At 39.7% G+C, this 125415-nt stretch overlaps 3 protein-coding genes across 5 annotated transcripts; all 3 read left to right on the top strand.

The window, feature by feature from the left end:
- Positions 1 to 10737: 10737 nt before the first annotated feature.
- Positions 10738 to 92015, top strand: LOC121306372 (ras-specific guanine nucleotide-releasing factor 2). 3 transcript variants are annotated; one of them, XM_041238145.1, is made up of 27 exons: positions 10738 to 11553; positions 48194 to 48300; positions 53304 to 53451; positions 56182 to 56271; positions 56632 to 56885; positions 57327 to 57406; positions 58016 to 58209; positions 59644 to 59753; positions 60483 to 60601; positions 61611 to 61777; positions 62693 to 62759; positions 63516 to 63652; positions 65322 to 65404; positions 67704 to 67907; positions 70216 to 70604; positions 74787 to 74912; positions 76421 to 76510; positions 77828 to 77934; positions 81131 to 81243; positions 82005 to 82065; positions 83078 to 83181; positions 84154 to 84238; positions 85104 to 85301; positions 86505 to 86584; positions 86816 to 86933; positions 87827 to 87895; positions 88803 to 92015. In XM_041238145.1, the coding sequence occupies exons 1-27, from the start codon at positions 11278 to 11280 to the stop codon at positions 88893 to 88895; spliced, it is 3669 nt and encodes a 1222-aa protein (XP_041094079.1). In that variant the 5' UTR covers positions 10738 to 11277; the 3' UTR covers positions 88896 to 92015. The 3 variants fall into 3 exon arrangements, with proteins under 3 accessions (XP_041094079.1, XP_041094072.1, XP_041094064.1); XM_041238138.1 differs by having other exon boundaries at positions 67659 to 67907; positions 74790 to 74912; XM_041238130.1 differs by having other exon boundaries at positions 67659 to 67907.
- Positions 92016 to 96103: 4088 nt separating this feature from the next.
- LOC121306396 (creatine kinase S-type, mitochondrial-like) lies at positions 96104 to 106190 on the top strand. The gene is made up of 10 exons (XM_041238146.1): positions 96104 to 96212; positions 98608 to 98776; positions 99342 to 99540; positions 100415 to 100510; positions 100717 to 100938; positions 102474 to 102559; positions 103314 to 103437; positions 104123 to 104257; positions 105065 to 105190; positions 105930 to 106190. Exons 1-10 carry the CDS (start codon positions 96173 to 96175, stop codon positions 106044 to 106046), a joined length of 1314 nt encoding a protein of 437 aa, XP_041094080.1. The 5' UTR covers positions 96104 to 96172; the 3' UTR covers positions 106047 to 106190.
- Positions 106191 to 110476: 4286 nt separating this feature from the next.
- LOC121306361 (zinc finger CCHC domain-containing protein 9-like) lies at positions 110477 to 117143 on the top strand. Its single transcript, XM_041238119.1, has 6 exons — positions 110477 to 110841; positions 113402 to 113856; positions 114974 to 115124; positions 115309 to 115401; positions 115881 to 115949; positions 116627 to 117143. Exons 2-6 carry the CDS (start codon positions 113446 to 113448, stop codon positions 116737 to 116739), a joined length of 837 nt encoding a protein of 278 aa, XP_041094053.1. The 5' UTR covers positions 110477 to 110841; positions 113402 to 113445; the 3' UTR covers positions 116740 to 117143.
- Positions 117144 to 125415: the final 8272 nt, after the last annotated feature.

Genomic DNA, 125415 nt, shown 5'->3' with positions numbered 1-125415 from the left:
AGGTCTACAAGCACAAGACTCCAGCTGATATTTTTAAGCAGAAAGTAAAGCAGTATCTGCAGCTATAGCGGCTCTGAAATCAAATCTTTAAGATAATTTGGACCAAGACCTCACAGTAGAGAGCCCTGTGAACATCAAAAGAGCGCTCGGAATCAAAATAACATCTTGATTGCCTGCTGCCAAAGAGGAGCAGGTGGCCATCAAAGGAGATCAAATGTGGTGTTATACAGTATCCAGAGTAGACCCATTTATATGGTGCTTTTATATCCATCCAAACAGAATCATCCACTGGATACATGTTAACTTAAAATTGATGATAAAAAAAATAAAAATAAATTGTGTGTGTGTGTGTGTGTAATGGGTCATTTCTATGTTTTTCTTGTTACAGAAAATCCAAAACATAACAGCACAGCAAACAGCAACAATCCCTTGAAAATGTAAAGAGGAAATTAAATGATAATATAATTCACAGAATGTGTAAGACATTGAGCTGATCAAAGGATGTAGCGTGATCTACAATAAAAACAAAAAGGTACCTTAAACATTATTTCAATATCAAAGGCAGTCAATGAAAGTCATAACATCCGCCTGAAATAAATAAACAGATAAGAGTGTACAACACCTTATCCTAATAATAGTTTGCCATCTTGTGTTCATTAAGATAAAGGAAACCAGGTTGTTACACCATTGAATAGAGGCCAAATTGGTTTTGGAAATGGCTTGTTTTAACAGTCCATAAAACTAGATTGCATCTTGTTCCAGTGTCAAATTAGGGCAGCAGCCACTTCCATCTGCTGTCCACAATCTATAATTCAATCTGCTATCTGACATTACACACAAGTCAAAAATCACCTGTATGCAACATGTTTTTGTGCAATTGCTACTTCTAAATGAATTCTCAGCCTCCAATATTTCCCTGACATTATATTTTCCCAGCTGTTGTGTTCAGCCTACATGTGCACATCTTTAAAACCTCTCTGGAAATTCCTTTACATCCTTTGCATGAAGTTCCTCTTTCAGCGTGAGTTCTGTCTAAGTCCCAGTTGGAATCAATTCAATCTCAATCTGCTGCTGGTGAAAATGAACAAGTCTTTTGCACTTTGTTAATTAGCAAATATCTACAAAATAAAATACTGTATGCATGAAGTTGTATCTCTCTTTGTAAATATGAAGCAATAAGATGGGTGAGACATGGAGTACACCGATTCTGAAATCAAAGTCATTCTTAAGTGTCACAAGCTTACTTTGAAAGAAACATCTATCCATAATCACGCACATAAATATATTCAAGTGTAATAATAAAAAAAGAGCTACCATTGGGGTTTAAATTGTGCATTTTCTTACACAGTTGCTGGACAAAAACTGCCCCTGGTGTGACTGATTAATGCCCTCAGAACCTCTGACATACATTCTGTAATATATAAAGGCTGCATATCACTGTTTAAAGTTTCAGTAACAATGGACAAGACAGCAGATCTGACTAACAGACTTTGTTGTAGTTCACGTGTTCTGATTGGAGGTAGAGCTTGGAAAGCGTTCCTTTTAAATGTGTCATTGTGTCAGAAACCTGCAGAGATGCCCATTGCCATTCCCAGTGGGCCTCCTGGTGTATTGGTAAAACCAGTGTTACTCCGTGTAAAACCATGGATGTTCTGTCTAAATTGGCCCTCAGCCCCACTCCCTGGCTCTCTGCTAGTGCTCCTCAATTTAGAAAAATCAAGTACTTATCAAAACCAATTATTTAAACCATGTATTAGTCCCGAAAAGGCATGAGAAAATAGCCTTTTTGTTAAAAGCTGCTATTAATAGGGCCTCTTCCTAGTTGTGATTCTGTGAAATGAATTTCAAAAAACCAATACGATGCAGTGATGGTGCTAATCAAATGTAGACATGACAAGGCTGAATTGGCATATTTTTAGCATTGCTTTTACTGTATAACTGCATGCACAGCATCTTTAAATGATTTTTGCAGCAGCACAGAAAGAAAAAACATCAACTGCTGGTTGGCATTTTTTTTTTTTTTTTTTGTATTCCAGCCAATAAGAAAATGAATTGTATGCATTTTCATCTGGTGCTCAGTCCAAATCCAGGAAGCTCTCATGGGTAGTGCAGATTGGTACAGTATGGTCTGAAATAGTGTAAGCTTGCATTTGAACACCAATACACTCTCCTGTTCACTTTACAGTATCCCCAGTGTTGTCCTTGTGTAATTTCTACTTGCACGCAACAGTGTAGCATGCAATTGCACAAGCAGGCTCCCCAGCCAGGCATAAACCTGTCCAGTGTAGAGTATTATTGAGCTTGTCCAGGGCCAAGGAGTTTGTCATAACAATGAAGTAGAGGAAGGAACTCTTCAGTCTTGCCAAATGTTGTCTTTAGAGTAAAAGGTTTTTTTTTTTTAATATATATATATTTTTTTTTAGGTCAGACAGTTTTCCCCTAATGCTGGTAATTTCCATGAAAACTAGCAGTGGTGGGGACTTGAAGGTTGAGGTAATGGTGATGGTTGAGCTGAGGGATGTTGGGTTAGGGGGTAGAGCAATCACTTTATATTTCTGGTGGTCCAGTGGTTAAAGAAAAGGGATTGATACCACAAGGTTCCCAGTTCAGATCCAGTCCTATTGTAAGTTACTGTGCAGCAACAGTTGTTGATGCATTGTTTACCCCTAGTCTCTGTAAGTCGTTTTGTATATTTGAATGAGAAGTGATACCTTTCATTGGACTAACTAAACACTAATTAATTCCAATACTGGAAGAACATTTTTTGTTGTCATAGTTTTTTTTGACACAGCATTTTTCCTTACAGTGTTAGAATGGTAGTGATTCAAAATGGGTTGTTTTGTTAAAGTTCTGATTCTACCTTGAAGGTAAACATTAGTCTCTCTTTTCTACTTTGACCTGAAGAAGAGACATTGATATTTATTTGAGTAAAATGCTATATTTTAAAACTATATATTTTAACATTGATAGTGTCATACTGTCTACACAGCTCTCCTGTCCTGTGATTTATATGTGGACATATAGTACTGTCCTGAGCCGCAGTTGAATGGTGCTTCTCATTGCAAGCTGAAATGTCATTTTTAGTGCATCATTCTGAACTCAACAGAGCTCCCAGCAGGGGCAAAATTCTCAGGTAAGGTTGTGTCTAAAATAATAACTAGCTCTAAGAATTTTTATAACACATTGTTCAATTCATGGTTTGTTTAGGGTCACAATCTGATATGTTTTAAAGGTTCTGAAGGGCTAGATGACCGTTTGAGATGAGCCCTAAAGACGAGCACCAGCCACGTGAACGCCAGGGTTGCAATCCTGCCAGGGTTGCAATCCTGCCCCCAGCCGTGCTTTTCACAGCTCCCCTCAGATAGATGTGTGACAAACTGCCATTATTGAAGCTACAAACCTGGCTGTGACTTACTCATACAGTACTGAGAGCAATCAGTTCAGAGTGGAGTTAGCAGGGGCCTTGCTGCTGGCACCTGGTCATTTCAATGACATAACCTAAGGGGAATTCTGAAACCCAGAATGCGCGCAGGATTACTGTAACACTATTGCAGTCTGCCAAATGCAATGGGAAGATAAATCTTTCACACTCTATTATAGAATACATATCGTGAAATTGTAGTTTACACCAAAGTGTGTGCTGAAGATGACGGTGGTCTGAATTTTTTGACTGTGTTATACATTAAAATAAAAAAAAAAACTAACAAGTGGCTAGACTGTTCTTAAAAAATATTGTTTTCCTTATAAAATACAGCTCTTTTCTAACCAAAATATTACAATACACAACCTCACAGCATGAAGGCCTGTTGAACTGATAAAGTGTCCTCACTGTCCAGAGCACTAAAACAGTGTCCTTCCTGATACTGCACATTCTTCTAAAGTGACTCCCCTGCTTGGGATTATTGCTTCTCATGGGAGAACCTGTCTGGTAACGTCCTGGCTGGGTGATGCAGGAGCAATGCTCTTTCAGATGCCTCAAACAGCAAGCAATAGGCAACTCTACAGCAGGTAGTAGTTTGCTGTGTGTTGTTGGCAGCTGGTTTCTATAGATTACTGGTCTACGCATCTGACTGCTTTTATCAATGCACCATATCAACTAGATGCAATGAACTTGAAGGTGTCAGTTACTGAACACGCCAATGCAAACCGGAAACAGGGCTCAGGGCTGCTGTGAGAAACACTGAGAGCAGACGCTGGGAATGTTATCCAGTTAAACACAGCTCTTCTGGCTTACTTTGTTTTCTTATTATTGTTCTCCTTCTATTAATACAACAGGGGTACATTAATCCTTTGACAATAATAGAAAGTTAGACATCTCACACCCAGTCCCGATGTGTTTGTAACTACAAGAGGGTGGGTGCAATGTAGCTCCCCCAAGCTACCCCATGATAAGAGTTTTAGTTAGACAGTACATTTGTAATTGTGGATTGTTGTGGCTGTTACAGAACATTACCTTTTTCTTTTAAAGTCTCTGCTGTTGTCGTCTGTCTCCAAATAATTTCAAACAATATTCACATAAATATTTACTCAGCATCGTTCGCCAGGAGAAAGTTTACCTTATGAACATCATGGTATCCAGATCACTCTCCCTCCTGCAACGCTGCACGTTGTTTTCTGTTTCCACAGTAGTCACTTATTTCCAGAGAGGCACTATGTGTGATTGTACACGCCTCTATTGATAAATTATGTTGAGATTAAAAAAATAATAAATACATAAAGGCTTGTATGTGGTACCACGTTGGTTATCATTGTGATATTCTGCATTCTACATTGATCCTGATGTCTTGTCTAATTATTGTCCAATTTCTAATTTACCTTTCCTTGCAAAAGTCTTTGAAAAGGTTGTTGTTGTCTGCGTATCTCTCTGTTAATAGTCTTTTTGAAAAATTTCAATCTGTTTTTCAGAAACCGCATAGATCAGAGTCTGCACTCATAAACGTTGTAATGACATCCTGCTGAAGGCAGATGAGGAGCTGTTATCAGGCTTGTCTTTTTGGATCTATCTGCTGCATTTGACACCATTGATCACACAACTCTTGATCACCTTGAGAAAACTACTGGCATTACTGGCACAGCACTCTCCAGGCTGCGCTCCTACTTAACCTCCCCACATCAACCTGTGTTCTTTGGAGGATCAAAATCCACTAATTCTCTTTGTTGTTTCTGGGGTTCCACAGGGCTCTGTTCTTGGTCCTTTACTTTGTAATTTGTAAATGCTACTGCTGGGTAATTTGATCAGACAGCATGGTTTTAATTTTCACTCTTATGCCGATGATACCCAGATTTATTTTAAAATGAGTTCAGATGATGTAAACGTCAACTCCAGACTCAACTTGCCTTGACAAAATAACGGCTTGGATGTCAAAAAATTTTTTGCAGTTAAATGCAAATAAAACTGAATTTCTTTTAATTGGCTCTAAAACAGCATTAAATAAAATCCCACAACCAATGACCTTTGGCAGCCCCCCCCATTAGCTTCTTCGCAAGCTGTGAAAAGTCTTGGAGTCTTGACTCTACTCTTAGTTTTCAGCTTCACATTTCAACTGTAATGAAGTCTGCTTATTATCATTTGCGGAATATTTATCTAGTCTGTTTGTATCTTGCAGAAACTGGCATAGAAATTTAAATTCATACGTTTGTTTTATTCTATCTGGATTACTGTAACTCCCTATTGGCTGGTCTACCTTGTAAACTAATCAATCGCTTACAGCAGGCTCAGAATACAGCTGCACGAATTCTGACAGGTACAGAAAGATTTGAACATATTACACCTGTTCTTGCCCGCTTGCATTGGCATCCAGTGAAGTACAGAGCTATTTATAAAATTCTATTAATGACATTTAAGGCTGTCTCTGGAAATGGCCCTGCTTACATTAATGATATGCTTTTACCTTCTGTCCCTGGACGCCAGTTGAGATCTGCTGATGCTGCTTCTGGTGATTACAATGATAAAACGCAGCTCTTGTGGTGGAAGAGCCTTTAGTCATTATGCACCTGTATTGTGGAACAATCTTCCAATTGAAATCCGTAAAGCTGACTCAATAAATGCATTTAAATCAAAGCTTCAAACACATCTTTATGCAGAGGCCTTTTTGTAGATTGGGATGGCCTATTTTAGAATTTTGTTAATATGTGTTTTTTTTCCCATTTGTTTTTTAAATATGTTATATATTATATTATATTATATTATATTATTGTATAGTGTATTTATTTGTCATGTGAAGCACTTAGGGATGCCTTGGCATGAAAGCGCTATACACAATACATTTGATTGATTGATTGTTTCCAGAAGAAACAGCTCCTTTCCTTTGGAGGAGTTTAATTGTCTGCATTTTGTTACTTTTTTACAATATTGTATAATCATGACACTGTGTGGGTTCACTGTGTGCCAACACATTTTAATATACATGTAAAATGGCATGGTATAACAAACCATGGTCACTTGTGTGAGGACACTTATCACATACAGAGCAACTGTGCAGCATCTGATAGTACTAACGTGTAGTACAATATCCTTGCAGCCTCCAGCATGACTCTGAAGAATCGTGAATATAAAAACACATCACACTCAAAGCCTTGATTCCTTGTAAATGTGTCATTTAACCAGTCAGTTCTAAAATCAAAGAACAACAGCAAGAACACGAAGGGGTTAACTATGTAGCACAATAAAATGTTATTTTTAGCATTTGTAAAAGTTTTATTTAAAAGAAAACTGTCAATGATTTAGGACTTAGAGGAAATCTGTTACAGATGTCAAATTTAACAGCAGGAGATTATAAGCTATATTATTTTCTGTTCTTTAAACTTTAAAAACCTTATATTAGGCAAAAATAACATTTCACCCTTCCTACTGCTGTGATGGAACTGGGTTGGGACATTCTTTAGCACATATTGTGGTGAGAATCAGAATTGTTCCCTAAAGGAAAGACGACCAACAACCAATACTTTTGGGATATGCCTGCCACAAGTCAGGTATTTACTGAGCATTTTATATCAGAGCTGCTGATTGGCCCCTCCGGGGAGTGACGTCCTCGGTCCCGCCTTCTGAGGGAATAAGTAGAGACTGACAGAAATAGACTGGATTATAATAGAGAAAACATCCACAGAGAAAGGATGGCTATTTTTAAAAAATGTAGTACTAGAGGAGCAAAACAAATACATCCCAAAAGTAGACCAATCAAAACAAATCTAAAACAAAATGCTTCAATAGATCAATTAATAGAAATAAAAAAAATCTAAGAAAAAGGCACTTTATAGAGCGTTTAAAAGGGACCAAGAACAAAGTACACAGAAAGAGTACTTGAAACTGCAAGCACAAGTCAAAAAGGAAGTTAGAAAGTGCTAGAAATGAACATTGCCAAGGGGACTAAAACCAATTACAATTTTTTTTTTCAAATATTATAACAGCAAAAGAACATTCAAGGAGGAAGTAAAATGTCTAAGAGATACAAATGGCAGCATCATAGATGAAGAGAAAAAAATTGCAAATATATTATTATTATTATCTCTATAATAAGATCCAAAATGGAAAATGATCTATATGGTAACAGCATTCTGGGAGACAGCACAGTTTTAGCAAAGAGAGATCTAACTAACTTGCTTGATGTTTTTGAGGATGACCTGCAGCTCACTAAGATCTAAGAGTTTTTGTTGACTCAGAAATGTCTTCATCTGGACAATGTGTGGAAGCTATAAAAAAAAGGTCAACAAAACTTTGATATATAGTGAAAAGTGTTGAATTTAAATCATAGGATCATAGCATTAGTAAGACCTCATCTTGAATGTTGTATTCAGTTCTGGTGACCTCTCTACATAAAGGATATTGCTGCTCTAGAAAGAATGCAAAGAAGAGCAACCAGAATTATTCTTGGTTTAAAAGGCTTGTCATATGCAGAATAATAATGCTAAAATAATTTAATCTATTCAGTCTTGAACAAAGAAGACTATGCAGCGATCTGATTCAAGCATTCCAAATTCTAAAAGGTATTGGCAATGTCGACAGGGGTCACGAGTGGAGATTAGATAAAGAGGCATTCAGAACAGAAAATAGGCACTTTTTTACACAGAGAATTGTGGGAGTCTGGAACCAAATCCCCAGTAATGTAATTGAAGCTGACACCCTGGGATCCTTCAAGAAGCTGCTTGATGAGATTCTGGGATCAATAAGCAACTAACAACCAAACAAGCAAGATGGGCTGAATGGCCTCCTCTTGTTTATAACCTTTCTTATGTTCTTATGTTCTTCTGTAGTCACTCCGTGGAGATCACGTTCTCTTTTGCATCGATCCCATAAATGCGAGTGATGCAACCTTGAAAAGTTTGTTGGTCGTCTTCTCTTTCAGGGAACCGGGGTTACATATGTAACATATTGTTCCCTTTCAATTTGAAGACAACCAACAACTAATACTTTTGGGAGTGTATATCAAAGGGTTTGCGTGTGAGTGTGCAATCTCAAGGAGCCTTGTGCCTAGTGAAGGAATAGAGGAATCTACCACATTAAGTTGGTAGAACCTGGTGAATGTATGCGGAGTAGCCCAGCTAGCTGCAGTACACCTATCTGTCAATCAGGCTCCTCTAAAGATGGTCCATGACGTAAACACTCCTCTGGTAGAATGAGGGGCCACCATTCCAGGTGGGGGTAGGCCGGCATTGGTATATGCAGTCGAAACTGTGTCCACAATCCAATGGGAGAGTTGTTGCTTCGAGAGGGCTTGACCTCGGGTCCTTTCACCATGACTGATGCAACGCTCTTGTCCTATCCACATAACATCTCAATGCCCGAACCAGGCAGAGGGAATTCAATCTCCGATCCTCCTCCAAAGAAAAAGGAGGGGGATGGAAAGCCTCTAGTTCCACTGATTGATTCAAGTGGGAAGCTGTGACCACCTTAAGGACGACACCCTGTTTCCATCATTCCAAACACGCATACAGGAGCTGTGCAATGACCTGTAGCTCACTAACCCGCTTAGCAGAGGTGATGGCTAACAAAAAGGCTGTCTTCCTAGAGAGATATTTCAACTCTATGGAATGAATGGGCTCAAACAGGGCCTTAGTGAGAGCCTCCAATACCACATCTAGACTCCACTCGGGGAAGACGTCCTCATCTCATAAGGTGGAGGAGGCCTGCTGCATTCCCAGGCACCTGACACAAAGGAGGTGTTTCTCCTGTGCGGGAAGCATCCCTCCGCAGGACATGCAAGGGTGGAACTTTGACATCTTGACGTGCCGGGGCAAGCACTGATGCATGGAGCCTGTGAGCACTAAGGGTGCCTAAGCACCGAGGGTCTTGAGCACCAAGAACGCTGAAGCATCGAGGGTCTGAGGCACCGATGCAGGGAGCGATTGATCACCGAGGGTGCTGAGGCTCCAAGGCTCTGCAGCACCGAGGACACTGAAGCACTGAGGCACAAAGGGTGCCGGGCATCAAGCACAGAGGACATCAAAGTACAGAGGGTGCCGGTCGTCAAGCACCGAGGCTCTGACACACTGAGGGCGCTGAGCACCAGGGGCGTAAGCACCGAGGTTACTGGACTGGGTGTCTAGTCTGGACCACATGCAGTCACACAACCGGAGAAATGCACCGAGGTGTGTGGGTCAATGTATGCTTGGAGTCTATTCTACAGTGGGCTGGAATCAGATCCAGTGGAGGAAGCATACTTTTTTTTTTTTTAAACTGCAAGGCAGTGAAAAAACAGACACCCACACCCACACACAGCAGAAGCTGAAGGGTATGGTATCTTTATTTATTTATTTATTAAGGCCGTGCACACCGAGTGGGCGGGCCGAGTCAGCCCAGTGGCGTCGACTCAACTGCAGGTGCAGCAGGACAGTCGCCATGCCATGTAGGCTGTTGAGAGAAATGGAGTGCAGTTGCACAGTGTTTCAAGCTCAGTCCTCAGAAGCTGAGCTTCCCGATTCCGGAGAAGTGGAAAGCCGACTTCCAGCAATAAATTGTAAGGGTTCCGAACAGAAAGACTCAAAGTGAGAGCTCTGTTACAAAGACTCAATCACACAACTAGAGAGGTTTGTTATACCTACCTTACCTACCTGATTGTGAGAAGCAGCGTGACTGCTTATTCCCTCGGTAGGCGGGACCGATGACTATCGGCAGCTGTGACATAAATTGCTTGGTAGATACCTGACCTGTTGCAGGCATGTCCTGAAAGTATTGGTTGTTGGTCGTCTTCGTATTGAAAGGGAATCAAGGTTATGACCGATTTGCTCACCTGTGCAGGGCATTTATTGGTTATGAAACGGTAATGTAGGTCTCTGTCTCAAATAATGTGTGTACTGTATTGAATCTGTATGGAAATCTCATTGCAAGTTTTACTAAGAGCAAAGTACAGAAGTTCCAAAGAACGGCCAGGAGTGCTTTCATTAACTACGTTATTATTTGCAGTCGTTTATAAGTGAAGCCAGACTCTCTGTGGAACTAAATATATTGCATTAAATGTAAGAGGACGGACATTTGATTGACAGGATCATTTACAGATGACTGAGAATGCACAGATAGTGTAAAATATATGTTCCTAATTTCGTGTAAATGCACTACTACAAGTTATATGTGCTCTGGTTTCTATACGCCTGATAATACAAATCCAAGTCGCAACCAAGTAAAATAGTGTCATCAGATTTTAAAACTGCAGAGAGTACACACACGTGCAATCGGCAGCAGTGAGAGAGGGGGCTTCAGCACTGGAGTGGAGCTTTTAATCAACAGTTGTAATACTACTAGCGCAGCCAGAGGGAGAGTCAGAGACCGACAGAGAGCGGATTATTTAACAGCAAATTTCCCTTTATAATGAAAACCCTGAACATTTAAATAGAACAAGCGGCCAGGCTCCGCCTTTATTTCTAGCAATGCAAATCTGTTTTGCAGAACCGGACAGCCATCCCTAAAATTGAGATCTACAGAAGATGAACCAGCCAGCGGGGACGAGAGACCTGGCTCTTTAAACTGGTGTCAAAGCCGATTAAAGCTGATCTCCCTCGTGATTCTGTTTTACCTTCTGTTCACTGGATCTAAGGTATAATTTTTCCTTTTGCGTTTTATATGTCAACTGGAATGGCTATAACCCAACACTCGTTAGATCGCTGCAGCTGGACGGCAGATGAGCTGCGGTTCAGCATTCGCAACTTTTCCGTGCGCCCTGGCAATCTCTGGACCCTGTTTTTGTAACTCGCTTCCTCTTTTCTTCTTTGCTGTTGCTTTTTTTTCAAGGAAAAAGTGGAGATATGGTGGAAAGCTAATCGCTCTTAATATCAATCCGGGGGAAAATGCAGAAAACTGTGAGATATAATGAAGGGCATGCTTTGTACCTATCAGTCGTTGCGCGCAAAGAGGGGACCAAACGAGGCTACCTGAGCAAAAAAACTGCCGAAAACAGCAGGTGGCACGAAAAGTGGTTCGCGCTCTACCAAAATATCCTCTTTTACTTCGAAAACGAACAGAGCACCAGACCTTCTGGGATCTATCTGTTGGAGGGGAGCACCTGCGAGACGGTCCCTGCGCCAAAAGTGTCAGCAGTGGGGAAAGACACTCTCGATAAACAGGTAGGTCAAATAATATGGGTATTACAAGCGTGCCAATGGGGATGGAAGCTTTGAATAATATCAGATAGCGTAGCACAGCAGTGGGCATTAGCTATTAACCATCCCCACGTAGCCGCGGACAATATCCAGGATAATCACGCAACAAAACCACCAGAACTGGGCTGACAGAAGCACGAATTTGCAGTTGAATCTGGAGCGAATTATTTTATTCTTCTTTAGCCTGTATCAACATTCCGATATAATGGTGTTTTATGTATCACAACATTTCTGGATTTTCTAGATTAGGCTTGTGATTTTTTTCTTATTTATTTATTTGTATGTATGTGTTAATGTATTCAATTAGTGCGTAATCTTATTGTGAACATTTATGTTGTATGGTCTTAACATCGCAATTAGGGTCTGATGCTTATCAGTCCTAAATCGCCTCCTACTTCTTAGAATACAATAAAGAGCATACACGCTGGTCACTGTAAGCGCCAGGATTTCGGTTTCTATCAGCCCACATATTTGTTAGAGTTTTTAAGGGTGGTATTTGCTTAACCTTTCACAGACACATGTGGACAATGCACTTTTCAACTTCGACTTGATTTACTGGTGAACCTGTGGAATGTCACCAGGATAGTGATTGCATTGGTGGTCCCACAACACTGTTGCTTTGTATCATACAAAAATACTACAGTATACTGCAGTATACTGTATTACTACAAACAGCACCAATACAGTATAAAGACTACTGTACTGCTGAGTCAACATCGCTGTTGCTGCCATTCTAAAGAATTAAACAAACATTTTATTTGAAACACATTTTAATGCTTTTGGTAATTGATTTGCAAATACACTGAGATACACACAACAAATGTGTTTAAAATGTGAAGTGCTGTTTCTTAGATGTGGTTTATACAGTCTTGCAATGATATTGCCGCAGTGTTTTTTTTAAGGGAATGAATTTTCCCATAATTACTGAGATATTATTCCCCTACATTCTCCCCACATGGTGTCCAACACATGAATACAATTTTTAACCATCCTTTTTTTTTTAACATACGTATGTTTTGTGGAGTTGTATCTGGCATGGCACACAGGGGCAGTTTTAAACTGATTCTCCAGTCTTTAAATAACTTAAGGAAAAAAAAAAGAAACACCTGCTTGACAAAGTTAAAACATGGAAATTTCTCTTTAAAAAAATAAATATTTAAACGTTCTGTGTGATAGGCAGGGAAGACTGACAGAGTCAATAAGGAATAGAAATGCTGTTTTAGGATTACCGTATTTCATGGAAATTATTTTTTAATCTACAGATTTAATTCTTGATGGTGAAGTTATTTGCAAATGGATGTGATGAGCTGGTGACCTTTTGTTTTCAGTTCCATTAAATATTTCATTTTGAATTCACAGTAAACCCCAATTAATAATAATAAAACCTTCGGTGAAGCAATTCTGATGACTTCATAATCCTCTGTATCCTGGGCCCATTGTGGTTGCATTGTGTTTTATATCTAATGCCACATTTCCATGCTTCACTGGGATTGACTTGAATGTAATTTTAATTCAGACTTGTTCATTTACATCAGAAGCAGATTAATACCAAAACAGTTTCAACTGGGACTCTGTCTGTCTGTCAGCCCTGATTGGGGTTGCGGGCAGGCAGACCTCAGGCTCTCTAAAGGTGGAAGTTTATGCAAAGGAATGGAGAGAGAGGTTTTAAAGATATGTAGACTGAAAATGAAGGCTGTGAATATATTATGCTGTCAGGGAAATATTGGAGGTGGGTGAATGCATACAGTACAGGTGAACTTTGACTTTTGTGCAATGTCTGGTTACAGACTGGAGTGTGGCTTGCAGACTGGATTGTGGACTGCAGATGGTACTGAAGCCAGTGCAGAGAGCGGAGCGGGGGTGTAGTGTGAGAGAATGGATAAGACAAGGCGGGCAGCAGAGTTTTGTATAAGCTGGAGCGGATGGGTAGCAGAGGCAGGGAGGCCAGCCATGAGGGAATTGCAGTAGTCAAGGCAATATAGTACCAAGGCTTGAACTAGGAGCTGCTTGGTGTAGTTGGTGAGGAATGGGTGAATTCTGTGTATGTTGCTGAGGAAGAAGCGACAGGAGCGTGCCAGAGTAGAGATGCGCTGAGAGTAGGAGAGGGAGGGATCGAGGGTGACAGAGAGGTTCTTGGTGGATGAGGAGGGAGAGAGGGTGGGGAATTCAAAAGGAATAGAGATAGAGAGATCGGCAGTGGGGGAGGAACAGGGGGTAAGAAAAGAAGGTCTGATTTGGAGAGGTTGAGTTTAAGATGATGCATGCCAGTGTATCCAAGAGGAGATGGCCGAAAAACAGGTAGAGATATGGGCGGAGTTGTCTGAGTCAGAGGGGGAAAGGAGTGGAAGATCTGGGCATCACTAGCATAGAAATGACATGAGAAGCCATGAGAGGGGATGAGGGGACCCAGGGAGTGGATGTAGAGAGAAAACAGGAGGGGTCCCAGGACCCTTGGGGGGCACCTGTCGAAAGAGAACAAGAGGCAGAGGGTGAGCCACGCCAGAACACACAGCGATCAGAGGTAGAACCAGTCTAGAGGCGAGAGAGCAAAGGGAGTTGAGGCAGAAGTGTAGTGTATAGGAGTCTGTGTGAAAAAGGTTGGTAACCAGGAGGTCCCGGGTTCAAATCCTGGCTCAGCCATGGACTCACTGTGTGTGACCCAGAGCAAGTCATTGAACCTCCTTGTATTCTGTCTTTCTCCCTACCTGGACAGCACTCAGCCAATTGTGTGCCACTCCTGGTCACAGTCAGCTGTGACATAGCCTGGACTTGAACCTGCAATCCCCAGACTATAGGGCACATCCTGCACTCCATGTGGAGTGCTTTTACTGGGTGTGCCACTCGGGAGCCCCCTCAGTTGATGTTTTTAAATAGGCACTAAAGGTAACACAACAAATACAGTGCATCCCCTTTGTAACGATATATTCTGGAGCCATAGCTATGACAGGGAGCTACTTGTTTTCCACCTTACATCAAGACTAAAAGTGCTAGTGGAATGGCATTATGGGACAAATGGGAGCCATGACTATACCTTGTTACAACTATAAGTGGTATCAAGGGCCACCTTATAAAGGAGGATTCCTGTAAAAAAAACATGATCTGTGTTTCTCTGAGAACAGGAATTACGGTTTTTCAGGTACAATGTACCACTTATTTGTTTTTCTTTTGTTTTGTTTCTTATAAATATGTATATAGACCCTGAAATAGTTCATTATCTAATTGTACTTATTAAATCTGGAGTGGAACGGCACTTCAGGACTGTGATTGGGTATCCCTGGTTTAGACCATTTCTTTAGCACTTTGTTGAACTGCTTAACCGTTGTTGTTATTTTAGTTTTCTTTTTGACCAAACTGTTCCAATTTTCTAATTTAGTTTTGAGTAGATAGAAAAAAGCAGTTTTACCATGTTGCCATTCTTATCAGATGGTTTGTTTTAAAAAAAGTAAATGGTTAGCAGATCGCATATATAGAGGCTGCAGGTTGAGGCCTTAAGTGCTGGTTATTGATGGTGCTGTCAGTAGTTGCAATTTGGGACTTGTGAAGCATTTCGGTTACAGTCTGAAGTGTTTTATACAGTCTTTATGATTTTGAAGACTCCACTTTTGGTTGTCAGCGGGTTTTTTTAATAATAAAAAAATAATGTATCCAATACGATTGGACAGCACTTTTTCAAATTCACACATGCTGTCAATTAAGCTAAACAACTTAATTTACAAGAGTTATACAAAGTAATTAGGTGAAGTCAATCTGAAATTATTGCTGACTGTTTAATTTGATTGATTGCACTGTTTCTATAAGTTGACCTTGCCACAAATCGAAAATATGTAAATTATTTAACTGTTTGGGTATTTCAAACTGGTGTAAAGTGTTTTATGAACATATCCAAATTGCTACAGGCAATACAAAACAAGATTAGGAATACAAAATAGATGTGCACGTGTGCATGTCAAATATATAATTTGTAACCTCATTAATAAGGCCTTTTAAAATGTTTACCCAGATGAGCAAATGTGCTTGACCAGAACGCAGACAGCTGGTGAACATCTGTTACTTCGTTTTTCATTTATGTATTGTGGGAGAGAGAAGAAAAAGCACCAAATAAAATGAAGTACTTTGTCATTATACAGTGGAACCTTCTGTAATGACTGCTCGATGGGCTGCATATGGGTAATTAGCATGCTTATTAAACATTATGGTGATTTGCAGCTGTAGTAATGAGGTGGTTGGTTCTTAACAGGTGATCTTAATATGTGTTTGACTGTATTATATTGGAACCTCAAGCTGTTCTGGAGACATGTTAAAGGGTTGTGCAGACTGTTGTTTCTGATTGAGGGGAGTTGTGATACTGGTGGAAATACTGGGGGAGGCCTCTCCTGTTTGGGCAGGAGAGCAGTTTTTAAAGGGGTGCTCTCATAAGGGTACTTCTGCTTGAAGGTAGCTTAAACTGGAGTTTTTGCTTTATGTTGTTCTATGCTTTCTTCATAGTGTACCCTGGTTTGCCATGTTTAATAATATGCTTTATGATACCTTGTTATTCTTTACAATGTTTACCTGTGCTTCACCATACTTTCACTATGCTTTTACTATAGGAAACTTTTATAAGGGCATGGGCAGGGTTGAAAGTGCCCTAAAAAGTGTACTACTCGGCACTTATTTCTGCTGTATAGTACACATGCGTGTAATACATATTTTCAAACACAGCTTCCAACTACCAGACAGGTTCCTGTCTAAATTCTGAACTTTGCGACTTGTCTTATTGTATTTAGTCAAAAACAGGGGTTGGTCTCTTACATCTCCTATATACGATGAGCACAAAGCTTGGGCAATTCAAATGGAAATTCTGTTATCGAGGGAGTGCAGGCAGGAAGGCTACTGATGAATTGTTCAGTTCTCAGCCTTCTATAGTTTGATTTTGCATGCTTCTCATTCCGCCATATTACCATCTAGTATGTTTCGTTACAAACTTCCTTATTAATATTGCTGGCCACACAAGACATGCTCCGCCCCTCAGTACTGATTAATATACTACTTTTTGATAGAGAGACAGTGAGAGACAGACCATTTGCACACAGTGTATGCTACATATTGCAGGTTTGTCTGTGTTTCCAAGTTGGTATTACCAGTAATAGGACATGTTCTGCAGCTTACATAAATGCCTTCAAATATATGCAGTGGCCATCACCATTGCAGAACCACGATTTTTTGCGGTTAAAAAGGCAGCTATAATTGGTTCTGCTTTCATTGGTAGTAAATAAATAGCTTTGGAGCACCACTCATTAAAACATGTTGTCTGTTTTTGAAGAGGTGATTGGTTTGGTTTGGAGTTGCATGCGAAAGTCTTGAGGTGTCTTCCGTGGCCAGCACAATACCCGGATCTCAATCCTATTGAGCATGTTTGGGATGAAATGAAACAACGCACTTGGCATCACAATCATCTGCCTTTTTCTCCAAAATGTATGGAATTAGAATGACTGAATGGATTAACATTCCTTAAAGCACCTTACAGCACCTAGAGTCCGTGGCACGCCATGTCAAAGCTGTGATCAGGGCAAACTCGCCCAACCCCATGTTAGATACAGGTTCTTATCAAGTGTCCAGGGAATGTGTATGTGTGTGTACTGCAATGCAGTGAGCTGTCCGGTTCATTGGTGACTTATTTAGTTGTTCTGAGAGCGAAAGAAAGGATACTGTGTTATGCGGGTAGCAGATAATTAGACTCTTTATTAATGTTCAGATAAATGGTGGCAGTGTCTGAGGTGTACTGTGGAGAACAGATTGTTGCTAAAGTTGTTTTCCTTTTCGGATTACATGACCATTTGTTTTTATTTCTGGACAAACAGATGCAAAGCAGGAATTGAAGCAGTAAATACGTGTGGTGCAGCATGCCGGCAAAAACTGAAAGATGACCCCAGGAAACACGCAAAAAACATTCCTGTTCACACCTCGTGACAAATGGGTTCTTGAGGTTTCCAAAAGGAAACCACTGCCCTTCCCAAAAATGGAAAAAGTTTATTTTTTTTGGTTTGAATTCAAGAGATGTGAAGGGGTGAGGAGAGAAAGGCCCCTTTGAGAGAATGATGCTCATATCAATAGGTCTGAGTCAGAGAGAAAAGATAGCCTTTCTGAGATTGGAAATGCTGTCATTGCTATTCTTTTGAACCAGCTCATTGCTTCTGTTTGATGAACGACACGCTTCTTGAATAATTAACTTTGGTGCCACCCGTCTGGAGGATGACTTGCTTATTCACAGTCTGGCTGCTGGTGGCTCAGCTGTTAACCAGGCAAATCCAGTACAGGTTTAAAGTAGATCAAATGTGGACCTAACATTAAACATGTACATTAAAACAACAATAAGGGTAGGGAATGGATCACACAATACCAAGGGGAGAGGAAAACAGAAACAGGAAAAGAACCCACTTGTAGCATCGTGAGTGACCCTGCCCATCACAGGGTTCAGGGGTGTGGACCCACTTGTAGCATCGTGAGTGACCCTGCCCATCACAGGGTTCAGGGGTGTGGACCCACTTGTAGCATCGTGAGTGACCCTGCCCATCACAGGGTTCAGGGGTGTGGACCCACTTGTAGCATCGTGAGTGACCCTGCCCATCACAGGGTTCAGGGGTGTGGACCCACTTGTAGAATCGTGAGTGACACTGCCCATCACAGGGTTCAGGGGTGTGGACCCACTTGTAGCATCGTGAGTGACCCTGCCCATCACAGGGTTCAGGGGTGTGAACCCACTTGTAGCATCGTGAGTGACCCTGCCCATCACAGGGTTCAGGGGTGTGAACCCACTTGTAGCATCGTGAGTGACCCTGCCCATCACAGGGTTCAGGGGTGTTAACCCACTTGTAGCATCGTGAATGACCCTGCCCATCACAGGGTTCAGGGGTGTGGACCCACTTGTAGCATCGTGAGTGACCCTGCCCATCACAGGGTTCAGGGGTGTGAACCCACTTGTAGCATCGTGAGTGACCCTGCCCATCACAGGGTTCAGGGGTGTGAACCCACTTGTAGCATCGTGAATGACCCTGCCCATCACAGGGTTCAGGGGTGTGGACCCACTTGTAGCATCGTGAGTGACCCTGCCCATCACAGGGTTCAGGGGTGTGAACCCACTTGTAGCATCGTGAGTGACCCTGCCCATCACACGGTTCAGGGGTGTGGATTGGTAAACACTAATGGAGGGCCAGAACAACACCAGCAGTCACAGGGTAAATTGCTGTTCAGCTGTGCCCATACTAAACCACAGGGCCAGTTAAGAGGGACTGGCATTTTAGATTTAAATGTACAAAGAAAACAATATTCATTGTTCTGTTTTGCTGTCAGTACCTGCAGATGCATTCCAGAAAGAGGACTAGAGAAGCTGGTTTTGCCCCGATCTATAAAGACGGTCTGCATTGACTGCAACTTTCTGCTTCCTAAAAGACTTTTCGTTCTTAGCTCTGTTGAAACATTTTATCCACTTTGAAGACTGGTCCTTGTAAACTCGTTGCACCGTTTACTGTGAAAACCTTAAGAAAAACATTTTGGATTAAAACATAAACTATTGTTTGGTAAAGCATGTCAGGTTACAATCAATGTTAACAGCCTCAGCAGTGACTACCACTACTGATTATGTGGAACCTTGAAAAACTGCTTATCAGACACAACCATTGGATGTCATTTTCTGCATGAACAATTTCACTGCCAAACAGTTTGAATATCTGGACATAATTATACTTTTTGTCATCCATCCATTTTATTTCATGCTTACAGTCCATTCACTCTGATAATGACATTCCCCTTAGATTATGCCCCCAGGGATGTTATGTTTTTGTTAAAAAAAAAAAAAAAAATTCTAAAGTTCATGCTCATGCAGCACAATTCCGGAAATAAGAAATCGACAGTAAAAGCTGCCCAATTCGGCGTTGCTTGGGACCGGACGTTGTGCTGGATTAGACAGTGTGCTGGATTAGAGTTGTTGTGAAATAATAAATTTGAGTGCTTAAAAAAACTGCTTTGTTACTGCACATATGGTGCACAGTAAAATAAACACAATAACGGCTAAGCAAACTTCAAACACAGCAATGCCCAGCAAAATAGTTCCCTGTTGTTAGCTCGAGCCGGTTTAAACCACTCCTGTAGAAAGACATTCTCTTGTTTGTGCTGCATGAGGGATTCAGTCGTTTTCTGCTGGCATTCAGCTTTTCTCCATGTTGCTTTTCAACAGGATTTTTTCTTTTCAGAATGTCTGACGTTTTAAACGTTCTAGTTTTAAATCACATGACCCAGTGCCGCATCATCAGATTTACATTGAATTTAGGTGGAACAGACTTAGAAATCATGACTCCAGAATAGACAGGTTCTGGATTGCAGAGGGTATCCCACTATTCATTTCAATAGGGATTTGATCGGGACCCACAAGTTTGCCAGTTTATAGAGCAGCTGGAGTACACAGGTTTTACTATATACCATAAAATCCTGCTTAATATTTAAAGAAGTTTCAAAATAACTGCAACTGTTATCTGAATTGAGTTGCAGACGAGCTGTAATTACAGAGTGTTGCACTTCAGTGAGGACTGTATTGCCCACTTCTGTTTACACATTTATACAACTATACAAGGCAATGAAAATTCCATCTGGGCTCCAAACCTATCCAGTGTTTTATAACTGTGTATTATGCAAGAATGTATAAAACACAAGCCTACACAAACTCTACAGCAAGCTCCTCAGTCAGTTCAGCAGATGGGAGCCACACGATTAACAGCATTGCCATCATTTACTGCAGGCAACACACTATAAATCTGCAATGCATTACAAAAAGACAGACCTGCATTAAACAGTGGTGATATGAGGGCAGTTCCAGAGCTGGTGTGATGCAGTGATTTGAATCCACTTTGTTGGCAACACTTAGTGAAATGTTAAAAAAATCCATCAAGTTTATGTACTCACATCAAACCAGCCACCTTGCCCAACTTGTGACAGATACAAAACTTACATAAGCTTTGCAGTTTCAACACGCAGAAGGAAATATTCCAGATGGCAGTAGTCAACTTGCATTAAATACTTTAGGAGGTTTTACAGAGCAACCGATCCCGCAATCAGAACATTAAAAACTGAAAATACATAGTCCAAAAATGATAGTGATGCAATATTAATCCATGGAAAATCTGCCAAAATACCAACTAAGTGGGACTCTGCTCTACTGTACCAGCACACAAAGAAATGACACCCGTATACAGCTTGCAGATTCTGTGCTAAGAAAATATAGCATCATATTTAAAACTAATAGATATGTTTTATTACCAATGAATGAAATGTTAGGCATTTTAACTTTTGTATAATATATATTTTTTATACTTGTTGTAATATATTGCACGCTTATGCATATATTCCCTTATAACGGTTCACCACAGTACTGTTGTACTTTTACAATGCTTTTCCCATGGTTATATTGTGTTTACCAGAGTTTACCTTAGTTTGCCATGTTTATTAATATGTTTACCATATCTCCCTATTCTTTGCAATGCTTACCTATTCTTTACCATTCTTCCACAAATCTTTATTACACTTAACTGTGCATTCACTATGATGAACTTATATATACACAATGTTTATATATATATATATATATAATCTTTCTGTATAATAACCTCCTGTATGCCTTTAAAAAAATAAACGTTCTCAGAAGTCAGGTTTTCCCGAATCCTTTAAGTTAAAAGTAGTTTCTCTCATTAAACTGAAGAACAATGACTTGAATGAGCCCCTCCTTCCACATGTCTGCAGCTGCTTCTCCACTGTCAGGGATTCAGTGTTCAGGGATTCTGAGACGGGGGGGCCCCCAAGTCATGCCTTTACAGGCCCTAGGGTGCCAATTACACGAGCTGCAAATACAACAGATTTATATAACGAGTCCCTCCTCAGCTGACACTGAACCTGTGCACTTAAAATGGATGGTAGCAGGTGGTAGTGGGCCCTACCATCTGCCAAATGTTTTTCAGGTTTAAGTCCAGTAAAACCCTAATGTAAGTCTTCCTGAGGCACATGACCCATGCTGAGAGGACTGGTGGGGTGGTTGGCAACCCCTGCATCATGCTCACAATGCATCCTGAGACAATTGAAAGGGCAATGTGAAAGCAGCTTGAGAATGGCCTCCATGCACAGGATTGTTCGGAGATTGGCATGCCATTGAGACTTGGTCTTTTATAGTTAAGAATAGTGCTTTGGCAGTTTCCAATTGAGAATAGCTACATGGAAAAACAACAGCCCATCATTTTTTAATGAAGGTTACACGCTTGGTTCTAAAAAGGGAATGGATCGCATTTAAATGTCAGTGACATCAAACATTGATATTTGCTGAGCCTGAGTCTCCATGTTTATTATTTCTTTGGTAGTTACGTTCCAATCACCAGCAGTACATGCTTCAGTGCGAACGGAGAGCCTGATCCGAAGGCAAATACTGGAATGAAAAGGGTTCAAGTGCTGCATGGGTAAAATGAACTCACATGATATGCCATCTAATCCAAAGGAAACTCCAAGATGATCTCAATGTTTAAGTTCAGGTTTTACGAATTGAGTTTTAACCACGGATAATGATGTGTTTGGTGCAGAATAAGTCTAAATCCTTCTCTGCTTTTAGCTTGCAGATAGATGTATATCTCCCCTTATTCTAAATCAATTAAAATGTATTGATATACACTGAAATGTGTAATCAGAATAATAAAATACCATTCTTGTGTTGGTTTTAAAGTTGTTATAGATCTGGGCACTACAGTCGGAATCATACAGTATTTTACTGCTGAACACATAACAAGCTAGATGTGAACCAACTTTTTCACGCTGTACAAGCTAGAACAAAAAGTATTATTTATTAAAAGTAATAAAGCACAGTAAAGCATAGGTAAGCAGTGTAAATCCCAGAGAGGTTTGGTCTGGTACAGTGGCTCTCAAAAGCATTCACCCCCTTGGACTTTTCCACATTTTATTGTATTACAACATGGAATCAAAATGGATTTAATTAGGAGTTTTTGCCACTGATCAACACAAAAAAGTCCATAATGTTAAAGTGAAAAATAAAATCTAAAAATTGTTCTAAATTAATTACAAATATAAAACAGAAAATAATTGATTGCATAAGTATTCACCCCCTTTGCTATGACACACCTAAATAAGCTCTGGTGCAACCAATTGTCTTTAGAAGACACATAATTAGTTGAATGGAATCCACCTGTGTTAAATATACCTGTCTCTGGGAGGTCCCACAGTTGGTTAGTACATTTCCTAACAAAAACTACATCATGAAGATGAAGGAACATTCAAAGATAATCCGGAAGAAGGTTCTTCAAAAGCACCAATCAGGGGTAGGATATAAGAATATTTCCAAGGCATTGAATATCCCCCGGAGCACAGTAAAGTCCATTATTAAGAAATGGAGAGAATATGGCACAACTGTGAATCTGTCTAGAACAGGCCGTCCTCATAAACTGAGTATCAGGGCGAGAAGGGCACTAGTCAGGGAGGCCACCAAGAGGCCTATGGCAACTCTAGAGGAGTTACAGTCTTCCACGGCTGAGCTGGGAGACACTGTGCATACGGCAACAATAGCCCGGGTGGTTCACAAAACTGGCCTTTATGGGAGAGTAGCAAAAAGAAAGCCATTGTTGAAAAAAACTCACATCAAATCTCAGCTAGAGTTTGCCAGAAGACATGTGGGAGACTCTGAGACCAAGTGGAAGAAGATTCTATGGTCTGATGAGACCAAAATAGAGCTTTTTGGCCTCAACGCTAAGCGCTATGTTTGGCGCAAGCCTAACACTGCACATCATCCTAAGAAAACCATCCCTACCGTGAAGCATGGTGGTGGAAGCATCATGCTATGGGGATGCTTCTCTGCATCAGGGCCTAGAAAGCTTGTGAAGATAGAGGCAAAATGGATGCAGCAAAGTATAGAGAAATCCTGGAGGAAAACCTGTTGAAGTCTGCAAGAGACCTGGGACTTGGGAGAAGATTCATCTTCCGGCAGGGCAATGACCCCAAACATGCAGCCAAAGCCACACTGGAGTGGCTTAAAAACAAAAAGGTCAATGTCCTGGAGTGGCCCAGTCAAAGCCCGGACCTCAATCCAATTGAGAATATGTGGAAAGAGTTGAAAATTGCTGTTCACCAAAGGTCCCCATCCAACTTGACAGAGCTTGAGCAATTTTGCAAAGAATAATGGGCAAAAATTGCAGTGTCCAGATGTGCAAAGCTGGTAGAGACTTATCCAAATAGACTCATGGCTGTAATTGCTGCCAAAGGTGCCTCTACCAAATATTGACTCAAGGGGGTGAATACTCATGCAATCAATTATTTTCTGTTTTGTATTTGTAGTTAATTTAGAACAATTTGTAGATTTTATTTTTTACATTGACATTATGGACTTTTTTGTGTTGATCAGTGGCAAAAACTTCTAATTAAATCCATTTTGATTCCATGTTGTAGCACAATAAAATGTGGAAAAGTCCAAAGTTTTAAAAAAAGCATGGCAGAGCATGGTAAATACAAAGCAAATGCATGTGAAAAGGAAACTGCAAAGTGACGGTGGTTTTCATTCCAATAAGTCATGGAGCTGATGAGGTCAGTTGATAAAAACAGAAGCCAGATCCAATACCACAGGGGTTTAAACCCTTAAAAGAAGGAGACTTTGTGAAAAGCAGCATCTCTAGCAGTGTGGCAAACACTCTGTCTTTAAATGTACGGAAAACGTCAGGTTTGTTCCTATTTGTATTATTTAAACATTAACCCTAAAAGCAAACTAATGTGTAGATACTTCACAAAAGCCTTGAAAATACATTGCTTCCTTGAAAATGCATTGCTTCCTTGAAAATGCATTGCTTCCTTGAAAATGCATTGCTTCCTTACTTCCTTGAAAATCCCTCTTTAAAAAAAATACCCATTTGTTCCTATTTGTGTGTATATGCACAATGTCTTTGGTTTGTACAAGTAAACTTTATACATGTACAGTAGATGTAATGTTATCCACAGGGACAGTATTTGGCTATGTCCCACTGTGCATATTTACACAGTGCTTAATGCTACAGTAACGCTGCATTATACATCTCTGCTGAGATTCTGTGCTGTTGTTCTGTATAGTACTTATCCAACTTCTGTGTTGAAAAAAATACATGGAATTATATAGATAGATAGATAGTTAGATAGATAGATTTGTATCAGACGTCACATTAAAACTAGCTATGCTGTTCAATTAATGTTATTATTCTTAATATACAGTTTAGATGCTGTAAAAAAGAAAATGCCAGCCACTCGAGGTCAGAGAGGTCAGTAGGCTATCCTGGAGTGGATTTCGGCTTGTATCGTATAGCACCCTAAACAAGATTCTCTCTCTCTCTCTCTCTCTCTCTCTCTCTCTCTCTCTCTCTCTCTCTCTCTCTCTCTCTCTCTCTCTCTCTCTCTATATATATATATATATATATATATATATATATATATATTCTTGATATGGCCCTGATTTATGACATTTTACAGCAGTATTAAGTAGACTGCAGCTCTTAGCACCATGGTGTTAATTACAGTCCTGACAATATTGGTGCTGTTACTCCAGCTGCATGAGCTGTTAATGTTCCTCAGTATAATCGTATATCTCGAAAAACGACTCACTTCTAAATCTTTTGTAGTCATTTTTGTATTACTTTAGTATAAATACATGTTAATTTGGATTCATATGTTGTTTTTTTCTGACTTTATGTGAATGAAAAGACACACATTTGCCCGTTTTCCCATTGGAAATAGTGATATTTTGAAATATCACTGTCCTGGTCACAAAAGGAAAGTTTGTGGGGAATAATAGTCATTTTCTATACTTTTGAAGCATAAGCAATTAGGAAATAACACTTACTACCCAGGAACAAAAATTGTGTTACATAGTGTAATTAGAAGAAGCGACTTTGTAAAAATAAAGCAGTGTGTGTGTGAGTCTCTTTAGAGTATATTGTCTTTGAAAGAAAGTGCACAAAGCAGTGTGTGTGTGAGTCTCTTTAGAGTATATTGTCTTTGAAAGAAAGTGCACAAAGCAGAGTGTGTGTGAGTCTCTTTAGAGTATATTGTCTTTGAAAGAAAGTGCACAAAGCAGAGTGTGTGTGAGTCTCTTTAGAGTATATTGTCTTTGAAAGAAAGTGCACAAAGCAGAGTGTGTGTGAGTCTCTTTAGAGTATATTGTCTTTGAAAGAAAGTGCACAAAGCAGAGTGTGTGTGAGTCTCTTTAGAGTATATTGTCTTTGAAAGAAAGTGCACAAAGCAGAGTGTGTGTGAGTCTCTTTAGAGTATATTGTCTTTGAAAGAAAGTGCACAAAGCAGAGTGTGTGTGAGTCTCTTTAGAGTATATTGTCTTTGAAAGAAAGTGCACAAAGCAGAGTGTGTGTGAGTCTCTTTAGAGTATATTGTCTTTGAAAGAAAGTGCACAAAGCAGAGTGTGTGTGAGTCTCTTTAGAGTATATTGTCTTTGAAAGAAAGTGCACAAAGCAGAGTGTGTGTGAGTCTCTTTAGAGTATATTGTCTTTGAAAGAAAGTGCACAAAGCAGAGTGTGTGTGAGTCTCTTTAGAGTATATTGTCTTTGAAAGAAAGTGCACAAAGCAGTGTGTGTGTGAGTCTCTTTAGAGTATATTGTCTTTGAAAGAAAGTGCACAAAGCAGAGTGTGTGTGTGAGTCTCTTTAGAGTATATTGTCTTTGAAAGAAAGTGCACAAAGCAGAGTGTGTGTGAGTCTCTTTAGAGTATATTGTCTTTGAAAGAAAGTGCACAAAGCAGAGTGTGTGTGAGTCTCTTTAGAGTATATTGTCTTTGAAAGAAAGTGCACAAAGCAGAGTGTGTGTGAGTCTCTTTAGAGTATATTGTCTTTGAAAGAAAGTGCACAAAGCAGAGTGTGTGTGAGTCTCTTTAGAGTATATTGTCTTTGAAAGAAAGTGCACAAAGCAGAGTGTGTGTGAGTCTCTTTAGAGTATATTGTCTTTGAAAGAAAGTGCACAAAGCAGAGTGTGTGTGAGTCTCTTTAGAGTATATTGTCTTTGAAAGAAAGTGCACAAAGCAGAGTGTGTGTGAGTCTCTTTAGAGTATATTGTCTTTGAAAGAAAGTGCACAAAGCAGAGTGTGTGTGAGTCTCTTTAGAGTATATTGTCTTTGAAAGAAAGTGCACAAAGCAGAGTGTGTGTGAGTCTCTTTAGAGTATATTGTCTTTGAAAGAAAGTGCACAAAGCAGAGTGTGTGTGAGTCTCTTTAGAGTATATTGTCTTTGAAAGAAAGTGCACAAAGCAGAGTGTGTGTGAGTCTCTTTAGAGTATATTGTCTTTGAAAGAAAGTGCACAAAGCAGAGTGTGTGTGAGTCTCTTTAGAGTATACTGTCTTTGAAAGAAAGTGCACAAAGCAGAGTGTGTGTGAGTCTCTTTAGAGTATACTGTCTTTGAAAGAAAGTGCACAAAGCAATGTGTGTGTGAGTCTCTTTAGAGTATATTGTCTTTGAAAGAAAGTGCACAAAGTGCACAAAGCAGTGTGTGTGTGAGTCTCTTTAGAGTATATTGTCTTTGAAAGAAAGTGCACAAAGCAGAGTGTGTGTGAGTCTCTTTAGAGTATATTGTCTTTGAAAGAAAGTGCACAAAGCAGAGTGTGTGTGAGTCTCTTTAGAGTATATTGTCTTTGAAAGAAAGTGCACAAAGCAGAGTGTGTGTGAGTCTCTTTAGAGTATATTGTCTTTGAAAGAAAGTGCACAAAGCAGTGTGTGTGTGAGTCTCTTTAGAGTATATTGTCTTTGAAAGAAAGTGCACAAAGCAGTGTGTGTGTGAGTCTCTTTAGAGTATACTGTCTTTGAAAGAAAGTGCACAAAGCAATGTGTGTGTGAGTCTCTTTAGAGTATATTGTCTTTGAAAGAAAGTGCACAAAGCAATGTGTGTGTGAGTCTCTTTAGAGTATACTGTCTTTGAAAGAAAGTGCACAAAGCAATGTGTGTGTGAGTCTCTTTAGAGTATATTGTCTTTGAAAGAAAGTGCACAAAGCAGAGTGTGTGTGAGTCTCTTTAGAGTATATTGTCTTTGAAAGAAAGTGCACAAAGCAATGTGTGTGTGAGTCTCTTTAGAGTATACTGTCTTTGAAAGAAAGTGCACAAAGCAATGTGTGTGTGAGTCTCTTTAGAGTATATTGTCTTTGAAAGAAAGTGCACAAAGCAGAGTGTGTGTGAGTCTCTTTAGAGTATATTGTCTTTGAAAGAAAGTGCACAAAGCAATGTGTGTGTGAGTCTCTTTAGAGTATATTGTCTTTGAAAGAAAGTGCACAAAGCAGAGTGTGTGTGAGTCTCTTTAGAGTATATTGTCTTTGAAAGAAAGTGCACAAAGCAGAGTGTGTGTGAGTCTCTTTAGAGTATATTGTCTTTGAAAGAAAGTGCACAAAGCAGAGTGTGTGTGAGTCTCTTTAGAGTATATTGTCTTTGAAAGAAAGTGCACAAAGCAATGTGTGTGTGAGTCTCTTTAGAGTATATTGTCTTTGAAAGAAAGTGCACAAAGCAGTGTGTGTGTGAGTCTCTTTAGAGTATATTGTCTTTGAAAGAAAGTGCACAAAGCAGTGTGTGTGTGAGTCTCTTTAGAGTATATTGTCTTTGAAAGAAAGTGCACAAAGCAATGTGTGTGTGAGTCTCTTTAGAGTATATTGTCTTTGAAAGAAAGTGCACAAAGCAGAGTGTGTGTGAGTCTCTTTAGAGTATATTGTCTTTGAAAGTGCACAAAGCAGAGTGTGTGTGAGTCTCTTTAGAGTATATTGTCTTTGAAAGAAAGTGCACAAAGCAGAGTGTGTTTGAGTCATTTAGAGTATATTGTCTTTGAAAGAAAGTGCACAAAGCAGAGTGTGTGTGAGTCTCTTTAGAGTATATTGTCTTTGAAAGAAAGTGCAGTTCCAGGTTTGGCCCGGAATGTCAATGTATGTGGAGGCTGCATTTAGCTGTGCCACGGTTTAGATCAATGGAATAATCCCCACTGTCTCGTTATCTGGGGCTCCATGGCTAGACAGCAACAGCAATTACAAAACATAAACCTTACAAAATACACCTGACACACGTCCAGAAAGATCTGTCTTCTAAAAACGAACAATAGAAACTCTAGTCTAGTTTACTGTGGCGCACCAGGGAGAAAAAAACAGAGCACTATTATGTTTTAACCTTTAATCACTGCAATAACAATGGGCTTAACCTGCTTTTGTTTTTTTAATGGCTGTGCACTGTGCCTGATAGCATGCAATAATATTGGTACATTGCGTGTGGTTATCACAAGCAAGGGTTTAACAGCACTGGAGGACAGATGCTCTGTCTGACACAGTAACATTGGGCTGCCACTCACTTTCAGAGAAAATCAAAAGTAGGTGATTTATTACAGATTTTTTCCAGCTCCAGCACTACAGCTATGGCCCAAAGTTACCTAGAATTTTATCACCTAGAATTTTAGGATTGAGACATCTTATTTTTTTATTTTTTTTTTCTATATGAACATAATTTAGATATTTTATTTTAACATCATGTAATAAAAAATAAATTAAAAAAACTATAAAATTGTATTGCAAAGGTTTACCAGAAGCCATAATAGTAGTACAGTATTTAATGTTAGATTTTGAAATGTCACATTATTCAATTGTTTTCAGTTTTTTGTTAAGCATATGGAAAACTACAAAGCCGTATGCAATTCAATATGCTAACATAAAATTATGCAGGAAGTTTCATTTCGACTTTATGAAGCAACATGAATTCATTATATAGGGTGTTACAAAACTTTTGGCCATAGCTGTAGTTATTATACACCATCGGATTCTTCACATTTTTAGTTATAGCCTCAAAACCTGAATTAATGCTAAATGAAGCGTCTTCCATTGAAGACATTGAGAAAGACTACTAGTCTAGAACTGTACTGTGTTTTTTTTTACTTTACTTTGTATTCTGTGTGTATATACGATTGCATTGCCTCAGAACGGCATAGCCAGTAGTAATGAGCCAATCAGAAGCAGGCCTCGTTTCACAATGGTTTTTATAGTCTCGATCAAAGTAGTTCTTAGGTTTTGAATATTCGCTCTCTCATCAAAGTAGTTTATAGGAATGAGAACACTTCAAAATTATTTTTGTTTCTCTCTTTTACAGTTTTCCAACATAACATAACATGTTGATGAATCATTTTTTTATACCCAATTACTTATTCCCTAAGGAGTGATGCTGTTGCATTAATCAAAAACTTAAAAGGTTACTGTGGTTACAGAACCTTTTTGTACTATAAAATGTGTATGACATGTTCCAAAAGGCATTAAAATCAGCCTTTGGTAGCAAAATAAGCTTTGGAATTCCACATAACAGCAGTATTATACAGTAGTTGAGATTAAAGCGATAAGGTACAGTGGACAAGGTTAACGTTTTCAGTGTCAGAGGGACATGCTTACGTTTACCATTCTCATGAGTTTCCATCTCCAAGGCAGCAACATGCTTCGAAGCAGAACCTCTGGCAACACTTGCAGTTGGTCTGTCATTTTTCTGTATTTGGAGTGCAGTTGCTCCACAGATATCTTAGAGTTGCTTCATTGCAGTTATTGATCTGCAGTTGAACCTCTCCCTCTGTACAACAACTGTTCAAGGAACAGCAAGATTACAGTTCATTTTCGGACGTATCCTGAAAACTGCACCACTGCACTGCATATTGCCTCTGCAGATTACCTTTAAGATAGATACAAATAATGTATTGAAGCATTGTCTTCTGCAGTCCATGTGGTTTAATAAAAGGTTGCATGAAGTTGTTTGCAGATGTTCGAATGTATGCCTGTGGCAGGCTGGCGAGTGGATAGAGGCCCAGAGACAGACTGCAGTTCAAAAAAAATAACTATTTTATTATAAATAAACACAAATGAAAGGGCACAAGGGCCAAAACAAAGCAATTTAAACACAAAAAAGATAAAAAGCAAAACTTACAAAAATAACAGTTTCCAGGCTGGGCGATGCCTTCACTGGATTCAAACTTTCTAAACAACCCAAACAAAAAACCAACCTGCTTCCTCAGCTCCCTCTCTCCCAAATGAGAAGCAGAGGCCTCCTTTTATATCAGGTGGCTGGGCGCTGATTGATCGTTAATCAACCTAATCAACTAATCAACCCCAGCCACCTGAACATAATAAACCCAGGCAGGTAGGGGAAGTTAACCCCATCCCTGCCAATTTAAAGGGCAGAGCTTTGCTCTGCCACAATGCCTTATATCCCCTTTCTGTCACAGCTTTTACACTTTTGAGCCTGACAGTATGTGTTCAAACTAACTGCATGCAGTTATCAGAAGGGAGTTTTGGAAGCTGGGAGCACGGCATCACTATTACTTGTAGGTGTTCAATGGTTTCAGTTATAATGATTCTTAGCAGCAGGCTGTAGAGTGCTGTTTTAGTTCCAGCTGTTTGAATGACTGTAAGCAATTAGACTATGGGCAATTGTAGAAAAGAGTGCTTGGGGGTGCAATGCTAGGGATGAGCTCTGGAAGTAGGAACTTTCTGCCATGTGTCATGCAAATTGAGAACTGCAGTGCAACTGGCGGATGTGATGGACATTTTCTTGCTGCAGAACATGGACCAAAGGAAGATATCATTGCACAGTAATAAAAAGATCCTGAGTTTGTCTATGCATGCATGGAAATGAATCTACAGAGCTGCGTCCTTTTCCTAACTTTCAAGTAAAAACTTGACTTTTTGTTCAGGCCTCATTTAAACAGGTAAGAAAACAAAACACTGACACAGAAGAACACTTATAAAATATCCTTGAATATCCTCTACAATCTAATGTTAACTGCAGGGATTTGAAATAGCTCTAGATAATATCACATCTGAATATTCAGTAAACACCTATTACCTATGCAATAGATTATACAGTATGTGTGTGATTTGGGGAAATGTCTCTGGCTGCAAATTCAGAGAATGTAATCTGATCTCCTTTTAGTATTTCTAAATCAAGTACTGTTTGGTAGTTATTAATAATAAAGCAACACGGCTCGATCCCGCTGTTCTTTGTACAAGTTCATTTGTTTTCATCACTCAGAGACAGTGCTGTTATATTGAGAGTTGAGGTCTGGGAGTAAGAGATGCCTCTGCAATGTCAATGCATGTACAGTACTTGTAGTTCACCCCTGTGCTCTTCAATTGGGAAATAGAGCTGGTCTGTAGGAGCTCAGTTATGCAGTCCTGGACAATAATGCAGCTTGTGAAACTGCCTGGAGGTCAACTAGTGAATCTGAATGAACAGAGGAACCTTTGTATTTGAGATTCACCACTGCAGTAAAACTCCCTTTAATACTTAATCTCACAGGTCTGTGGATAAATATATTAGGGGATTAGCTCACTAGCTTCTATTTGCTGTGACTCAAATAACCTGAAATCTATTTATTATTTAATTAAAATGTATCTAACATATTAAAGTGCTATAAGTAAATATTTTCACATGCTTCACATGATTTCTGATGGAAGTAAATATAACAAAATCGATTTTAAAGACATATACTGAATTACATTTACACACAGGTAATTATTGTAAATATTTGTTAAAACACATGTGGAATGTAGCCAGGTGCTAATTGATTCATTGTTGATTAATTACACCTAGCCACGTGCTACAGAACAGGAGCTGGGAGACAGCTCCAGAGAGTTAGTTTAGGAGAAGGGCTGAGAGCAGCAGGTTGTATCCTATCCAACACATAGCATGCGTTTTGTCTTTGGTTTACTTTTTATTTAAGCCTTCTGTATGTATTTTTTCTGCGCTCGGCTATTCCCACCACCAGCCTTGACTGTCCAGCTACCAGCTACAACAACCCCCTGCAGACATGTACTTCTCATGCTCCCTCCTGGCCGGCCTCCCTGAGTCCGACACTCGTCCGCTCCAGCTCATCCAGAACTCCACTGCTCGCCGGGTATTCTCTCTGCCTCGCTTCTCCCACTCTACTCCACTGGCTCCCTATCACTGCTCACATCCAGTTCAAGACTCTTGTACTCGCCTACTGATGCCTTGACCAGACTGCACCCAGCTACCTCCAGACCCTCATCTCTCCCTACAACCCCACCTGACCTCTCTACTCTGTCTGCAGTAGAACACTGGCTGCACCTCCTCCATGCTCCCCTGCCTCCAGAGCCTGTTCCTTCTCTACCCTCACCCCGCAGTGGTGGACAGATGTCAGGACTGCCCAGTCCCTGACCACCTTCCGGCGCCTCCTCAAGACACACCTCTTCAGACAACACCTGTAAAACTCCCTTCTCTTCTGGACAATACAGCACTCTGCATTTACTGCACTTATCTACTTCCTAGTTTACTGTATTTAATCCTGCACTTAACCCAATCTGTAGTATTCTATTTCACCTGCACTCGTATCTAACCCTGATGGAACTATCAACACTGTTATCTGCTCTTGAACTGCCCCGATATCAAATCATACTGGGTTTCGTATTTGTTCTTATTAGGACTGAAGTCATTGTATTTTGTGTCTTGCTCTTGTACTGTAATACTTGATATGTATTTTTTGTTTACAACTGTAAGCTGCCCTGGGTAGGGGCGTCTGCTAAGAAATAAATAATAACAAAAATAATAATGCTAACCCCTGGTCTGTTTCTAGAGTAAAACAATGGTTTTGAGACGCGCATCCCCCAGGGCTTGTTGAGAATAGCCAACCTGTTCCGTTTCCTTGGCTGTTTGTTTGTTTAATATGTATGACTTATTATTTCTAATTTTCAATGATAATATAACAAAGCATCCAACTATTCCCAGGCTGAAGACATCAGAGATGTGAGCCAGAAACCGTCAGGAGAGCACTTGATCACGGCAGGGGAGGGTAGAAAGAAAAACAAACATCATGTTCTTCCAATTGCTTGGTGATTAAGCTGCCACAGTCGTGCTCAGCTGTAAAACGCAGTAGACGCTGAACAGCACTGCAAGTGAAATGCTGCAGTATAAATGTAAAATGAACGGCATTCAAAAAGTGACGCATACTGTAAGGGGACATTGACAAAGTGTCACCAAACTGTCATTAGCACCTTTTTTCCTGAGATGAGAAGAAACTCTCCCGTTAAAGTTCCAAACCTTGATATAAACAGCAGAAGTATTTATTTCAAAGACTCTTAGGTATTCTTAAGTTGTTTATTTCTAGTTTTGTAACATTTTCAGCAACATTTAAGAAAGCAGGAGGGTAATTCCAGTGTGGCAATTCAGAAGGAAGTGATCTCTTGTTAAAATATGAATGTAAGGCTGTAATCATAAGTCTTGGAAATAGCTGTCCTGTACCTAATAATAGATTTGGGGACATCAGTTTTCAAATGGCTTCTTCTCAGCAGGTTATAAATATTGATAACTGACCTACTTGCGTTTCTTCCCATTTCTGCACATGTATGGAAGTCTTGCCATGGATCATTCAGAAACATTTCTTCAGGACAGAGTTACCTCGATTCTCCAGTCGTGTGTTTGCTTTTGAAGATGTATTTCCAGGGCATTTCAGTACTGGGTTTTACTTTCTGAAGGTGCGCACATCCAGTGGCACAGTAGCTGACATGCTTTCAAAGTGTCTACTCCCCATGGTTATTTAAATCAACTCCTGTTACATCTAGTTTCTTAAACAGTTGCCTGATGAAGACTTTTTGAATTGTGATTATCCCAGGCAGGGTGTATTTAGCCAGGACAGAACAGTTAAAAGTGTAGGCAAGAAGTAAGCTGCACCTTAAAGAGAGAGAGAGACACCTATGTTGTCACAGTGCTGAGTTTAACAGAAGAGAGAAACAACTGAACCACCAACACGTCCCACTGCTCCTGGGGTTTATTTTCACATGCAGTGGATACAGTGGTTAGAGGCTAAGGTGATACAGTCTTTTTTCTTTACTGTTAGCTCCGGGTTGGAATTTGGGAGATGACATGACAGTTTATTGTTTTTTATCTGTTTGTTGGCTTGTTTGTTTGTTAATCAGGTAAGGTCACTGGAACTTGGTCTTATTAGGTCCCATTTTCAGGAAGACCTCTTTGGAGCTATTCAGTTCTAGTTCTGATTAGGGCTTATCTGTAGTGAACAGCAACAAGTATAGATTTGGCAGGAAGTTGAGTCTGGTCAGGTGCATTATGGGGGTTGTAGTTTCTTAACCTGCTCTTCTCTATTGGTGCTGGAACACAAGTATGCAAATAAAAGATAAATTCTAGACTTGAGTGAAACAAGGTTAGATTGCTTCATAATGAACCTGAATGCCAATGAGACGGCATGCGATTGCAACACTACATGCTTATCAGCTGCTCAGTGTTATAATTTATGGATTTTCCAAAGTCGGAAGTCTTAATCAGAACCAAGTGTGCTTTGCTTATGAGACCCAGAGTGGCATAAATGTAGAGCTGACTTTTCATGAAAAGAACCATGGCATGTCTGCTTGTGCCGTCAACTGCCTTACTGAGCTCCATACACACAGCGAATACAGACACAGTATGCAGCGATTGCTTTATCCTGCCAGACAAAAGAAGTAGAGAGGATATCATTACCCAGTATAAAACAATTGGGCAGAGTCTGAAACAAAAGATATTTTCATATTGCATCTTTTGTTCTTGAACTTGCTCTGCATTTCAATGCTTATGCTAATATAAATTTAAAAAAGAACATTTGTGGGGCTCTGTTAAATTATCCTTTGTAACATGAATCAAGGTTTGGAAAATTCTGCGATTTGGTGGGGTTATGTTTCAGGAGATTTGATTCCATTTTATTGAAACTAGCTTGTTATGCCGCATCTGAGGCCTTGCTTTTGAAAAACAACACAGCCATTGTAACAGAGCCCTGAAATAGTTAAATGCCTGTGAAAATGTGAGTGGTACATCTGTCTCATAAGATCATAAGACTATTGGAAAACGAGAGGAGGCCATCAGTGCTGGTCCGGTTCCTAGCAGACTTTCTCCGGGAGACGAGACGTTTCAGTTTTGCTTCAGCCCCGCTCCGGTAGCCCAACCTTGGGGCGAGCCCTTTCCCTCTTCCCCTCTCCCAACCCGCTCTCCTTCTCGCATTTGGTTTGCTGAACTAAACTCTCAACCGTCGTTTAGCCAAGCTATTTATAGTTTAAAAACAGCTAATTAAAATGATCCATGAGTGGTAATGTTACCTTTAAAAAAATAAAATAAAATTAATATTCACGGAAAGTTACATTTTTGCTTCACTATATGAAGTGTTATAGCGAGGGAGCATTGTATATGCACCACTAGTTGAGTATAACTAATGAACAGATTCCCCAATTGGCAAATGAAATAGTTTTCTGTTTAAATAATTAAAGATGTAAAGTGTGACACACTGTGGCAAATAATATGTGAGCACGGGGAATTGCACTTTATTAATTCACGTGCAGTTGTACCGTGACTCCAATTGAATGATTGATTAGCAATCGAGTCTCGGTACAGCTGCATAAAAGCAGCATGTTTTCACTCACTTGGGGTTGTGTGTTCGATGAGTGGAGAACGGGATTGGAGACGGAGGTTTTAATAATAATAATAATAATAATAATAATAATAATAATAATAATAATAGTTAATAGTTAAAATATCAGCTCACCGTGTTTGTCTGTGTAGTCCGTTTTGTTTGTCTCTTTAATTTGGCGAAAGTGCCGTGTCCTGTGTTTTTGTTTGTTACAACCTTTTTATTTACTGTTCTGTTCATTCATTAAATGCTGAGCGAAACCTCTCTGTTGTTTATTTCCTGGTTCCTGTTTCTGGTTTGACGTCACCCACTGCAGCCGTCTTTGTGACACACACTTACAGAGTGAGTAACTTCAAATGTAATTGAAATAGCTATCTCACATTTCTTTACTATTGTACTGTGTTTGAAATCATTCCCAGTGCTTCTGGGTTCTGTAGCTCCCATACTGAGTTATTATAATTTTTCTCTAGATCTGCCTTTCTCTGGCTTCGCGCTTGAGTAGAGTATCCTAAGTGCCAGGAGGGAACATCCTTCCTCATTCCCTTAAAGTCATGTGACAAGGTGATCTTTCAACTCTGCCAGCTCCACCTACTCTACATACAGTGCCTATAGAAAGTCTACACCCCCTTTAATAATTTTCACCTTTTGTTGCCTTGTAGCCAGAAATTAAAATACATTAAAATAGTTTATTTCTTTATTTATCTACACATCCTACCCCACAACTTCCAAGTGAAAAAAATATTCTAGAAATTTGTAGAAAATTAATTAATAATAAAAACTGAAATAGCTTGGTTGGATAAGTGTCCACCCCCTTGTAATAGCAATCCTAAATTAGCTCAGGTGTAACCGATCGCCTTCAAAAACACACACCAAGTTAAGTGGCCTCCACCTGTGTTAAATTGTAGTGACTCATGTGATTTCAGGATAAATTCAGAAGTTCCTGTAGGTTCCCTCTGCTGGGTAGTGCATTTCAAAGCAAAAACTCAACCATGAGCACCAAGGCACTTTCAAAAGAACTCTGGGACAAAGTTGTTGAAAGGCACAGATCAAGGGATGGATTTAAAAAAAATATCAAAGGCCTTGAATATCCCTTGGAGCATGGTCAAGATGATTATTAAGAAGTGGAAGGTGTATGGCACCACCAAGACCCTACCTAGATCAGGCCGTCCCTCCAAACTGAATGACTGAGAAAGAAGGAGGCTACCAAGAAGCCAAAGGCAACTTTGCAAGAGCTACAGGCTTTTATGGCCAAGACTAGCCAAAGTGTACATGTCTCCACAAATCTGGCCTGTATGGTAGGGTGGCAAGAAGGAAGCAATTACTTAAGAAAGCCCACCTTGAATCTCATTTGAAGTATGCAAAAAAAACAAAAAAAAAACACGCAGGAGATTCTGTAGCCATGTGGAAAAAAGTTTTGTGGTCTGATGAAATTTAAATGTAACTTTTTGGCCTAAATGCAAAGCGTTATGGTTGGCGCAAACCCAATATAACGCATCACTCAAAGAACACCATCCATACTGTGAGGCATGGTGGTGGCAGCATCATGCTATGGGGATGTTTCTCATCGGCATCCTCTGCTAACCGAACAGCCCTCTGGTAACCTGGTTAGCTGTGTGCACTGCTGTCTGCCCTGTTGCCATAGCAAATGTGCAATTGAGCCCTTGCTTACTGCTGTTTACAGAACAGCCAGGATTCTAAGTTACTTATGCATTTAAAGGTAAAGGGGTTGTATTTATATATATTCAATTTGATTATCCGAACAATTCAATGATCTGAATAACGCCCGGTTAGTTTGGATAATAGGGGTTTTACTGTACAGTAAATTAGATTTGAAGCTCTGAACGGTACTCTGTCAAAAGGTTTTGTTTTAAACAATCTCCCTGCTGATTTTATCTCACAAATGCCCCAGGACAAGTGGATAGAAATATAAAAACAATTGGAATTTGCTGCAACTGTGGTACAGTTTATAAAAATAACCCTGTTTAACCTTTCCTATTAATCCTTGCAGACTCTCCACCGCGATGCCTTTAAAAAAAGCACAAACAAACATGTTGATGCTTTAATTGGCTCTTGTCTCATTTAAACAGGAGAGCCATTCAGTAGCCAAAACAAAGTATAGCAATAATGTCCAAGCTTATTTAAAATATGCTGCATAATTAGCCACAAGAGATTCTGGAACTATAGTCACAAAATTATTTCCAGCAATTATATTTTATAGTACTAATAAGTCATTAGCTAAACAGCTGATATCCCAACATAATTACTGAAGCACACATGAAAGGAAAAGTTGGACAGAGAGTTGGACTGATCTAATTGGTTCATCCATGAACTATTAGCATTGCCAACCCACTATCATGTTAAGTCAATGAGTTCTTTCTGTTTTCCCAAGCCTGCTTATCAGCAGCTCTTTCACACAGCCCAAAACCAACTGAAATGCGATGTAGCCTGTATTATAAAATATAATTTAGCAATAGAGTCGAGAAGGTGAGAGCCCAAAATGCAGGTAATATTATATACAACCTCCCACCTGTAGGAAATTCTGTTTTCCTGCAAATTATTACAAGCAACTAATGTGTACTCGTTAAACCAGAAGTACAGAGGAAGGAAATGAAAATTATTTCTGTGCTTTCCACTATATTGGCTGAAGAATGTCAGTAGCTGACAGTAATCAGGGTAACGAATCATAAATACGTAATCATAGTAATTACAAGACAGTAAAGAGATTTATCAGAAGCAATTTCTCCTAAAAGCACAGAATTGCAATAAAGCCAGAGTAAAGCTGTTTGTTATAGGTGATAAGCGATTCTGTCATTATTTATTTATGCTAGATCACACTCTGTAATTGGGAAGGTGCAGCCTTCAGTAGTGTGGCTTACTCTTGCGTGATTGCAACAAAAACATTTCAACAAACAGACATTTAATTAATGATTAAAACCCCATGCAATAGAGAGAATAAACTGACTGTTCAGACATAACTTTTGAAATGAATCACGTCCACTGTGTCAGACCGTGCCCAGCAAATCTAATGCTGTCATTACCAATAAGTCAATATGGGAAAAAGTAAAGACCTTAGGCATAAAATTCTTTTTTGTTATAAAGCTGGAGAAGGATACAAGAAGATTTCCAAACATTTGAGTATCCCAATTTCAACTATTGTTTCTATTATCGAAGTATAAGACTCATGGTTCTGTCACAAAGCTCCCTCGGGCTGGAAGAAAGAAGGTTCTTTCACCGAGAACATGTTGAAGAATTGTGAGGAAGGTTAATAACAATCTGAGATTAACTGCCAAAGATATTCAAAGTGAATTGGATGCAAGTGGGAATGGGGTACCATTTCAACTATAGGCCGAGTATTGCATGGTGAAGATCTCAATGGTCGCCAGCCAAGGAAAAATCCTCTTTAAGAAAACGTCACAAAGACAATCGCATAAAGTTTGCAAAACAGCATTTGAATGATGGATGTAAGTTCTGGTCAAAGGTTTTGTGTAGTGATGAAACAATAATCATCAGTTATTTGGTCACACTGACAGTCATTACATTGGGAGAAATTCTTGTGAGGTGTACAAAAAAAAGAACACCATACCTACTGTCAAGCATGGAGGTGGTAATATCCTTGTGTGGGGCTGTTTTTCCTCTAATGGCACAGAGAATTTAGTTACACTACATGGTTAAATATATTTCATAGCATACCAAAAGATATTGGCCAATGATCTAAAACCCTCTGCTACAAAACTTGGTTTAAAGCGCAACTGGACATTTCAACACAACAACGATCCAAAGCACACATCAAAATCTAATTCAGAATCGTTAAAGAAGAATACATTTAAAATTCTGGAATAGCCTAAGTCCCGATCTAAATCCGATTGAAAATCTTTGGTATGAGTTGAAGGCAATGCACAAGAGAATTTCTCAGAATTTGAATAAACTGGAACAATTTTGCGTTGAAGAATGGTCAAAAATCACTGAAGAATCATACCAAAAGCACACTGACAAATATCCTAACCGTTTAAAAGAGGCTATTATTGCTAAAGGTGTTTCAACTAGCTATTAATTTCATTTTCCTTGTCAGGGTATGAGTACTTTGGTGCTTACTCTGGTGCTTTCAGTTTGGTCTACTGCCAAGACTGCTGTGGCCACTGACTGTGTACGAGGTTTCCTTGACAACAGTTGAGAAGCTGGAAGCTTTAATCAATTCATACGTCAGAAAATGGTTGGGAGTTCCAAACTGGCTCAGCAGAGTGGGACTTTATGGTAAAGGAATACTGCAACTACCAATCTCTGCTCTAACTGAGGAGTTTAAATGCGCCAAAGTCCGACTGGAAATGACATTAGTAGATTCACGCGACAGATGTGTAAGGGAGGCAGCACCTGTGTTGAAAACTGGAAGAAAATGGACGGCAAAGAAAGCTGTGGAAGATGCTAAGGCTGCCCTTTGAATCGGAGATATTGTGGGGCAAGTTCAGCATGGAAAAAGAGGTTTTGGTCTCAATTCAGCTCCTCCTACATGGCACAAGGCAACCCCAGCTCAATGGAGGAAGCTGGTAGTCAATGAGATGCAAAAGCAGGAGGAAAGAATCAGGTGTGTAAAGGCCATTTCCCAGGCCAAGCAGGGAGAATGGATGAGATGGGAAAGTGTGGAACAACGCAAAATCAGCTGGCAAGACCTGTGGACAATGGAACAGAGCAGGATCAGTTTCCTCATCAGATCAGCATATGATGTTCTCCCATCACCACAGAACCTAAACCTCTGGGTGGGTGAGGATCCCTCATGTACTTTGTGTTCATCACCTGCAACATTAAGGCACATTTTGACAGGATGTAAGGTGGGTCTTAGCCAAGGACAGTTTACTTGGTGCCATGACCAGGTGCTGCGATGTTTGGCCTTAGCATTGGAAGACAAGCGTAACCTGACCAATAAGTTGCCACCAGTTCCATCAAAGCATTACACACAAAAGACATTATTCCTCCGTCCAGTAGAGCAACCACCAAGAAAAGGTGTTAAAATCAAGCCTCTCTCAGGACAACTGGAAGATGCTAGAGACTGGAAGATGCTGGCAGATGTTGGTCAACGGCTTATTTTTCCAACTGAGATTGCCACCACTAACCTTCGACCAGACATTGTCTTGTGGTCTGGATCAGCACGCTTTGTTCATCTGGTAGAGTTAACAGTGCCATGGGAAGATGCTGTGGATGAGGTGTATGAGAGGAAGAAACTTCGGTATGCTCAACTAGCTGCTGAAGCGGAACAGCAAGGATGGAGAGCCCAAGTTTACCCAGTGGAGGTGGGTTGTCCAGTATTTGTGGTACACTCTACAACCTGGTTTCTCAGAGACGTCGGGTTCAGTGGCCAAGAGTTGTGTTGCACAGTGGAGAACTTATCTGAAGCAGCAGAAAGGAGCAGCAACTGGCTATGGTTGAGACGGAAAGATTCTGGATGGGGATCTCAAGCACAATAGAAAGAAAGCAATGCTGATGTACAGGTAAGTAAGCTGGGCTGAGCTGAGTGGGGGATGGAGGGGGGTGATGCTGGGACGCCAGAATCACTTTTGAGCCCTCTTGAGGTGTCGTGGGCTAGTCAACTAAACACAGAGGATGGAAGGTGCCCACTTGAATACCCCAGAGATGTATCCTACTTAGCTCAATCCAGACGGTTGTCATGCTGATTCGCTGGGGAGACCGCACTGGGTTGATCCCCAGAGCCAGCATTGCAGCAGTTGTGTGTGCTGATGTGCTGGGGAGGCAAAATGAGCTGATCCCTGGAGCCAGCATTACACTTCAGCAATCAACACCAGTCAGAAGGATATCTACATCATCAGATGGAAAACAACGCAAATGGATAGAGATGCAGATGGATCACATTAGTTTACTGCAAAGCTACATCTTAGTTGGTGCTTATCTTGGCAAGAGCCGAGTTCAAATCAGCATGAAGTTCAACATCTACTCTCATGTAATGGAAATCATAATCTTTTTAATTCGTTTTTTTAAAGCTTTGCAAAAAAAATTGCTGAAATAAATAATTGTAGACATCAATTTTTTTTTTTTCAAAAGAGACACATGTTGAACATAAAAGTATATATGGACAGCAACAACAGCCCATTTTTTTACTGCACTTCATAACCATTTTCAATAACATTAACAAGTCAGTAACATATAACATGAAGTACAGTAAGTAACATTAAGTATGGAAAACAAATACAGCATTCTACTTTATAACTCAAGAGGTTATTTGCATGAAGTGTAGTCTATTCGTTACAAAGGAATTTTGTCTGTGTGGGTGGGTGTTTTTTTTTTTTTAAATCAAAATGCTACAAGGAAAGAGGCGCAAGTAAAAGACATGTTTTATGGGAGAAAGGGATCATGCTGCAGATGTGCTGCAGGGGGAGGGGTTCAGAAGTATCCCTGCATTGATCATGCTAACTGATGGTTTTTTATTTTTCTCAATCATCATGTGACAGCTTCACAAAGCGTGATGAAGGTGAAGGTTCTGGCTCTGAGATGTGATTAATAGCATCTTTTCCATTTCCTCCAACTATCCCTCATCTTTTCCTGCCTTGCTTCAATGAGGTCCTTGATGGAGAATACCTGTACTTCTCCCCTAGCCTTCTTTGCCTGGTAGCTGAGGAAATAAGACAGGAATGCTGATACTGTTCAATCACTTCTATCTTACTAACACCCTCCCTATCATTATTAATCACATGGATAAATAAGCCATACATGGCTATGCAAATGAGGCCCCAGTAGTGGAAAAGGGACGTTTCTACAGTGTTTGCAGTACAAAGATTAAGGACACACTAAACTGAATGATAACAATGAGAGCTGTTACAATCAGAAGGGACTGCACAATAATTACTTACACTGGTGGGGGTGCAGATTAACTATTGGGTCTATGATATAGAAATTCAAAATATGAGAGTACTCCTTTGGCTCTGGCTGAGTCTGTGATGAGCCTTCAATAATATACCTTATTTGTCTTCCTGCCAGCAAGGCCTCTCTCTTAGCAGGATCCTTATTGATCTTTGCTCGGTACTTTGCCGTTCTCTCTTTGCTTGTTGGCATCTGGAAGCAAATAGAATAAATAAAGGTTAAGAGAAAAATCTGTACATCATTATCAGTTGTGGGAGAACATTTCCAGCAAAGCATCAGCTACATTTAATAATATGATACATTTATCACGGAAAATCCTACAGCAATTCTTGGTAAATTATGTATACTGCCTTTATAGATTATAGAAGGGCATAGTACCTCTTATGAGGCAAAAAACCCATACATGGAAAGTTTCCTATGGTGTGACGCTCAAATATTTGTCACACCATAGGTCATGTTCTATTTGGATTCCAAACAGGCACTTATAGAAGCATTTATCTCATCTCATGACCTTGAATCTATTGACATTAATTTGTTTTAAATGTAAGATATAAGCAGTTAAAAAAATAAATAAAAATCTTTTTCTGTGTCACACCGAAAGACATACAAAATGTACATGTCCTACAGGGAGGCATATATGATGATTTAAATGATATTTCTGAGAGACTAACATACCTTGATGCACATGCAGGGGGTCCTCCAAAGGCCTGTTGACTTCCCAATGTCAAAAATAAAGTGTTTCTGTCTCCAGAAATGCCTGAATTTCCATGCAGATTCATCGGCACACCATTGGACTTTGATTTTGGTGAGAACCTTGTTTTTTTAGATAATACTTTTGTAAATATGAATTTTTGAGCACTTATAGTAGCACAGCCTATCCCTGTAGAATGAGTTGCATTTTTGAAGGATAAACACATTTTTATTACTACACACCATTGGGGACAGTCACATCACAGGACATTTTGACTTTTTAAAGTGATTAACATGAAATAATCCATCTTTACTAAAATGAAAGTGTAAGTTAGTCCATAGTCAGCAGTTTTATGGAATGGATAATTACTTGTTTCAACATTTCAGAGTATCACTTATTTTGCAAGGACATGAAAATGGTAGAGTCTTGTCTTTAACCCTTTGACATTTTTGTCAAATTACTATTTACTTTTTAGTATAATCTCAAAATACGACACATAAGAATGTATTACCATCTTTTTCCCCCATTGTAAAAAAACACAGGGTTAGCAAATTCTGGCGGGGATGCATATTGTGATGGTACACCGGCAGGTCACATGTTTTAAAATGAAGCGCGAGAGGGACAGTAACAATCTAAGCGAACACAAACACCCAGAAGTCCAGAGGTGCTGTATTAACACCAGCAGAGTAGGGAACCCCAGGTTCAAGCAGCAGCTGTGAGGATCACCAAACATGTGTGAGTGCTGTTTTGTAAAAATGCAGCTTAAAATAAAATGCATCCAAGAAATTTAGACAATAATAACAAAAAGCGTAAATACAAATACTCTTAGGTGTGTGTGTGTGTGTGTTGCACACATGCCGTTAATAAAATGCTCAGAAAATAATGAATCATTAATTATAGCAATGTGTGTATACACACACACACACACACACACACACACACACACACACACACACACACACACACACACACACACACACCAGAGTGATTATATAGCAATGTGTGTATATGCACACACACACCAGAGTGATTATAGAGCAGTAAACACAATGCCAATGAAAGACGTGTAAAACTTCTTTACAGTCTGTTAAAACAACAAAAAGACCAAGTCTAAACAAGTCCTTCCCTAACAGTTAAGGAACTCTATGTTAGTCAGTAACGCTTAAATAAATCCGAGACTGCAAAACTGAATGCTTTCTATTCTTGTATCTAGGCAGCAGTTCTACTCAGAAGAAATGTGTTCAATAATTATAAACATCTCATCAAGACTATTTTATCCTACAGGTTGTCCTAAGCCTTCAACAGAAAGGTTAATTACAAAATATTGATTAGCCTCTGATTAGAAAGCATTTGTGAGCACGTGTAGTCTGATAAGAAGGATAGATAGTTATTTTGACGAGAGATCAGTGCTATTAAGTGCTTTATGTGCAGAGCTCGGACTGCTCAGTCACCTTTTACTCACAGCTGAATAACACAGTTTGAAGTTATAACTGATTGGGTTCAAGTCAGAGTCCTATAGGTTAAATGAGACAGGCCATATTGCACACAATCAGTGAGCGTGGTTCTAGTCTCACTAGTGCCACATTTTTGGATGGGGACCCATGGGGAGTGCCCGAGTCTTTGCCTCCAGGGTTCAGTAGCTTGGTAACAGGCAGGTCAAAATAGTCTTGACAGGGACACAAAGGCTACCTGCCCATCTTTGTAATGACCCTTTTGGTCTTAGTAATACTTTACTTACCGGTGCCATTAAGAACATTCGCACTGTATATTGTAATAACACATTGTTAACTATACTTACCTTGTAAAACAGCACTTTCTGTTTTATGTATTGTAGTTACCATTCGTTACCAATACCTACCTTTATGAACAGTACTTTATGGTCTGTGTCTAGTAATGACCATGTGTTAATATTTACCTTTTGGAGTAGTACTTTCAGTTCTGTGTCTTTAACTGACCCCCCCATACCACAGACAACTGTAGTTGTGTAGTGTATTCAGATCTGCATAGGCAGAAACATGTTCTTATGTGTTGTATATGTTTTGCAAGTTACATTAAGGGATAACGTTCCCATTTGTAATTTTATTAGATCCTTTAGTCCAGTGCACTTTATTGCTGGCATAAAAAGGTTCAGTTTGTTTATTCTTCATAAAGAAATACTTTATTGTTTCTGTTTGTCCTACATTATGTTCAGTTTGGGGAATCACTTTATATGAAGCCCAGAGCCTGGCATTCTTCACATCTTCAGGCCTCCTGATCAGCAGGTGGCTTTTAGTGTTTAGGTGACTTCTGAATTGGGCATCTGGGTAGAAATTAGAAAATGGTAGCAGAGTTTCATGAACATGTGACAGGGCGTTGACCTGTGAACTGGCGACCACATGCTCCACAAGAGAGCATCATAACCACAATACCAAAGAACCCGGCTCCAGGAAGTGATTTTCTTCCCTCGATCAATAATAGGTAATCCTAATGTAAAACAACAAGTCAATTATAATTACATTCCAATCAGCTTGTGCTTGAAGGCCCCTGCAGGGAGGCATATATACAAACGCAGACGTGTAGATTGTAGGGTTACTTGATTGATTGTGACTGTGGCTTCTCTGGGAAGCTGCATCTAGTCTCATTTAAATGAAAATGTGAGACTCAATGGAACAGATTTTATATGAAAGCTCTCTTAAAAAGTAAATTTCCAATGAAGAATAACTTCAAATTTGTCAATTCCGTGGATTCAACATCTTGTAATGTCACTGTAATGATCCCATATCCAAGCTCTGCACCTTTACAGTTAAGGCTTTTGGGAGACTGACTTCTAACCTCACCTCGGGGGGAGTGCATTGTGGGTCCGTGGTTACAGTGAGTACGGTTAGACCATTAAAGACCAGAAGGTAAACTCTGCAAACATACCAGACGACACAGGGTTGCTGTACCTGAATATCTGTCCAAATGTGAGGAAGGGGTAACGGAATAAGTGATGCAAAAAAAAAACAGGGCCTATTCGGATATCGACATGTCTTAATCAGTGAAACAGTGTTCTTCTGAGACTCAGGCAAGGAGCATCACAGTACCAAGTATGACAGATATATACCCATCATATGCTCAGTACAGAATGCAAACTACTCTAGCCAGTTTAGAGCTGTTGATCAAGGCAGCAGTAACAGGGAATAGACTGTATATAATGGAAAAAAGAAAGAAAGGACTTACTGTATATTCATTGAATGCCCTTCACATAGAACAACCACAGACAGCTACAGTAGATAGCACTGGGGTGGGAAGACTGTACATTTGCTTTACAAAGACACAAAATGGTCTTAATAGAGCGGTGGCTAGTTGCATAAAACAACTTAAGTTAAATTCTCCCTTTTCCACCCTAAGTGGTGGCAACTTAATGCATTAAAGTCAATGTCTTATCCATAATGTATCCTAATGTGTTATATTGAAAATTTATACTTAAGGGGTTTTATGCAGCAGAACATAAGCACATTTACAAGGAGGTCATTTGCCCCATCAATGCCCTTCTGGTTTGCATTCATGGTTATAGAGATTTTAACCGTAACGGCAGGGTGTCACACATGTTTATAATTGATTCCTTTGTGAATTAAGGTGCTAGAAAGAAATGCTTTACCACGACTGGAGGTGGAGGTGAGACAAGGGGATCAGCTCTTCAACAGCTTGTTGAGAAGCTGGTTTGCAGTGTACATGGTTCCCAGTTCATTCCCAGTGTCTAGGCTGATCCCATTGTTTTTAAGAAAAGTCAATTTCTCCCCAAGCTCCCTATATTTAAGGTAAGGGAGTAGTTAGATAAACCTTCACTGGGTTTTAATAAAGGTTTAGGGACATATTCCTAAAACTTTCATGATTGCTTTAAGGACTGCTTTTATAACAGTGTTTATCAACGTTCTCTGAGGTTAAACATTCTTTGAACAATGAGAATAAACTTGTAACGCTGTTTGAAATCTGTGAACTGCAAACTTCATTTGGTTAATCAAAGTGGACTTTCAAAAAACAAAACATTCCATTGAACAGTCCTTGTGTTTTCAAAGAGCCACATTTCAGCAGCGAAATGCATAATCCTGCTTTGATTCCTTGGGCTCCTACTGGAGTCCCAACAGTCTCAAAAAGCAACAGGCAATCTCTTCTCACAGCACTAGCAGCTAGTCGTCAGTGTGAGTGGGTGAGCTTTTACAGCAGCCTCCCCCGCTTAGCCCCACTGACACTGCCAGTGGGCGCCAAGGCGCATTGGAAGGATAGTGCATTTAGGACTGGACTGTGTCTGAACAAGGATATACAGTGCAGTAATGTATCTTCATCATGACATATATCTACAAACTGTAATAGCAGTTTTTTACCCCTTTATGCTGACTTAATTGCTGTTCCAGTTAGGTCCAATGAACCCAGATAAAAGTACTAGACTTACTGGAACAAGTCTAGTAAAGCACAGTGAAAGCATAGGTTAGCATTGTAAAGCTTAGAGAGATATGGTAAAGCATATATAAAAAAAAGATTGCAAGCAATGATAGACTCTGCTAAATGCATAGCATAGTGGATGAAGACTTTGATTGTTGCTCTGATGTGTATCCGTTAGTCTGGTTGCTGGTCTCAGTCTTACTCTTGTCTGTTTCAGTATTACTTCATCATCATCTTCGGCCACGATGGACAGAAGCCTCTGGAGCTGCGCACGGAGGAGGAGACGGACTGTGACGAGTGGGTTGAAGGAATCCAACAAGCCAGGTAGAGAGCACTGGGGATAACCTGAGGAAATGAGTTGAGCTCCATAACAATGCTTCATACAGTCTTTACAAGGCAGTGTGTGGCTTGTGGCAAAACCTTTTTACTCTCATTTTAAATGCTTTTATCCACAAGGCAGCAAGTATGAAACAAGTATGGTTTTGCTGCAGATTGTTAGTCACTGGTAAGGGTGCAGGTCAGATGGCTTTTCATATAGGAATATAACAGTGAAAAGACTGTAATGAAAGTAGAGTAGATAAAGTATTGCGGGGCTGTGGCTTGATCCTCAGCTACATTTTGGTGATCATGTAAATACAATTGTTTAAGAACACTCTAAAATCTGTTTGAATTGATTGTATAGGCTAGGGCTTTTATTGCCAAGCAATTACTACTGCCAGAGATAGATACTGTTTACCAGTCAGCCCCAACTTCTCTGTTGCTATAGCTTGACATGTTATGCAATACTATGCAGTGTGATTACTTCACACACCATTTTCACCTGTATTCTACTTTATTGTCTCTTCCTCTAATTGTATTTCATGTGTGCCTTATGCAATCATTATGTAACAGGTAGTGTTGTGTGATACATTGCAGTTACAGATTCTGTCCCATTGGTGAGATGAGAATAGGTTAAAAGCTCTAAAACCACACCTGTAGATGAGCCCAGCTCTTCTGCATTGTGGTTAAGACACTTGCTTGCAGTGTGTGGGGTTGTCACTTCACACCCAGCCTCTGCCCTGTTAGAATTGCACTCATTTTATTCTCAGTTCATATCTTGCTAATTTCTTGTGTGATCCATGCATCCCTTGCATATTTCAAGCAGAATCCTTCTTTCATTTTTTGTCCAAGTCGTTCATGCAATCCTTCCTTATCATCGGTTAACCCTTGCATAGTTCTTACTTTCAACTTGCATTTGTGGTCCTGAATTTCTAGTTTGATCCTAGCATGATCCTTGTGGTTTTAGTTTTTTTCTGTATGGGTTGATATAAAAATGTTATGATGGCCACAATACTGTATATCTCCTGCCTTGTGACTTCCTGACAATATTCCTAAAGAAAAAAGCTTGAGAAGGGGTTTCAATACATATGCATGGGTATTTTGTTGTAAGATGCTATTGATGCAGGTCGTGGTGATTGTCTTTTCCATGGTAGTGACACCTGTTTTGAGTTATTCCTATCTTTAATGATGGCGGAGGGTATGTCTGCTGCTGTCACCCATGGTGTGTTTTAAGCATTCACTGAAATGGAACATTTCATTCCACCTGTTATTACTTTGAGTGCACTCCATGAATGATGGAGACTCTCATCCTTGCAATTCTATCAGCTGACTGTGTAAACCTCACAGTGAACAGCCCTGTTATTGTTAGATACGGTGTAGTAGTACTAGGCGATCAATCATTTTTAGAAGCTGAGCTGGAAATGTCAGAGAAGCACGGTCTAGCTTTCTCCCTCCTTCCCGTCAGAGCACATCTGCTTTGCTAACCATGCTGTATATCACCACAGTTCTGACCTTGTGCTTGCCTGGGCATTGCCTGTCCACATCCTCCAGCTTTGCAGGGTACTTTAAAAACAGTGGGCCGCTTTGAAATGCTGCTGTGGAAAAAACACGAATCATTACCTATTTGAAAGCATGTGGCAACAGGTGTTGTATGTCTCTGTAAAAATGTTAACTTGTACATATTCTCTTTTACCATAAGAGAGGGGCTTTGTGAGTTCTAATAATGCTATCACAAAAATTGGACCCTTCATTAAGACAAGTGTGTTGACTTCAAGTATGGTGCTTCTGCTATTATGCAATTTCCTTATAAAACCTGACCATAGTAAAAGCATAGCAAAGTGTAATAAATCAAAGTGAAAGCATGGTAAAGCATAATTAAACACTGTAAGGCCCAGAGAGGTATGGTATAGCATAATAAAAAACATGGATAACCTCCAAAAAGATATGAACAAAAAAGAGAGTTAGTCAGATTACAGCCAAATACAATCCAAAACAACTATTGGAGGCTTGGAGTACATGGTAAAAGTTTGGTGAAGATTGTTGAAAAATAAAGGCAGTTGCCATGGATAGTGTGACAGACAGACAGACCAACAGATGTACACAGCAGTGCATAAGGGTCATGGAACATGGAACCTAAAAAAGAATAAATTATAAATAAAAAAACCACAATAAGCACATCAGTGATTGTGACTAAGTCTAAAGTGACATTTACAAAAGAGAATAAATAAAACACACTTGGAATGTAGAACTGACCATACCAATTTCATTTCTGTTTTAGAAGTATTGGTTTTAAATAGTTTGGTTTTGAATTGAAACTTCAAATGAACAAGCAAAAAACAAACAGTATGACAAATTTAAAAGCTTCCAGGGTCAGAATGTGGGATTGCTTCCTGAATTTATTGACGTTAGTGATTTCAGCAAATGTCATTTGGAGTTGGTTGGAAAAACAGATTAAGGCACACGTAGAGGACTCTTTGCCATTTGATAAAATAAAGATTCATTCCCATCCCAAAAAAACTTTTAAAACTGATATTTTTGCCCCAAGCAAAAAATTCTGTGACCTTGACCAGTGACGTCATAGAGTGAATAACTTTAGTGCTGGACATGGCAGCTGCAATAGAAACAGACTACGACAGCAGCAGATTTGGTGTCTCTATATTCAGAAACAATGTACAATAGCAGATTTGGTGTCTCTATATTCAGAAACAATGTACAGTAGCAGATTTAGTGTCTCTATATTCAGAAACAATGTACAATAGCAGATTTGGTGTCTCTATATTCAGAAACAATGTACAATAGCAGATTTAGTGTCTCTATATTCAGAAACAATGTACAATAGCAGATTTAGTGTCTCTATATTCAGAAACAATGTAGAATAGCAGATTTAGTGTCTCTATATTCAGAAACAATGTAGAATAGCAGATTTAGTGTCTCTATATTCAGAAACAATGTACAATAGCAGATTTAGTGTCTCTATATTCAGAAACAATGTACAATAGCAGATTTGGTGTCTCTATATTCAGAAACAATGTACAATAGCAGATTTGGTGTCTCTATATTCAGAAACAATGTACAGTAGCAGATTTAGTGTCTCTATATTCAGAAACAATGTACAATAGCAGATTTGGTGTCTCTATATTCAGAAACAATGTACAATAGCAGATTTGGTGTCTCTATATTCAGAAACAATGTACAATAGCAGATTTAGTGTCTCTATATTCAGAAACAATGTAGAATAGCAGATTTAGTGTCTCTATATTCAGAAACAATGTACAATAGCAGATTTAGTGTCTCTATATTCAGAAACAATGTACAATAGCAGATTTAGTGTCTCTATATTCAGAAACAATGTACAATAGCAGATTTGGTGTCTCTATATTCAGAAACAATGTACAGTAATTAAAGCCTTATGGAGCATCTATCTTCAGAACGCCTGATAGAGCCCTATCGTTTCGAACCGTACGAAACAGATGAAACAGAAAATACCAGAGATCAAAACAATCGTTTAAACAATACTGACTAGTAAGGTTTTTGCTGGGTACCGTATCTTTGTAAAAAAATGTAAGGCTACTACATACACACAGGCTAAATGCAGTTGTAAGTTCACCTTTTGCTCTTAATATGGTTTGTATACACAGACAGTTTGGTAACAATATCGACAACAGTACAACGAGACGATTCCAAGAAACGCCTGGATGAGTATGGAAATCATATTTTCCACTTTTGTAAAGTTTTGTATTAGATTATTAACATTTACTATCATGAAAACAAGTTACAATGTTAAATAAAATCACAGGTCTGATGTGTTGAATCAGTGGTCTCTGACATGTTGAATCAGTGGTCTCTGACGTGTTGAATCAATGGTCTCTGACGTGTTGAATCAGTGGTCTCTGATGTGTTGAATCAGTGGTCTCTGACGTGTTGAATCAGTGGTCTCTGACGTGTTGAATCAATGGTTCTCAAAGTGTGCTAAACACAAATGTGACCGTTTGCTTGGCTTCATGCACACTCGCGTAAGTTGAACAAATTTTGTCCAAGCCCTGGCAACTTTTGGATTCTTTGGTCACTTCTGCAGATTAAAACCATCTTGGTTTGTATTACTGCATCCACCTACAACACATCGGCGTAGCATTATGGCAAAAACCGAACTACAAGTTAAAAGTAAATCACGGATTGTGTCATTGTCTTCAGTGTGAATTTTCATAGTAGTAGAATGTTCATTTGCGTTGTGACGTCACGGGAGTAAAAGAAGGTTCGAGTAAATCCAGATTTAATCACTAAATTACCTATTTTTTAAATTGGAAAGTGAAAAAAAACCACATCATATCGTATTGCTGTGATATCAAAGGATAGGTTAGTGTGAACATAGGTATGGGTGTTTAGGTTCCCTTTAAGCTATTGCTAATATTTAACAGTACTCCTGGATCCCTGCCTTTGGATCAGTCAGCCAGGCTGCTCTACCACATATCACATAGTGGGCTCAGTTCTCAAACTATTTACAAGTTAAGCACCCACACCTGATTTAATGTGCAGTAGAAGGGATGAGTTTCACCTCACGCATTGAAATGATCTCAAGTGTACATTCTATCAGTTACAGTAGACTTGAGAAGCAGACGTGTGTACTGAATGAAGCCATTCTCTCATTGGAAAACAACACAAAAGTCTCCCATTATTTCCTGTTTTAATCAGGTTTTTACATTATTACATTTTGTGCCATACACCTTTACCATTGTAAGTTTGTTAGAAATAGGTCAGCTTCGAATATGGGCATCATCAAATACAAACGATCCCTGCCGTATTTATTTTAACCTCCAGTCCTGCACTTCAGAAACCTTTGCTCTCATGTGCTAGTTGAAGTATTTCTGTAGATATATCTGTGTGTAAATGTAGACACTGTCGAGACACACACGCACACACACACACATACACACACTCTGAAGTGATATTCTCATTGCAGTGGGGTTTGTTTCTGTTTACACTGACACCTACACTGTCCTCTTTTCTTCTAGCTACTCTGACATTATAATTGAACGGGAGGTGCTGATGCAGAAGTACATCCACCTGGTGCAGATCGTGGAGACGGAGAAGATTGCAGCAAACCAACTGCGGCACCAGCTTGAGGACCAGGACACTGAGATTGAGAGGCTGAAAGCAGAGGTACAGGATTGCCTCATTGATTTACATTGTGAGATGCTTATACAGTACACATACATACAGAGGTACAGGATTGCCTCATTGATTTACATTGTGAGATGCTTATACAGTACACATACATACAGAGGTACAGGATTGCCTCATTGATTTACACTGTGAGATGCTTATACAGTACACATACATACAGAGGTACAGGATTGCCTCATTGATTTACATTGTGAGATGCTTATACAGTACACACACATACAGAGGTACAGGATCGCCTCATTGATTTACATTGTGAGATGCTTATACAGTACACATACATACAGAGGTACAGGATTGCCTCATTGATTTACATTGTGAGATGCTTATACAGTATACATACATACAGAGGTACAGGATTGCCTCATTGATTTACACTGTGAGATGCTTATACAGTACACATACATACAGAGGTACAGGATTGCCTCATTGATCATTTGGCAGAATCTTTTGGATCCTAAAAGACACAACTTGACAAAGTTCTGAGATCAATCAGCTACTAAGAACCAGATGAGCATAGCCAAGTCAAAGCCGTCTATCGTTTGTAAATATTCTCATGTTTCTTATGATAATTACTTGGCAGCCCTTGACGTTTTTTGATCAGCTCAAGCTCTCTTTCATTGTAAAACGGTGCATGGAAGGGAAGAACATAAAAACATAAGAAAATGTACAAACGAGAAGAGGCCATTTGGCCTATCAATGCTCGCCCTGTACTGTTAGCTGATTGTATAAAAATAAAAAATAAAAAACATAAAACAAAATAAAACATACAGTACAGGACTATAGCAGCCTGGCTATTTGCGTTTGCCAAACCCTGTGCTATGGTATTGCATGCAAAATATTAGGGCTGTGGAGACTGTATTCAAGACTAATGTGGGTGGAGAGCAGTTTGCCTGCCAGTAAACTCTGGTCTTTAAGATCCCTGAAGCATTTAAAAAACGAGACTAGTGGTTTAACTCTGGTATGTTCGGGTCTCTTTTTGTATGGCATATCAGTACCATGTGCCATTGTGGTCTCCTAATGGCTCTGCTTTTAGGGTTGTAAGAGTAATGCACTGTTATTATGATAGTGTTTTAATGGCATATTTTGACCTTTATTGTGAGATCTATCTTGTTCTGGCGTCTTCCCCACATTGAGTGTCCAGGCAGTGGTATATTAGAACTGGACAGTTAAAGATAAACAGACACAGACTGTGCAACAAGTTCCACCTGAGCTTTCTGATTAAATAACTGCATCAGGCCAATAAAAAAGACAGCCTGCAAGCTGTTTGCACTGATCTACTATATTATGTGTCTTTTTGCAGTCCATAGGGATGAAGTCATCCTAACTGCTTGCAGCCCAATATATTCCCTTCCGCTTGCTTTCTGCACTCATTCATGCCTGTTTATTTGTTTGTGTATTTGTTTTGGAGTGAGTGCTCACAGGAAGGGTTGTGAATGCTATGTCGATGCGAGGGTCTCTTTTCAAGCCTTCTGTGTACAGTTCGCTATCCCCATGTATTGTATTAGTGTAGCATGGTTTTGATTATAGGTGTATATTCCTGGGGTTCGGGTGAGTGAGAGTCTGCTCTGGTTTTATCTATCAGCGGCAGTCTGTGGCTTTCAGGAAAACAACTTTAACGTAATGTAATTATAAGCAATCAATCTGGCTTTTAATAAAAATATTACCGTATATTGTGCCTAATATTGCTCTTTATTTTATCCATCCTGAATCGGTTCCAGTAAACCCTGAATCGGTTCCAGTAAACCCTGAATCGGTTCCAGTAAACCCTGAATCATTACACAATTCTTAAATGCAGTTTGTGTCTTCATGACTCCCCTCTTGAATAGCAGTGATTTTCTGTTTATCTAGATAACATCTATTTTGTGATGAGACTCAGTGAGAACATTCTTTATGACAAGTAATCGCGAGTGTAATCCGTGTATAAAGTGGTGTCTGTTAGTATTTAAATTACACTGATATTTAAAACACATCTCTAAAAACAAGTAGTGTGCCATTTAGGAATTTAACAAGGATATTTAAATACCATTAACAAGGTAATATTCTGAAATTGAAATGTCTCTTAATAGAGAAAGATAAACATCCTAGGGCTAGATTCTCAAAGCTAGGAACTCTAAATCATTATTAGCACAATTCTACAATGACAGAAACCTGCACTCAATAAAGACACAACACCTGAAAAAACAAACATGATATTTATTGGAGGAGCTTGTGAGAAGTCTCAAGTCGTTTCCTGTTTGTTTTAGAATTGTGATTGTTATTTTTTCCTTGCCTAATGAGATATGGAGTGAATGGCTTTGAGACTAGCCCCTACTGTAAAAGGCTATTGGAGTCCACTGATAAAGAGCTTGTGGTTGAAACACTGCTTTCTGTGATCGATGGGTCCCGTCACCCTTCCTTGACCTGTGAAAGCTGTCAGAGGTCTCACCTCATAAGAGGGCAGCGAGATCCTGGGCAACACCTATCATTCCCTTAATTAAATATTCTAGTGCTTACTCATGCTGTCACCTCGCTTATTGAATTATAAAGTTTGTTTTTTTCTGATTTTAGTAAACTTTTGATCAGTTTATTGTGACCCCTTCTCTTTCCTTTCTTTTTCTCAGATCTTTACTATTGTTTTTCTTCCAAATAGTTGGCTGCATGTTGAGTTTGTGTTCTGTTTTTAATAATGTCAAGTAATGAAGTGGTAAAATATGTTTTGTTTCCTAGATCATCGCCCTCAATAAAACAAAAGAACGGATGCGCCCCTACCAAGGAAATCAAGAAGATGAAGATCCAGATATTAAGAAGATTAAAAAGGTCATGTGAACCAGCCTGCAGGCATCACTGAATGCCATTACATGTGTGGAGTGTGTGATCAAGGACATTTTGTCCACATTAGGGGCATGTGAAAGGGTGACTAAAGGTCAGGCAGGCAAGATCAGTGACTAATTCATTTGTTTAAGCGCAGGATTCCGCACTGTTATTGAATAAAGAACATACAAAACCAATGAAATGCTGTCAGGCAAAAAAAAGGACTAAAGCCAGCAGGAAATACTGCACTAAGTTGTCTCTTGCTAGTTTTCCACAGTTCAAATTTGCTTCCACATAAGCTCCTAGTCTTCTTCCCCACTGCTCACTCTGCAGCTGACCTCCCTCTGGTCTTCTCAACCCCTGCAGGTCCAGAGCTTCATGAGAGGCTGGCTGTGCAGGAGGAAGTGGAAGACAATCGTCCAGGATTACATCTGTTCCCCCCACGCCGAGAGCATGAGGAAGAGGAACCAGATCGTCTTCAACATGGTGGAGGCGGAGACGGAGTATGTGCACCAGCTCTACGTCCTGGTCAACTGCTTCCTGCGGCCCCTCCGAATGGCAGCCAGCTCCAAGAAGCCGCCCATCTGCCATGACGACGTCAGCAGCATCTTCCTCAACAGGTAAGACTCGGGTCACACAGCAGCCTGAGGTGTGTTCAATTGATCTCAACAGAGGTAGATCCCAATCCCAATACTACGAAGCATTATAACAGGAGACTATGGAAATCAAATATCTAACAGTGCATGTGAGTCTCTTTAGTGAATCTCTGTCATTAAAAACATGTAAAAGTTCCTGAAAGGTCCAGTCTTAAGGATTTGAACAGCCTACTATCTAGATCTAGCGCAGTTCAGGTCAATTGAATACATGTCCCTGATCCGTGCTGCATCTTCTGGCTTAAATAATGTCGCTTAAATTAGCAAAACAGTTTTAAGGTGTTTATGAGCACATTGGTCAATGTGCATGATGGTGCTTAACCAAACCAGTTTCCAGAAGCTATCCAAGATGATTGTGCCAGTTGACTCTATTACACTGCACTAATGCTGATGCTTTTTTGTTTTTAGTGAGACGATAATGTTTCTACATGAAATATTTCACCAAGGACTGAAGGCAAGGATCGCTAATTGGCCTACGTTAATTTTAGGTGAGTTTGTAAAAGTTTTGAGTGTGGACTGTAAAAAATAAATAAATAAATAATAAATACATAAATAAAATATTAGTCTCTTTTTGACTCCTGGTACACATGAGTCTGTCCTGGGCTGGCCACCCTGGCATTAGCCCTCACAGCAGGCACAATCAAACTGTGTGCACTGTCTGCTTGCTGTGTGGACGAGGAATCTGTATGGGACAGAGTGTTCCCGTACCTATTTAATGCCTATTTCCTCAATGTCAAATATATTGGCCACTGGGCAGCAAAGGGTTAATATTCTGGAGAAACGTCTATCAGCTCTGATCACTCCCTAATGCTGTTCATTGTATTTGGAGAGGTGTTTGTATTTCACTCATATACCTAGTGAGTGTCTGAATTAAAATAACTGCTTCAGTAGCCCACGGTTTCCAAGCTTGTGACATCTCAAGGGTTAAAATAAGTCCTGTAATTCCCATAATTCACAGTGTTGAACAACCAAGCAATCTAAGCTTGAAAGACAGGGGTTTCCATGGTTACGCAGTGTTTTTGTTTCCCACATGGCAGCCAAAGAGATTGTGTAAAAAGCCTGATTACATTTTACAGTGCCGTTTCTTTTTCTTCCAGCTGACCTGTTTGACATTTTACTGCCAATGTTGAACATCTACCAAGAGTTTGTGCGCAACCACCAGTATAGCCTGCAAGTCCTGGCCAACTGCAAGCAGAACCGAGACTTCGACAAGCTGCTGAAGCAGTACGAGACCAACGCTGCGTGCGAGGGGAGGATGCTGGAGACCTTCCTCACCTACCCCATGTTCCAGGTAGCTCCCTTTGGCTCTGTGGTCAGTTTCCTGTCAGTAGTGCCCTTGTGTAAGGTGCCTAACAAAGCCTGCACAGTGCTTTTAACAGGAAGAGGACAAGGCCACTTTGTATTGTGTGCCGTCAGTGCGGTTCCCCTGTGTAGGGTGACTGATGAACAGTTGTTTTTACAGGAAAAAGACAAGGTCTCCCTAAGTGTTCCAGTATTGCTGCTGATAACATTGTAGGCAACAAACCCATAGGATCTGCTCTATAACCATCTGAAGCAGTGGTGGGGGTATTTTCTAGAATAAAACTATCTGCAACCCATTTATTTCCCTTTCCTATTGGGATAAATACAACATGAATACCCGCGGATCAATAGGACATGAATACAAAACAGGCAAGATACAAGCACCTTGTACTAAAGTGTGTTTGTGTCAATGTGTTTGTAAACTAATTTGATTATCATTGTGTAAATTCACAACTGCAACATTAACATACTCCAAAGCTGGAGTTTGTTCAAGTAGAAAATGCAGAAGGTACCCTTCTGGGTAAGACTCTCCCCAGTGGTGTAAATTAGGTAATGTGCACAGAAATTCTACCAGGCTTGTAAGTGCTTCTGCAAGAGAGCCTGGCTCTAGAGGTTCAGATATGGTGCTGTTGGGATCACTGAGAGTCTCAGCTGGTAAAGGCACGGCCACGTGGTGTGCAGTATGAGTAATACAGTCAGGGGAGCACATGTTCACACCCCGGCTGGGGGATTCTCACCACCATGCTACTGGCCAGGATCCCAATGAACTCAAGCGGACACCAGCAGGGCTGGCTTTTTTACCAGAAGCTGGTAGCTGTTCCTGGTTGTAAAGATGCAATGGTTCGTCATGGTGTCAGGAGAGCCACTGACCTTTAGTTCCCCTGAGCTGTTGTGGGGGAACATAACTGGACTGTCTAAATTGAAGAAAAATAAGGGGTACCCTAACTAAAAAAATAAAAAGATATGGTGCTGTCATGCTCAAGATGATGAGTTCTTGTCCAATCTTCTCCTGTACATTAGTTTGTTTTGCCTCACAGAATTTACATAGGAACTGATGATGCCACACGAAAATCAACCTGCACTGTCAAACTGGTCACCATTATGCAACATTACACAACAGTCCTTTCTAAAACTGTACACAAACCAACATTAAAGGTTATCCAGATAATACAGAATCAATCATGTAACAATTGAATATAGGAGCATGGAAAGAGGTTGGTACACACTTCAATGTAATTAGGAAAAGTATGCATATCACAGGCCAGTACAAAGAGGGGTGATGTGTTTGATGTCTAATCAGCGAGGAGCAGTAACACTTTATTATGAATATAAACAGGGCATCACATCTGCTCAGTCACAGCGAGACTTGCTTTTTTGTATTTTGAAGTGATCTTCTATCTGCTTCATGTGGTGTATTCTCTAGATACCCCGATACATTATCACTCTTCATGAGCTCCTCGCCCACACCCCACACGAGCACGTGGAGCGCAAGAGCTTGGAATTCGCCAAGTCCAAACTGGAGGACCTGTCCAGGTAAGATGCTGACAATACTACAGATACCTCTTTTAAGATGTGTGTCTAGAAATGTGGACACACAGTTTTAAACTGTGTGTATATATATATATATATATATATATATATATATATATATATATATATATATATATATATATATATATATATATATCAAATCAAAGTAAAGCAATGATATACTAAACACTAAGACGAACTGGATAAAAGTCTGAAAGAGAAAGCAAAGTGAAATAGAAAGAGTAGAAGAGGAAAGAAACAGTGATTCAAAAAGCTCTCTAACGTTACATTTTCATTTGTGTTTCAAACTGGATTTAAAAAGGGAGACAACAGCTTGGCAGGAAAGTGAATTTTCAAATTGCCTTTCATTACATGATTAGCTGACTGAATCTCATTGAAAGAGAAAACGTGAAGAAGGAGGAACTAACCCAATGCCAATGCATCCTGTCCTCCCCCACCGAGTTCCACCCTGAACTGAAACGCTGACCGATCCAGCTGCTTTTATACAGGTGTTGGCCAGGTTCAGTTGTGAATCAATTTACCGATTTAACCTGACCACATTCCTCACAGGTATTTCTTAAGAGATGGGGAGGTCAACAGGATATAGAGCAATGCATTATGACTGGAAACACATTGAAGTTTGATATTATTGTAGTATGCAACAAAGTCATCCTAGTAACTTGCTTTGGACACCTAGTGCCTGGGATGTGAGCCTCACTTATGTTTTTGAAGGGTAATGCACGATGAAGTGAGTGACACTGAGAACATCCGCAAGAACCTTGCCATCGAGAGGATGATCGTGGAGGGCTGTGATATACTGCTAGACACCAGCCAAACGTTTGTACGACAAGGTCAGTTCATACTGTACTGTGTATGCAAACCCTGCTGAAGAAGTAAGAGACCGGCTGGAGATACGATTGGAAGGGGATCATTAAACCTCTCCAGCATGTCAGTGTCCCTGGGTCCTGGTATATGGTACACCATAATGTATTATAGTTGTACCATGACTGCGTTGCATTGCAAAATGCATCGGTATTGCTGTGGGCCATGGATTGGTATTGCTTGGTGTTTGTGTTCCTTAGTGATTTGTTATCAACAGTACCATGGTTGTCCTACTCAGATTAGCATGGCTTTGACATGTTCTCCTGTGGTTACAACGTTTCAAAATTATCACGGCATATTGAAGTGTTTATCAGAAGAAGGTTAAGGATGACTATTTCACAACTACTAAAGGTGTAGAAAAGTGAATATACTGCTATATATAGGTTGACCACGGCCTTGCCACAGTGTGATATAGACTCCCCAAGGTGCTCTTGAAAGATGATAATCCATTCAGTCATTAATATTTCACACAACTGTTGCAGAAAGATAGGCAGGGGATCGCGATGACAAACTCTGGCGCAGAGAATGAGTCCCTTATCGATTGATGCAACAATATACAATATAACATTCTTATAACAAATGATTTCCAACTTGTATTGCTGTGCAGTGTTATTGTTTCAATTGTAAACTGTGACTGTTAATAGCATAATGAACATACATGCTTATGGATTGAATATATACAGCTGTGGCCCATTGAATGAACTAATTTTGCTTCATAAAGCTGAATGAAACCTGGTGAATAATGCTACGTTAACATATTGAAATTGCATAACGCTTTGTAGTTTTCCATATACGAACATGAAAAACTGTACTGCTATTATGGCTTCTTATAGACATTTGGAATATCATTTTGTAGTTAATTTGATTATATGTTAAATAAAATATGTAAATGAGGTTCATAAAGTTGTTAACTTCATGAACTGCATCGCCACTAACAGTATAAGGATCCCTAAACTCGAGTGTATTTCTGTGGTGAAGGTTCTCTCATCCAGCTCCCCTCGGTGGAGAGAGGCAAGCTCAGCAAGGTGCGGCTGGGCTCCCTGTCCCTGTCCCTGAAGAAGGAAGGGGAGAGGCAGTGCTTCCTGTTCACAAAGCACTGCCTGATTTGCACCAGGAGTTCAGGGGGAAAGTTGCACCTGCTTAAGGTAGGCCATGGGGGCCAGCTTTACACAATCTCTCACTGACATAGCGCGCTGAACACGTGTCTTACACACGACAATAAAGTGGTGGAACATGAAGCAGCACGTTGGGCCTGATTCTCAAAGCTGTTTACTCAAAGTTTAAGACTCATTGCAATCCCACAAATTAAATGAGTTTTTCTGGTTGAGATTTCTTTTGGGTTGCTTTTATTCTTTCTGAAGAAAATTCAGTGTCAGTAGCTCTGAGAATCTAGCACATTGTCTTCTGCCTTGACTACCTCAAAGCTCATAACTGTCCAGAAGCCTCAATTCCATACGATTCTGAAGAAAAGAAACCCCACCTGCGAATATTATTGGTAAAATATCAAATGTAAAACTAAGCTGATGGTTTTCTTCAACAATATGTGTATCAGCTAATAATAATAATAATAATAATAATAATAATAATAATAATAATAATAATAATAATAATAAAACAAGTAAGTATACTTATCATTTTGGCATAAATGTACTTAACTAATTAGCATAACTCATTTACAGACCTGTGCCTCGTTTGTAAACATTCAATTCTTCTGCTTGTTCTTCCTTCCTGTCTTACGATTCTTATACTCTTGTCTATTCAGTAACATCAGCCAATCAGCTCCCAGCTCTAGCGGGCTTCTATCAGACGGTAGCTGCCTGCTGCTACTTCACAAAATCAACTGTGATTCAAATTTAAAATCAATCCGCTCGGTCAACTACTACGAGGTAGAGCCTTCATCAAAGGGCACTATCGCTTAATTAGATTAAAGCAAGTCACACACAAAGATGGGGAGCAATGTGTCCCTGCTCTAACTTTAATGACCTCTGAATATGTTTTGTGAAATGTATGTAGGTATAAATTCTTTTAACTGCAGCTGATGCTTTTCTTCTTTCTTCCAGCAAGGTGGAGTGTTGTCTCTGATTGACTGTACTCTAATTGAAGAGCCTGATGCAAGTGATGATGATGGTAAGTATTAAAGATATTACTAGTCTTTATACAGTACATGGACCTGTTGGAACCAGGCCTCATTGGAGACTACAATTGCCCTTCGCTGTTCAGGAGCACTGAAGAAAAACAGAACAAATCTTCATATACTGTACAATATAATAACGTCAAAGGTATCAAAAGTAGGCAATGTTGTTTTGTTTGTGTTTAAGATTAAGGGCTGTTGCAATGGGGGTTACCTAAATCAGATACACCTGACTTAAATGAAGGCAATAAAGTCTGAAATACAAGTATGTCAAATGTTTTTTTCAAGTTTAATAAATACGAATAGGTGGTTGATGCAATTGTGACCAGATATCATGGGGTGTAACCATTACACAATCCAAGGTGATTCCCCAGTGTTGTAAAATGCTCCAATAAAATTGAGCTGTGATTTAACCCAGGTGTAGGTTAATCAAATTCATCCCTTTATTTCTTATAAATTTAACCTTAATTTCAAACTTAAGACACATCCTGCAAGTACAGCAAAGCATGCTGTATAGTAGATTAAAGTTATTATGAATTTGTATTATTTTTGTGTCAAGACATTTTTGAAAATTTGTTTTTAATTGATTTGTTTTTATTGGATGTCAAGAAAACTAATTAACTGACAAATGTGTTAAGATATTATCTTCTGTGTCATGATTTAGCTTTTCATTTTAGCATATACCAAAGACAATGACAACTCAGAGACTTTTTTTTACTTTATAACAAATGGAAACCATTCCTTTTCTACAGCAAAAAGTACTGGCCAAGTCTTTGGGCATCTAGATTTTAAGATTGTGGTGGAGCCCACAGACACCCCCTCATTTACAGTCGTCCTATTGGCTCCTTCACGACAGGAGAAAGCAGCGTGGACCAGCGACATCAGCCAGGTAAATAAGCAGAGCTTACAGTGTTTTCCCATCTGTGTTGAGGTGATTTAACAGGTAGGCTTTGTTTTACAATCCTTGTGGCCCCAATGGAGCGCCCAGAAACATGTCTGATCTCTAGGTACATCTGGTACACCAGGGTGTAACCATTATACTGTCCCCCCTGCAACACTGCCAGCAGGATCATCATTTTATTAACATTAGTCAAATTTGAGAATGTGATTCCTTTTATTTTTCCAGTTGCTTTCAATCATGGATAACCAAAGCTAGGTTTAAATGTAAATGCACCTGGATATCATATGAGTTTTCTTTTTATGTGTGTGTGTGTGTGTTTTAAATAAAGTAGAAAAACAGAAAAAGTGTCTGACCATTTCCTTTGGGGAGGTGAGTCACTAGATGTACTCTGCAATGAACTTGGATACAGCAATCTAGACACAGGGCTGTCTTGTTCCTAATGCACAGAGATACAAACCAAGAGACTGATTTACCGTTCCTACAAATCTACAGACATAAATAATACAGTAAATCTACAGGATGATCTGCCAGTGGAGTTGAAACTTCAGCCAACCCAGCTGCGTGAATAAGGCATGGTGTCCCATATTTATCGTCAAGGGAGTTATAGGATTTTTGACAGCAGTGCTACAGAATAAAAAAAATAAACCATAACCTGTTGGAACAAATGGTTCAATGTTTCAACAAGAAACCTTCGGATGTGGTTCATTTGAAAGTTATATTTTGCAAAAGTTATTGCAATAATAATAATTATAATAATTATAGTAATTATTAAGTTAGATGGGTTTTTTCGAGAGTTGACAAAAGGAGGTTTGTAATAAACAAGGGTGGTTTTGATCAAATGTACTTTTCAGCTTGGTTCATGAACCTAGGGGAAGTTTTCATTTTGATTTCTCACTGCAAACACACTCAGTTTATTTGACTTGTACAGTTTCTTAGTTTTTGAGATCTGAGAAGGATTTTATTTCACACTCTAATTTGTGTAAGCAAACTCAGTTTGTTTTCTTTTTTATGGTAGCAGGAATGGTAATTAAGCTTTACTTTTTCTTGCTAATTTAAATACATATAAATAAGCAAGCACCTCCCCACTCATTGCATCCTACCACCTCCCTCACCTCCACCCTCATAGCTACCCTGCAGCCTCTGCAATCTGTTGTGGAGAGTCTGCTGCCTCGTCCACTTGGCCATCTGGGGGCCCTCAAGCCAAGCAGGTTTGAGACAGTACATCTTTTGTGCTCTGATGTCTTATAATCAATAAAAATGAAATCTATTTCAAATGTATGTGTTGTGGTAGATTTCACTGAACTTCAGAATTAGGCTTTGAAGTAAATTCTTTATGAATCACACACATTGTTAAGCACCTTATTAAAATCAACTAACACTGCCCGTCTATTTTTACTGTACGTTAGTATGACGTAATGAACCTGGATATTAATGAAATTAATACACAAATGTACATTGTCCCTGATTATAAACCCAGGAGAACGGAACAATACTGCGTATGCTTTACTGACGGAGCAAACAATTACTAGGAGGCATCCCATCATGCACCTGAGCACGGCAGCATCAGGCAGTGGAACCTTTCTGATCTCTAGTGTGATACAGGATGTGGAGCGGTGCTGTGATACTGTACTGACCCCAAACTCTGGTGTTGTTGCAGTGCATAGACAACATACGCTGCAATGGCTTGATGACCAGCGTGTTTGAAGAAAACTCCAAAGTCACTGTGCCTCACATGATCAAGTAAGTCGCATTCGCTTAACCTGCCACTGCCGTCATAAAGAGATAACTGCAGGGCAAGTTGTACAGGGAGAAAAGTGGATACAATCAGAGATGAAGTGAGGGACTTAACATGCAACCTCTGTTGATAGCTATTACAGTATAGATCAAGGGTTTCAGTTGTGCCTTGTTTTTAGGTTCTGGTTTTTAATTGGCTTGGAAAATCAATTAATAAGCCTGGCCACCACCACTACTACTACTACTACTACTACTAATAATAATAATAAATAATAATAACAGTTTTATTTCTCATATTTGTTCGCTTAATAAACTCAGTTGTGCTTGTTTTGTGGTGTTTGTTGATATTTTAAATATAATTTCCATACCATTTTTTTTTTTTTTATACATTGACATCCAAATATTTACTCGACAGGCCCTAGTGAAATTAATGGATATGGTATTAGCACTAAGGATTGCCCTGGACTGAGCTGCTGCTGTAGATCTGACTGACTTACACATCAGTCTGTCTATGGCCAGCCCAGTAGTCCAAGCCCTCATTCTCCTACAGGTAGCTCTTCATTGAGCGTGAAAACATATAATACCCGCTGGGTCTTTACCAGCTTTGGGGTAGATGTACTAAAGTGTTGTGCTTGTCGCAGTAGTTGCAAAGCAGCTGCAAACCAGTCAGAAGTCTAGGATGAAAGGTACTAAACATGTGCAATGCTGTTAGCGACTTTTTAAGGAATGCTTTGCGGCAGCATTTTTTCTCTGCAATTCAACTTTAGTAATATGCAATTATGGGCGTTCCTGCATAAATTCGCAAAAAGAGGGCACAGATAGTGCAGATGAGCGTTCTCAAATATTACGATATTATAATGAGATATGCTAAAGCTGCCGACAATTACGACACTTACAATTGCATCAATTTGTTAAGAACTTTTGACAGCACGTTTTAAACAGTCGCAATTGTTGCTGGCATTTTCCAGTCTGCTTTTTTTGTGTATGTTGCCAGCTGTGCTCAATGTATTTTTGAGACAAACACCCAAGTACCTAATTTTCAGTAAAGGCAGGGTGTACTTACAAGACTTGAAAACAAATGTCTTTGACATTTATGGTTTTCCTAGCGTGTTGGGAGCGATAGACTGCACACACGTGCCACTAACCCCTCCAGCTCATTCTGATCGATTGTGTGTTAATTGTTAAAAATAATATTAATTAAAAATAAATAAATAAATAAATACCTGAAATCATTTAGTTTCAGTTTAAAATAATCTTTTATTCCCATTGTACACCAATGTGTACAGTGCAGCAGCGTGATTTATTTTGTGTTACCACACAAAAAGTACAAAAAGTGCGGTAGGTGTTCATTTGATTTTACTGCTGTACTGTATACTGTATAGGCGTACTGTTCAGATTTATATTTTTACGTAATGTAATGTGTAGCCTACCCAAAATACATTAGTGTTATTTCAGCACAATGATTTATACATTTAAAATACATTGAGAACTGTAAATGCATGTGTGTGCGATTTTATTGTATTGTTTTTAAACCCGACACCTCCTCATGTCAGACAAACATGTCCGGTTTAGCGAGGGGCTTCTGTATGATTATGTAAAGCTTTCTGGGGGTGAAGGTTGTGGCCCCACTATAGAATCTCACGGGATTAAACTGCCTTTCATTTTATATATATATATATATATATATATATATATATATATATATATATATATATATATATATATATATATATATTATATAAATAGGTCAAATGAAGACGGAACGGAATGCATTGTGCAGATGACGTTTACATTTAACAAAAACAGTGTTATTTTTATTCTTGCACCCTTGCATGTATAGACATTTCCCTCTGTTGCAGCACACCACAACTCAACTGCCGCTATTTTATTTGAAAAAATAATCGCTAGAGATCTCGCTAAGATGATGCAAATAATATTTAAGTTAGTATATTGCGGCTCTCTTCATTAACATATTTTTTCTCAGTACATACGACAAAATGTGCACTTTGTGAATTGTCATAACGAAAATGCAAACTGCGGTATGTTTAGCACTGCGACTGGTCCATCTTACTACATCTACCCCTTAATTTCTAAATAAGCAGTAAATACCTCACTATTTGATCCTATTACTGTATCACTGTCGACCTATCACCCCCCTCCTGTCAGACAAACCCCTGTATGTTCACATGCTATCTGGTAACCCTCAAGCGCCTAGGGCCCGCTCCATGCCAGTTAAGCCACCGGTTGTGCTCTTCATTAGATCCGATGCTCGTCTCCATAAAGACGATGTTGACATTTGCTTCAGCAAGACGCTCAACTCCTGCAAGGTTCCTCAAATCCGCTATGCCAGCGTGGAGAGGCTGCTGGAGAGGCTGACAGACCTGCGCTTCCTTTCCATCGACTTCCTCAACACCTTCCTGCACACCTACCGCATCTTCACCACGGCCGCCGTTGTCATGGAGAAGCTGGCAGATATCTACAAGAAACCCTTCACCTCCATCCCCATCAGGTACACCAGGCTCACCCGCTACTGTTACCTTAGGGGATTGGGTAGCTGTCAGTCAGTCAACCCCTTTAACCGATATTAGGTTTTATGTAACTTGAAATGGAATAAAACCTCCTTTAAAAAAGTGTAAATCAGAATTGTGCAGGCAAGAGCAAATGAGGGAAAGCTTCGTTTTCTGTTGTGTAATGCCATGTTTTTGGGAGGTTTTATAACATTTCAATTCATACCTAAGGGGAATTACTGGGAAAATCCAAGTAGAAATCTAAGTGCACAAACCTAATACTAATAGTCTTAACAGCAGTAAACCCCCTCTCATTTGTGTGTCATTAAATCTAGCCAATTTTGAATTGTTGGCTCAAAAGGCTGCTAATTGCAGAGTGCACTGTATACTGTGCAGTACTGTATCACTGCTTGTTCTTTATTGCAAAAATGCCTGTGCTTTTACTATTTCTGACACAGCTTTCAGCATCCCATTACCTGTGCATCTACCTTCTCTCCTGCTCTCTCCACGCTATGTGCTAAACACTATCTGGATCTGCCTCTTCTTCTGCTCTCCGAGCCTCTGCAGCTCTGACTGAGTTCTGAACACTCTTGTCAAGCAAGCAACCTCACACTGCCCTGTTGTTGTTGTCTCCTTCTCCCTCATGTCACACAGAGGACAATGCCGCTCATTTGACCGATTGTCTATAAACTCCATCTGCCCAGACCACAGCTTGAAGATTGCAAGGCTTTCCCTGGATCAGTCAAAGTAACTCTCTTTGTTTTGTGCCCTCCTTCTTTTACTGCTCTCCAGCTAGCGCTTCCCTGCCCATTGCAGTAGGATATGGACTCCTGCCTTCTTGGTGCATATTTAACCCCTTCTGTGGACTCTTCCTGGAGATCTCTAAATACTGCTTAGTGCTTATCTGGTTTCTTATACCTGTTTAAATCCCTGATCCAAGAGTTATTGCATATACTGTACTGTAGCTCTCCTGAACCAGGATCATTCTTAGACCGTCATGATGCTTGTCTTGTTAATGTTGAACCGTCTTTCTTCAGCTTGTATTCGTAATCTAACTCCCATGCTCTGGACCTGTCTGTTCTTGTTTCTGCATTGATATGTATACAGTACCTTCAGTTCCAAGTGAATCCCCCAGTCTAATGTCGGCATAGAGTCCAGAGTTCACCCTTCCACATGCATGTTTTTGGCACTAAAGTAATATACCCGTAGGGGATGAGACCCAGCAGGTATGGAGATACAGTGGAGAGACTCGGACGCATCTGTATGTCACACTTACATTTGAACACACTAAGCTATACTTTGCCATGATACTAAAACCTAGTTTGCTTACCTAATGACATCCAGGTCTCAACTATTCCTTGACATTTCTTTTTCTATATTATGCATTACATACTCTTGGTATACATCATGGTCATTAATATTTTTGGATTGACAGCTATGGCGAGATATGTATGTTATTAATATTGTGACATTTAACTTGCCCTTCCTGCTTGCTCTGTTTGTGAGTGAGAAGGACTGTTTCCTCTGATCTGATTCAGACACACTGTTAGATATCAGGATTTTTTTTTTCTGTGCTTTTCTGCCTTCTTTTCCATTGCTGCAAATCAACTGAGCAAAGTTTGGGGGCAGGGGGCCGGTTGTTGGTTTTGCTGGACTGAATTACTGTGTTTGGTTTTTTTAAATGCAATTTTTTCCAGTGCTTGGACAGACACGATCGCACAGCAAGATACAGCGTTCTTTTCTTGAAATGAAAAAAAAAAAAACTCCAAGGTGTTATTACTGCAGCTTAATAATCAATGTATTTTTCCTTTGATGTTAAGGAAATTGCATATAGTGCTCAATTGGTTGCCGCCTTCTTCAGAAAACATGGTAGAAATAGCTAGATGTGATGTTGATTAGGTTGACTGATGTCCACCTAACTGTTTCTACCATGCTATCTCAAGAAAGCAGAAGCCAAAAGGTTGTAGCTAATTTTAAAATAGTAAGTTTTCAGTTTATTAATTATTTTATTTATTTATAAAATATTTCTAGTGATTGAGCAACCTCTTTGATCCTGATTCTCCTTGGATATAGAGCTGTTTGCTGTTTTTGAAAGTTCTCTCTTTCACTGTAAATTATATATATCAGCTAAAATATGGCCATCACCAAAAAACATAAAGTTGAAACCTACAGTGCAGAAGAACGTTTGTTTTGGTGGAATCAGTCAACAAATAATCAATGTAAAAAGAAAAACAAGTTATCTGTAAAGCTGGGTATGGGTAGAGCTGAGCTCAGAACTCAGAGCTAAGCAAATCTCAAATTTCCACTCAGATCCCTGGAATTATTCTTTGCCACAAACCAGAACAGCCGAGGCGAGCACCTGAATGACGTCAAATCCCCCCGCCTGTCCCGGAAAGTGTCTTCCCCTCCTCCCCTCTCCATCTCCCGGACCTCTTCCCCCGTGAGGACCAGGAAGCTCTCTCTCAATTCCCCAGTGAACTCCAAGGTGTGCGCTCTGGACCTGTCCACCTCCTCTACAGCCAGCAGCCCCACCTCCACCTACAACCCGACCACATCGCCCCCACCTGCCCCTACCAAGGCCCCTCTGGACCTCAGCCGAGCTCCATCCTCTCCGGAACAGAGCCCCGGGGCTGTAGAGGAGAGCTCGGAGCTGCCCCGCATTGACCTGTGCGGGAAGTTGAGGAGGAGCATACGGAGAGGTAAGAGCTTTTATTCTTTTAAGATTGAAGGGCGACGCTGTTGACCATTTAAGAGCATCAAGATCAATCAATCAATCAATCAATTCATCAATCAATCTTTATGTAATATAGCGCCCTTTGCAACAAGTTACCATGAAAAAAGATACTTTAGTTACTTTTTTTAATGTGGGATTGAAATGAAAGATCAGTATCAAAAATGACCCAGATTTCTTTCTTTGACTCAATGGGGTAGCTTTCCACTATACAGGCACTCTGATTTACCCTATCTCCTTGACTTCTAGCCACCAAAATTATGACCTCTGTTTTAGTAGAATTTAACAGTAGAACATTTGTTGAAATCTATTTCTTAATATCAGCGAGACAGGTAGATGGTTAAGGCCCTGTGAAAATCACTGAACTTTTCTTTAAAATTCTTGTTTTTTTTTTCATTTAAACCTTGCAAAACAAATAAAATGTGTAACCTATACTGATCTTGGGCCTCAGTCGATTCGTCAGTGTGGCCACTGACAAGCAACCAGACTGTTTTACCAGTTCCATAATCTTCTGCTTGTGATACTCGACAACTTTAGGCAAGTATTCACATCTCAGCTGGGCTGATGAAGGAATCACTCCACCATTTGCTTCACTCTGTCTGAAGAATTTCGATAACTTTTGATTGTCCAATTTTTCAAAAGGGATATTTGTGCAAACAAATGCCTCTGTCAGATGAAAATGTAATGTGTTTTAAGTGGACTTTTGGAAGGTGGAAGTCACCGTTTTTTGTTTCTTTGCAAGTAAATCAGTCACAGTACTGCTCTGGATTTCTTTCGTTGTCTTTCGGTGAATACTTAAATCTAAATGCCTGTCAACAGATGAGTTTTAGTAGTGATCTACAGCTTACCTCCATTTCTGTGTAAACACCTGCTGGATGCTGCTTTACGTGTTCTGCTGCAGACACATTTTTTTGCCTTTTTAGAGACATCCATTTTCTTGTTTATGGTGTGTAGTATTTTAATTTCCCACTTAGATTGTGTGCATTACGCGTAGGCACATAGCAGAGCTGTACAGTGATGTTAATGTGTTTTTTGTTTTGTATGAAATACAAATAATTCTGAAATAATTTTTATCTGTTAAGAGTATTGTAAAAATCGCGGCATTGGGCTCATGTCACGATTTCCATGCAGCCCGTGAAATCTCGTTACAAGGGGCCTTAGTTATGATAGGTACAATTGTGTGTCATCGGCATAGCAGTGAAGGTTTATCCTGTGTCTACAGGCAGCATCACCCAGGGGAGCATATTCAGGGAAAACAAGACTGGTCCAAGAACAGAGCTCTGCCGGACACCACACACAACTAACAACAGATAAGAAAGACAAGTCCTCCTCAATTTGAACAAACTGTAACCTATTTGAAAGATAGGATTTAAACCAAGATAGGGCACAACCTCACAGCCCTACAAGATTCTCAAGGCGGTAAATTAAAATCAGATGGTCAATCGTGCTACACTTAGATCTAGAAGGATGAGGACAGAGGCAAGGCCTGAGTCAGAAGATAAAAGCACATTGTTTACCACTTTGATAAGGGCCATTTCAGTGCTGTGACCAGGACAGAAGCCTGACTGAAATTCTCATATATATGGAGCATGCACTGCAAGGAATGAGTTTAGTTGAGTTGCCACCACTCTCCCTGATACTTTTGATAAAAAAGGGAGATTACAAATTGGCCTAAAATTATTAAGAACACTTGGATCCAAAGTAGGTTTTTTAAGCAGTGGTTTTACCATGGTAACCTTAAATGAGTCAGGAACAATGCCAGATAAAATTGAGCTATTAATGAGATTTAGAACAGTCAAATCAATCCTAGATAATATTTATTTCAATAATTTAGTAGGAATGGGGTCTAATGAACAAATAATAGGTTTTGCCTTAATAACTAGATTACTTAAATCAAGTTGGCTCAAAAAAGAAAGAAACAAAAAGGTGCTTTGGTCTCAAAAGTATTTGTGTCAGTATTTGAATTTGGGTCGTTGATTTCCCAGTGTTTGATATTTGGTTTCTTATATCAGCAGTTTTAATTATTAAAGTGATTCATAAAGTCATCACAGTTTGCTGTTTCTAAGGTTTTTATGGAAGGTTATTTTTGCTGGTTTGTGAGTTGAGCTTTATTATGTTAAAAAAAAAAAATAGAGGATTACTTTTATTTGTTTCTATTAAGATAAAACGTGAACATGCTTCATTGTAGTTTACTTCTGCTAAACGTGAAGTCGTTCATTAAACTCAGAGGTGCCAGCTACTGTATTCAGACATTATACATTGCTTCATTGTTGAACAGTGTGTTTTAGTATGTTTTTTAAGCAGGCGCTGCTGTTTTAGCAATGTTGGGTTTAAGTACAGCCATGTATCATGCCAGCAGGGTCTATGTTGATCGCATGAGGAAGTTAACGTCAGATCATTAACAGTGATTTTCTGTCACTGTCACGATGAATATCCCCAAGAGCAAAACAGAAATCTTCTTCCCATGTGACCAATTAGAACATGTCTAATGGCAGTGTGCAGATGGTGTTAAGTGTCCTTAGCACTTGGTTTTCAAAGTCTGTCTTGTTACTGCTGTTCATCTGTGTACAATAAGAGATAATGAGTCTAACTCGAAGGTGCAGCGTTTTTGTGCTTCTGCTGTCATTACACTTCAGTTACTTGTTAAGCTGTCATTGCCTGTTCTGGTCAGCTTCACTATATTGCTTAAATCAAGATGAAACTCATATCTGCAGATCCTTGACAGAGGCATTGCAGCCCAGACGTGACTAGAATAGGCCCTAGTGCTGAACAATAGGACCGGTGAGGTCGTGGTCTTTAATAGTAAGATTAGGGTTAAGAGTTCAGCCTTTATAAAGGGGGTTTATTAGTTCATTCTCAAAGTACTTTTTAACCCTTACAATTTTGTGAATGCACTTTTGACATCTTTTTTGCCATAACATGTTATACAGTAAGACTGTTATAATACTATAATCCATATTATTACATGGTACTTACATGGTTTATATATATATATATATATATATATATATATATATATATATATATATATATATATATATATATATATATATATATATATATATATATACACCACTTATAACAGGTCCCTAAAGTGTTACAGATGTATGTTTAGGCACTGCCTGCTACTTCTTTCTCGTCTTAAAAATGATTGGTAAAAGAAATGATAAGGACTGAAGGTTTGCACTCTCAAAATGTAACATGAGAAAATGAAAGTGTGAGATTCCCCTGCTGAGGAACACAAACTAATGGAGGTCATAATCTGAAGGGAAGAGACGTCATTAAAAGAAAAAACATCTTCTGAATTAGAAATCTTTAAAAATCCCTGTTAGTCGGTACAGTGCACCTGTGTCTTATCTGTATTGAAACTCGTTAACTGAGAGTCTAGAACAGTCACTGATGTACAGAACAGAATTAATGTATAGCACTGTGTGTGTGCTAACGGAACCAGCTGACATGAGAGTCAGGACAGTCACTGATGTACAGAACAGAATTAATACACAAAACAGAATTAAACTTAATCAGAAGTCACCACTCTCCAGATTGCACTGGCTCGTGCTTCTATAAGGATCCTCTAGCTCAGGGCTTCTCAACCGCTTTGCTGCTTCTGAGCTCAAACATTCATTGGATAGTACTTGTGTACAAATTGCACACTGCAGTTGAGGTATATCTCCATTTCCAGTACAAATAAAAACGAAATTCAAATAGCTGTCTTCATATTTCCTTAATTTTGCAGTGTTAATAATGGCTTTATGTTTTTTACTCAAAACACCACCTCCTTACTGTTCTTCTTGTGATATGCTGAAGCTAATAGCTTATGACATGGTGAAGCTAATAGGGTTCAGCGTGTCATAAGCATGCAGGGAAAATAACACATTCTCTGGTTTATTTTTGGAGGACCCCTTGAATCCTCCTCAAGGCCCCCGGTTGAGAACCCCTGCTCTAGCTCATCTGGATCATATACCAATGGCAGACTACTAGAGTGCAAAAGCAGCTCCCGAATGGAAAAATAAAAAGAAGAACCTTTCAGAATATTTGCAAACATCCTATAAAGATAAATGTGAAGCTACTTGTTCTTTAATTAGTGCATGACGTACATGAACACATCCATGTTTAACACCGGTCTCTTTAACTCTGTTGCTCACTTAAGCAGCTGTGCTGGAGTCGGTGTCCCTGGATAAGTTCACCTCCGAGAGCCCCCAGGCGAGTGAGGCTGGAGACATCTCCCCCTGCAGGTCCCCCTCCACCCCGCGACACCTCCGCTACCGGCAAGGGGGTAAGACAGCGGTCAGGGGTGAGACAACAGGGTCAGGGGGTGAAATAACAGGTCAGGGGTGAGAGAGCAGGGTCAGGGGTGAGAGAGCAGGTCAGGTAGAACAGCGGGGTCAGGGGCTAGACACAGACAGCACAGCCCCTATAATTATTCAAGGCCTGGGAACTGGAAAGCAGGATTGATCCGATCTCAAACACACTAGAGTTTTACAATTTTTAAGTTTGTCTGAAACAAAGCAGTGAATTGGACCACTCCTTCACCACCTAGCCCCCTAAATTATACACTGAGTTTAAAGGGGCATCCGCTACATCTTCATGATGCAGCATGACATTGTACATCTTTTACCTGTTTTGATACACTTTTTATGTGTTCTCTATCAATCTGTATCTTCAGAGATGTTTTGAAGTTAGGAACACTTGGGTAGAACCCCATTTATCCACCCCACCTCTTTATCTGACCTGCCCTCTTATTCCAACTGGTATAGTGTCCCACAGTATTTTACACCAGCATTAAATTAAAAGGGAGTAAACTCCTGTCTGTCTGAAGGCTTGTTTATAACAATGTTTTCCATGTCCTCGGAGGAGTCATCGATCCTTCCAATGGTAATAGGACTCAGGTGTCTTGTAATTTCATTCCATGATGAATGAACACATCCAGGATCTCTCTGTTCTTGACATTTGTTAAATACATTTAATAAGCAGATTTACATAAACACATTACTGTATATTTTTCTAAAAATATATAGTCATATTGACTAGCGTTAGAATAGACTTGACCAGCTTCACATACAGTACAAGCTGCTGGAACAGCCCTTATACAAGTTTCCTATAGTAAAAGCATAGCAAAGTGTAATAAAACAAAATGAAAGCATGCTAAAGCATAGGTAAGCTTTGTAAAGCACAGCGAGGCGTGGTAAAGCATAGGTAAGCATTGTAAAGTACAGTGAGGCATGGTAAAGCATAGATAAGCATTGTATAGCACAGCATGGTAAAGCATAGGTAAGCATTGTAAAGCACAGCGAGGCGTGGTAAAGCATAGGTAAGCATTGTAAAGCACAGCGAGGCATGGTAAAGCATAGGTAAGCATTGTAAAGCACAGCGAGGCATGGTAAAGCATAGGTAAGCATTGTAAAGCACAGCGAGGCATGGTAAAGCATAGGTAAAGCATTGTAAAGCATAGGTAAGCATTGTAAAGCACAGCGAGGGCATGTGTTCAAGCATAGGTAGCATTGTGCACAGCGATCGCATGGTAAGTTTAGGTAGCATTTTGTCCTTTCGTAACATTTCAGCAAGGCATGGCATAGGTAAGCATTGTAGGTATGGTAAGCATTGTATGGTAAAGCATAGGTAAGCATTGTAAAGCACAGCGAGGCATGGTAAAGCATATTAATAAACATGGCAAACCTGGGTAAACTGTGGTGAGTGCATACTGTGGAAAAGCACTGGAAAACTGCAGACATCTTGTGATTAACTTTTATAAGGGGATAACTGTGTTTTGGTTTTTTTGCACAGTCCAATCAGTTGAAAATGTCCGCTGTTCTGTGTCCCCTGCTTCAGCATTTGCCATCGCCACGGCAGCGGCAGGCCACGGGAGCCCGCCAGGTGAGTTCATGTTAGTGGTGTAACAATGCACTAATGTCAGGATACAGTACATATAACGATATGCAGGTCCTGATATGATGTGGATCGCGATATGCAGGTCTTGATACGATATGGATTGTGATAAAGGGGATGGTCCTGATACGATCTGTATGACAATATGCAGGTCCTGATATGATATGAATCACGATAATCAGGTCCTGATACAATATGGATCACGATACAGGGGATGGTCCTGATACGATATGGATCACGATATACAGGTCTTGATACAATATAGATCTCGTTATGCAGGTCCTGATCCTATATGGATAACACGATATGAGTCACGAGACCTATGATGATCCTGATTGACTTTTTGTGTGATGCGCAATAAGGTCAAATGATCTTTTAAAAAACTAACAATAGTCGAGACCATTTGGTGAACTACAATGAGCTCTGTTGTGCTTTTGTTTTTGTGTCCTGATACAAACGGTACATACCTTGTATTACGATAGGATATATCATGTAATGAAAATATTACACTGTTTCACTCCTTCATAAATGCTGTTATGTTATTATATTTTGTGTAGCCCTTTCCCCTTTACAGAGTGCTTGAATATTCACCTGGTTGGCTCTGAGTGATTTTCACCTATACCAGTTCAGGAGATCAAGAGAAATGCCCCCAAATATTTAGTAGAACATGATTATAAAAAAGATTTGTAAATACAATGGACAATGGAATACAAGGAAACAACAATAGCATATTGATATATTATGGTCTCTTGCCTGCTTCTCTTACAACCCTCTTTTCAAGTCATATTTGTATTTTTTGCTTTTGTTTTATTTTCAATTGTTTTATATTCACCGACAGCATTCAATTACAGCGGTTTGAAAAATTACAAAACTTCTAGATTTTTTTTAATCAATGCAAACCAAATTATTTTATTTCCGTTTACTGTTAAGATGTTTAAACCTTAACAGCATTAAAATGTATTGATGCAAATAAGGAAGTGGACAGATGCAGCACAGGCTAAATCAGCAAACTGTCTGAATACACGCAGAGCCATCTAGTGTACAGGTCCTGTTTAGCCCTACAAAAGAAAACTTGATTCACTAGATGATGCTGCCTCTTCAACCTACACAACCTTTCTATTGATCTATCCTATGTTACACATGTCTATGGTGAAAGACACTCTACAACTACAACTCAAGAGATGCCCCTTAACTCAGGGAATATCAAAACATGTAATCAACTAAATATTTGATTAACAGCACTAAGAACAATTAAACATGTCTGATAGGGTTGTAATTGTAACTGCCATTTCTTTGTTGTTTTAGGGTTTAACAGCGCAGAGCGAATGTGTGACAAAGACTTCATAATCCGCAGAGCTGCTACCAACCGAGTTCTGAATGTTCTCCGGCACTGGGTCTCCAAGCATTCCCAGGTACCATGCTCTGCTTGCTTCCGTTTCTCATTCACAGCGTTATTGGAATAGCACACGATAGAATTGCACAATGAGTATTAATGTTCCCTCGTACTCCCGTACTCATCGTAACAACCTATCAAATCTCTTAAATATTGCTGCTGTACTTGGGGCAGCCCAAGGATTTTTTACATGGTGGCTATCATGATGTCATGGTTCATTTAATCTGGTCAGTTAACTTTCCTAAAGCCAGCGTTGTCTCAGAGGCAGTTTGAAGCATTTAAAGGGCACTAACGGTAAAGGGTACACTTGTAAAATGATCCCAGTTAACCCATGTCAATATAAGTGAATTCTTGTTTGACAAGGTCTATTGTAAAAAAGTGTACAATTTGGAAAGTGTCTTTTACTGGGTTGAAAACAAGGCGTGGAATGCAGAGTCACACTGAAGCCTGTCATTATAAAGCTACAATAATCTGCTTTTGATTGCTTTCATTTTGTGCTCATTGCACAGTTTTTCTTTGACTACTTACTATTGATCCTGAATTTGCACTCAGACCGCCCTTTCATTGGTTTATTGAGTGGAAATGGGGTGAAACTGCTGCAGAATCTATTCTTTAGCATTAGGTAAAGACTCCCTCTTCATTGATGTATATGTTGTATGAAGTTTCTCTTTATAATTTCCCAATTAGAGGCACACACACATATACAGAGGAATGCACACAGGCACACACACACATATACAGAGGCATGCACACATATACAGAGGCATGCACACAGGCACACACACACACATACAGAGGCATGCACACATATACAGAGGCATGCACACAGGCACACACACATATACAGAGGCATGCACACATATACAGAGGCATGCACACAGGCACACACACACATACACACAGGCACACACACACATATACACACACACACACACATATACAGAGGCACACACACATATACAGAGGCATGCACACAGGCACACACACACATATACAGAGGCACACACACATATACAGAAGCATGCACACAGGCACACACACACATATACAGAGGCATGCACACAGGCACACACACACATATACAGAGGCACACACACATATACAGAGGCATGCACACAGGCACACACACACATATACAGAAGCATGCACACAGGCACACACACACATATACAGAGGCACACACACATATACAGAGGCATGCACACAGGCACACACACACATATACAGAGGCACACACACATATACAGAGGCATGCACACAGGCACACACACACATATACAGAGGCACACACACATATACAGAGGCATGCACACAGGCACACACACACATATACAGAGGCATGCACACAGGCACACACACACATATACAGAGGCACGCACACAGGCACACACACACATGCACACAGGCACACACACACATATACATGCACACAGGCACACACACACATATACAGAGGCATGCACACAGGCACACACACACATATACAGAGGCACACACACATATACAGAAGCATGCACACAAGCACACACACACATGCAAACAGATGGGAGCGCACACAACACACATACAGTAGAGGCACACATACAGACAGTGACACACGTAGAGGCAGGCACACACACACAGAGGCAGACACAATCACACACACCCAAACCCACACCCACCCACGCACACACACACACACACTGGCAGGCTAATTAGCAGTTGTTTGCACTGGGGAATGACACTCCAGAGAACTGGAGAGGGGCAGCCAGGAGTCTTCTACACCAAAAAATGATTTATATCTCTGTGGATATGACAGCCCCAAGTAAAACAAATACCGTCTACTTTCTGACAGAGGACTGGCCAAAGCCATGGGAGCATCTGCGTTATATAAAGTCTAAATAGCTTACTTTTTTATTATGTTTCCCTTGCCTTCTTTATTGATTGCAGTATCCTGTTTATAGTGATTTTGAATAGCTTTCTGCTAAATGTACTGCTAATGTAACTATCTGCTTTGATTTCCTTATTCCACTTTTTTCTCATTGTGTTATATAATTAGAAATATAAATATTAACTATGTCTTCATGTATGCAGTTTCTGTCAAACAAACCAATTCCTTGTCAAAATAATATTCTGAAACATTAATTTGCACTGGTCATGCATATTTCAAGTTGTAAACTTGAAAGCATTTCATATAAATAAATCGCCAGAGTGCAACAGCAATATTTCTTGCAAGCCAGTCTGTTCGGGTCCATACACAAGCCTAATTGGAAACGCATGGAGTTCAGTGCTAACTGCAGAAGATGTTTGCACAGATGACACCGTTCACTGCCTTTACAGTGCCACCATGTGATTGGTTTTGAGAACTCTCCATTTCTCTCATTCAGTAATTCATTTCATGTTTGTTCCCCTCTGAGTTGAAATAAATAACATTGTTAAGAATCAATGTCTTCTTATCACTGCATTCTGAAATTCAATTCAGGGGCATAGACCAGACTGTATCATTAAACAGGAACCCTATTCAGTGGTGTATTGGTAAGAAAAAGAAGTGATGAACTGTCTTTTTTGGTGCCCCAGGCTGGCAGTGATATGGTCACCACTAGGGTATGCAGAGATGCCCAGTAGGTTAAGGGCATTTGAGTTGTTGGGCCAAATGCTAATCGGAAGAGATTCTGATTAACCCATTATACAGTCAGGATTTGCTTATCACAGGAGAATAGAAGTGAGTAAACGCTTTATTCCTTAATTGAGAAATGGTTAAACTCAGTTTACTCACGTTTACTCTAATGCCCTACTTTCAAAGCACATGTAAAGTGGCCCAGATTTAATAATCAGATTATGATAATTCAATGAATCTGAATAGTAGCTGATCCAACTACTGCCTCAGTTTAGATATTAAATTAGGACCAAACCTTTTACTGAAAGTCCAAAAATACACTAAAGCAGGGGTGTTCAATCACGATCCTGGAGGGCAATTCCATTCCACATTTAACAGGTAAAATGAACTACTTCAGGGTTTGGATGGAGGTTTATTTGGTTCAATTAAACAATTTAAAACAGGGTTGGAACAAAGACCAGGAGTGGAATGGCCACATTTGGACACCCCTGCACTAAAGACTCTCACACACACACTGTTAGAGATGCTGGATTTTTCATTGCACCCCCTTCTTTAATGATGAAAAGGACAACAGTATTTAGACTAGATTGATTGAATGTGTTAATCTGCTCCTGTGCAGGACTTTGAGATGAACGGAGAGTTGAAAATGGGGGTAATCTGCTTGCTGGAGGAGGTGTTACGAGACCCAGACCTACTACCACAAGAAAGGAAAGCAACTGCTAATATATTAAGGTGAGTGTTCCTGTGTACAGTAGGTGAATCCTTGGTTACTTTTATCTCAGTTAGCAACTACATTATGACATAAACAGCACTTCACATCAGCAGTACATAGTACTCTCTTTACATATTAACTAAATACACAAAATCGATCCATTAAAAAAGTACAATATTTTGAGACCCAATATAGATATAATTAATACTAGTGGTAAAAAATAAACTGAAGGTGGTGACTGCTGCCGTTAGTCAAGCATGCAACCCTTTGGGAGTAGTGCCCTGTTGAAGTAATGAGGCGCTGTCCCGTCTTCTTGTTTTGGACTAGCTGAAGAAAAAAACACCCAAGTTTTTTATTTTGATCCTAAATGGGGGAAAAAATCCATCCATCTTCTGTTCTGGTGTTTTTTTATTATTTTAATTTTTTGTTAACAATTTGTCTTTTCAAATCTTAGCACAGCTAAGGGGAGGCGGTTACAATAGCAAACATATTGTCATTGTATTACTCTAGCTGAAAGAAACATCTTCTTTACAAGCCTTACTTTGAGCCTGTCTTGTACTACAGTACCACGGTCATTTACCTAGAGGGGGAAATGTTCCCCATCCCTTCAACGCCTTCAAAGGTCTGGGAGAATCAATCACCACGCATGTTCCCTATGAAATGACTAGGAGCAGCATTGTCCTTTGCCTTCAAATAGATACAAATAACATTGTGTTTACTTGTTTTTTTAATGTGATCTCAGACTCCTAATTGAATGTCTGTTTAATGGTGTTGTTGTCAGCGCCCTTTCTCTAGATGACCAGGACGATGCTCAATTAAGGATAGAAGACATTCTTCAGATGGTGAGCGCAGAAGCATTTCCTAGCATCACCCTTACCCAGGGACCTACACCAGCATTAAACAACTGTTAGAAATAGCATTACACTGATGCAGATAGAGATCTCCTTCCCATTGACTCCCCTCTCTTTGTCATTCGTTCATTGATCTCTTAATGTTTAATCCGGTGGCTGTTTTGTAGAATCACTTGGCAGTGAAAATGTACAATCTGTTGCCGGTAGCAATACAACGGCAGCGCGTCGTCTTTACAGGGCAAATGTACAGAGCTGCCCCTTATTGTGGCTCAGTATTACTGCTTCTAGATTATGGGAATCTCCAGGGAATTTCACTCATGCAGGTTCTTTCTTGCTAATTAGCACTTTTGAGTAAGCGAAGTTTAGATTTCCTTGGACTCTCTTGCTCATTAGTGGTTCAGCTACAATTCTACCATCTACTTCTACAACTGCTTAGTTACTGTTTAATTTGCAAAAACCTTGATCACCTGATAAGTGTAAACAACCTGTCCATAGGACCGTTAACGCTACCAGTCTTAGACACAAGATAGTATATTATTGCATGCCTATTAAGTCGTTGTCTTTTCTAAGAGTTTTTTATTTGTCAAATGTAACACATAATTATAAATTTTAATATATAAACTGCCCTTTAAATGTGGAGGAACAGGCATGCCACCCTTCTCTATACTTCATCATGGTAAGCATTTCACCCCCATGTATCCTTCTTGAAAAAAAATTTAAACCTATTCTTTCTACCAAACCCAGTGACACTAGGCCTCTTAATTAGACGTTCCCTAGAATGCTGCTGCAACCACAGGCAGAGTAAAACTTGTGTGTTATTGATTTTTCCTTTTGTAATTATGTTGGCATGAATACCATCCTGGTTGATATTTCCGAGTAGCGGATAGGATGATTTTATCTAGTACTCTATGACCCCCCTCCGCCCCTTTCTTAACTGGGCGGCTCTGGGCATGATGCTGCCCTCTACCTGTGCTGTATGTCTCTTCTGTCTTGTTCTCTCCAGGCAGAATGCCCCACAGTTGAATGTTTTGAGAGTCTTTCAGCCATGGAGCTTGCAGAGCAGATCACCCTACTGGATCACATTGTTTTTCGTAGCATCCCCTATGAGTAAGTCCACAGTTTTCAAATATCTGTTTTATGCAATAGTAAGGGTGCAAGATGCACATGCACCATGCAGTTATATTTCTTCAAGGTCATTGTTAAATAAAATGCACAGTTTATGACAGTAACTGTTGTATAACTTGTATAACTGGATTACCAGTCTTGGCCTTGAGGCAAAGCGTGTATCTTGTACGTACTTGTTTTGCAGTAATAACACATTTCTTACAGCCAAGCTAAAACTCCTAATGATTCTATTATTGCAAACTGAATCTTACTTTCAGAAATTTGCAATATCAATCCATAATTAGTCTCCAACTGAAAATACATTTTTACAATAGCAACATAATAATACATTACCACTGTCAGTGCAAATGAAAAGTGATCAGTTACTAAGAACTAATTTACTATCCAGTATATACAGCTACTGCATAGAGGACAACTGCAGAGTAAGAACATGAGTCAAGAACAGAAGACAATGTACGAATGAGACGAGGCCATGCGCTCCATCTAAGCTTGTCTGGTATTAGAGTAGTATTAATAACTAGTGGAGATATTTCACAACCACATTTTCTAAATGGATTTTATTAAGGTATCAAAATGCTTTTCATTTGAATTAATACTGAATTTGTTAGAAGAGAACATGTTAACCTTTAATATTAATTTATCATAAACCAGCCGTTTGATAAAAGTATAATTAGGTGGATGACCTCACTTATATATTTATCCAAAACTGCCCATATTTCTCCGGTTTCTTTGTGCACGCTGAACAAAGGGCATGTTAAATATTTTCTTCCCAGAGTAATACCTCTAAGCCCGTACTAGGACAGCTCCTTCTGTATCTGACAGTCCAGATTGCGTTCTAAGTGTTTCATAGAGAGGGGAGGGTTCTGAGGGATTAGGCCTGGTGAAGGTGGAGGTTGGGTGAAACATCACTACTACAGTTTAACTGCTGTAACTCCCATTCTGATTGGCTTGTAGGGAGTTTCTTGGCCAAGGGTGGATGAAGGTGGACAAGAATGAACGAACCCCCTACATCATGAAAACCAGCCGGCACTTCAATGACGTAGGTGACAGAGTGGGTGGGACAAAGGGATTGAGGGTTACCATTAAGTGATCCAAGGTCAAAATATAAAAAGGCTGCTTTATGTAAAGGAAGATAACAAACGCATGCTTTTAGAGGTCAGTTTCCTAATGGGATACAGTACACATTCTAAATCAACAGCAATCTGTACACTTATTCAGAATGCAACAAAACAAAAACTTCAAAACAACTGTGCAATGTGTGTGCATTTCATTGTACATACTAGTGTCATGTACTGCATGTTATTCTATTAGATTTTTTTCATCAGATTTTGCCAGTTCTCACACAAAACACACAAACAAGCTCTAGTCTATGAGCGAGCATGGTTAGCACATGCCACTGGGAATGTAGCTGGGTGCGTGAGGCTACAAATAGGGTACCAACTGTTTAATTGAGGTGTGAAAAAAATATATACATTCATTTAGTCATTATTGTATCTCTAAATGCTTTAAAAATTTACTCTGAGATACAGTATTTCCATTATAGTTTCCACTTCTGTATTTGGAAATAGAAACATTCTTTTTCTGAAGAGTGCCACCATTTGATCCAAATAAAACTACCCACATACATGACTATAGTATTGTACAGTATAGTTTTGAATTACAAGAAGTTTCATTTGGACCAAAGGTGGCGGTCTCAATAGAAAGTGTCATGTGGCCACACAGGTGGTATATGGGAGCACCTGAGACTATGCTTTGTTCTCCAGCTTAAGGAATTGAGGAATGTTTTGGGCCTTTTCTTTCTCCACGTGAGAATTTTTGATGGGGTTTTACAGAACTCGAGCAGCTTTATTTCCAGGTTTCCTGGAGCCCATTCCCTGATCCTGTACCTCTTCTTGTCTCTGCAGATGAGTAACCTCGTTGCCTCCCAGATCATGTTGCACACGGACGTAGGCTCTCGGGCCAACTCCATGGAGAAGTGGGTGGCGGTGGCCGATATCTGCCGCTGTCTGCACAACTACAACGGGGTGCTGGAGATCACGTCAGCGCTCAACCGCAGCGCCATCTACAGGCTCAAGAAGACATGGGCCAAGGTTTCCAAGCAGGTGACTCGAGGACATGCTCAACACATACGTTTTTTTTGTCGGCTGATATCAAATGCAACCAAACAAACCTATTAATGAATGTGCTAAGAGAAGCTGTCTTTCCCCTCGCATTTAAAACTGAGTACCAAGTAATGGCAGTTTAAAAGCCATTTGGAATCAAATGTTTCTTTTCACCCGGGTAGGTTGATAATTTTACTGACATATGTCACGAAACTAGCAAATGCAACTGATTGTCACGTACACGTCACCTTTCCTTTGACCTTAGGAGCTACCGCTGTGCAACCTGGGAAATGTATTTTCTTCATCAAGTTTAATCAGATATAACATCTTGCCCAGGACTACAATCCCACCACTCATGCCTGTTGATAACTAAACATTCGTATCAAATGAAAGAGAGCGGCGTCCACATTATAAAACACTGGTCTTGCTTTCTTCCCCAGTTCATTAACACTTTGTTCTGGTTGCCTTGTATCCGTCTTCACCTTAAGAATGAGTCGCTCACTTGTCTCAAAGGTTCTCTTCCTGGTAGAAAGTAAGGCTGCAAAGCAACACAAACCTTTGCCTCTTTCTAGTTTACAGAAAGAGGCAAAGGTGGAATAAATGGGATAGCTGATTCCAGGTTATTGTGTGCAATATGTATCTAACCCTTTCTGTACTGCTATTTGCACTAAATATTATACCTAATAACCTGGAATTAGCTCCCTTTTATATCCTATACGTTATAGTTGGGTTGCATAGATAAAAAAAACAAAGTTCCCCCTCTCCTGCTTTCAGCAAGAGTAGCTACTTGTCTTGATGCAGTATACTACTTTTCCTTGGTAACTGCTAACAGCGAAATGCACCAAATTGCTTTATAAATAGCGAGACAGATCACAGTTGACACTTAGTAGTATATATATATATATATATATATATATATACACACACACACACACACATATATATAATATATATACATATTACCATATATATATATATATATATATATATATATAAAATTAACTGAGATAACATTTATCCTATTCGATATTGGTCAGTTTTATACACAATTGGATCTATTTTTCAGGCATTAAAAGAAGAAAAAAAACACATGGATGAAGCTTGAAGCTGCTATTTACCGAACTCCGAGGGGTGGGAACTAGATCTGTCGTTTTCCTGCAGCAATGGTGTTTTGATTCTTAATACGATTTTTTTTTTCTTTAGACAAAAGCACTTATGGACAAACTTCAGAAGACCGTGTCATCCGAAGGAAGATTTAAAAACCTCAGAGAAACTCTTAAAAAGTATGTTGTTTGAAATTGGTTGTGAATGTTTGGCATTCTTTTCTCTACATTGGATTTGCCAGATCCTTCACTGAGGTGTAACAACAGTCTGTTTCAAGATGGAGTTCAAGGTCTATACCTACATGATCAGCCTGTGCTTTATCTGTAAATTACATATGGTTTTAGTAAAGATCACTACAAAGTAGTAGGTTTTTTTTTTTTTTTATAAAACTAGTTCTCTTTGTTTTCTAGCTGTAATCCTCCCACCGTTCCCTACCTGGGAATGTATTTAACTGACCTAGCATTTATAGAAGAAGGGACCCCTAACTTCACTGAGGAGGGCCTGGTAAACTTCTCCAAGATGAGGATGGTATGGTTTGTATTCATGTCATCTTACTGTACCTTTTCCCCTCCCTTATAAAAGTCATTGTGCAGTTTTGTCCATGCTTTTCCCACACTATTCTATTCTATACACTTACCGTGGTGTACCGTGGTCTGCACTGTTTTTTAATATGCTGCACGATACCTCTCTGGGCTTTACAATGCTTGCATACTGTATGCTTTACTACTGTATGCTTTCACTGTGCTTTATTACACTTTACTGTGCTTTTACTATATTAAACTTGTATATGGGCTTACACCACGTAACACCAGTGTCTGATGTAGTGCAATTGTAATGAATCGAAAGCCCCTTTCACACTAGCAATCCTACCCGGGTCCGGACCCGGGTTCTGGCTACCCAGGTCACAATCCCCCGTAGTGTGAAACCTTGTGCCTGGGTTGTACCAGGATTAACCTGGGTCCCAGCAACCCACCTCAGGATGTGGTAACTTTGACCCAGGTTGAGCGAGACAAAACTCAATAGCAAACAGCCATCCCTGCGTGAAGGTTTCACTTGCGCAGTGAACATTTCTGTTTATTCTTTTCAGCCATATTTTTGTTGCTTGAGGCACACCATGAGCCAGATTGCAGCGGAGATGAAGAAACATTTGCTCTAATCAACATTTAGGCCGACAGTTCAATCCGGCGAAGCTTGGATGGAAGCGTCAGTAACAAGCTGCTTCCGGGGAGTTAATACGTGCATTGTGCACTTGGGTCTGTCACTCAGGTCAACCCTGCTTCATCAAAAGCAGTGTGAAATCACATAGCCGATCCGCATGACACCGTGTTCTGACCCGGGTAGATCATGCCAGTGTGAAAGGGGCTTAAATGTTTACTGTTTGTTGTATAGGCAGTTAACTTGTGCTTGTGTTTTCCCTCCAGATATCCCATATCATTAGGGAGATACGACAGTTCCAGCAGACGCCCTACAGGATAGAGAACCAACCAAAGGTACCCCTCAGCACCATTACCCCAGAAACTAAACAAAACTGTGGAGGCTGACAGTGCACTTTCAAACAGCATAGTGCTTCTCCCCAGCCCCCTATGAGGGGACTGCAGGAATAACAAAAAAAACCCAACACAAACCCAACATGTACTGCATTGCACTGGAGAAATGATTACCTCTACAGTGCTTGACTTCATTTCTGCAGGAGGGATGTTAAACATCAGTGCCATCACCTTTTAAAGAGCAGGTTGTTGGGAGAATTTTAAAGTATTAAAAATGCGATTATTTCCATATTTCTTTTAAAACACAGTTGGTATTTTCAGTCTATTCAAACTGCAATAAGACTGATAGTGGTATTTAAGCTGTTTAGATCATTTGTATAGTGTTTATCATTAGTGTTTGTTTGCAACAAAATATTTCTTAAATATGATCTGTCATTTCACGCGGTGAGTGAAACTGTCCTCCATACCTTCAACGCATTCCTTCCTGCCATTAACCAAGCAGCTGCTTCCCCTGTCTGCTGACATGCTTCCCAGGTGAAATGACCTAGGAAGTGCAACAATAACGGACTACCTGAAAATAAGGAAAGCAAGCTGGAAACTTTCTATAACCCAGTGTAGTGCACGATATCATGTAGAAATACCTTAACATGCACTTCTTTTTAAAACTGCACATTTGAGACTTACAGTACGGTACAGAATGAAAGGAAGTGCACACCAAATAAGATTTGAGGCTTCATATTTTGACAGCTAGCGCCACTTTATATTTTGACAGCATACGCACACCATTAAAGCTAAATAAGAGACAGTGTTCCAATTGTTGAAACTTCTTTTTCTGTAAAAAAAACATGGGTCAGTACTATCAGCAAGCCTTATGCAGAACATGTTGTGTGTTTGTTTGTGTGTGCTGCAGGTCACTCAGTACTTACTTGACAAAACCCTCATCATGGATGAAGACACCCTTTACGATCTGTCCTTAAAGATTGAGCCACGGCTTCCAGCGTGAGCGCCAGCCTACTCCTCGGGGCTTCCAACTGGGAGAGCGAGAGCGCTGGGTGCAGAACGGGGCATGCCAAGCCCTTTGGATTGCAAGGGAGGGAAGAAAGAGGAGAGAGAGCCAGGAATCCTTTCCGATGAGACGCACAGAAAGAGCCCCTCATTGAAGATGGTGGTGGGGATTGAGGTGGAAACGGGAGAACTGCATGTCTGGGAGCGTGGAACAATTTCCGGGTTACTTTGTTGAAGAAAACTCTAACTCAATGCATTGGTTTGTTTCAAATGAAAGTGACTGTTAGTGTAAAAGAAAGATTTATAACTGGTCTACGCATGTAGTAGAGAGAGGAAATGTAGCTTTCGGGGTATTCAAACACTGACCAATCAGCTCGATGCAGACAATGCATTATTGCACACACATGTCATTCCACCTTCTGGTGACCCCTGCATCGTCACACAGGTATATCATGTTTGTAATTTGGTTCAAGCTGTGGTTTTCAGTGAGGGCTTTCTAGTATTTATTTCATGCTACGATTCCTCTTACACTTTTATTTTCAGTCTCTCGTAGTCTGCATAGACTAACAGAAACAAGACCGCAAAGGGTTAAAAGAAGGCATAGCAACACTGTGTTTGCTGTTACTGTTATTCTTGTTTCCCATCCCAAATCTCTGGTCGTCTTTGCCAAGTTGCCCCTTTGAATATTTCTTATATTGTACAAACATACAAGAAATAAAGGTCCACATTATAAAATTACATAGACAAAAAGACGCAGATAAGTTCATGTTTGGTTAGTTAGCTACCCTGTAATGAAACTAAGGGGTGTAAACGCTTTTTTCCAGATAGCATTGCTGTTTTTATTTATTTATTTATTTATTTATAATAAGAAATGAAGTCAAATAATTTAGCCTTTCAGCTAATGCATTTATAACCGAAGTAGGTCCGCATGAGTTTATTGTTGGTTTAGTTGAGAGTAGTTGTTGTTTATTGTTCTTGATCACGATGTTATAGAAGTTTGAAGGAATCATTTAAAACTCTTGAATTTGTATAATATTTTATATTTATTTATCCCATGATATGTAACATGTTTCTAATCATAATGTGTTACTGTTTCTGAGCAAGCCAGAGCAAAGTAGAATTTCTATAATGAGTCCAGTATAAAAACTCTGTACTGGTCATTTCTTCCTCCCTGAATCTTTTAAAGATTTGCAATGGAAAATATCTAACTCACTCACTGTTTCAGGGGGAAGGAAATGACAGGTGCACAACCTCACTGTTGCTTTTTAAACTGGCCTCATTACAGAAATCCCATTTTACTCTGGCTTGCTTAGAGACAGTCCCAAAGCTAAAATATATAGATGGCTTTATTAATTATGCAAATATTTGTTAGTGCAGAAACAGTAAGAAATGGTGATTAAGAGATTATGGGATGGCTAACATTCTGCAGATTAAGATAGTTAAAGTGAAGTATTCCTTTAAGTAACAGAAGTGTCACTCTCCTAGTCTGGCTGTCTGCCCTCTACAGACAACCACAAAGACAGTTTACATGTAGAACAGAGGCATTCTGCCAATACAACATCGATCGTGTGGTGCTTCACAGGTAGAGATCAGAGGAAAACATAGTATCCAGTACTACTGACATTTTCAAATCCTGCCCATTGCTACATGTTAAGATGCCACACAACCCAGGGCTTCCCAATCATGAATGTAAATGTGGAGGCATTTGAGCAGCCCTGCTACGTGCAAGGAAACTAGAACAGAGGATATAATGCAAAAGCAAACCGGACCGTTGAGCACATTGTATTTACCACAGTGATACGAAGACGTTTCTTCCAGGTCTGTGGTTCTGTGGTTAAGAATATGCTGCTCTTGGAGAGGGCACATTAATAGGGAAATACACAGCCTTGCTTACTAAGTGCTGTTCAATCTAACAAGTTGGAATGATCTGTTCATTTTCAATTGCTATCAATACTACTAATAACTGCACAAAAACAGCTGCTTACAATAGAGTGCATGCCCAATGCTTGCTTAGCATGCAGTGTATAGATAAACACATCAGCAAATACATACTGGTACTAACACAATGCACTCCAAACAGTTAACCAGCCCCCCTCAATCTGTAGAATTGTTCTGGGTCCCTGCGCCTCAGGGAAGGACAGGTGCACTAAGGTGTTAGCAAGGTACAGCTACGATAGGAAACAATCTCCCATGTTTAAGCGTTCATGCTGTCTACTACTGACAAGCACTACAGCTTCAAGATTACCAACGTTGAAATTTCGGCCCGTTTTTTCTTTCTGGTGAGAAATGAAACATGATTATGCAAGGCTTTTTAAAACATTGGGCGCATATTACTTTTGTTGTTGTAGACCCGTACTGTAACTTTAATTAAATTCCCTTTTGCATAAACCCCTTTCAGTTCTGACAAGTGAAACTATGCATAATTAAGACATTCTACACAAACCTTTTGTGGTGTCTAGTTAACTCACAGACTAGAGGAACTTTGTGTGTGGTGCCATAAGATGCTGCTGCTGCATTGGTGTGTGTCAGCCCAGTGTGGAAGAGCAGCACTGCACAGAACACAAACTTCCACTGCTGTGGACCACGGAAGGGGAGAACATATGCTTATACCAACAGGAGTCAGTATGAACCCTGGATTGCCGACAAACTCTGGTTTGATGGCCGCATGGCCGGAGCTGGTACATAGAGGAGTGAGTAACTTGCTAATGCATTTCAAACCTTATCATCACTGGAATTGTCATAGCAATCCTTCAGTTGGTGGCCAGTGTAATGACTGGAGTACTGTACATGCAGTTTCTAGAGAGAGGAGGAGGACAGCACTAATAGTTACAGAGTTACAGTAATGTTCTGTATGGCTTCAAGTCCGGGAGCTGTCATGAACAGAGGACACAGCAAAACAATATTGGAGTGGACACCAGCCTTGTTTCTGATAAAACGTTCCACACTGGCTGACCCTACTCACACCACAAGAGGGCGGTGTTTGCTTACAAAGTACAGAGGATGCACTCTTCAGCCTGCAGCGTTCCTCCTCTTCTGCAGCTTCACACTGTTAATCTCTTTGACTGTCAGCACCCAACACAAACCATATATATATATATATATATATATATATATATATATATATATATACCAATAAAAATTGCCGCCTTCTTAATTGCCGCCTTCTGTGTCTACACAAAGGCAGGGTCATTCTAGCATCCGTTCTCTGTTATGCAATGCTATTCGCAGTATAGGTCTCAAATGTGCCCCTATGAAATATAATAAACCATTTTAGTATAAAACATGATATCTGGTACTGCACTTGATTAAAGAAATCTCTGTTTGCAAGTCATGCTTTCAGATAGTGTTGCACTTCCTTGGTCATTTCACCTGGAAGGTGAAATTGTCCCTACCCCTTTAATGGCTTATTTCCTGTCATTACCAATCAACATGCTTAGTGAAACTAAGTATGAAACTAAGTACGTTTTTTAAACTAATGTAATACAATATATCATGTTTTAAAATGAAAATACATTTTAGAAGTGCACATTTGAGATCTATGTAGCTAACGGCAGGGCAAAACAGGTAACATTATATCTAATTACATGAATCCATGTCAGCCATCAGAGATATCCAGAGGATACGCAGATCTCACAGGTGCAGATCGGAAAGAAACACAAACTTAGATTTTTTTGTTTATATATATATAATATATTTCATTTATTTCAAATATTTACCCTAACCAGTGGCATGCTTTGAACCAGAAGACACCCCTGAGGTGAAATGACCCATAGTAGGTAGTGTAAGTATAACAGATTACATGACAGGAGGGCATGCAAACCGGGAGCTTCGTTTAACCTAGAGCAAATCCACACATTCATTTTAGTGTCAGTCTGTCACACTCTACGCGGGAATTGGACAACTGCCTTGAGTGTGCACCAGTCTGCACAACACTTTATATCAGACACACCCTGCTTCCTACAGACCTGTCACATTGAATCTGTCTATAATCCGATAAACTTTCAATTTTATACAAAAATATGCATGCACTGGTTTAAATGAAAACAATACAGGAATGCTAGAACATGCCTCTTTCCAAGCTGCATGAGAGATCTGCATAGCGAATGCAAGAGCATGTGAGTTAACATGCATAGCATTATTGTATTAGCTGTAACCATTTTAATATAACAAAAGCATTGCACACAAGCCGAGGCTTGAATGAAGGAACGGGGAAGTACTGAAAACTATTAACCTCTGCTTGTATGAATAGGGTTAAATGTTTTAGTATTTATTTTATCAGATATTTATTTGATCCTTTTTGTAAATAACCAGTCCTAAAACATATTTTTCAGTAGGTTTGTTATTTAATTGTATTGAAATGTGAAACTTTACGTTCCTTAATTATTAGTAGTATTTTTGTTCGAAGTGAGTTTATGGTAGATTTTAGTGTGAAACATTGCAAAGAAAAAATATGTAGCAGATTGAGTAAAGAAATGAATTGAATAAATGAACAGCTAGATAGCGCACTGTGTTAACTGAGAAGTGCACAGCCCAGCATGTTGAGCATGTCAGTGGCTGAAACCCCTCATGTGGGCATTTGCTTTGTATAGGATTGTAGAAAATCTTGTTTTTTGCCCACATACTACAAACCCATGGTGTACAGCTACTCTGATTCCATGCCTATATGTATAATAAAAGTCTTCTATTAAGTGAGCTATGCTGCCTGTGTGTGTCGTTGTTTTGCATTAAGGCATCCTCCAACCTGAAGTTCAACAATTAAGATTCAGCAAGCCTCACAACACACCTGAAAGGCATGCATGAGAGCCAGCACTGTGCTTCTCTGCCAGGGGTTGTGTTGCTAGCTGCTGCACAACAGGGGGAGCACAGTCCCCTGTAAGATGGAGTGATGACTCTGTGGAAATGGAACCAGAGAGTTTAGATCCAGACCTGTGAGATGTTCAAGACCCTACTACTGGAAAATAAAAGTGCTTTCTTTGGATGTGAAGTGCCTCAACACCACAACAGCATTGCTAAATTCTAGTCTCATGTTCTGTAATGTGACAAATGCTCATGTAATTCTCAATTTTTCCTGACGGAGCTGATCAGATGTCTAATTTAATACTTCTAAATTGGAAGCAATTTCATTGGCTAACGAGTGTTCCAATGTCACCATAGCTTGGAACTTTTAGAACCACCCTTCTTGATTAGACAACCAATTCACCTTGGTATGGGTGGGACAGGATTTGCCATAACAAGCTCTGGGATTATAGCTGATGCAGCAGTATCAAGAACCTTTTCGTGCCATTGAACAGATAAATGTCATACCTTGGGTTTGGAACCTTATGGTTTGTCTCAGCGAATCAGTTTGCACAAATCCAAAGTATTTCCTGTTAAGAGGCATCTAGGAACTAACAACAAAAAAACATAAAATAATAATTGTAATTGGTACAAAATATGGCAATGAGACTTTCTATAATGGCTCTATGACATCACTTAAAACAGAAGAACAGAAGAAAGTTTACAAACGAGAGGAGGCCATTCGGCCCATCTTGCTCGTTTGGTTGTTAGTGGCTTTGGTGGTTAGTGCACCAACAGAGGAATGTTATCAGCACAGACCTGTTTTATGATTGGATTGTTCAGCTCAAAGTAATGCTGTTATTTATTTATGTATTTACTTGACAGGAACAACGTACGATTTTTAACATTCATGACATGTCATAAGATGCATTGCACCCAGATTTAGCTATGAGCTCATTTTCATTGGCAGTCCCTGCCCACTGAATCAATGGTAAATGCAATGTGTCTTGTCAATTCTACAGAAAAGACAAGAAACACTTTGCAAGCTGCTATATGCACAGCATACTGTCAATTATGAATTGACATACAGATTTTCATGCAAAAAAAGGCCCTACTGACACCTTTGGTCATGTGATCCCCGGATACGCTGTGGCAGGGTCACTCTTGTTCTTGTGCTTTAACCATCATTGTAGGACACACCTTTATTTTCACTTTAATACAAGGGCGTGAAAACCATTTATCAGGAATCCTTGGTTTCTTCTAACAATTCACTATGTGAAAATCAACAGCACAAGTGAGAATGTGGCTATGCTGGCAGGTTGAAGGAGGATGCTTTGTATCACTGTTTACACCTTTCAAGGAGTGGTAACCAATCCTTTAAATTCCATTACCTTGTAATAACATTATTACTGGTTCTCCTCCAAAGTGAAGTACTAAATACAAGCACATTACCATAAGATATTGAACAGAAGAACGAGGTAGTAATAATACAGCTGGTGTTAATAACAGGTATGAAAAGGGGCTTTAAAACCTTGGTTCTCACTCCTTTATTGAGGAAGGATGCTGTGTTTGCTATAGAACTACTCTGCCACAGGAGAACCAGGCCAAACCTATAGGTTAGGCTGCTTGTCATTACGCCAAAAAGCAATTTGCTCAATTTTTGTTTGAGGAATATCAAGGTATTAATCAACAAAACACACAAGGCTATTTTAAGAACTTATAGGTGTCCCATATCGTTACTCATTACATGCAAGTAGCATTAACTGTTTTACTTTCCTGTCACAAAAAAAAAAATTCACCTCAGTAAATGTGGACCATTGTGTGCTGACTTGTAAGAATGAAGTTCTCTCGACTCTGTGTCTGCCCGAGTCATGCAGTCTCCTGTTCTGATTGGTTGGAGCCTGGAGACTGTGACAAACATCATGAGATTTGTCAGCTCAACAGGGGAGCTGGCTATTTGCGCTAATCCTGTGCAGAGTTCACCTGCCTACTCCACTTTGAAAACTTAAGAATACTTAATAATATAAACCCAGAGGAAAGCTAGCTACGAAAAACGATTCAGCATTTCACATTACATGCTGAACAGCTATGCATTGAATGCAAAATCAAGTTACAAATGAACAAAGCGTACGTGGACGAGTGTGTGGGGCTCTAGATAGTTTTTATGAAGTTATTACAAGGTCAAACAGCCGTAATCATATTGATATCCTTTATTGAATGTTAACCACGTTCATATTGTAACCGGATGTGCAGTCCACTCTATCAGGATGCAGACCTGTTTTAGATGTAAGCTAATATGCACCTGCTGGCACACAGTGTTATAAATGAAAACCTGTGGATGACCGTCCTATGTTTCCAAGGACACAGACTGGCTGAGGGCATGTGGTTAACATGCTGTAAGTAGAAATAGGATTGGCCAGCCCAATCACCTTTAATCCAGCTCTTACAGGAACTGTCAGCTCATTTCACTCTTCTCCTGTCTCCTGTCTCCTGGAGTGTATGCTGCAGGATCTGCTTCACTACAACCATAGAGCAACAGGTACTCTAGTGTATGATCACATTGGTACTATCTGTACATATTACTGGGCTTGAGCTTGCTAGACTGGGGATATTTGATTATCTGCACTGCATCTTAAAGTGTGAACTAAGAAGTCAGACTAAAACTTGAAAAGCTACCATGAAAACGTGACTAGTTTATTTGTCTGAAGTTATCTTTCCTATACTGCTAGAGTGATCTGTAGTTTTGAGTGTAGTTACCTTTTCTAGACCTGTATAGTGCGTTGAAAGAGTTAATATGCTTTTCTGTGCCAGAGTACACTTATGCTGTTCTTACTAGGCTTTCCCGAACATGCCAAAGTATACCACTATATAACTTGTAAGGGTGTCTGTACAAAGCAGAGGAAAGCAGTTTTAAACATGCAAACAGTACTTTGCAGTTTGGGCCTCAATTGTGCCCCACTGCAAGGATCTCCGCAGTGTATATTTGGTTGAGCTAATAGTTTGATGCTCCTGTGAAATATTGACAAGCACAGTCATTTGTTTCTTACAACAGAAAAAAAGGACTAAAAGACAGGTAAGTAGGAGTCAACATGTTCTGCTTGCACGCATGTATAACTGAATAATACAATGGCTCATGGCTTCCACAGCGGGAGCTGTTGTTATCTTTGACAAGGTAGATATGAAATTATAGAAATGAATCAGATAATGAAGTGAAGCCAGCCCCAGTCTAGAACAGTTTATGAATACAATATAAAAAAAAAAAAATCATTCAATCATAAATTCTAAAAACAAATCTTCACATATTTGATGCGTTTACACATGACAACAACTGGAGTGTATCGTCAGTGAATTACAATCATTTTTGTAGACAAACATGAAAGCAGGAGACCTCGTACCAGGAAAAGGGAACACTCTTAACTCAGCTTGTGACAACTCCCTGTGACCTTGAGCAACAGGCTTCATGTTTAAAGATGATTTAAAACAAAACTGCACACTCCCTTCTAAACCAAGGACAACACTGTGCTTCTACCGACAGTCCTCGATAAGATGCTATAGGTGGGCAATGGCTGTGATGTGTGTCTACTTCAGTTTCTTATAGTTTTATAGGATTTAAGATAGAGTGTTTAAAGTTGTGGATAGCAATATATGGCTGGATTCAAATATGCAGGATTGTGAAGAAATATTTCATTGTTATCTACAAAATCCCAATACAATCAGCTTTTGGGTTCATCAGATTGTAATTTGGTAATGTATTGGTGTCCATTGAATTGTACAAGTATGTATAAAGTCATTTTATGATCAACTATTGAATTAATAAATCATAAAAAACACATACATTGCCCACATTAAACATTTATTAATTAGAAACAGTAATCTGCCAGCTATATATGTTTAATAGATGTTAATAACATTACTACTCATCAACAAAGAAGCAACCCTGATTCTTCTCCTTGTGTTGTGAGTGTTGATTTTATACCATGAAATTCATTTTAAATAAATGCTAAATAAATAAATAAATACATAATTTTGTTAAAGACTTGTATTTGCCATTGAAGGCTGTATTCCATCGATAATGCTGTTCCCTTCTTCATCCCCTCTCCTTAGCTGCCAGCCCTTCCTAAGCCCTTTTGACCTATTTAAAATGTCACTGAGAATCATGTGGTGTGCAGAGCTGGTGCCAGCTGGGACGCGCTGCTAATGCTTAATCTAGTTTTGTTTCTATTAATATAACTTTCCCTGCCGCTAAGCGTCCAGCATTTCTATTCACACACTGGAACCTGGTATCGTACGGTACCAGGAGCTCTTCCGGTTTAATTACATTAATTATCCATAACTTCAAAATGCTTAATCGGGAGTCTAAGGTAAAACTATAAGAAGCTAAGCCAGGAACACAAACGTGACTAAGTTTCCTATTGTCTTACCTAATGACATTAATTACTGTGGGCCTTATTCTCAGAACAATGTAACTCTTGAGCTAGTCAAATAATGTTGTTGTTTTTAAAGTGGGTTTTGATACTTTACGATATATATCACGTGGAGTAGTAAAGTATAACGATTCATAGATACAAATATATTTTGAAAGGCCATTTTCATGACATTATATTGTATCTCAGTGGATCATTTTTTCAGAAAATATAATAATATCAATAATAACAGTAGGTGGCTTGATTGCAATTATCAATACAAATATTAACAGGAGATGGGGATTGCAATGAAAGCTAATGCCCCAGTATAGTTTGAAAACTCCAGTCAATCTGTTTTATTAAACCTGTGATATTCTGTTTATTTACAGTCATGTCAGATGGGAGATAGCTCTTTATACTTTTGACTGCCCAAATGATTTTTGGTCATGTGACCCAATTAGCCAATAGGATTGCAAATGTTGCAATGTAAGAGCTTTTAACAAATACTTGTATCTTAATTTTGACCAACAGTTGACCTTCAAACAACAAGGATGGCAAGCACCTTCTCCAGAGTGCTGACGGGTCGTAGGACAGCCATGCTGCTTGCCAGCCTCGGGACTGGCGCTCTGGCTACTGGCTACCTCATGAGTAACATCAATTACGCAAGGGCCATTGAGAGGAGAAAACTCTACCCTCCCAGGTCTGCACAGTCTGCTTCTCAGCTGGTCATGCTGGTTATGCTGGTTTAGGAGACTGGTTCAGAAGCAGGTCCCAGAAAAAGGGTCCTATTTTACTTTATAGTTCTAAATTCAAATGTTTGGTGTCTACACTTTGCCTTCTGTAAACCTTGTCTTGTCTCTAAGAGGCTACTAAACATTGGTTCAAATTCCCCTTTTGTTGAGCAGGGTCCTTATTTGAAGATAATCTTTGTTAAATTTGATGCAAAAAATGATGTAGGTAGAAAACCCCTATTAACAACTTCTAATAAAAGAATCACACTTTGAACTCTGCAGTCAATGGCTTTCTGTGTATAATGTATGGAGCTATAGTAAATGATTGATAAGGGGCACTGAAATGGTGGTGTTCAGAACTATTGAGAGCATTTGGGATCCTGAATGCTTTCGGAGGAGTTAAAGCTGTGTGATTATTGATATGGGGGCTCTCAGTCTTTCAAACAGCCTGTGATTAAACCTGCTGACTCTCTGATGATTTTTTAATTTTTTTTTTTATATTTACAGTATTAAATAAGCTTTGTTTCCTCACAGTGCTGACTTTCCTGACCTCCGCAAACACAACAACTGCATGGCCACAAACCTCACCCCAGCCATATACTCCAGACTGAGGGACAAAGTCACCCCCAATAACTGGACCCTGGACCAGTGCATACAGACTGGGGTGGATAACCCCGGCCACCCCTTCATTAAAACCGTGGGGATGGTTGCCGGCGATGAGGAAAGCTACGAGGTATGAAAGGGAATCCATAAGTCTGCAGAACTGCACTTTGATGAAAAAGTCATGAATGTGGTTCGGGACTTAAAGAACTCTTCAAACGTGCATATAGCAGACTCATTTACAAATCCACAGCAGAGTTTATTAGCCATTAGTCCCTTTATGATTCATTTGTGATTGAAGCAAGAAAGAAGTTACAAATATACAAAATAACAGTGAGTAAACCGTACTGTGATACAGCACAGAAAGGGCTGCAAGGCTAGCAAGGGCACCTCTGAGTGATTCACGTGACTGGATTACATGGCTATAAAAATAAACTGGAAGTGCTTTACTTAAACCATATCCTGGACAGCCAGATAGTCCCACGTCACACACAGGAGGAAACTGTAGGACAAAGGTCAAATTTCCAAACTTGTCACTATTCATCTTTCTTGACAGTGCGCAGGTTGTATTTTAATACTCTAATGATGTATCTGTCATATTTTCTTCCAGTTAAACCATATAGCGTATATGCCCCATCACCCATAAGCTTGTACATTATAATTGTAGTCACTTCAAGTCAGAGGTTGGAACTAAGATGTGCACTATGCATGTATAGTGTATTGAAGTTACCCCTTTAGCAATTAACCTGTCAATAGGCCTATTGTATTGCTGTTTATGGGATCTCCAAACACTTGCCAGGTAACAGGTAAGCATCACTGAGGATAGCCCTGACTCTGAAGCTGTTAGGCTGTTATTTTAGCTTGCTGAACAAATTAAGGTTTAGCACAATCACAGTGCAACAGGAAAACGGTTTATTTAAAACACAATTGTATTACAGATTTACTGGCAAATGCTGGCAGCTAGAGCTCATCGTATTTATCATGATTGATCTTATTTGCATCCACAGATATTTGCTGACATATTTGACCCGGTCATTAAGGAGAGGCACAATGGCTATGATCCACGCTCAATGAAGCACTACACTGACCTGGACAGCAGTAAGGTAATTTCTACCCTTCACCATCCAAAAGAAAATAACTAATACAAAAACATTATAAAGACTGGCCCGCAGATCAAATGTCAAACAGCAACAGGCCTCTTGGGAAAACTGAGTTTGACATCCCTGGTCTACTGTAAATGGTGGCTGCATGGTGCCTGTAACCTTTAGGATAAATAATAAAAGGCTGTCTATGTTCTTGATAACCTCAGATCACCCACGGCCAGTTTGACGAGCGCTACGTGCTTTCGTCCCGAGTGCGTACCGGCCGCAGTATCCGTGGCCTCAGCCTGCCGCCTGCCTGCTCCCGGGCCGAGAGGAGGGAGGTGGAGCATGTTGCTGTCCAGGCCCTTGCTGGACTCAAGGGTGACCTGGCTGGACGTTACTACCGCCTGGGGGAAATGACCGAGCAAGAGCAGCAGCAGCTTATTGACGTGAGTTGCAAACTGCTAGGAATTCTGGGAAGAATAGGGAATTCTCTCACATTAACTGGGGTCTGAAACAAGGAGAAACCCTGAGGTTCCTCCGATTCAGGGAGACATATAAAGTGGTGTCAATTACTTTATTATCAGACTAGTTGAGGTGGCAGGTTGTTGTATATTTTAGGAATTTCTATTTTTAATATTTTGATTGTGTCTGGAGACAGCACAACATTATCCAGCCTCAGGAACTATTTTCCACATTTTTACAGCAGACAGTGTCCCCTATTTATTACACCCCAACCCTCATATACTAAAAAATAAGCAGCTATAGGGCAATCCAAGCTTGAAGACGTGCTCTACAAAGCTGGGTGTTCGTGTGGACTCGTTGAATTAGTTTGACGGTAGTACTGCACATTTTCCAATGGTCTGCACTTAGCAACCAAAGGATCTCCTTTAACCCCCATGAAGTAGAAATCAGTCAAAGTGATATACTTCACCGATAGTAAAGCGCCATGTTAACGCTTAGTTTATCTGATTCCATGTGTGTTTGAGTTCAGGTTTCTCCTAGTGGTTAATCCTTGGGGTTGTTGGTGTTTACCTTGGTTCTCTGCTCTTCCTTTAATGCTCCACATCAGGAACACTTTCTCTTTGATAAGCCTGTCTCTCCTCTGTTAACTGCGTCCGGTATGGCCAGAGACTGGCCCGATGCTCGTGGGATATGGTAAGACAGCAGAGAAAGATCAACCCTTTATAGTCACTTGTGCCCTCCAGTAGACATCCCCTTAGTCTAAACTGTGCATTCTTGTATTTTGTGGTGCTTTGGTTTAGTTATTTACGGTATTCTGATGAATGCTTTAGCTGAAAGGTTATAGTAGTCTTCTTGACTCAACCTATACCCTTCAGGGGTGCACCATCGCTGTATTTTTATTTTATTTTAAAGACCATGTTAGTAGAAGCAAAGATTAATCAGTGACATGACAGTGGGTGCCCAAATTAATCAGAACGTCTGTATCTCAAAATGCAACTGCAACAAGGAAACAGAGGTGGACTGTGTCCTTAAGAGGATCACTATTGAAATGAAGAAACTTCTGCATTACTTTCGACCCTATCTCATATTGGTTTGTCCAGGGTTTGACGCAAGGAGCCTCTGGTTCTCAGAGCAAATTTCCACTGAATATTTTAGTTCCATCTGGAGAAAGCACAAGATTAGATCTAGCCTCTGGTTTCCGTGTTTTCAGTGCATAGTGCTCCATGTTTGAGGGAAATCTAAATTTGCCATCTGGTACTGAGCACTCTTGTGCCCCAGACTGAATAGTGCTGAGGTTTGCAGCCTGTTTGGATATGGATACATGTGGTTTCATGTTCAGAACAGACCTTCCTTTGATTAATAATCAATCCCCATATTGCAGCAGATCATTCTGTACGATTGGGCTGTACCTTCCAGGTTATCAACATGCTTTCCTTCATATATTCCTTTTTCCCTTTCCTATCTTCCTGCTACAGTATGCTTGCGTCTAACCCCTCCCTGTGACCTTTTTGATCTTTAGGACCACTTCCTGTTTGATAAGCCAGTTTCCCCCTTGTTGACTTGTGCTGGGATGGCACGTGATTGGCCTGATGCCAGAGGAATCTGGTATGTCATACTGGCATGCAGAGGCTTGCATCATCATCATCATGCATGGCTGTGTCGTTATCCTAACACTCTCAGCCCACTGCATGGCATTCGTTGAATAAGTCTGTGCTCTGTCGAAGCTGATTATCACAAGAAAGAAAAACGTATTTTAATACAGCCGAGTAGTTTTCAGTAATTCAAGATCCCCCAGGTTGTCTCAATTCCTGCTGTTCTATGAACTTCGTCATTCCTTACAGACTGGAGAATCAGGCCTTTCAAAATAGACCCCTAACCCATAAAAAAGCCTTGTTACTTGTCTGATCATGAACTAGCACTACAAGGATTGTGCTTTTAAGAGATTATCCTTGAGTTCCACAGCCTTAGTCTACAGCAGCTACAAACCTGCCCATTAGGGTCTTCGGATATTATATATGTGCTGGATGTGAATGCAACTCTGGCAGCAGAAGTACACTTCACATTATTTTATGTAATCTTCCACCAAAGTTACGATTCTAACTATTCTATGCAGATTTAATGACTGCATCCCATTTATCTGAAGTTCCTGTAACATTCTCTCAGTACTTTGTGTGATGTTGCCAGACTTGAGGATGTCTAACCCAATAACGGCTGCTTCTGTTGTTTAAGGACGCTTAGTTTTTTTTGTTTTGTTTTGTAACCTTTTCACAAAAAAAATACATAAACAAGGGCAGCTGCGTTTGATCACAAAGGGATTCATTCCCAAACCCAGTGTATAACAGTGCTGCTGTTTTGACAGGCACAACTTTGACAAGACCTTTTTGATATGGATTAACGAGGAGGACCACACCAGGGTCATCTCCATGGAGAAAGGTGGAAACATGAAGAGAGTCTTTGAAAGATTCTGCCGGGGACTGAAGGAGGTAAATCTTTACCAAAACCACAGCACTGATAATCACACAAGCTCAGAAGTGATAGGAGTGACATTCAGAACACTGACACTCAACCTGTGATACAAATTACATTAGCCCCATAAAGCTCCATCTATACCCTATTCAAGCTACCAAAGTAATGCACGATCAACACGTGCTGAAAACCGCATTATCATCAGAGAAGCCATTCACAAGCAAGTTGTTAACATGTGTTGGCCTTGCCTTGCATTATTATCCACTGGGGATATGGCTGTCCATCTATCTATCCATCTGTCTGTACTGTAGTAACGCTTTAGAGTTTTACAGTGCCTAGAGAACCACACGACCAATTGTTACAAAACATGCTAAGAACCTTCTTTAGCACAACTGATTGAATGCATCATAATCCCAGGATATATGTGTTCTGTTTATCTGTCCATCAAAATGTCTTTCTGTATGTCATTTTAGAGATTTGCATATACTGTAAGTAAAGAACTGCTTATCCAATTGGGATGAGACTTGCTAAGGACATTCTTTAGGACCAGATATTGTGTGTGTAGTAATCTGGGGGTGGTTTAGTCAGTGTGTAGTAATCTGGGGGTACAGTATATTGAGTCTCCCCGTATTTCTTACGTACCGTATATTTAGAGAACTGCTCGTCCATTCCGAGTCTAACTGCTTTGGTTGTGTCCGGCAGGTTGAAACGCTTATCCGTGAGCGAGGCTGGGAGTTCATGTGGAATGAGCACCTGGGGTATATACTAACCTGTCCCTCTAATCTGGGCACTGGACTGCGTGCCGGGGTGCACGTAAAGATCCCCAACCTCAGCAAGGTACCTATCGATTTGGAAACTTTATTATCATGAGCAGCACTGTGTGTTGCTTTCCATATTCTTGCCTTCAGATCTTGTTTGGAGTGCCTTTCAGGATCATTCAGGTAGGAAGATCGAACTTGGTTAGGAATGTAGCCAAGCAGTGGGGTTAATGCACCAGCACAGAGGTGCATGAATCCAGTCTACGAGGTCCAGAGTCCTATGTGTTCTAAAGGTATCATTAAATAATGAACTGATAAAGACCCTGAAGGAGGTTCAGTTGAGAAGTGGAATTCTGCACCCCTGCTCTAGCACTTCAACGTAGGTACACAACTTGGATAACAGTCCATTTTACAATGCTGAGTAAGTCTATGCTGTGACACTTGTTAGGGGAGTTTGCAATGTGCCCTCTCTGTCTGATAGGTTAGACACTCATTTTCATGGAAACTCAGTTTACAGGCAACACATTTTTAAATACAACCTGGTTAAATTCACTGCAAAGCAGCTTGCCACTGTTCCACTCAATTCCTACAGTACTGAAAACAGAAAGGACAAGCAGTACAGTTAGTGAAAAGGCAATGTCAGTAAGCAAACAGGAATAAGAGAGGCAGTTACTCTTAAGGACCAAAGGGTGGGGAAAAAAAAGATCTACTCACCCTAAATGTATAGTCAAGCTGTCCGTTGTATAATCTCATTAAAGCATTTTTATTAGAACTCAGCGAGCTACTGAGCGTCCACATCTTTCATCACATAGTGATATTAGGGAACCCCTGAGAAGAAAGCTGTCCGTGATGTGACGTTTTTTTTTTTATTATTGTTTTGTTAAAGGATCCACGCTTGTCCAAGATCCTGGACAACCTGAGACTTCAGAAACGTGGCACTGGTGGTGTGGACACAGCCGCTGTGGGAGATACATTCGACATTTCCAATTTAGATCGCATTGGCCGATCTGAGGTAAAAACCCGTTCTGAAACTGGAACACTCATGCTGCTGTAATTTTTAAATATTACATTCATTGTGCTATCAGCTCCAACAGTTTTACATTTATTTGTATTTTTTATACTGTCTGCACCCAGTGTATGTTTGATCTTTGCAAACACTCTGATTCGATCTCAAGGGAACTTTTGAGTTCAGGTGCTGTTCTTCCATCATTTGATGAGTAACTTTAAAAAACCCAATAGTGCTAAAGTAAAAAATGCTAAAAGTAACTGAATATATCACAAAGTTTCAACTAAAAGTATTTTTCAGTGCTCATTGCTGAAGACATTGAAAGAATACTTTGAAGTGTAAATGTTTGTCATTGAATGTATTTAGTTTATTTTAGTATTTCTATCAGAGACATATTCATTATAGGCTAGATCAGCTAGAGTGTCCTTATAGAAGTAAGCATCGTCTAGTGAAATTACCAATACAGACACCCAATTTAAACTGAAGAACAGATCCTGAACTCATAGTCAGAGCACTGGAACACAAACCTAGCTAATATTTAAATCACAATATTTGAGACAGTAAACAAAATTATACATAAGCACATAAAAAGATAAGAAAATTCACAAACGAGAGGAGGACGTTCGGCCCATCAATGTTCATTCGGCTCCAGCTGATGACTGATGCTGATGTACTGACCATGTGGAAACAGCATCTGTGATTCAGTGGCTTTTCCTCCTAACCTGAATTCCTCTTCCTCTTGCAGGTGGAACTTGTTCAGCTGGTGATTGATGGGGTCAACTATCTCATTGATTGTGAGAAGAGACTGGAAAAGGGTCAGGACATCAAAGTGCCACCACCCATCTCCCAGTTCAGAAAGTGAGCTCCGATTGTCTGAACGATAGAGACCACAGCGCGGGGCAACACACGAGTCCTGCTTCCTGGGAACTGCTGCAAAACTGAAGGTCTTACATCTATACTAGCCTCTTAAATAGTTACTCTTCAAAATAAACCTTTCAAATGTAAACTATTATGTGTCTGTGTTTATTCTTCATAACAAGCTTGGTAGACCTTCCTTTAATCAAGACGGCGTGTAAGACACATGTTCACACTCCCGTATCCATGTTAAAAACAAAATGATAAAAAGTGGCCCTTATTGGCCTGCCTTTTACAGAGTCCAATCCGATGGAAGAAATATAATTTTGACACAAAATCCATATGAGCAGTTGCTATTATTACACAAGATAATAATTTGAACATCTCAGTATAAATAGATATGTTAATTGCTGCTGCTAATACCACTGCAGACCTAGCAAAGGGCAATGCATTCATTGCCTGGATTTGAGTTTGCCCTTTGCCACTGTCCTCTGTAAATAGGTCAATGTAAAATGCAGAGCAACATACAGGAACTGTGAATTGAGATTGAAAGACTCTGTCTGACTCCAGTGCGGTTTTTAGATTTACATGTTCTTTTTTTATACTGTCTGCTCTTTGTATATGTATGATCTTTGCAATATTCTGATTGGAACTCAAATATTAAGTCTGTTAGGATTTCTTTTGGAAACCCACTTTTAACTTTTAGGATTGTGGATGACATTCCATGACCTTGTGACGTTTTGATCAGTAAATCTAAACTTAACATAACACAATGAAAGAACTTCCAAGCTATGGATTACAGACCATGTTTGTATGTAGTCTGTGTGTGTGCGTGTTTGTGTGCAGGCATACACACTATGAATGCACATCAACCTTTCCTGTTGCATTCCATTGGATTATATCATTTGACAGACTCCCCCCCCCCCCGTTCCGAAAGGATTTACCTAAGACTTTCTCCTCTTGGTGCGGTATTTGAGAAGATATGCAAATTAAGAAGGTAGAGCCATGACCCTGATCAGTCTTTAGCTATAATTAAAGCACAGCTACTGTATTCTATTTGCTGTATTTCCTGAGTTATAAGGTCACTACACTGGCTTCCCATGAAGCAACACATTTATTTGAAAACACTGCTCCTCACTTCCAAGGCTGTTGATGGCACTGGCCCTGCCTGTCTGAGTGAGTTACTTAATTCCCTTTAAACCAACTTGTACTTTGAGTTCGGCAAATGATGGTCTGTTGATAATTCAAGAACTCCATTAAAAACCTGAGGGTGCCAGAGCTTTCAGTGTTCCAGCTCCTTCACTATGGAACTTACTTCCAAATTCTACCCGGAATGCTGAGTCTGTACATGTCAGTTTGGAGCTCTTTTGACTTGCTGTTTATTTGTGTAAGGTGCCCTGGGATGTGTGTACATGAAGGATGTTATATAAGTGAAATTGGTATGGTAATGTTGAATTGTTTTTGTTTTGTAAGATTAAAGTGTGCTCCACAGCGCTTCACTATCCCTCCTGACTCCTGTGTGTGATATTCCTAATGCTAGCCAGCCATGACTGCATCGCTCCCCTTCCATACATGACTTTTACTGCGACTGTGCATTGCTGCAGCTCTTCAGTCTTCTTGGCCACTGCAAAGGAGAATCTGTTCACAACAGTTTTACTAATGGATAAAAAAGGACGTGATTTATTAAAACCCACTGCTTGAGACATCAGTGGTTGATGGACAAAACTATAGGATCAAAAAATACAATGCAAATATGTGTACTTTTCATCATATGAACTACATTATACAGTAAATTAAAATCGCCCAAGAAAACATGGAAAACCTGCCTGACACTGTTATATCAATGATAACCGCACGGCTCTACACCTGTAAATACAGAACATTGTCAAATACGAGTCATTAGAAAGCTATCTTTCTGTGCTTAATAATGCCTTCCTGAAAAAAGCTTAATGACGTGTATTGTTATCATCCTATAAGGGTAAGCAGTAAGAATTACTGTGGTTGACCTGGCTCAGAGTCCATAGACTTACTACCTGCTGATGAATCAAGGGTATTTCAACCCTGCAGTAGAATATGTCAGTGCGTGCAACCATGTCACTGTAAGTGGGCATTTCCAATGGAGGTTTGGCAGCAGGAAACAAGCCCTTACCTATTATTAGTTATGTTTAGTACGTGCAGTTGCTGACATTACATTATCTGGCTGCTGCTGTAGTTGTCATGAGGAAGGTATGTGCAACAGGCCTGGTGTCGGTTGCATAATGCTGTTAAATGTCACAAAAACGTTAATAGTGCCATCCAGTGAAGTGCCTTTGTCGATTATTACTAATAGCTGTGTCTGCTGCTCTCGTTCACCAGTATTCATCCAACAATGCTGTGCTGGCCCCTCTCTGGTTGTATTATGCCTCAGGTCTAGGAAGCCAGACAGGGCCACCTGCTGCTTAATGCGCTGTGTATTTATATCTAGTAAGTGAGGAAGCACGCAGAGGCAGAGTAGGGATGCAAATAACACTCCCATTGCATAGCAGTTCGATCCATTCCTGGTTTTACTATGAGTTCAATAAGACAGTACCTGAGCTTGTTACCTATACTCTGTGGCAAACCAAGCTTGTAATAAAACCAGGAGTCTTATTCCATCCCTGCAGAATATATTTTACATAATCTCCTGTGTGCACGTATGACAAAAAGCAGGGATGCCACTATACTTGCATAGTGTAGGCAAGCTCTATTTAGGTCCTGTACTATATGCAACCCTAATGAAGAATAAGGACACTTTAGACTATTTCAATATTTATACAGTATGAAACCTAGACTGAACCAGCCAATGTGTCTTCATAGATGTGAGAACCAGCACCAGCTAGTGAGCTGCGTTTGCAATACACAATGGAGGAAGAGCGGATCCTAAAACTCATAGTCAAAGCACCTTAACACATATTGCAATAACAACAACAACAACAACAATAATAATGTGAATGTACATATTCTTTATAATTATTGTAAACTGTTTCAGACACCACTATACTGATAACAATCTTTATATAGCACCTTTCATAGTGTGGCACCATCACAAAGCACTTTACAAGATACAAGACTAGAGCGTGTGAACTATGCATCAGCTGCAGAGTCACTTACAACAACGTCTCACCCGAAAGACGGAGCACAAGAAGATTCAGTGACTTGCTCGGGGTCACACAGTGAGTCAGTTGTTGAGCTGAAATTTGAATCTGGTACCTCCTGGCTACAAGCCTGCGTCTTTAACCACTGGACCACACAGCCTCCTATACGATACTATACAGGTGCATTTTTAAACTATATCTATACATCTATAAAACAACCTGCATTGCTCCTGGGGTGAAAATGATATAGAAAATGATGTAATATTACAAGGGTTTCCAGATAGGCAGCCAGTGCTAGTTACAAAGGGTTTCACTCTGTTTAGGAAATCTGTACTTGAAAACAGCTGGGCAATCCTATGCCCTTAACCCCAAATGAAGATTGACATCTAGACTGAGGAATGTCAAGAGTTACTGTGGATAGTGCTTATGAGTGCATCTCCAACTTAATTACCAGCCTAGCTGTGTCAGCATGAGTTTGACAAACCCAATAGATAAAGTGCAATGCCAGAGCGTAATGATTTAGTGAATTCTAACCAGTTGAAGCAGGCACAGTATTAGTTTGCATCCTCTTGATCTTTATAAAAGGACTCTGATCTTTCTGGGTCTTTCATCTTTTCAGAGTTCAATTTCAATGACAGCAAACAACTGTTCCACCTATAATACAAGTCTATATTACAAGTTATTTTAGTAACATATTTTGGCCATAGCAAGAATACAAATTAAACATTAAAGGTGTAGAAAACTATTTTCTTTCCTTTTGAAGACAGACAAGTTCATACAATTCTATATTCTTGTCTGTGCTATTCACTTACACATTTCAGGCAATAAACTCCATTGAGCTCTGCAGTGACGATGATTAGCATAGTCTCTGGGCTCCCTCTAGTGAAATATATACTATAATGCACAATGTCTGGCAAGTGGGTTCAAAATAATACAACCACATAATAGTGGATGTGTGCTTTGTAGCACAGCACCATCTGCTACAGAGTAGAAATATTGCAGGCCAGAATACATTAATGTATATGCAGAGCTGCAACAAAAGCCCTTTTTACACTGGCACTCATACCCCTTTCAGACCCAGGTTCTGGCTACCCGGGTCACAAACCCGACCGAAACCCACAAGTGTTTATCCTTTACCTACTGCCTGCGCCGACTGGCTCTGTCACGCTCTCACATTCACACACAGATAAATCTATCTATCGGGCAAGCGCAGTACGCGGTGTACCACGTTTTAACACGTAACACAAAGATACACCACACCTGTACAAAGGTAGACAGCAGCATCAGCTCTGTCCACATCCATCTGCACCTGACAGTCACAGTACTAATATTAACATAGTTTAAAACACAATGGAAATGTTGTCACTGGCAAGATACATAGCAAAGTGAACGGATAAAACAATATTATTTGATAATGTGAAAGTTTGGTATTTTACGAACTAGGAAACGTGTTCAGCCTTTGCAATAGCAGACCGGATATTTTACTATGTAACACCAGGAAGTGAAGAACACGTGAAGTAAAGTGTTGTAATTTTAAAGCTGTTTATACAGAAGTGAAAGTTACAAGTTTAAGTAGCTTTGTGAAGGTACATTAGAGCGCTGAATGATAATAATGACAAGACTGGAACATTGACCGTGAAACGACAAGACGACCCTCTTCGAAAACATTTTATTTGGATTCCCTGTGCAGTAAGTGGCCTTGCTACCTATGTGTTTGTTATTTATATTATTAACTTAAAACAATTTTAAAAATCTTTTTTTTTTTCAAATTATCTTAGCTAACCTTGAATGAATTGGATTTTTTTTTTTGTTTGTGTTTTTTTAACATAAAGACGATTGTCTGTAATCGTCTTAAGTTGTGACGTATTGTTTTATTTTTTTATTTACTGGTGTGTACTACGACTAGGAAGAGCCCCACTTGTGTATATATATATATATATTAGTTATATATATATAATATATATAATATATATATATAAATATAATGACGTCATGTATGTAAATCCTTTAGTTTTGCTTCTTGTAGTTCAGCGGCGCTTGCTAATCTGTACCCCAGCTTTACAACCGGCTGTGTCGATACTATATCTGTTGTCGAAAACAGCCTGAATTACAATTCCATGAATGTGTCGTACTTCCATACCAAGTGTGAACCTGTGACACTTGCTTGACAATCTTCAGGCTTAAATTTATGGATCAATTTATCATGTATTGATCATAGGGAAAAACGATGTGTGCAAAATAAAATTTCTACTAGTAGAAAATCTACTTGGGGTTTCCTAATACCAGTACACATTCTGCTGCCAGTAAGAAGTCACAAAGACTGCTGCCAGTATTTTAATTTAGGGGCTGAAGAAATATACTTATATGTTATTGACTTTGTTTAAAGAAAGTGAAATGGGTGTCTTACCAGCCTTGCAGCCAGTAAAAAAATATATACAGCTCTGGAAAAAATTAAGAGACCACTGCAAAATTATCAGTTTCTCTGGTTTTACTATTTATAGGTATGTGTTTGGGTAAAATGAACATTTTTGTTTTATTCTATAAACTACTGACAACATATCTCCCAAATTCCAAATAAGAATATTGTCATTTAGAGCATTTATTTGCAGAAAATGACAACTGGTCAAAATAACAAAAAAGATGCAGTGTTGTCAGACCTCGAATAATGCAAAGAAAATAAGTTCAGATTCATTTTTAAACAACACAATACTAATGTTTTAACTTAGGAAGAGTTCAGAAATCAATATTTGGTGGAATAACCCTGATTTTCAAGCACAGCTTTCATGCGTCTTGGCATTCTCTCCACCAGTCTTTCACATTGATGTTGGGTGACTTTATGCCACTCCTGGCGCAAAAATTCAAGCAGCTCGGCTTTGTTTGATGGCTTGTGACCATCCATCTTCCTCTTGATCACATTCCAGAGGTTTTCAGTGGGGTTCAGGTCTGGAGATTGGGCTGGCCATGACAGGGTCTTGATCTGGTGGTCCTCCATCCACACCTTGATTGACCTGGCTGTGTGGCATGGAGCACTGTCCTGCTGGAAAAACCAATCCTCAGAGTTGGGGAACATTGTCAGAGCAGAAGGAAGCAAGTTTTCGTCCAGGACAACCTTGTACTTGGCTTGATTCATGCCAAAGCTGCCTGATTCCAGCCTTGCTGAAGCACCCCCAGATCATCACCGATCCTCCAACATTTCACAGTGGGTGCGAGACACTGTGGCTTGTAGGCCTCTCCAGGTCTCCGTCTAACCATTAGATGACCAGGTGTTGGGCAAAGCTGAAAATTGGACTCATCTGGGGGTGCTTCAGCAAGGCTGGAATCGGGCAGATTTGTCTTTGTGAAGGGCGCATGAATCAAGCCAAGTACAAGGTTGTCCTGGACGAAAACTTGCTTCCTTCTACTCTGACAATGCTCCCCAACTCTGAGGATTGGTTTTTCCAGCAGGACAATGCTCCATGCCACACAGCCAGGTCAATCAAGGTGTGGATGGAGGACCACCAGATCAAGACCCTGTCATGGCCAGCCCAATCTCCAGACCTGAACCCCATTGAAAACCTCTGGAATGTGATCAAGAGGAAGATGGATGGTCACAAGCCATCAAACAAAGCCGAGCTGCTTGAATTTTTGCGCCAGGAGTGGCATAAAGTCACCCAACATCAATGTGAAAGACTGGTGGAGAGAATGCCAAGACGCATGAAAGCTGTGCTTGAAAATCAGGGTTATTCCACCAAATATTGATTTCTGAACTCTTCCTAAGTTAAAATATTAGTATTGTGTTGTTTAAACATGAATCTGAACTTATTTTCTTTCAATTATTCGAGGTCTGACAACACTGCATCTTTTTTGTTATTTTGACCAGTTGTCATTTTCTGCAAATAAATGCTGTAAATGACAATATTTTTATTTGGAATTTGGGAGATATGTTGTCAGTAGTTTATAGAATAAAACAAAAATGTTCATTTTACCCAAACACATACCTATAAATAGTAAAACCAGAGAAACTGATAATTTTGCAGTGGTCTCTTAATTTTTTCCAGAGCTGTATATTTTTTTCTGTTCAGCAAAGTTAGGTGCTAGTTTTGAGTTTTCTGTTTTAGGTTTCTGAATAGAAAACTGCACTAAGAGAAACTGTCTTTACAGATATATTTAATAAATATATGCACAATGGGTTGCATGAAAAAACATTTGGGTGGGGGATGAAAATGATGGGTTACAGTAAACCAACATGTGTGTTTTATTTTTATTCTAGCCTAACCTCTGCAATTCAGACTGGTGTTCCAGTTTGCAGTAATAATGACACGCTGGGCCAGGGCTAATAACATCCACAAATACAAGGCTTCTGAAGCAACACCATGGGGTCAGCTGCAAAAGAACTCTGGGAGTGGAGAGAACAAGCAGGGCTCTTCCAGGCACAGCCCACAGCGGGACAGCAGGGCACGAGCCTCCAAGAGCCTCTCTGTGCGGAGGAGCGAGCAGTTCACTACCATAGGGAAGGCAAACCGCAAGAAGAAAGACTATGACAACGAAGACGTGAACGGGTTCATGGATTACCTAAAACAGACTGGGCAGTCCCTCCCAAGGGGATGCGCCAGGCCAGGCGCAGACAGCACAGGGTTTGACGAGGACTTGGCCGTGGCACTGAAGAAGGACCACAGACGAGAGGACAGGAGGCTGAAGAGGCAGACGAACAAAAAGAGCAACATGGTAAGAGGAGAGTGGTGGTGCCGTGGGTTGACTTGTCTTCAACTTGACTTAATATTCAAATGATTTAGCTGTTTATTTCACACCTTACGTTGCAACCACTTAAAATTGTTAATTGCTCCTGGTGGACTTGGTTTGAGTGCCTACAACCTGGCCAGCTGGATCAGGCAGATTAAACCTAGGGGGTAGTTATAAGGGTGGAGGGATGAGAGTTAATCAAACAGAGTTAGGAGTTACTTACTTATTTATTTTCTCTGATTGTCTCGAATTAAATGACATAAGTGGGGGTAGTCCTTTCTCCTGACGTTTCAAATTTTATTCCTGTGAAATTCAGAGTCCAACAAAGTCCAGCAAAGAAGCAGCGGAAACAATATAAACTTGTCTTTATTAATTCTAAGTTTACAAACTTTGCTAAGGCAAACAAACACGACTAACTAGAAATACAATAAATGTGCATTTTAGAATCTGAAAAACTGAATGTAGCAGTGTTGTTTCCGTGTAAAACACTGCAGTCGAGTGCCCTGTGGTGAAATGCAAGGGTACAAACTATGAACACAGGTATTTTTAGATACTATATTAAGGTGCTTTAACCTGAGTTCTGGAGAAACTCTTGAGTTGTAGTCATTATAGATTCTCTTTCTCTGTTTATAGTGGTATCAATTAGAAGTGTCTGTACACAGTACCCATTCACGAGATGGCACAGGCTTTTACAGCTTTGCTGATATTGCCTGCGTTACATATGCTTATGGTGATACAAAATCTGGAAAGCTGTTCCTGAATTCAGAGCAATGTACCTTAGCACAGAGTAAATACAGTTTATTATTAAATAAACTCAACTTCAGTAATTTAAAATCCACTCGGTGATACATCATAAATAGCTAAGAGATATAAATAAAAAACGAAATGCAGGGATATAAATAAGACTCACATTTCATAGCAGTTTCACCCATTCCCGGTTTTACTATGAGCTTGATTAGCCACAATAGGTAACAAACTCATAGTAAAACCAGGAGTGGATCCAACTTCTGTGCAATGGGAGTCTTATTTCTATTAATAGAAAACGTTATTTAAGCCTCTTAATCTGTAGTGTATTCTGTGCTGCCCTCCTCCTCTGTTCCAGGTGTGCTTCAACTGCAGAAAGCCTGGCCATGGACTCGCTGACTGTCCCGAGGCTGACAGAGATGAGGAGATGGGCAGGGGGATTTGTTACCGTTGTGGTTCTACGGAGCACGAGATCAACAGATGCAGAGCAAAAGTGGACCCAGCTGTTGGTAAGATGGACTTCGCTGCAGATATGTGCACTTTGTGATATTCTATGTAGTTGATGTGTTGCATATAAACTGAATGCATTGTACTGCTAAATAGTGATTAGTATTTAAATATACATATATTGGAATTTGACACAATGCAGTAAACAGTAAAATACTGTGGTGTTTTTTTTTGCTTTTGTTATAGGGGAGTTTCCCTTCGCTAAATGTTTCATCTGTGGGCAAACTGGACACCTCTCAAGATCATGTCCCGATAACCCCAAAGGAATGTATGCAGCAGGTATGACAAACAGGGTGAATAAGACCCGCAGTGAGGAGAAAAACTTAATTAGCCAGGAAATGTGTGTCTGATAGCACAATGGGAAGAAAACCTCAGGATACACTGCAGGTTGTTTGTGTCTGCAAAACAGTGCACTGTGTTTTCATAGAAAAGATGTCATTGCTGTGTACATGTGTAGTGAATTATCTGTGAGTACTAGTGGAAGCTTAGCACATTTATTTTGAATGTTGCTATCTACCAAGGGCTGTATGAACTAGCTTTAGCAAGTCCTGTTTCAGTATCCCTTTCCCCAGGTGCTACACAGTACAACTTGCTGTATAGAACACTGTTTTTATCTTCTAAATTGTGTGTGTTTATATAATTGTCCTGTCACGATGGCAGCTGTCTGCCTGTCGCTTCTCTGTATTCAGGGATATCTGTATCTGGAGGATGCACAGTTCTCAGGTTTCTTTTAACTTGTTTTTTGTTGTATCTGCCAGGAGGCTGCTGTAGAGTGTGTGGGTCTGTGGAACATTTTCAGAAGGATTGTCCAGAGCACCAGAATGCAGGTAGAATTTATTTGTAGTTGCTATTAAATAGTAAGTAGTCATACTGCAATACTTAAATAGTGTGTGTTTTACTTTCGGAGATTTGCTTTGTTAACGTGCTTTGGCAGGAGCTGTTCTCCTGTCCTGGTTCCCTGCTGCAGACATGTACCCCAGGCTAGATCAGCAGCCAGTGTTAAGTAGTGAGCAGTATTTAAGATCAGGTCTCTGTTTTTCGAGATTTACAATTATACTGTATTTACAGTATAATTGTAAATCTCGAAAAACTACTCACTTCTAAATCTTTTGTAGTCATCTTTGTATTACTTTAGTATAAATACATGTTAATTTGGATCCATATGTTGTTTTTTTCTGATTTTATGTGAACGAAAAGACACACATTTGCCCGTTTTCCCATTGGAAATAGTGATATTTCGAAATATCACTGTCCTGGTCACAAAAGCAAAGTTTGTGGGGAATAATAGCCATGTTCTATACTTTTGAGGCATAAGCAATTAGGGAATAACACTTACTACCCAGGAACAAAAAAAAAAAAAAATTTTGTTACACAGTGTAATCCTATTTCACAAAACAAGGGATTATGAAACTAGTAAGCCCCTGGCATGTTTTGAGTAGCTTTTAGCAGTAGCTGGTAGTAAAGGCTGAGTATACACTAGGTAATGAATGGTTTGATCCCCTAGGGAATGCTGTAACAGTTGGACGATGGTCTAACAGAATGAGTGCTGATCACGAAGACGTTCCTGTGCTGGTAAAGAAAGAGAAGCCCAAAGCACCCAAGGTTGTTACCTTCTGAGGGAGGTGTTACTGATTATTGGTGGTTTGAAATAAAACGATCTTGGACTTTTTCAGATACATGTATGATTTTTTTAATTTTTAGAATGTCAATAATACGTTGTCGTTGGTGTTGGAGAAACACGCTGCTGATCCGCATAGGAAAAGCTACAACTTCAAGGGTGTATTAGCATTCAGCTTGTGAGCCAAAGGGGGGAGATTATAAAGGTTATACAATGATAACCAATATCAATAATTGAAGCTTGTCCAGGAAAAAAATAACTAGAATCCCAGTATGAAATGTTAATCAAGTTGTTTTTTTATTTATTTTTCTGAGACATCTTTCTGTTATGGAATTAAAAAAGAATACACAATCAGGAATCCATCAATTGTGGCTTTTTTCAAATGTATATTAGAATGTATCAGTCAGTCCTTTTATTATAGAGAAATACCTGCATTTAGTGAATAAAAGTTATAATGTCAGTATATGTGTATTCACAGTTAGTAAACCTGTCCACACTTTGCCGCATCCTCCAAGAACAAAGTGTTTTACAATTAATTATCTTTGGAGACTACAGGGCAGCAACTGATCTCGGCACATCTTTGCTTCGGAACCTTATTTTCTTTACATGCTTCAAATAAGCTAGAGAACCGGAACTATCAGGATTCAGAAGTTATTTATCCAGAGGTCTGACTTGGTCATTCAATATGTGAAGCTTGAATTTATCATAATCATAAGAGTGGAGTTAAAACTGTTCTCCTAAAAAAGTAAGACGAGGCAGCTTCAATTTTAAGGCCAATCAGCAGCCCTGAATATGTCAAACCTATAGAAATGACATTTTTAATACAACCAACATGCTATAAACTATCAACTGTTCAAAAAAACTTGATGCATCATGTGTACATTAGGCTTTTTGTAGGGGTGGGGGTGATGTAAAAAAACAGCAATTTTAGAACAGTTTTACATCAAATAAATACTGTTCAGTAATGATATTCAATGGCATTAATTTGTTTTAACTCTATCTACCTGTAGTAAGGCCTCCTCCTAGTAAGGCTACATTTTGGTGATCCATTGACTGCTCTAGGCCCGCCGTACAGCCATCTCAGAGCTACAGTGTCAGACAATGCAGCTCTGGGCAGCTTACAGGCAAGCCTGCAGGTACCTGGCCAGAATACAGGGGTTGCTGGTGTGCGGTGAGCTGTGGACACCCTGGCTGATTGAAGCCCTCCCTACTTTGGGGACACTCAGTCAATTGTGCCCTGTCCCTTGGGAGCTCTCGTCCATGGTGGGCAGTGGAATAGCCTGGACTCGAACTGGACTCGACCTCCAGGCTATAAGGCGCATCCTGCACTCCACGCAGAGTGCTTTTACCAGGTGCGCCACTCGGGAGCCCCTACTGCTGTGTTGTACAGATTTACACAGCTAAACAAAATATATCGATATTTATAAATGATATAAATATCCAGTCCTTTTGGTGACTAGTTAATTCAGGTTTCGATTAATTTATTCTAAAGAATAAATTCTAATAAGTGCATAGTAGCACTAAAACAACTCTTTATGAATTAATAAAACGTTTGGAACTGAATTGGTGGTTTTTTTGTATAACGTTTTACATTATTTATTTAGTGTTTTTTATTGCAGTCACACAGAAGCCAGACTTGCTGGCTGCAGCCAACTCATTTCTACATTAAAATTCAAACAATCTGCGCTGTTGTAATTCCTTTACAAACCAATCACTCAGTCCTTTGATGCAGGGATTGGTAAGGAGGCAATTTGTTTTTGTACGTTATTTGTTTAATTTCCGTTTTAACTGATGAAGGCGGTAATTGAAATAACTGTCTGCTTTACTTGAGGGTTGATTTTAACTACTTATGGTAATGCCAGGAGTTAGATGGTTAATGCAGTCCAGGGGGATTCTCCAGTGTTAAACAATTTATAATAAAACAGGTTCTGTGTTGATCCACCCCTTGGTTTCTTACACCTGGCTTCAGTTACTTTAGGTAAGATTAGTGCTAATCTGGTTCTGCCAGACCAGTGATCGAGGCAGTTCTAATTTAGAAAACAGACTGCATAATAACGTATAACTGACCAGTTTAATCCATTCATTATATTGTGGAAATTGGCAGTTCATTTTCATATTTTTTAGGATAATGCTATCGTTTGAGCTGATACTCTATTTAAAAAAAAAAAAAAAAAAACTGTACAAAATTAAGCACATCTTGCAACAGCAGAACAGTAATGGGGTGGTGCTTGTAAGCTGCTTGTCCTGTTCTCTTCTAAACCACACACTGAGCACAGCTCTGAGCCACAGCATTGGTCTGCCAGCATCTTGGCACGCTGGTTTTTCAAGTATGTGGATTATGCAGTATAAACAGGTACAGTTCAGTCTTGCATACATTCTCACCAGTAAATACAATAAAGAACATTTATTCAAATCTTGTTTTCATGATCCATTTCAAAGTTCTATGTACACTAAATCCAAAGTTTGTCCCTCATAAGCTTCTGTATGTATGGGGGCAATTGAATTCATCAGCTACTGCACCAAAAATAAACTGCAAAGTACTGTGTATGATGACTCATTTAATGTCCTTAATAACTGACACACAGATACAACAGATGTAATGTTATTTACAGTACAACCAAGTAATTAACACAATGTATTGCGGCTCTACATAATGTTTGGAAGATTATTATACAGGTACACTTTTTGCATATATTTTATTGTGCCCCCTGACTGCTTTTTGGTTATATGTTACCAATATATGGTTTCTCATGCGAAGATGTGCAATATTACACAGTGAAAGCCTCCTGGTGTGGTCATTGTGTCTGCCTTCCTTTTCACCAAATAGATCAGGGTTGGTTGGGTTAACAGCAGAGGGAATGCACTTTTCTTTTTAATTACAATATGCGGTTGATTCTATTAACCGGTTTTCACTGTGTGTAAGAGTATAGCATTGTGCTTGCATTGGGCCAGGTAGGTCAGTTGATAATGGTGATAATGTGTTGTTTTACGAAGTAGGTCATTCAACATTTTTGAAGAGTTCCTTCCTGGTTGGCATGCATGTGCACGATAAACGACAAAAGGTGTATATTTTAGGCTGTTAACAACTAACTTACCAGCATCTTAATTATTGCTGTATATTCTCACCGTGCTTCACCAGAAAATGAAGCCACTATACAGTATTACCAACTATTAACAAGCAATCGGAACAGAATGTATAACTTGTTACTTATTAACAGTTAACTAACTATAAAAAAAGACATTTCCTAAGAGCAGGATGTGGGAGAGGGGTTTATATACATGTTCTGGCACAGGTGGGAATTATAAAAACTACTTATACACTAATGAAAACATTACCACAGACGTCTGTAATATCTGGTATAAAAACATACTTTGTTTGATGTACTGTAGGGGATGATTTGTGCTGAGTATTTTTCACAAGTCCATGTTTTAAAAATAAAAAATAAAATCTGTGTAATCAAAATGCACAAATCTTTTGATCCGTAACATTTTCCAGAAACTCAATACATGACGCTGCGGTTTCTTTCATGGATTTTGACCATCCAGCCAGGTTTCCAGCGATTGTATGGCAAGACCCCAGATGCCACTTGATTGTAGTAAGAGACCTGTTAGTAAGAAATGAGAGAACATTAAGTTCTGTGCTGTCAAACACAAATCTACTTTATCACAGTAAACACTTGTGGCACTGCTTTCAAGAAGAGCAGCAGCTAAATTACAACACAAACTCTTAATACCAGAACAATCTTCCCTTCCCAATGAAACCCTTACAGAAAGGATGCCTTGTACAGACGTTCTGACAGGTGCTGATACTAGCTGCTCTTGGTAAGTCACTGGACTGTGAAGCCAATTCTGACTGCTTTATCCCAATGAGCCTGCACAGAGCAATTACAATGGGAAATTAATGGCAAGAAAGGGTAAAGCAGTGTTTCCTCCTCCTTGCACAAGGACGGGAGCCAGTTAGCAGAGCTGCACAGTTAGTGAACAAGTGCTGGCAGAGGGAGACCTTACATGTATAATAGAAACACAGTTCGCTTAGCTTGGACTCGGATGAGACTATATTGCAAGTTAGTGGCCCTGCTTAATAAATCATGCTCTTTAATAGTGTGTGTGTGTGCGTGCATATTAGTGTGTGTTAATTCTTACCTAAAACTCTAAAATATATTCAAAAAATAAGACACATTTACATCTGCACCACAAAACCAGTCCGCAAAACACACATCTCTTTCAAATTTAAAACTGGGAATCTGCAGTCCAATCTGAAACCAAACTGGATCTGGTGGAAATGAACGAGTCTGGATTTTAAATCGCTTTCATGTCAGTCCCAGTAGCAAATGGAAACGTGGCATGTATTACCAAACAGGATGCCCATTTCCAGTGATACTGGATTGCACAAAGAAGAAACTACACAAAGCAGGCCAGTTTATTGACTGAAATAAAGAAGCTTACCTTACAGATGGCGCTGCTGGCACCGCTAATCAGGAACCCTGCACACATGACTTCACTTCTCGTGTAATCTGGATTGGGAGGCACAGCAGCCACAGTCACAGACCTCAGTGCTATGATATAGGAATCCCTTCACAAAAAAGGAAGAGGCAGAAATGTTTTATAAAGACTTTCTCAAGACAGTTTTAACATAATGTAGGTCAGGCTGCGTTCAGAAAGGAAACACTGATGTAGTGTAGTCCTATTTATATCATCTACATTTTCCCTAACATGTCATTTCTTTCCTGTTTAATATTCTGCTGTGGGTGTTCTCTGTCATTCCCTATTGTTTCTGATTCAGAAAAGTGACATGGTTTGAAAAATGAATTCACTAGGGGTGTGCAGCTGTAATTCCAGTCATCTGTGAGTTACTTATTTTGGGGGGCACAATTTCAGTTGCACACCTCCAGTGATCATTTCTATAAAAAAAATCTAATCTTTATAAAATGGCAAGCATACAGGGAGCAATCCCATTTGCAAACACATGCTCCAACCTGCGCAAATATGTCACCATACCAGTGCACTTTGGGACTTTTAGAACCATTTTGCCTTATTCGCTAGGCAACCAATCCACTTCGGCAAGGGTAGATGCCAGTTAAAAATGAAGGCAATCTCAACATGATATATCTCTTGATTGCCTCATTTTGTTTTAGAAAATAGAAACCAGGTGGAATATTCTGCCATCACAGCGGATGATTAAGGTGTTTGTTGATGGTTTCTTTGCACTAATGTAATGTTGCACTGCTAGTTAGCGGGGAAGGTAACTGTGGTAGGTAATGTGGTAGAGTTTATCATCCTCTTTTACCACCTGCACCACTTCACAGCTCCTGCAAGCAAAACTCATGCTGATTTCAGTGCGGGACCTGTGGTTTGAAACCTGCAGGCCAAAGCACAAAACAGGAGGGGCAAGCCAGTCTGCTAAGGGAGTCTCTATAATAAATCCCTTCTATTTCCCAGGGAACATGAGTCATTGGAAATGCTGCTCAGAGATTGAAGAAGTTCGGAAAATAAAGCAGTCTATTATACGTACAGCTGGCTACACCACATGCTCTATTAGCAATAATCTTGCACTTCCTAATGTTACTTTAGGTAAGGTAGTATTAATGTAGTGCTATCGGGCTGTGATGTCAGCACTGTCAGTCAAATTCTATAGAGATACCCAAACAGGAAGGAAGAGGCACTTGTGCAGATTATGCGCTGCTGTCTCACTGCCGATCATAATACAGAACACGGCTATTACTGCTGTGCAGACTGAGGCGTACTATAGTTAACCCTGCACTCCCAGTTCCACTGTGCTCAATCACTCAAGCCCCATATCATTGTACTGTACTGAGAGGGTGTTTAAAGCCGAGAGTCCATAGAGATGCACAGTCAAAACAGGCGGAAACAGAGCCTTCTATCTGTGCACTCACGAGTAGTGTCTGTCCCAGGAGGGTCTGAGACTGAAGTCCGAAAGCAGAAAGAAAGCCTGAATGGACGACACCCTCACGTGCATCTCCACCTGCACTGACAACGTGTCCAGCTCTTCATTCACGTAAACACAACTCTGCAAACAAAACAGCAACCTGTTCACATTGAGACATGCGTACAGCTCCTGAAGCTCTTCAAGTGCAGTTATGTGAACTACAACTTGATCAGTTACATGTCTATGAAACTTTATTAAATGAATCCAAATAGGTTTTTAGTAAACAGATTTGAAGTAACCCGCAAGTTTAAGCGTTTAATTTTACAAAACCACAGCTAACAATGTAATCAATGTTTTCTTAAGCAGTCTCAATGTGTTTGCTTGTCATTTGGTAACAGTAACATTATATAAGACTGGAGGAAACGCTTATAAAATACCGCCCTAATTCTGTGCAACCTACTGCCATGCTGGATATCGAGCTACACATGAGGCAAACAGAGGCATGAGGTGAACAGAGTAGTTCTCCAAGCAATTCTAGCCTACTGACCACCAGGGGTCACTAATGCACCATGCAAAGAGCATTTGCAGTGTGATAGCAGATCATGCTCCTACAGTATGTGTTTGCAAAGAAGTAGAGCCAGACTCCATAGATTAGAAGGTTAGATTTGAACATTCATTTGAATATTGATGTACACATAACTATAAAGCAGTGATGCCACCTAGCTGATACGAGCAAGTTCATAATATTGAATGTATCAAGTGGAAGAAGTAAGGCCTTTGAATTAACAAATATTTTGAAATAAAATATGCCAAAAATCATTAATAGGGCATAAACATATTACTGTTTGATTTTGTGCCTTAAGTGGCATGATGCAAGAGTTATGCAAAGAGTCAGGTTCTTCAATGAAAGGTAATGAAACCAGATAATACCTGACGATCATGTTCCTGTTTGTATCACTTACTGTGACGATCTAGTTAGTCTTCATATCAGATAAGCTGATTCAACTTTGCAGGACTGAATGGATATAAGATGAGTGCATGCAAGCTGGATATTGAATCACACGTACCACCTGCAGTATAAGTGCAAATCTCAAACAAGGACCACTGGGGCTTTAAAGGGTTAGATAGCTCACTGCAGGTCTCTCTGATTTGCTATAAACCAGTCAGGTTATTTTTTCACATGTACTGATAACATTTGAGAGACTAACAATTTGCTTTCCATCAGCATTGTAGCATTGTGCACCACAGCCTTCATTCAGTTCATTCACAATTGAATTAATTCATTTATTGATTGTATTACATTATTTTAACTAAGACAAAACCAGCAGTACATTGAAAAAGATCTCACTTAACAAGTTCCACGGTGTTTCACTGAAGAACCTGAGCCGTCTCAAAATAGATACGGTGCATTCCACTCAAATGTGAGCAGTTCATTACAGCATTTACAGCCCAGCACACTCCAAGCATCAATCTGACCTCTTACTTTCAGCTAGGAGCTGTTTACTTCCCACCCATGCTTGCCTGCCAAAACTGTGAGGGCAGCTACATTGTTGTAGCTCAGATACACCTGGCATGGGCACAAAACAGAGAAAGTCAATGTCAAGGTAATCAATTAAACATGATGCAATTAGTTTAATGCAGCGCTGGTATATGTTAAAGTCTAGTATTCAATGCAATGTGTTTGGATTCCTTTGCTGTTTTTTCAAGCAGAAGCTCCAAACCACTTTAATAAATACAGCATTGAAGACAGCTTGTTCCGCGCAAGCGAGAAACGATTACTGGCCATATACATTAGGTTATTTCCTTGAAGCTCTGTTGTTCTCAGTGTGTTTGCTGTTCTAGGGAGGAGTGATCACAGGAAGTCAGAAAGCAAGAGGTATGTTTTCACAATGTCTGCTAGGGTGACAACAAAGCACCACAGGACAGCACACCGTGAGGAGAGCGAGAGCCTGGTAAATTAGGCTCTGTCCTGTAAGCTATTGGCAGCAATGCCATCATCTCTTGATCCTCTGAAAACCTTTCAGAGCTTCACGTTGTGTGAAGGGCAAGGGTGCTTGAACTAGGGTTGCTGGGGGTGTGGCAGCACCCCCTTGGCTTTGCATGGCTTCCATCATATACAGGGGGTACAGTTTTGTTCAATGGCTTTCAGCACCCCCTCTTTAAAAATTGTTCCAGTGCCACTGGCAAAGGGTTATTGAACCTCAGGTCCATGTAGCAGTACCTTAGTTAAAGACAAAGCTTTACCTGGTTACTTTTGTCCCAGGGAACAGAGAGTGGCCCTTCCTCTTTGGAAGAGAGGATATGCTTTCTGAAACAGAATAGGAAGGCATACCATTTTACTTTTAATTTGATTTGCCAAGAAAAAGGGTAACTTTAGTTCACGCTCTTAAGATTAATAACGCAATACCTGGTCGAATCCGCTTTCGGACAATCGCTGCCAGGTATCGCCTCTGTCCATCCTTCACAATGAGAAAAAACAACACCGTTATGATTAAACTGGTTAGGCTGGCTTCCCATTTCTCTTCCATTTCCTCTGCTTTACTACACTTTGACATACCGATACTTTTACCATATTATACTGCAGCAAGGGACCATATACATATTCTGAAAGAAACAGAGTGGCTCGACCCAAGTTAATAGAAAGGGAGGTCCCATAACGACGTTGTGGACATTCAACAGACAGTTGTTCCAGAATGGCCGTATCTATATTTGTTGGGAAGCTTAACCACTGAATAACGTTCTGCATTCTGTAACGTTCTGCATTTCCCCCTTTCTACTTGAACCAAAC

The sequence above is a fragment of the Polyodon spathula genome, chromosome 2 (assembly GCF_017654505.1).
Source record: "Polyodon spathula isolate WHYD16114869_AA chromosome 2, ASM1765450v1, whole genome shotgun sequence".
Lineage (NCBI taxonomy): Eukaryota > Metazoa > Chordata > Actinopteri > Acipenseriformes > Polyodontidae > Polyodon > Polyodon spathula.
This window is presented reverse-complemented; position numbering and strand designations above follow the sequence as displayed.

What these genes read in the sequence shown, in the direction of transcription:
- LOC121306372 (XM_041238130.1), top strand. Translation starts at nt 11,278, where the DNA reads ATGCAGAAAACTGTGAGATATAATGAAGGGCATGCTTTGTACCTATCA. An exon ending in CCAAACGTTTGTACGACAAG is followed by an intron (nt 60,602 to 61,610) that starts GTCAGTTCATAC and finishes TCTGTGGTGAAG; the next exon opens with GTTCTCTCATCCAGCTCCCC. An exon ending in AGGCCACGGGAGCCCGCCAG is followed by an intron (nt 76,511 to 77,827) that starts GTGAGTTCATGT and finishes TTGTTGTTTTAG; the next exon opens with GGTTTAACAGCGCAGAGCGA.
- LOC121306396 (XM_041238146.1), top strand. Translation starts at nt 96,173, where the DNA reads ATGCTGCAGGATCTGCTTCACTACAACCATAGAGCAACAG. An exon ending in CTGACCTGGACAGCAGTAAG is followed by an intron (nt 100,511 to 100,716) that starts GTAATTTCTACC and finishes TGATAACCTCAG; the next exon opens with ATCACCCACGGCCAGTTTGA. An exon ending in TCTGCCGGGGACTGAAGGAG is followed by an intron (nt 103,438 to 104,122) that starts GTAAATCTTTAC and finishes TGTGTCCGGCAG; the next exon opens with GTTGAAACGCTTATCCGTGA.
- LOC121306361 (XM_041238119.1), top strand. Translation starts at nt 113,446, where the DNA reads ATGACACGCTGGGCCAGGGCTAATAACATCCACAAATACAAGGCTTCT. An exon ending in AAAAGTGGACCCAGCTGTTG is followed by an intron (nt 115,125 to 115,308) that starts GTAAGATGGACT and finishes CTTTTGTTATAG; the next exon opens with GGGAGTTTCCCTTCGCTAAA. An exon ending in CAAAGGAATGTATGCAGCAG is followed by an intron (nt 115,402 to 115,880) that starts GTATGACAAACA and finishes TGTATCTGCCAG; the next exon opens with GAGGCTGCTGTAGAGTGTGT.